This window comes from Solenopsis invicta, chromosome 1, assembly GCF_016802725.1.
Source record: "Solenopsis invicta isolate M01_SB chromosome 1, UNIL_Sinv_3.0, whole genome shotgun sequence".
NCBI classification, from domain to species: Eukaryota; Metazoa; Arthropoda; class Insecta; order Hymenoptera; family Formicidae; genus Solenopsis; species Solenopsis invicta.
The window spans coordinates 6,921,681-7,065,859 of NC_052664.1; the positions used below are offsets into that span (position 1 = coordinate 6,921,681).

Here is a 144,179-nt window from a genome sequence, read left to right on the forward strand (position 1 = left end):
AAATTGTATGACATATATTTACATCTAATTCTTTACAGGTCCCATTGTTATTTTTGATATTTAATTGTGGAAAATATAAACAGACAGATCAAACTGGGTGATGTACCAAGCACAATAGAAAATCCGTTGAATACGGAAAAAAATTTTACATTTCTCGGTATAATAGATTTTAAAACACCTCCCAGATTGAGACATGGCTCATCTAAGGAAATAGGGCACTACACGGCAATCTGTCATCGGTCCGGAAATTATATTAAATATAACGATTTAATAAATAATGAAAAAAGATTAAAAAAGTCACACGTAGTGCAACCACATGTACTTATATACATACAAAATAATATATGAATTTCTCATTAAGCAAGAATATCGTTTATTTGGTTCATAAAAAGCAAGGGCTATTACACACTGAACGTTCTCATAAAAAAGCGAGTGAAAGGTTTGAATAAATATTTGCATAATATGGATTTTAAAGGGTCGAAGGCGGAGGAATAAAATCAAAATCATCGTAAATCGCGAGCAACAAATTCGGGGTAGCATAATCAGTCGAGATATCCTACGATTTTGCATTTTTATGGTGGCGTGCTAACATAGAGCAACCAGGAGTGGTTTTTGAAGACTCGAGGGTGGAGCAACAAAATCGAATTTGTTGAAAATCGCGAGCAACAAATCAGGAAGACGTAATCAGTCGATATATCTCATTAATTATCAATTTTATTGTATTGTTGTAACGTACGAATGTTTGTGGCGTTTTTCAGGGGTTCTGGGTATAGCAACAATGTTGGAAATTGAGCAACTAATTAGCAACAAATTAATAGAAAAAGAATCTGTATTGTTTTTTTATCTTGTTTATTTTTTTAAATGGCTGTGCTAGCTTAAATTGAACTCAGCACAGCCACTATTTTCTCCGAATCGGCTGGAGCAACAAAATTCGGAATTGAGCAACTAATTAGCAACAAAAAAAGCACTAAGTTTGCGTATATGTTTTATTGAATTCTGCTAAAGTGGCTGTGTCAGCTTAATAGGCATCCTCAAGCATACTAGTCGACGTCCTAACACTCCACACCACAACGCTTATGCGACAATCGTTCTTCTGTAACGCTACTATAGATGTTGGAATTATTTAATTGTCATTTTCTCGAGAATGTCTAAGTTTTGCAACAAACGGCTTTACCAGAGTAGGTGTGAGTGAATACTACACACCCATAAAATTTTATTAAAATTGGTGATATCATTCTCAAGGGTTTCCCTTGTTAGCTTGAAAATGTCAGGTAGGACCGCTTCCCACTTTTTCTGCATGCGAACGCGGAATTTAAATAAACACGTAAACACGAACTGTTGTTGAAACTCTGTCTTAAGCTGAGATACAATTTCACGAACGAGAATCGTGGCCAAATATGAAATTTTTTAAGAATTGTCTTACGCAAATGATACCGGAACATTACTTATGATTAACCCTTAAACACACCGATCCTGTAAAATACGAAAACACATTTTTGGGTCTGGGAGACTTTTTCAACTTTGAGAAGCTATAATTTTGATTACAATCAATATTTTTCTACGATTTTTTTTTTAAAACATAAGTTTAAAATCTTAGGAGTGTGACTGCATAATCGGCATTGCCGATAAATAATTTATTGTGAAGTTATAAAAGCAAAACCATTAAGCAAAAATGAGAAATTGGTCAAAAATCCACTTTTCCTTCAAAAAATCATATCTTTGCAACAACAAATGTTTAAGGACTTTCAAATACAGCGTATTAAAGCTAAAGAGTCACACTTTCAAAATAAAATTTGGCAGTCATTTCTTTTAAAAAGTATGATTATGTAACATGGAGAATGTGAGGTATTTTTGGGCATCTAAAAATCCACTTTTAAAAAAAAATCATACCTGTATATTATTTTTGTACGCTGGATTTCACTTTTATATTGTCACGTACTTTTCCTGACGCCGGAGAGCAACGGCGAGATACGCGATCAAACAACGGAATAGTTCGCGAAACACGCGCGGGAGCGACGAGCGAACCGAGAAACACCAAACGCTCGCACCAAATCGCGAGATTGGGCGCTAGACGCGATGATACCGGTCGCGTCTCCGGGTTCACTTTTCCACTCTAAATACGGATTCACAACACGCGAGAATGCGTCATGCCGAAACGCGAAATCGTCGCTCGCACGCGGCCAGCTAGCTCCTCTAACCGGTAGAGGGGCGGGGTAGCGGAAACAGGGACGAAGCGGCTCTCTTACGAGAGACGACGGGTAGGCGAGAAATTAAGTAAAATCAGGCCGATATAACAGATAGAGAACACATATATTGCAGTGCATAATAGAGACGGCATACAATAAAATAAGAACAAAAAAGAATAGCGGTTAATGTAAGAAAGAAAGACAAAGAGATAAGGCGTTGACCAAAAAGAAATTAATGAGCCGGACGCGGGAATTATTTCAACTCAGACCATAATTACGCTACACGCGCCGATCCCGACGACTGGTCCCGCGCGAAGCGCGGCAGCCAATCACGCGCGCTCTGATCGGCGCGGCAAGAACGCAAACGTAGAGCCTCCGCTAGGGCGAGCCACGTAATTCTGAGACACAAGTGCGTACAGTAAAAGATTCGCGTCGACGACAACGCAGTCGCCGGAACCGCACTACAAAATTAATAGAACACGCGCGATACACCAAGTCACCGATACCTTGGGCGGCCGTATGATCACGGCCGTAACACGACTCACGCACGTGCGCGAGGGCTTTGCGACTTCCCGGGAAGCCGGTCGTCCGCGAGCTTCTACGGCGGGACGACTCAAACACACGCGGCAGCTGGGTGCCTCGACGAGGTCTCGGGCTTGAGGTGGAGAGCCAGCCAAACACTAAGAAGCAAGGTGCGTTCAATCGCCACGCGGCGGACGCACTCGCACACTAACCTAATAGCTCCACCTCAGAACGCGAGCCGTTCGACACCGACAGCTCGTGGCTTTACACAACGGTTAGACGGGTCACCTCGACTTCAGCACGGTTCTTCCTCCGCTCCTCGATCCGCGGGTCTTGTCCGGGCCTGGCACACTCGACGATAGCCGCTCCCGATATCTCCATCCGATATCTCGCACGCTCGCTCACGCTTCGCACTGCAGGGATCGCCGGGTCGCACGCAAAAGCCGAGAGGATCGCGCTCGATGCGCGATCGATGAGCGCTACCCCTCCCACAGGGTGCGCGATATCCTTGCGCCTAGCGGCGCGGCCTATCAGCGGCCGCCCTTATTTAGCCGTGACGTCACGGCAGCGCAGTGTCGGGTCTCCGCAGGTGTCGTGCGGTCCCCGTCAGCATCCAACATCCTCGTCGTTCTCGTCGTCTTCGCGGACGACAACAGCAGCAGAATTTTTCCAGCGACGACTCTTCGCCGCTACCCTCCTCGATGGACAGCCGGCATTCGTCGGCCCTCGTCCTGGCCGTTCGTCCGCCCCAGCCTGTCCATCAGCGGTGTCACTCGCGAGTCTCCTTTGCGTGGCGCTTATCTGTCGCCACGTCTTGTCTCATCATCCTCTCCGTCGGCGTTTTCCGGTGCGCTGACCTTGGACGATCCTCTCCTTTTCAGGTTGCGGTCTGTCTCCCTCGCCGCTGCTGGTCCTTAGGCGGCGTTTGCCGAGGTGCCCGCGGTTACATGTAATAAGCTGCGAATGAATACATAAAATAACACGCAACGCAGTCCCGCCGGAGATTTCGCTCTCTCGCTGAGTGCCCGGCCCGGTCGTATGCGCCTCCTCGCGCTACGCTTAGGCGGAGGACGAAGTGGCGAGGCAGCTAAAACTGCCACGTCACAATATATATATATATATATATAATTTTAAGAAGGGACTCAATAACGTGTGCTCGGTGTTTAGACTGTAGCCATCTCTGATGTTATTTCTCAACACGAACGCGCAAGGCGCTCTAGTGGCGCTACTAGGTAGCGCGTTCACAAACCAATACAATTTATCTTAGAAACTTTTGTGAAACGTAACATAAACTCCCCGGCCTTGCGGAAACAGAAGGGTACTAAAAACAGTCTTCTTTGGTAATACAAATATAATTGATAAAATAAACAATCTTCTTTGACTGATACAATAAATCCTTTCGTGTCCATTGACCGTCAGACGTGAGCTGGTGCTTCATCTCGTGGCAATGGGCATAGCTTAGGAAAGGCTCTACGTGTGATCCCGCTGGCCGTTCTAACATTTGCGACCCTAGCAATGCCATCAGAACCGACGTGAACTTCGGTCACTCGTCCGAGCCTCCATTTGGCTGGGGGTAAATTGTCTTCTTTCAATAAGACGAACGTGTTGATCTCTAATAGCGGAAAAGGCATTTTCCATTTTGTCCTTTGCTGCAACTCAGAAATATACTCTTTATTCCACCTTTCCCAAAAATTTTGTTGCAATTGTTGAATTCTCTGCCAGTTGGACAATCTTGTTTTCTTTATATGCGCTAGGCTTGGCTCAGGTGTTGATATAAATGTTCGGCCTATGAGGAAATAAGCTGTGGTAAGGGGTGCATAGTCGTAGGGGAGGCACTTCGTGGCCTCTACACGAAGTGCATCCGTGAAGGTATTTTCCCCGGGAGGTGGAAGAGGGTCCGGCTTGTCCTCCTTAAAAAGGAAGGCAAGCCAACGGAGAGTCCCTCCGCTTATAGGCCCCTATGCATGCTGAATGATGCGGGTAAGATTTTCGAGCGCATCATTGCCAACCGCATCATCCAGCATATGTCCCGGTACGGTCCCGAATTGTCCCCCGCACAATACGGGTTCCGAGAGGCGAGATCGACTGTCGACGCTGTCAAACAAATCCGATCCCTCTCGGAATCCATCACGGGGAACGGGGAGGTGGCGTTGGCGATATCCTTGGATATCGCCAACGCCTTCAATAGCATCCCGTGGGGCGAGGTTGTGGCGGCGCTTAGCGAAAACTTTCGCCTGCCGCCCTACCTCGTCGCCATCGTTCGGGACTACTTCCGGGACAGGGTGCTGGAGTTCCGGGATAAAAGCGGACTCCAGCAGCGGAGGGACATGTCGTGCGGCGTCCCGCAGGGGTCCGTGCTGGGCCCCCTGCTTTGGAACGCCGCATATGACAAAGTACTCCGTGTGGCCCTCCCCCCTGACTGCCACGTCGTTGGTTACGCCGACGACACGTTTGTGGGAGCCTCCTGGGTGATGGCGATTGCCATGGACAATTGGGCGGTGAACTGCGTCGTCGGCTCCATCAAGAGCCTGGGCTTGAGGGTGGCCCCGGAGAAGACGGAAGCCATTTTTTTCCATAATGGCTCTTCCCGGGTACCGCCCCGGGCCTTCGTCCGGGTGGACAACATCCAAGTCCGAGTGGGGGCAACCCTCAAATACCTGGGTTGCAATTGGACGGTCGTTGGGCCTTTGTCGAGCACTTCGACAAATTGGCCCAGCAATTGGGCAAAATGACGGGTGCCTTCTGGGGTTGATGCCCAACCTCCGAGGTCCGGGAGTAGGTGCGAGGCGCGCATACGCCTACGCGGCTATGGCCGGGGCCCTGTACGGTGCTCCGGTCTGGTTTCGCGAGGCGTTAACCAGCCGCCACATAAGAGACGTGCTGCACGCCGTGCAGCGGCGGCTGGCGCGGAGGATCGTGCGCGCCTATCACACCGCCCCTAGCGCGGCGACCTTAGTACTGGCGGGGCTCCCCCCGGCGGAATTCACGGCCGACACCCTGGCATGGTCATATACCAGGGCTAAGGCCGTCCGCCTACAGGGGGGAGTGGTCACCCCCAGGGTCGCCGCGCTATTGCGAGAAAGGCTTCGCCGGTAGGCCATGACGTCTTGGCGGGAGAGTCTCGCCAATGACCCGCCGGCGGCGGGATCTTGGATCTTGGAGGCCGTCCTACCCCACTTGGACGAATGGGTGGGCCGCCCTTGGGGCGGCTTGTCCTACCGGACGACACAGGTGCTCACCGGGCATGGCTGCTTCGGTGAGTACCTGTGCAGAATAAGGAAGGAGCCGACGACGCAGTGCCACCATTGCGACGCCGAAAGGGACTCCGCGCAGCACACGCTGGAACACTGTTCAGCGTGGGAGGAGCTGCACGGAGTCCTAAGAAGAGAAATCGGCGACGATCTCTCCCTGCGGGCCATCATTAGCCAGATGGTCCGCAGGGAAAGCGCTTGGGTCGCGGTCTCCTCCTTCTGCGAGCAAGTAATGCGGCAGAAAGAGGAGGCCGAAACCATCAGGGAGAGGAGGCCGGGGGGACGCATGCCCCCCAGCGAAAACAACGGAGACAGGGGCGGCGGGGACGGGGGCCATGACCCATCTTGGCTCCCCCCCCGGCCGCCCCGAAGAAGAAGAAGGCCCGCCCCCCGCCTCTCAGGCCGCAGTGGCCCGTCAGCCAAAAGGCGGCGGGGGTGCGGGCGATCAGCTGCCGTCGCCCCCTCCCTTCCCACAATTAGGGAGGAGGAGGAGAGCGACGGCGCTAACACAGAGAGGGGGCGACCCTTCTCCCCAGCGGCTGCTGGCCCCGCCTTCGGGACGCGCAATCGTGGGAGGAGGGGGCCCTTCGCTATAACGGTAAACCCGGCGAGGCAGACCCGATCTGACGGTCCGGGGAGGACGACTCTGCGATGTTAACGCGGAGCCGTACCCCCCTGCCTCGCCGGGGGGGGAAAGGAAGTTTCTCCCTCTCCGCCCCCAGGGTAGTTAGGAGGACCGCGCCGCCGTCAGCGCGGCGCAAAGAGGCCCGGGGCTGCGGCGGGTGCCGGATACCCCGGGCTTTACCACCAAACCATCAGGGGAAGAGGCGGGGGGGCTGGTGTCCCCCTACCCCCGCCCTAGGGCAAATCAGGCCCACAAGCTCTGCCGGGTGTGCCCACGTTAGTGTACACACGGCGTGTCAAATCGGCCTAGGCCGACTGGGTCCGGGAGGCTCCGGAAGCATGCTGCACGCGTTCCCGGAGCCCCCCAGTCACGGACCAGGGCAGGACACCCGGAGAGGTTTTAGTGGGTATGTCCCCGCCGACACGTCGTCGGCGGGGAAGAGCCCCACATAACCACCAGGCCTCCCCCGGGGCCTGGGTTATGCGGTAACGCATTTCCTCTCCGTTACCAAAGTTAGCAGCCTAGAAGTTAGAAGTGCTTCAACCTACGCTAAAAGGGTGCAGAGTTCCTCAAATGTTAGGTGAGCATTATCAGCTATCCGTTTTAGGTAATACTTTGTTGTCTTCACTCCCGCTTCCCATAACCCTCCAAAATGAGGCGAATAAAAGAGGATAAAATGCCAAAAAATTCCCAGGTCCTCAATCGTTTCGCCCAGATTCTTCACCTCCTTAGCAATGAATTTTCCGAATTCTATAAGTGCGTTATTGCTTCCAACAAAGGTGGTTTCATTGTCGGAATAAATATGCGAGGGTTTTCCTCGCCTTGACACGAAACGTCTCAAAGCCGTTATGAATGCTTTTTTGGTTAAATCTGACACAAGCTCCAGATGCAGAGCTTTCGTTACAAAACAAACGAACACGCTAACGTAACATTTATAGATTCTACATCCTCGACCCTTTTTATCCTTTATTAAAAAAGGTCCTGCATAATCCACTCCGGTGATGGAAAATGGAAAGTCTGCAGAGACTCTTTCTCGTGGGAGATGGCCCATCAAAGCTTGTAGTGATTTAGGATTTGCTCTGAAACACGTTGCACAAGCATGTACAACTCTTCTCGCGAAATTCCTACCTCCTAATGGCCAAAATTGCTCCCATATTGATGCTAACAAAAAAGAATGGCCTGCGTGTAATAAACGTACATGTATATCTTCGAAAAGTCTTTTAGTAAATATTTGATCTGCCGCTAATATAATCGGATGTTTTTTGTCTATCAAAAATAGTGAATTTTTTAATCGTCCTCCCGCACGCAATGTTTTTTTGTCATCTAAGAAAGGTGTTAAAGAAATTAGTCTTTCCTTGGTGTTCACTTTACCTGAGCTAATTGATTCGATTTCTGCCTGAAAGGCTTCAAGCTGCGAATATTTTGCTAATTCAATTAATGAGACCTTATATTCTTCCGCGCTTATAACTCCTTCGATCGCCTGCTTTGTCTTTAACCTACGTGCAAATCTACGACAATACGAAAAAATTCGAACAATCTTAGGTAGACTCGAAAACTTTGTAAACAATGCGTCTATAACGAGATTTTCACTCGTTCTTTTGATAAGCATGGACTTTGTCTTTCGCCTTATAGGTTCTGCAGTTTGTAGTAGTGGCCAATCTTTCGAGGGCTTCTTCAAAAATGTGGGTCCGTTCCAACACATGTGATCACGTTGTATCTCTCCGGGAGTTGCTCCGCGCGATAAACAGTCTGCGGGATTTTCTTGAGTGGGTACGTGACGCCATACCTATCCCGCAGTTAATTCTTGAATACGCGCTACTCTATTTGATTCAAACACCGCTAGAAGATTTGGCTGAGTGGCTATCCAACTCAACACTATTGTAGATTCACACCACAACGTAATGGATTCTATATCTGTATTAAGAGCCGATACCACTGTAGTGACCAATTTTGCAAGCGCGTGTGCCGCACATAATTTAAGACGAGGTATAGTTTGCGTTTTTAAAGGAGTAACTCTTGTTTTGGCGGAAAGCAAACTGACTTTAACGTTTTCTTCGGAATCTGTTGAACGCACATAGATGCATGCTCCATATGCATCTTTGGAAGCATCCGAAAACCCGTGAATTTGAATCGACTTATAACATTTTATAACTACCCGTCTCAAAATTTGTAAGTTATTTAGCTCTGTTAATTGTTCGCTGTATTGCAACCAACGATTATGTAATTCAGATGGTAACAATTCATCCCAAGAAAATTTTTTTAACCATAGTTTTTGTAACATAATTTTAGCCGATATTATACAAGGTGCTAGTAGTCTTAGCGGATCAAAAATTCTAGACGTTACCGACAAAATGTGTCTTTTAGTAATTTTCTTGCTCTTTGGTACATCAACTAAATAAATTTAAACGTCAGCTAGCGTATTCCAGCTAACTCCTAAGGTTTTTCTTTGCCTGTCGCTTGTAAATTGAATATTGGTTAGTGCTTCCTTACTTTCCTGAATTTTATTTAATACTTCTGAACAGTTCGAAGCCCATTTTTGTAACTTGAAATCCCCTGCTGCGAGAACTTGTGCAACTTGTTTCGCTATTGAGATTGCGCTTTCTTTTGTATCGCTGCCTGTGAGCATATCATCTACGTAAAAATCGTTGAATATAATCTTAGCTATTTTAGGCATATTGCGCTCACATTCTATTCCTAACTGATATAAACATCTGATTGTCTGGAATGATCCAGAAGTGGTCCCGTAAGTTACAGTATTTAATTGAAAGGTTTTAGTTGGATCTTCTGGATTTTCCCGCCATAGAATTCTTTGTAACGGTCTCTGCTGCTCCTCTATTAGTACCTGCCTGTACATTTTTGTGACGTCTGAGGATACAATAAATGCGTGCTTTCTAAATCTTATTACAATTGAGAACAAATTGTTTTGTATTACGGGACCTGTCATTTGAATATCATTTAGGGATTTTTCGCTTGTAGTTGTAGCGGATGCATCAAACACGACTCTTACTTTAGTTGTCTGACTCTCTGACCTCACAACGCAGTGATGTGGTAAGTAATAAACATAAGGCACTGTTAAGCTTTCATTTACTTCTGTCATGTGACCTAATTGCTCATATTCTTTTAAAAATGCGCGATAGCTACTACTAAGTTCAGGAGTTCCTTTCAGTTTTTTTTCGAGATTTATTAAACGTTTTCCGGCTTGGTGCCTTAATTCGCCTAGAACCTTTGGTGATTCTTTAAGAGGCATGCTTACGATAAAACGCCCGTCATTATCCCGTCGCGTAGTTTTCACGAAATAGGACTCACAGTCTTTCTCCTCTTGAGACCATGGCTTTGTAATCGGAGCTTCCTCGAGCTCCCAAAATTTAGTCAATTGTTGTTCCAAATTAACGTTTTTCAGAATGATACATCTTACTTTTTAAGCTGGAGCGCTCATGGGACCTCCTACTATCCACCCTAACCGCGTTTTTTGCATAATGAGATTGTTACTTAATTTGATTTGGCCTACACAGAGTATTTCCCAAAACCATTGTGCGCCTATTAATAAGTCTACCTGCCCTGCCGTCTGGAAAGAGGGATCGGCCAACTCAAGATGCGAGGCAATCTGCACGTTGTTCAGAGGAATTGCTTCATTTGGCATTACATCATCTACTAATTTTGGTATGACAAGACACACCGTTTTAAATCGGAAGCTGCTGATACGTGAAACTATTTCTACTTCGCATTTATAATTGATCTTGGGATCGGCTTGATTCAATGACATTACTTGCACATCAATTGGAATCTTTTCCAGCTTTAATTTCTTGCACAACCTTTCTGAAATAAAATTAGATTGAGAACAGGAATCTAATAAGGCTTTAGTCTGTTCCTTAAAATTATTGCTATTCTTTATGCCTACTAAAGCCGTTGCAAGAATTACATTGGGTTGATTAAATACCTTAGCGTGATTTGCCGCACACATTGTTGCTGCAGTGGATTCCTTCGCATCTGATTGGTCTCCCCTTTCGAAATGTAGTAATGAATTATGCTTACTGTTGCATTTTCGGCATGCTCCGAAAGTGCACTCCTTTGAATAATTACCCTTTCTGAGGCAATTTGTACATAACCTTAATTGTTTTATTTTTTCAGATCTCTCTTGTGGTGATAATTTTAGGAAATTATTACAATTTTGAATGTAATGTTCTCCCTTTTTTTCTTTTTTCTTTTTTAACGGGGGGAAAATACTCATAGTACCCCGGGTTGGCTAGACCACGGGAGTGTGGGACTCGGGACGCGGTACCCCTCGCCGGCACAGACCGCTTGCGCGGCAGAAGTTGGCGAGGCCCGGCCCGCCTACCCACTAAAAACCCACCGAGCCCATCTCGCCCCGTTGCGTGGAGGGACCGGGATTGCTATAGCACTCTCCAACATCCCTCCACTGGGGATCGGAGCATGAAGCTCCCCGACGCGCCAGTTCGTCGGGTTGGCAGTCGGGCTTTGCTGGCCCAGCCGAGATACGTCAGCCAGTAGGGCCTAGCCCGACCCCGGGGGTGCGGAGCGAGGCATCACGCACCCCCGCGCCCATTTAGGGCCATGGGGTCGCTCCCGACATATCGCCGGTGCGAGCCCCACGCCCAGGGACGAGCGGTCGCCGCCGCCCGCCCCGCCTCCTCCCGTCCACGGCGCTCGCGTGGCCGGGCCGGGCGCCAGGGGAGAGACATCTCGCCCGGCGCAGGGCCCCATCGGCCTGGGCCCCGTCCCGTCGCATCCCCCGAGCGCTAGGGGCAGCTAGGGGCGGGCACCCGAGGAGCGGCACTATCGCCGCTTCCCCTTGCCGAGGACGGGCGGCCCCGGGGAGGGCGCACTGGGCGCGCCTCCCTTGGGCCTCGTCTCCCTCGTGGCCTTACTCCCCCTCCGCTCCCTCTGCGGGAGTTGGGGAGGGAGGGGGGACAGAACCACCCGGGCCACGGGGAGGTTATACCCAGAAGCGTGGCTCACCACGCTGGCGGCGTCACACGCGTCGGTCTCCTCGACCGCGCGCGTCTTTGGCGGCGGGGGCTCCTCCCCGGACTCCGAAGTGTCCGAGGTGGACCCCGGCAGCCGAGCATCCACCGCAGCCGGGGGCCCAGTCAACTGGGACCCCGCCCGCGGGAGACGCACCCCCCTTGGCGGCCTCGGCCGCCGCCGGACCGTCGCCCCCAACGGCCTGAGCGCCGCGGGCAGCGTCAGCGTCCGGCGGCGACGGAGGCCGCTCCATTTCCATATCCTCCTCTCTCCCCGGATCCGGGGAGGAGGGAGGAGGCCCCCCAGCCCTCCGAGGCATGGGGGGTATTTTGGGGCAGCCCGCGCCACCCGGTCGGTGGCCGGCTGCCCTGTTGCGGGAGGCACACTCGGGACAGAACGGCGGATTCGCGCACTGAGCCCGAGTGTGACCCTCCCCGCCGCAGTTGAAGCAGCACCGGGACCGGTCAAAGTAACCGGGGCACCGGTGCTGCATGTGGCCCTGTGCCAGGCAGCGATAGCAGCGCTGTGGAGGCGCCTTAAGCGCCTCCACGCGCGCAGCCGCCCAGCCCAGGGCCACTTTACCCACCTTGGCGAGCCTCGCCGCCGCCACGACCGGGCACTGCGCAATTACAGAGCCCATGCCCCGGCGGCCGCGAGTAACTCGACCGACTACAATGTCGGTGGCGCTGCATGCTCCAGCGCATGCCAGCACCACCGCCACCTCCTCCGGCTCGGTGGAGTCCAGGAACCCGGACACCCGGACCCCCACCCTACGCATAGGGCAGGTTATCCGGATCCCCGGGCCCCCAGCCACCCGTCTCATTTCGGCCGCGAGGCGCTCCGCCGCCGGCCAACTCTCGATGCCGGGGATCTCCAAAAGGACACCCCCGGCTTGTGACACCCTGAATTTAAGGCCCAGGGCGGGCTGAGGGAAGATATCCCCCAGATTTATCGCCGCCCTGGACTTCTTAATAATCTCGGTGTAGGAGGCACACCCCGGCTCCACCGTGATTGCCACCACGGAAGAGCGCGGGATCCGCCTCCCCACCGCACCCGGGGCAGCGGACGCCGCACGGGACGTCCCCCCCCAGGCTTACCCCCATTCGGCCCCTTCTTTTTCTTCTTTTTACCGGGTCGCGACCCCGCCGGAGGAGGGGCGGCGATGTCGCACCCCCCGCCGAGGCACCCGCACCGGCAACGCCCGGCCGCGGAAGGGAGCGCCCACGGCCGATCTTCGAGGGCGCGGGGGCGGGAGCCGACTTCTTCGTCGGCGCCCCCCCCGCGCAGCCCTCCTCTTCTCCTTGCGGCCCACCACGGTCGCCCAACTCGGTCCGTCCGTGGACGGAGCACGAACGGGCGAGTCCGCGGGGCCGCTGGGTGGCTCGGGGGAAGGGGGCTCCTCCCGCGGAGCCCTATCGCCCCGACGGCCACCCCTAGCGCGTCTCGCTCCGGTGCCGGCCAAAGCGGGCGCCGACTCGACCCCCACCTCAACCCGCACCAGGCGTCTCTCAATCTCCCCCACCGTCCCCGACAGCCGCTCCAGCATCTCGAGCACCGTCTCCTCGAAAGGGGACGGGTCGGTGACCGGAGCAACCGCCGGGGCCGGTGAGGGACGGGAGGAAGCCCCCCCCCCTGTCCCGGGACGCACCCGAGGACCCCGATTCGAGCACGAGTGCTCTCCTCGCGACCCCGAGCTGGCCCCGTAAGTCGTCGACCTCGGCGCGGAGGGTTCTTATTTCCTCCTCGCGCGCCGCGGCCGACGCGTCCTCGTGTCTAGCCTCATCTCGCCCGAGGCGGCCCATGGCCCGATAGGCCAGGGTCATCAACGCCTCCATGTAATGTTCTCCCTTGCAAAAGGCATAACTAACCTTTTTTGTTAAAAGAGTACTAGTTTTTCCTGGAATAATCTTTTTTGTTTTGATTATACCCTTTTTTCTTTCTATCGTTTGTAATAACGTAGCGCGTGCACGCAAGCATTTTAATAAATCTTCCAATTTAGGCTTTTCTACTAATTTCAATCTTTACTCTTCCCATTCCCGAGCAGTATCTACGTCTAACTTTGTAACAATGAGATAAATAAGTAAAGAGTCCCAATGCTCCGTGGGTTCTTCTAACTTTTTTAATGCGCGTGTATGCTTTGTGATACTATCGACTATTTCATTTAATTGCTCCAACGATTCGTTAAGAATCGGCTTTGACTTGAACATAACTTCTATATGATTGTGAATTAACAATTTGGGATCGTTGTAACGCTTATGCAACGCTTCCCAAACAATCTCGTAATTCTGCTCTGTATATTCGTATTCATCAATTACTTGAGCACTACCTTCTAATGAAGACATTAAATAATGAAATTTTTGAATATTGCTAATAGTTGGATTATCATGAATGATAGATTTGTAAGTATCTCGAAATTTCAACCAGTCGGATAAATCGCCTTTGGATCTAAGCAGTTCTATGATTGGCAATCTAACATCCGGTATATTAGTCTGATTTATACGTAAACCTTGCGTGCTGCTTGATTGTACAGTGCTGCTTTGATTGCCAGCGTTTGATTATTTTGTAACAAAAGATGTTCAAAATTATGTGTAGTCGTACTGTTTTCTTGTTGTATACCACGTTGCTCGTTTGCTTGACCTTGCAATGGGACCACCTTGGTTGATTGACCGCGACTCAATAAATTATTTGCAGATTTTAATACTATGTAATATTCCGACTCGAATTTCTCGCGTGCTTCAATAGTTTCTTTAAAATCTTCCGTGAGCTCATCGATTGAGCCCTGGATCCTTTCGAATTCTAACAAAGTGTTCGTATGCCTAATGACTCTCTGCTCTATTTCCTCGCATGTCGCGACGTCCAGTATTTCATCGTTGGAAAACTGCTCTTTTATATTAATTAAAAAACTTTTAAAAGAGGTTACTCGCATTTTTAGCAATCCTTGCTTTTTATTGATCGCGGTTATTGATTCCATTTTTTAGGTTAGCAAGTCACGAATTATTAGATTTTACGCACCTACGAGGTGTGTTCAAAAAGTATCGCGAATTTTGTGTTTTTTCAAAAATTATTTATTTATTCATGAATATCTATTTTGTCCCCTTCAAAGTAATCCCCATGAGATATTATACACTTGTGCCAACGGTTTTTCCAATCTTCGAAGCACTTCAAAAAATCATTTTTTTTTATCTTGTTCAGCTCCTCCTTCGATGCCGTCTTTATCTCGTCAAGCGTAGCGTAACGTCGTCCTTTCATGGGCCTCTTCAGTTTAGGGAACAAGAAAAGGTCACAGGGGGCCAGATCTGGGGAATACGGTGGCTGCGGCATCATTAGTGTGTTGTTTTTGGCCAAAAAGTCGCGCACAAGCAACGATGTGTGAGCAGGGGCGTTTGGTACGAATTTCGCGGCGACCCGTCTCATGCCCAAATCATTGATAAAAATCGAATGGCACGAGCCAATCGATATGTTTAGGTCCTCAGCAACTTCTCTAACGGTGATTCGACGATTGGCCAATACCATTTTCTCCACTTCATTAATTTTTTCGTCTGTTGTTGAAGTGCTCGGGCGTCCGGAACGCTCTTCGTCGTTCACATCTTCTCGGTCTTCTGAGAACATTTTGTACCACCGATAAACGTTGCTTCGGTCCAAGGTAGCTTCTCCGTATGCCACAGTCAACATTCGGAATGCATCCGCGCACTTAATTTCGTTTTTCACACAAAATTTGATACAGGTTCTTTGATCCATTTTTTTGAATAGGTAAAAATCGAAGACGATCCAAAACACGTGCAAGCAAAGCAGCTGTCAACAATTAAGTGAACATTCAAAATGGCCGAGCTTGTCGGCATAAGTGAGAGACATGAGTACCAACATAACGCCACAAAAAGATCGAAATTCGAATATACGTAACCCGCGAAAATTCAAAATTCGCGATACTTTTTGAACACACCTCGTATACACAACCTTACCGCACTTCTAAATACTGGCTTACAAATTTCAATACGGAATTTGGAAAGGAAAAAGGGGAACAGCTCATTTACTCACGCCTTACTGTCGTTGCTTGCTTCGACGCTGCGATTGGCTAACTGCCCTCTTCGTCGCTTTCTCCTCCTCACCGTCAGTTGCGGGGTTCTTGTGCCCTTGAACGCACGTTTTCCTTCCTCTCCGTCAGTTGCAAGGTTCTTGTGCCCCTGAACACACGCTGCTGAGGCTTTCCTTTGCCTGCCCCGACCGTTGGAAATGCTATTGCCTCTCGGATAACACTCACGGAATCAACGATCGCTTTGGCGCGAATCGATCGTTTTTTCTCTCTCTCTCTCTCTCTCTCTCTCCGATGACTTGCTCGTTTGGTCCTTGCTTTAGACCCGCTTTTATAGTCTTGTGAGAGTGGTGAGCCTTGCTTGGCTTGAAAATCTCGAATTTGATGACGAGATTTGCCTTGTTAATAAGCAACGATGTGAGTCTTTACCGCCGTCCTTGTCTTGTTTGACTAACAAGGAAACACAGGAAAGTGTCCGCCTCAGATTAAAACGAGTTTTTAATATGTTGTAGTACAGATAAAAATAAGGGACACGTATTTTTTTATACGTGCCCATACGCACTTTAAGGGGGTGAAACACCCCTATGAAGAAAATCGGTTTTTTTCTTTCGAAGTGTATGCCGTCGAAACTATAAGAGATAGAAAAAAATGTTTTAAATGAAAGTTGAATGGCTCGAAGAGTAATTTATGACAGCGGAAAAAAAATTTTTTTTTTTAATTTTTTTTAATACTGTCCCCCACCACTTACCTTTTTTTTTTCAAAATTTTTATGTTTTTATAAGCAAAATAAAGCTTATTTTATTACGAATTCAACGGTATATGGTAAAGTTACGATACAACATTCCCATTTTCCAAAAATAATTAAAAATCTCTCGATACGCACGGTACGCGCACCCGTGCGTTCGTGCGCTACAAAAGTGACTCCCTTCGATTTCGACGTGCCTTTAATATGTTGTACAGATTAAAATAAGGGACACGTATTTTTTACACGTGTCCTAATACACTTTTAAGGGTGAAACACCCCTTTGAAGAAAATCGGGTTTTTTCTTTCGAAGCGTGTATCGTCGAAACTATAAGAGATAATAAAAAAAAAACTCCCGACTGCTGCCAAAAGTTGGTTTAATAACAAGAATTAAAAAGTTTAAGATTAAAAATTAATTAATAACAAAAAAAATTAAAAATTTAAAAAACAATTTAAAAAATTATAAAGTTAATTAGAATTAAATAAAAATTAAAAAATTAAAAAGTTAATTACAAAAATTACAAAAATAAGAGAAAACCAACAAATTAATAAAAATTAACTAAATTAACAAATTTAGTAAAAAATTGGAAATAAAAAACAAATTAACATAAAAACAGAAAATCAACAAAACTAAAAAATAATAATAAAAAGATTGCTTTAAAAAGTTTGAAATTAAAATCAATTAAACAATTAAAATAACAACAAAAAATAAAACTACGGATACTAAAAAATAGTTTTAAAAGTTTGAAATAAAAATTAATTAAAGCAAATACTTGACATTTTAAATGCTAATTCTACTTTTAGCACATTATTGTACCAATTAAAAATTAAAATTGAAATTTGCGCTTTGTTTAATAAAATACTTTTTTTTTTAATAATAAATTGTACTTAACCAGCAGTCGGGAGACGCCACGCTGAATGTTATAACTATTCAGGATATAATGTAATGTTATATTTATTATTTAGCGTGGCGTCTCCCGACTGCTGGCTAAGTACAATTTATTATTGAAAAAAAAAGTATTTTATTACACAAAGTGTAAATTTCAATTTTAATTTTTAATTGGTACAATAATGTGCTAAAAATATAATTAGCATTTAAAATGTCAAGTATTAGTATTTGCTTTAATTAATTTTTATTTCAAACTTTTAAAACTATTTTTTAGTATCTGTAGTTTTATTTTTTGTTGTTATTTTAATTGTTTAATTGATTTTTATTTCAAACTTTTTAAAGCAATCTTTTTATTATTATTTTTTAGTTTTGTTGATTTTCTGTTTTTATGTTAATTTGTTTTTATTTCCAATTTTTTACTAAATTTGTTAATTTAGTTAATTTTCATTAATTTGTTGGTTTTTTCTTATTTTTGTAATTTTTGTAATCAACTTTTTAATTTTTTAATTTTTATTTAATTTTAATTAACTTTATAATTTTTTAAATTGTTTTTTAAATTTTTAATTTCTTTTTGTTATTAATTAATTTTTAATCTTAAACTTTTTAATTCTTGTTATTAAACCAACTTTTGGCAGCAGTCAGGAGTTTTTTTTTTATTATCTCTTATAGTTTCGACGATACACCCTTCGAAAGAAAAAACCCGATTTTCTTCAAAGGGGTGTTTCACCCTTAAAAGTGTATTAGGACACGTGTAAAAAATACGTGTCCCTTATTTTAATCTGTACAACATATTAAAGGCACGTCGAAATCGAAGGGTGTCACTTTTGTAGCGCACGAACGCGCGGACGGGTGCGCGTACCGTGCGCATCGAGAGATTTTTTTATTATTTTTGGAAAATAGGAATGTTGTATCGTAACTTTATCATATACCGTTGAATTCGTAATAAAATAAGCTTTATTTTGCTTATAAAAAAATAAAAATTTTGAAAAAATAGGTAAGTGGTGGGAGAAAGTATTAAAAAAATTTTTTTTTTTTAATTTTTTTTCCGCTGTCATAAATTACTCTTCGAGCCATTCAACTTTCATTTAAAACATTTTTTTCTATCTCTTATAGTTTCGACGGCATACACTTCGAAAGAAAAAAACCGATTTCTTCAAAGGGGTGTTTCACCCCCTTAAAGTGCGTATGGGCACGTATAAAAAAATACGTGTCCCTTATTTTTATCTGTACTACAACATATTAAAAACTCGTTTTAATCTGAGGCGGACACTTCCCTGTGTTTCCTTGTAAGTCATACGCTCTGCCGCCCTTGTTGCAGCAGTCTCCCGACTTACGTCAAGATTTCAATGATTTCTCACCAAGTTCGTTGGATCTTCTTCTGGCGATTGCTTTCGCCTCTTCCACTTGTATCCAGGCTATCCGGCTCGAAGGACCATGTATATTATTTTTGTACGCTGGATTTCATTTATATATATACGAGGTGTGTTCAAAAAGTATCGCGAATTTTGTGTTTTTTAAAAATTATTTATTTATTCATGAATATCTATTTTGTCCCCTTCAAAGTAATCTCCATGAGATATTATACACTTGTGCCAACGGTTTTTCCAATCTTCGAAGCACTTCAAAAAATCATTTTTTTTTTATCTTGTTCAGCTCCTCCTTCGATGCCGTCTTTATCTCGTCAAGCGTAGCGTAACGTCCTCCTTTCATGGGCCTCTTAAGTTTAGGGAACAAGAAAAAGTCACAGGGGGCCAGATCTGGGGAATACGGTGGCTGCGGCATCATTAGTGTGTTGTTTTTGGCCAAAAAGTCGCGCACAAGCAACGATGTGTGAGCAGGGGCGTTATCGTGGTGCAAAAGCCAATTTTTGTTCTTCCACAAATCCGGGCGTTTCTGGCGGAATGCTTCGCGCAAATTGCGCATAACTTGCAGGTAATATTCCTTATTGACCGTTCTACCCTGTGGCAAGAACTCATGATGCATCACGCCCCTGCAATCGAAGAAAACTGTCAGCAAAACTTTCACATTCGACCGAACTTGGCGCGCTTTTTTCGGTCTTGGTTCGTGCGGCAGCTTCCATTGAGATGATTGAGCTTTGGTTTCCACGTCATAACCATAAACCCACGATTCGTCACCAGCTATGACCCTCTGGAGCAAATTTGGGTCGTCGCGGACAGAGTCCAACATCTCATTAGCAATGTTCATGCGATGCTGTTTTTGGTCGCAATTGAGCAATTTTGGTACGAATTTCGCGGCGACCCGTCTCATGCCCAAATCATTGATAAAAATCGAATGGCACGAGCCAATCGATATGTTTAGGTCCTCAGCAACTTCTCTAACGGTGATTCGACGATTGGCCAATACCATTTTCTCCACTTCATTAATTTTTTCGTCTGTTGTTGAAGTGCTCGGGCGTCCGGCACGCTCTTCGTCGTTCACATCTTCTCGGCCTTCTGAGAACATTTTGTACCACCGATAAACGTTGCTTCGGTCCAAGGTAGCTTCTCCGTATGCCACAGTCAACATTCGGAATGCATCCGCGCACTTAATTTCGTATTTCACACAAAATTTGATACAGGTTCTTTGATCCATTTTTTTGAATAGGTAAAAATCGAAGACGATCCAAAACACGTGCAAGCAAAGCAGCTGTCAACAATTAAGTGAACATTCAAAATGGCCGAGCTTGTCGGCATAAGTGAGAGACATGAGTACCAACATAACGACACAAAAAGATCGAAATTCGAATATACGTAACCCGCGAAAATTCAAAATTCGCGATACTTTTTGAACACACCTCGTATATATATATATATATATATATATATATATACAGGGTGTTTCAGACCACCCGTACACCCCTTTTCTCTTCGCAGGATTAGGACCAATCAAAAATATGTTCAGAAAAAAGTTGTAGGGTTTCAAAAGATCTATTCAATGATCTTATCAGTTTGACCTTGGATGGCGTCGCCAAGGTCAGATCGAAATCACATTAAGTTTTTTAAATGAAACACCCTATTTTTGATTCCAGAATCTAATAGCTGGTGTCAAGACCTTTCCAAAACACTACAAGAAAGTTTATTTTCGTTGACTACTTTCCGAGTTGTGCGGCTTGAAAGTTACACTACCGCCAACACCATGTAAATAACAATATAAAATCACGCGTTACGCAGAAAGCCGTGCAGCCGATACAAAGAAAGTAAACACGCGAGCCGGGCCAACAAAAACAGATCATGAAAAATCGTGAAAGTTAGCTGTCGCGACCGTAGATAGTCACATACATATGTATGTCATAATATTATGTAATTACATTATTACTTTAACGGTAGCACACGAGCAATAACGAGGCTTTCTGCGTAACGATGTCTAACTCGTGATTTTATACATATTGTTATTTGCATAGGATGTAGTAGAGATGTATTCACCACAACGCTATTGTGACTCAACTCAACACGAGTGACAATAACTCTCTCAAACTTGTCACCTACGTCTTTAATAACCGTCATATCAGTATCAATCGCGCAACAAAAATCCGACCCTCTTTATTAGTCTAGGTTTATTTAGCCATGTCCTATTCCAATGAAGAAGCATATGATATGCTGCTAATTTTAGGTGAGTGTCGAGGTACATTCATTGCAGCGGAAAGATTGTGGCGGGAACGTTATCCTGATCGGACTCCTCACTCGCGAAATGTTTTTTCACGTTTGGCTAAACGAATCAAAATTAAAGGTGTCGTTCAGCCTCAACATAACAAAGGTACACAAATTCGTCGTCCGATTATGGATGAAAGAACAGTGGAAATTCTTGCATCGACAGAATTGAACCCTTATGATTCTTTAAGACGACGAGAACAAGATTCTGGTGTTAGTAAAATCAGTGTTTGGCGCATTCTAAAAAATAACAAATTTCACCCTTACAGAATGTCTGTTCATCAAGCGTTGAATTATAACGATATTAGACAGAGACTTGTATTTTGCAACTTTATAAGACAGCAACCACTTGATTTCCACTTGAAAATTTTATTTTCTGACGAATGTACATTTAAAAGTGATGGATCTGTTAATACTTGGAACTCTCGTTATTGGGCACAAAATAATCCTCACTGGTTGAGAGAAGTAGATCATCAAACCATTTGGGAAAGTCAATGTTTGGTGTGGAATTATTGGAAGTCAAATCATAGGTCCTGTTTTCTTTGACGAAAATCTAAACGGTGATAGATATTCCGCCTTGATAATGACAGATCTTCCTGTCTTACTAGAAAATATTCCTCTGCAATTGCGCCTGAACATGTGGTTCCAACAAGATGCATGTCCGTCTCATACATCGAGAGTTGCTCGTGCGGCATTAAATACTATGTTCCCCGACAAGTGGATAGGCAAATACGGTCCAATCAATTATCCACCCCGATCACCAGATCTCACCGTCCTTGATTATTATTTCTGGGGAAGGATAAAAAACTTGGTCTATCATGAACGTCCGACTACGAGGGATAATATGATTCGTAGAATAAGTGAAGCAATTCGATCCTTACGTGCCGAGGAAGTTCTTCGAGCAACCAATGATTTTCAAAATAGAGTTGATGCTTGCATCGCAGAGAATGGTGCTCACTTTGAACATTTAGTCGCTTAACAAAACATACACTCATTCATTCCCGAACGTGAGAGGCAAGGGGACTCACGTGAATCAAGCACCCCAAACGTGAGAGGCAAGGGGACTCACGTGAATCAAGCACCCCAAACGTGAGAGGCAAGGGGACTCACATGAATCAAGCACCCCAAACGTGAGAGGCAAGGGGACTCACGTGAATCAAGCACCCCAAACGTGAGAGGCAAGGGGACTCACGTGAATCAAGCACCCCAATGGGATGAAATTCTCGTCACGTCCACGTCGTTCATTCTGGATAATGCTAAGCACGGGAAAATACATACAGTCAATCTGGACATGATTGATCATCAAACATAATCAATCCAGTTAATAAACAAAAGCAGAGTACATAAAAGTTTGACTCCCCTTTTCCTCCCCCATACACATACGCATGCACGTATGCACACACCCACACACAAGATTAAATCCGACTAAGTAACCACCACATGGTACATCTTGAGTAATGCTGATGCTGGCGGTAGTGTAACTTTCAAGCCGCACAACTCGGAAAGTAGTCAACGAAAATAAACATTCTTATAGTGTTTTGGAAAGGTCTTGACACCAGCTATTAGATTCTGGAATCAAAAATAGGGTGTTTCATTTAAAAAACTTAATGTGATTTCGATCTGACCTTGGCGACGCCATCCAAGGTCAAACTGATAAGATCATTGAATAGATCTTTTGAAACCCTACAACTTTCGTATGAACATATTTTTGATTGGTCCTAATCCTGCGAAGAAAAAAGGGGTGTACGGGTGGTCTGAAACACCCTGTATATATATATATATATATATACAGGGTGATTCAGAATAACCCGTTGTCTTTTAAGGGCGTATTCCTGGTCGAATTCTAAAACGATTTTTCCTTTGCCAAAAATTTGTCAGACGCTTAGATTTTAAAATATCAGCCGATTAAGTTAGCGTATCAACGGTCGAATATAGATGGTACGCAGGGGCGGCACATTCACCGTTACGTACGAGTGTGTCGTAAGGTGCCTGCTGCGCTCAACTGATACAACACAAGTATTTCTCCTTTCTCACTTTCTCTCTCTCTCTCTCTCTCTCTCTCTCTCTCTCTCTCTCTCTCTCTCTCTCTATCACATCATAATGCTAGCTTTAACTTAAAAATTTAATTAATTTTTATCTTAATTTTAATGATTTTAATAAGAGAAGTGCCAGGAAATTCTTTGTACAGTCAAAGAATTGAACAAAGAATTGCACGAAATCTACAAAAGTATTTACATCTCAAGTTTTTAGAAACAGTAGTACTTTTTTTGTTACAGAGAGAGAGAGGGGGGGAGGGAGAGAGAGAGAGAAAGCAAACGCACGCGCGCACGTGCGCGCGTGCTTGCGTGAACATGCATTTACTTACGTATTATTCTGTACAGCGATCAATTAGTTGTCTCCACAATAAGACAGACCAAAGTTTCCTTGATCCTCTCGTAAATTATCACTTTAATATCATAATACATAATTTATTCACTTGATCAATAAAACTTGAGTAACTAATTAACGATCACTTCGAGTAACGATCACTGTAAATAATTATTAGTTATTCGGCGTGCGAAAATATGTAGCTCGATAAAACCCGTGTTTACGTGCGACGAACAGACAACACGTGTTTACTCGACAACAGGAAAGAGCCGACTGATTTTATGGGTTATGATCGAATATGAATGCGTGATTGATCGAACAGAAGTTAAAACGCGGCAATTTAAAAGTAAAGTAGTGATTAATATTGTTTTTAATAATAAAATTTATTGAAAAATATTTTTCTATTTATTTTATTAAAATTATTTTTTTATATCAAGAGATTCTACACTGAGAAAAAGTTATTAAATTTTAATAAATATTTGTTTGAATACTTGCAATGACATAATTTATTAAATGTAATTAAATATCTAGATTTCGTGCAATTCTTTGTTCGATTCTTCGACTGTATAAAGAATTTCCTGGCACTTCTCTTATTAAAATCATTAAAATTAAGTAGAAAATTAATTACATTTTTAAGTTAAAGCTAGCATTGTGATGTGACAGAGAGAGAAAGAGAGAGAGAGAGAGAGACAGACAGAGAGAGAGAGAGAGAGAGAGAGAGAGAGAGAGAGAGAGACAGAGAGACAGAGAGACAGAGAGACAGAGAGACAGAGAGACAGAGAGACAGAGAGAGAGAGAGAGAGAGAGAGTGAATGAGAGAGTGAGAGGGGAGAAAGACTTGTGTGTTGTATTAGCTGAGCGCAGCAGGCACCACACCCGCGCGTAACGGTGAATGCGCCGCCTCTGCGTACTATCTGTATTCGACCCGTGATACGCTAACTTAATCGGGTGATATTTCAAAATCTAAGCGTCTGACAAATTTTTGGCAAAGAAAAAATCGTCTTAGAATTCGACCAGGATTACGTCCCTTGAAAGACAACGGGTTATTCTGAATCACCCTGTATATATATAATTTTGAGGAGGGACTCAATAACGTGTGCTCGGCGTTTAGACTATAGCCATCTCTGATTTTATTTCTCAACACGAACGCGCGAGGCGCTCTAGTGGCGGTACTAGGTAGCGCGTTCATAAATCAATACAATTTATCTTAAAAACTTTTGTTAAACGTAACAATATCTTTGCAACAAAAAATTTTAAAGAACTTTACAATACGGCGTTTTGAAGCTAAAGATTCATACTTTCAAAAAAAAAATGATATTATTGTCATTTCTATTAAAAAATGTACTTATGTAACAAGGCGAATATAAGGAATTTTTGATTAAATTGTGTCTAAAATTGAAAATTGATGTGTTTTATGATATATTTCGGAAACTCTTTTTTCTACAACATTTTATAGTATTTCAACTTTAGACAGAGTATATGCGAGTAACATCTGCAAATCGACCTGTTTGAACGTATTTTGTCTAGTTTTTTTATGTAAAATACTCACAAAAAAAGTTTCACTTACACACTATACCTATGGGTCGCATTGACCCTAACAAAACTTTGCTGCCGTGCCGTTCGAATTCTAGTTGACCAAAAAAGTTTATCAACTATATCAATTGAAAAAGGAGACTTCAAACTTTTTTTACGTCTTGGTCCGACCCTCCTATCTCATTCCGTCTTCACATAACAAGCGTTCAAAACTTCATATGGGGTCTCTCAGATCCACTTACGTGTTTAAGGGTTAAGTTGAAACGCGTAATTCAAAATTTTACAATACATTTTACAATCCTTATTAAAACATATAACGCTTTCTTAATTGTTATTAATAAATTAATTGCAAAATTTATGTTTGCCACGTTTCTTTAGTAGTTTTTCCCGTAGAATCGATTGGCGCAATCAGTTCTCTTTTAGAGTAAATTTTTAATAATTTGTTTATATCAATTGGTTGCAAAATTGAGTTTTGAAAAGTTCTTTTTACATCAGTAATGTTTTTTCATGCTTTAGTCCATTTCCAATTCCAATTTTTTTGACTATTTTTGTTAGTCAGCCGAGAACAGGGGTTAATTATTTATATATGCAGGCAAATAGAAATCTCGACGAATACAATGCAGATAGATACGGATAGGATTTCTGAACGTAATCGCGGACAGGTGTAGATAGAAATTGCGGCGTATAGAATACCAACAGAAACAGACAGAACATATGCATAAAGAAATTTATTGGTCCAACAATTAAGCAAATAAAAAAATAGATTAATCACTTTCTTTGTGCATATGTTATTTATGCATGCAAATTTGTCTGAATAGGCCTTTAATTAATTCATGAAGAGTGACGTCACAATTTAAAAATAAGCAAAACAGAACGGTTTGCTTGATTTCTGCTGCTAGCGTGACGTCAGATCCTATTAGCACAAAGTGCTTGATTTGTGCTAACAATCTGCCATCAAATTGTGTTGTGCAGATCTTGCTCTAATTTTATCGCCTATCTGACATTAAGTACTGGCAGCACAGCATGTTTGCGTAGTGCTGTCAGATTGTCGCGTAGATTCTGCTCATTTTTTCCCGCTAATCTGACGTCAGGTCTTGCCAGCATGCGCTACTCGATTTCTGTTGCCTATCTGTATGTATGTATGTATGTATGTATGTATGTATGTATGTATGTATGTAGTTTATTTATAGGACCAAATACAGAGTTTCTTTTCTTGTTATAATGTTTAAAACATAAACTAAAAAAAAAACATTTTTTTTATTGTTGAATTTGAGCGGTACGGCATTGTACTCTCGCCGCTACGTACTATATTGCAGGGATATTTCTGTCTCAGATTTTTTAATTACGCAAATCTTTTTAATAAGTATGTAATTTACCGGTGGTAAACAAAACTGAATTATTTTGTTTATCTAATTTTGACGTTTCAGTAAAAAAAAGAAGTCCTAATCACTAAAAAGGCCTGAATCTTATAATACTTTTTAATTAGGATAACTATAAGTACAAAAATAAAAAATAACAAAGAACATAACAAAAAGAAGAAAAACAGGATATAAATATGTGGTATATTGAGTTACGTGGTCGTCACGAGGAAGTCACGTGATCGTCGTAGCGGCTTGGACAGACACAGACAGAGACAGAGAGAGACAGGGACGGTGTGTGAGAACTTTCCCGCCTGTGAGCCACGCTATTGTAACCAACTCAATTTTACTTCAGTATAAGAAATACATATAATTAGTACTACAAATAGAGTCACATACATTCGTCTTACCTTCCACTCGGACACGACAAAATAGAAAATATAAATAAATAGTGCGTTTAGTCTGGCATGTTACCATACTAAAGTATAAATTACGTTATTACTTTTATTACTATATAGTATAGTAATATGTTAATAGTTATGTATATTGATTCTAATAAAGCACATAATGTTTCTGTGTGAGTGTAGGTGTAATGTGAGTGTAGGAATGTTTGCGAGACGGTATGTGTGTAGTTGTGTGAGTGAGTATTGCGTATTTTGATTAGATGTCAGCTAACCATCAGTAATTACTTTTGCTTTTCCTCCTTTTTAATTTTTCTTCTGCAGGAATTGACATATCGTAGCGCTAATCTATTTGCTTATCGTTGCTCGACGAGAACGGAGGGTATTTTAAATTTTTATTGTTGTTAGATCTAGGATAATGGTAAATTATAGGTATGTTGTTACAATCTTGTATATAGCCTTTGTGGTCTAGGTAAGGGAACGCTTCGGGAGGTAAAATTTGGATTGTGTTTTTGTAATACATTGTGTTCGGGTATAGCGCTGTAAAGATTAGATTATTTTGCGTTATCAGGTTTGCCTATCGATAGTGCTCGCGAATTAGGTTGATTATGAAATTATCGATGGGAATGCGGGGAATGTTCGCTTTATTATAGAGTCTTTGGTTACTAATATGTTTTATGTAATCAGATTCCGCAGATCTGTTCATATTGAGGCATGCTCTCAGACATTTTCTTTCAAAGATTCTTGCTCTCTCCATGAGGGACGCACTAATATTGAACATTATAGAACAGTCATATGTTAATTGAGGTCTTACTAGGTGTTCAGAACCAAATGTATTTAATCGCAAATTTTATCATATATATTGTAATTTAGCATATCGCATAAATTTTTAAAACTGTTTGATTGAAAATGTTGTGCCCCGGTGATGGCTCCAGGGACGTCGGCTCCAGGTATATCGGGATCTTTTTGGCGCCTTAGGAGTTAGGACTCGTAGGAAGGGCCGCTCGGTGGTTGAAGATAAAACACTTGCTCGTTCCAACGTTAAAATAATGTATTTTCTTCAGTATTGCCTTCGTTACACTTGTAGTATGATTATGTATGTCGCTCGTTTTCTTGTTCTCCCGGACGGCCCGGTATATATAGGTCGGCTGTTATCTCCGGATTGTGTTACAAGCTCGACGTGTAAGTCACGCACGGCGAGTAACACACCGGACAGCTGTTTGTCAAACTCTTCCGTCGCTTTCCGATTTTGTCGCGATATTTATACGGAAATTCGTCGTTTGGTTCGGCCAATCGTGTTCCTTGCGGCATGCAGCTCCCACGCTTAGCCGAAATCCGAATACCGGAAAGCGACTCAGCATTAGCTGGCGCAGCGCGATGGTGTTGCGGGCCGGAAGCCCGACAGACCATCAGCGTCTTTTCGATATTTCTAGCGTATGCGGAATTCGAGTCCGCCACGCGTATGCATAGCAATAGGAATCTTGATTTCCTGTTGCTATGCGTATAATTATCGTAGATGTACAGGGTACAACACTCTTCCCCCGCCGGGAAAGAAAAACGAGGAAAAGGAGTTTTTCGCTTTTAACACCCCTCCCTCGCCGGGAAAGAAAACGGAAGCATGTAGTTTTCTATCATTATTTACATTTTATAAAATATATTAGATCGATTTAGTATTTTTAGTTTGTTGGGTATCTAGAAACGCGTGCTTTGTGTGCGTTTTAAAATTGATCTAGGTAAAGTATTATAATGCTTGCTTTCGTATTCTAACGTTTCTCTCTTTTTGCTCCGTTTCCTTTTTACAGTATATAATATTATCCCTATTGCAACTGCTACGATTATCAACATGGTAACGCTGCTTGTTGCCATAGGGTAAATAAAGCTTTTTGATTGAAAATACGGAGTGTCAAGACCCTCATTTAATTCTTTTAACTTAGTTTCTAAATTTTTTAATTTTGGATGGTCTTGCACTATTCTTTCTATTTTTATTTGAGACATATTCATTTTTTCTTGCGTTATTTCTTTCGGTAATGAAATATTGTAATCTGGCATGTATGCCTCAATTTTTGTCTCGTTTAATATTTTAGGTGATTGTAGTGTTACCTCTTGTGTTATTAATTTGCAATTATTTTTTAATGTGATTTTACCTGTATTTTCAATCGTTTTCTTTATTTCCCCGTGGTCTTTACATTGGATGATTATTGATTGTTTTCTTGTTGTCGAGTATAACCATGAATGCGGATTACCTAGTGGTATCCAAATTGTGTTATTAGAAGTTATGTATCTTATTTCGCAATTGTCGCTTTGTACTTTATTTTCTACGTATATCTCTATCTCGCATGTTGAACTTGTGTTTATGCGTTGTATTGAAAAGTTTTCTTCGCATAAGTATTTTCTATCTATATTTTTACATGTATTTAAGTTGTTTTGCAAGAGTGTAATATATGAGCGTTTTTCTGTGCTAATCGCTATTACCGGATTTTTTATTTTAATGATTGCATATTGGTTTTCATTTCTTGGTATGGGTAATGCAATTACGTTAAGTATGCTATATTCCGTGTGTGAAATTAACGAAAATTTTAATATCGTAAATATTTTACCGTTATTATAGTATGCGTTTATTGTGGTTATTTTTTCGATTTCAAACCACTTATTTATGTTAATCCGAAATGGAAAATAAAGTCCTTCCGGTAATTGCAAGTTTGCTTCCTTTAGACTATCTATTATACTTGTTACTGGCGTTAATTGTGAGTGTAGTGTCCCTTGTTTTATTAATACTAAATAGTCTGCTATGTCTTTTGTGTCACGTTTTAAATTTCCTAATATCGCGTTGATTACTAGAAAGTGTTCGTGTATGTTGTTTTGTCTGTCATTGAATTTTAGTTGTTGCCTTAAATTTTTCGTCACGTTTCCGAGGAGGTCTTCATTTTTTTGTATTGTTTCCTCGGTTTTATCTATGTGGGCTATTGTCTCTTGTAGTATCTTAATTTGGTTTTTCGTCGCGTGTTGTATTGTCTGTTGTTCGTTTTGTAGTAAAGTTAATTGTTCATTAATTAATTTTTCGTCATTTGCGTCCATTGTGCCGAACAGAGATTTCGCAATGATTCCATCAATTATATCTCTTCTTTCTATCCGTGATGGTTGGTACATTAATTTTATTTTTTCCATCTTTTTATTTATTTCTTCGAAATCTCTTTTTGCTATTTCGTAGAGGTTGTCGCATGTTTCTTTGTGCGCGAATGCGAGTAGTTGGCACATTTGTTTTTTGTTTTTTGCATGTAATCATGTAATTGCTCTTGTCGTTTTATTAGTGAGGTAAAGTCTATTTCTATAACTATTTTCCATGTTGATTCTAATGGGTGTAATTCTCCTAATTTTTCATAATATATTCCTGGATGGTGAGTGAATTCTTCTACTTCGTACGGCTCGTTGCTCGTTGATTCTCTTACATCTTCTGATAAGGTGGGATTTTGTTTCGTTTCCTGTACGCTGGTCCATATGGTGTATAACCTGTAATCATCCGGTTACATATCGTATTTTATTCCGTGGATCCTCTTCTTGGCACTGGTTGTGCCGTCTTTATGTTTTACTCGGTTTATCAGTCTTCTCGTCGCTTTTGTCGAGTGTCTGAGAAAATGTCTCGTCTCCCGTACATTGAGGCAATTTCGGTCGTTAGGGAGGAATCTCCTATTAATATATGGGATCGGTTTTCTCCTCCCGATACAGTGTGTGATTGTTATGAGGAGCCGTTCGAATTTGACGAGGTTCCTGGCGTGCTTCCTGAGCCTGGGCCGGAGGTACTCTCGGATGACGAAAGTTCGTCTGATGATAATTGTTCTCTGCATTCTGCAGAGACAGTTTTGTTAGATGATTTTGATTTTGGAGGTGCTCTTCCTGGCAGATCCTGGAGAGGTTCTGGTGAGTTTCTCTAAAGTCTTTGAACTCTCTTTCTCTCTCTTTTCCACTATCAGGTTCTTTTACCTGGTGTCGCTTTCCTCTGATAATTTTTTATTCTGCTGGTTCAGCTTTGATTATTTTTTCTTCTTGCGACTTCTGTTCTTTATTTCTTCTCAGTTGTTCTTTGACTGCTACGTGGTTTGCATAAAGGGAATATGTTTGATTTAGTGCCTGAGCCGGATGTGGAGCTCGAGACGGGTGTTATCGGGGATATCGGGGATCCTGGCGTGGATCCCGAGCTCTTAGAGCTGCATTTCGCCGCGGAAGTTCCTGATGAGGTCCGTGATGATGAGGAATTTCCTCATCTCCTAGACGTTCGTCCTTCCGATGATGAGTCGGAGGGCGATGGGGAGCTTGGCGATGATCCCATACTCGACAAGTTTCCCGATGATTTCGAGGGTGACGTCGGTAACATTGACTTTATCTTTCCCGAAGAAGTGAATGGTGAACATAACGTTCAATTCTTGCTGGATCCGGATTTTCCTCCAATGTTCGTTATGGACAATTCCGATGTGGAGGAAGACGAGGACGAGGTCCTCTCTGACTGAGAAGTTTGGTATAAGGAAACGTTTAGTTTGTAGTGCAGTTAGTTATAGTTTAGTGTAGTGACTTCTGTTTTATTTTGTTCTTCTCCTTTGGATTATACTTCAATTTTTTGGACTGTGGATTACTCCTGGGTTATTGGATTTTTTCCATCTTTTTGGTGAGTTTATTATGTTTACGTTATTCTTTCTTTTGTATATAAATATGTATATAGTTGTATATATAAATTTTTTCCCCCTTTTTTTTGTATTGTTATTATTATTATTGTTATTATTATTACCATTTTTCCGTATTTATTTTATTCTTGTTGCTCGCGTCGCGTTAATGATTTGTGAATAATTTTAATCTGTTTGCGTGTACGCGTATTTCCTTTCGGCCTTCCTTTATCGTAAGATTTATGTCACTGTGTTTCTTGATCACAGTGTACGGTCCTGTCCATTTCGAGTCAAGTTTTTTCGATCTTCCTCGTCGTAGGGTTTCATCGAACAGTAGTACTTGATCTCCTATTCGAAAATTTTCTTCGTTGGTTTTTTTGTCAAATTGGAGCTTTGCTTTTTGTTTTTCTTCTTTTGATTTTTCTCTTGCCACTTGATTTGAGGCTCTTATGCGTTCTCGCACTTCTTGTGCATAATCATCGTATGTATATTCTTGTTTCGGCGGTTTTGTTAACGCCGTGGGCATGGTTGCCTGATATCCGTACAATAATTCGAATGGCGTGAAGCCTGTAGCTGTGTGGGGCGTGGTGTTATATGTGAACATTGCGTAAGGTAACCACTCGTCCCAATGTGTTTGATCTTCATTAATATAATGCCTTAGATACTCTGCTAAGGTTCTGTGCGATCGCTCTAATGCTCCATTCGTTTCTGGGTGGTAAGCGGTCGTCTGAATTTTCTCGATTTTTAGAAGTTTACATGTGTTCTTAAAAATTTCACTTGTAAAATTTGTACCCTGGTCTGTGAGAACTTTTTCGGGTATTCCGTGTTCCAGCACGATTTTTGTTACGAATTCTTTCGCTATAGTATTTGCTTCTTGATTGATTAATGCAATTGCCTTGCTGAATTTTGTTAAGTTGTCTTGAAATGTTAGTGCGTATTTATGTCCGGATGTAGTGACCGTTAATGGTCCTACTATATCCAACGCACATTTCTCGAATGGCTTTTTAGCCGTATCCATTATTACTAACGGCATTTTAGTTTTTTGCCTTAATTTATTTTTTTGGCAATATTCGCATTTCGCGATATATGTTTCTATGTATTTTTTCATTCCGTGCCACTGATGTTTTAATTTAATTCTCTCAAGAGTTCTTTTAACTCCCTGATGTCCTCCGAGGGGGGCATCGTGGTATTCATATAATATTTTCTCCTTTTCATCTTCGGAGTAATTTACTTGTCCTTCTTCGTCTTCTTCGTCTTCTCCTTCTTTGTCGTCGTCATCTTTTATCGCGTTTATATGCTCGTCCGTTCGGATCGGATTTCGACTCAAGGCATCGGCGTTCTTATTTATTTTACCAGCCTTGTGAATTATTTCGTAATCGTATTCTTCTAATTTAAGCCGCCATCTGATTAATCGAGAACCCGGATCGTTTACTTTGAATAGCCATATCAGTAGTTTGTGATCCGTGATAATTTTAAATTTTGTACCGTATACATATGACCGGAAATGTTTAACAGCCCAGACTATGGCCAATAATTCCTTTTCGGTCGTATTGTAGTTCTGTTCGGCTTTTGTTAACACTCGGCTTGCATATGCGATCGGCTGATCCTGGCCTACGATCCCTTGCGAGAGTACGGCTCCAATGGCGTAATCTGATGCGTCCGTCGTGACGATAAACTCCGCGTTGAAGTCTGGATACTTCAGTACGGGCGCCGTTATTAACTTATTTTTCAATGCATCAAATGCATTCTGTTGATCGTTCGTCCACTCAAATTTTTCTCCTCTTTTCGTTAATTTTGTGAGCGGTTTGGCGATCTTTGAAAAATTTTCTATAAATTTTCTATAATATCCTGCTAATCCTACAAAAGCTTGAATTTCCTTTACTCGACGAGGAGTCGGATATTTGCTTACAGCTTCGAGCTTGGATGGATCTGGTGAGATCCCCTTTTCTGTTATAATGTGTCCCAAATATATCACTTCCTTTCTTAGAAATTCACATTTGTCAGGTTGTAGTTTTAGATTACTTTTCCGTAGTCGTTTAAATACTTCAATCAATCGTTTGTTATGTTCTTCTAAACTCGAACCGTATATTACGATGTCATCGAGGTATACTAGACATTTTAGTCCTTGCAATCCTGTCAAAATACTATTCATTAGGCGTTGGAAGGTTGCAGGCGCATTCTTCAATCCAAACGGCATTCGATTAAATTCGTAATGTCCGTGCGCTGTCGAGAATGCTGTTTTTTGTTTATCATTTTTGGACATTGGGATTTGATGATATCCCGATGCCAAATCTAGTGTTGAGAAATATTTCGCATTTCCTAGCTGGTCCAAGATGTCAGTGATATTGGGTATTGGAAACGAATCTCCAATTGTTAAATCATTTAGTTTTCGAAAATCGACTACGATGCGTAATTTTGGTTTGCCTGACGCATCTAATTTTTTGGGGACTACGAGTAATGGCGCATTCCATTGACTTGTGCTCGGCTGCATTATTTCTTGGTCTAGCATGTTTTTTATTTGCTTATTTACCTCGATTTTATGTTTTTCGGGTAATCGGTACGGTCTGACATTTACACTTGCTGTATCCGCGCGTGTTTTTATCTCGTGCGAAACCTTAGAGGTGCACGTTAGCTGTTCTCCTTCTAAGTGGAAAATATCGCTAAATTCTTCGCGAATATTTAAGAGAGTTTTCTTCTCTTCTTCATTTAAATGGCTTATTCTCAAGAATATGCCATTTAAATGAATAAGAGAGTTTCATTCTCTTCTTCATTCTCATGGCTTATTTATTTGCTCTTTTCTTGAAATTTTTGGTGCGTTTTTCTTCTCGATTTTATTTATTGATTTTTCGAGAGTATCTTCACATATTAATTCCTCGATTTTTATCTGTGGTGCTTGAATATCTATTTCTTCTTCCGTAGTATTTAATATACTCGCGGGGGCACGTGAACTCATTTGGTTCTACCAAGCAGCATCCGATATAGACTCCTGCTTTTAATTCTTCTGATTTGATTATACCAATTTTATTTTGGTTTGTTGACACTTGTACGATAGTTTCGCTTCGTGGTTTTAGTATTATCCTTCGATATGGAAATAAGTTGAAGCTTGTTTGGCCAATGGTCACTTTTCTTGATCCATAATCGCATGTCATATTATTTTTCCTGACAAAGTCGGCCCCGAGTATTCCATCGTACTCTAGAGGTTCGTTGTCTTTAATTACGTATACTGGGTGGCTTATTTTTGCATCTCGTACCTGTATATGTAGATACGTTTTCCCAAGTGTAGTAATCGAATTGCCTGTTATCCCAGTTAGTTTTATTTTTTCATCTTGTATTATAGTTTCATCTTTTAATGTCTTCAATTTTATAATTGAGATCGTTGCCCCTGTGTTGAACAAGAAAGCAATATGATTTCTTTGGGCCTCTTTTACCGGCAGCGATATCATATCCAGCCCGGTATCTTCCCTTGGCGCGTGTCGCATGTGTGATACTCGATACGTGGCGGCGTTGCGCGACGTTATCTTATTTGGCTTTTCCTTCTCTTCTTCTTCGCTGCTTTGTGCGCCCGAGTTTTTTATGGCTCGTATTTTTTCTGTTTTATTATTTTTACCGTTTTGGTATGTTTTTGTTTCTTTCGTTGCGATGCCTCTTTGATTGTTTAGCCACCAACATTCCTTGCGGGTGTGCCCCTTCTTCTTGCAATGATTGCAATATTTTTTGAAAGTATTTATGTGAGAGCGATTGTCCGGTCTCGGTAATGAGAAGCGGTTTGTATATCGGCTACTACGGCAGTCCTGTCCGTAGTGCCCGGTTTTCCCGCATTTTTTGCATTGCGGTTTTCTATACGAGGAGATCTGTTTTTGGGACTCTAATCTATTCCTTGGATAGAAATTCGGATTTCGATTGCCTGGGCCTTTAATTTTTTCCTCGGCCGTTGCGCCGGTTATCGCTTCGGCTAGCGTCGGATATCGCTGTGCGCGTACGAGGAGCTTGATATCCTTGTGCAATCCGGTTTGATAATTATGGAGGGCTTGTTCTCTAATGCTTTCTAAAATGGCTCGTTGTTGTTCTTGAGTGTGCTCCTTGCCCTCTTCCATTGATTCGTACAGATCCATTGCCAGTTTATCTACTCGGCGTCCGAAGTCTTGTGCGCTTTCTCCACTTTTTTGTTTTAGTGAGTTAAATTCGATTTGTAAATGCGCAGTGCTTCGTTTACTTAAATATTCATTTTCTAGCTCTCTTTTTAATTGTTCGTAACTTCTTATATCCCGTGTTTGGAAATCCGTCATTGCCTTTCCTTTAAATTTTGTGCAGATCATGGCCTCAAGCAGTGAGTGCTCTTCTGCTGGGTGAATATTTTTCATAGCATATGAGCTAGCGTTTATAAATTCTTTTACGCGATCTCGGGAAGTTCCGTCTATATCTGGGATCATGTTTCGAGCGTCTTTTAACGTTAAAAAATTAACCGTTGATCCTCTCTGATTTCTAATATCGTATACTGATCGGCCATAAGAAAGTTCGCGGGCGTGATCATGGAAACTCCTTGTTTCTTGGTTCGTGTCCCTAGGTGGGGTACCGCGGGCTTCGGGTACGGTTCCCGTGAAAGATACCCGGAGTTCCCTTATTTCGCGCAATAGCTCATGCATTAGGAAATTTTCTGTTATTGGCAAATCGTAAGTTGTTCTTGGCGTTGCTACGGGCTCGGCGTATTGCTGAGTTGTATCATTTTCTGCTACCTTGGCAGTTAGTTTTCTCGACGTTCCGACGGGAGAGCGTGCCGTTGTGGCGTCGGACTGTTGTGTCGAGGTACCGGCTTGTCCGTCCATATTTAGTAAACTAAAGTCGTGTAATTTTACAGGGAATTCTCTAGTTGTTATAACGAAGTCTGTATCGTCTGTCTCGCTCGCCGTTTCGTTTAACACTCTATTAACTGCGTCGCGAATATCTTCTAACGCGGTTGCCGCGATTTCTATTGAGGACGATGATGAGTCTGACCTAACGTCGTTTGTTTTTTCGTCGTTACGTGTCCCTTCAGGAGCGCGTTTCCGTCTGGGCATTTACAAAAGAATTTTCTAACTTACAATAAAATCACCGTGGTCGCTCGCATGTTGTCGAGTGCTGCTTATCTGCTTCTCCTCAGCTGGCTCGGCTTACGTTGCGCTGGCTGTTGAGGTAGATCGGCGATCCTGTTGAGGTAGATCGGCGGCCTCGTTCTTGTTGACGTCTTCTGTGACTCTGGGTCCTCTTCTTTCCGTTGTGATCTCGCAGGTGTTGTCTCCGTCGTTGGGCGTGCTGCTTCCTAGCGCTTCCGCTCGATTGTCGTCGTCACGACTTGCGGGTGTACCGTCCTTTTGAGCGTGATCCCACCGCTGCCACCAAATATAATGTTGTGCCCCGGTGATGGCTCCAGGGACGTCGGTAGGTATATCGGGATCTTTTTGGCGCCTTAGGAGTTAGGACTCGTAGGAAGGGCCGCTCGGTGGTTGAAGATAAAACACTTGCTCGTTCCAACGTTAAAATAATGTATTTTCTTCAGTATTGCCTTCGTTACACTTGTAGTATGATTATGTATGTCGCTCGTTTTCTTGTTCTCCCGGACGGCCCGGTATATATAGGTCGGCTGTTATCTCCGGATTGTGTTACAAGCTCGACGTGTAAGTCACACACGGCGAGTAATACACCGGACAGCTGTTTGTCAAACTCTTCCGTCGCTTTAAGATTTTGTCGCGATATTTATACGGAAATTCGTCGTTTGGTTCGGCCAATCGTGTTCCTTGCGGCATGCAGCTCCCACGCTTAGCCAAAATCCGAATACCGGAAAGCGACTCAGCATTAGCTGGCGCAGCGCGATGGTGTTGCGGGCCGGAAGCCCGACAGACCATCAGCGTCTTTTCGATATTTCTAGCGTATGCGGAATTCGAGTCCGCCATGCGTATGCATAGCAATAGGAATCTTGATTTCCTGTTGCTATGCGTATAATTATCGTAGTTGTACAGGGTAAAACAAAAATTATAATTCTGTTCCTCGCAATAATCATTAAAGCAATCTTGCCACTGATACTTGTAAATATCTGTGAAGTTGTTTTTCATCTCTATTTGTCTCCCGTCACGGTCAAATCCGAGGATTATGTTATTCTTTTCACGAGCATCTCTGCCCGTTAATTTGCTCATCTCCGAAGCAAACAAGTTTCGCGCCAAGGCGCGCGCGAAGGAGAGTCAACGAACATCGATATTTTCAAAACACCGAATTGAACGGTACGCGCTCGTTCGTTCAAATCGGTAACTCCCGAAGGGCCGCTTGGCCAATAATCTTCATTCCGGGAACAATTCGCTCCTCCCGACTCTCCTTCGCGGAGCACCGTTTTTCCGGGGTTCGTGCTATCGTTCGAGAGCCCGATGCCTCAGAAGCGAGAGAAACGCGATCGATTCAAATTCTCTTTTGCAAGAGTGACCGCGCGAACGGAATCAGACTTTTCTCTATCGATACCGAACATTGTAGTGCTCTCGATCCGAGTTATCAGTGCAAGTAGAAACTTTGTGACAAGTGATAATAAACATTTTGTGAGAACCGACAAACTGTACATTTAGTGCATCCTTGATCACCTTCTGTCGTCCGTTCCTGCACTCGAGCGCCACACCTCTCGGTTCTCTCCTGTTCGCGTATGTCGTCGTCGCTCTCTCGCGCTCGCTCTTTCCTCGTCGTTCGCGGTATTGCGGTCTTTCGCGCTCTCAATGCTCGCTAGCAGTATCGCGCGAATTCAAATTCACAGCTCCCGCGTTCTCTCTCTGAGAAAAACCGGCTTCCAGTGCTCGTTCGTCAAATTTTAAATCACCGAAACCGAGCTCACTAAACATTTTGGTCCTTCGAGCCGGATAGCGGTGAGTTTCGTGATATTATCGCGCCGAACAGGACGATTTCTCAACATCAAATCAGTGCAGTTGTGATTGACGACCGGGACAATGACCGAGTTGCTAGCGAAGCAGCAGACGCTGCTTCATTCGATCGCGAAAGCTCTTTCCAATTTCAAACAACTGGGAAGGAATAACTACACTCCCGCGAAGATTCGATCTAGAATCAACGCGCTCAAGGACGCCTGGGGCCAGTGCGTAAACGCCCATGCAGCCCTGATGCATATCACTCCTGAGGATCAGAAGAAGGGTATCGAGTACTTTGCACTGCAGCAGTTCGACGAACACGAGGAGCTTTTCCGGACGGCCCTCGACTACATGACGGAGTGCCTGGAGGAATTAGAGCCCGTGTCGCCCGCAGCTTCCTTGGCAAGTCCTACGTTTCGATACGCGGATCCCGCGTCCTCCTCCGTGTCTCACTTACCGCCGATAAAAATTCCACCATTCTCGGGCAAACCCGAAGATTGGGAGAGTTTTCGCGATCGTTTTTCTTCGCTGATAATTCAAAACAAGGAATTAACCGCGTTTTCCCGCATGCACTTTCTAACGTCAAGTCTAACGGGTAGCGCTCTCGACGCGATTAAAACTGTACCAGTCACCGCCGACAACTTTGACATCGCGTGGAAGATTCTGATGTCGCGTTACGACAATAAGCGTCGCCTCGTCGACGTTCACATTGCCGCGCTGCTCAATCTGCCTTCAGTCAATCGGGAGTCGGCGGCTGAATTAAACGACCTTCGCGATAAGGCGAATCGCGCTATCGCTTCGCTAAAAAAGCTGGACAGATCCTCCGAAGAGATTCTGAGCGACATCCTAGTTCACACAGTCTCGCGAAGGCTCGATAGCTCTACGCGAAAAGCGTGGAAACTAAAGGGAAGCGAAGACGCGACCATTCCTACGTTCGAGGATCTTGACAAGTTCCTTGCAGCACGCGCTCGCGCGCTAGAAGAACTCAGTCCCTCAAGTTCGACCACCTCGACCAGCCGTGCGAAGGGATCACAAATGACGGCTTCAACTGCATCTACGATCTCATGCCCGCTTTGTAACGCTTCTCACTATGTAAATAAATGCGCTCAATTTTTGAACCGGAGTCCGAGTCAACGAGTGGAGGTAGTCAAACAGGCAAAGCGCTGTCTAAACTGTCTCAGTACGAAGCACGCCACTCAATCTTGCCCGAGCAAGTATTCATGTCGGACATGTCAAAAACGACATCACACTCTCCTTCACGTTGACCCGGGTTCCGTGTCTGCGGTCACCGCCGTCGCTCCAAACGCGTCGACGCTCTCCGAAACGACGGAAGTCTCAACTGCAATTTCGATGTCCGCGGCTTGCGATTTCCAATCTCGACCGCCGGTGTTTCTTGCCACCGCACAAATTCTTGTAACTTCCCCCCTCGGTTGAACGCGCACCGTTCGCGCTCTCCTCGACCCCGGATCGGAACTTACGCTCATTTCAGAACGTTTAAGTCGGGAATTGAAATTGCGGCGCCTTCGTCTACCTGTCTCGATTTCCGGGGTCGGATGCGTGGATGCCGGATCGTGTAGATACGCCGCTAAATTCGAAATCTCGTCGATACATTCGCCCGAGCCGGCTTTTTCAATCATTGCGACTATCATGCGCTCACTCACACCATATTCTCCGTCGCGCGCCGCGTCTCAAGGGTCGTGGAGTCATTTAGACGGCCTCTCGCTGGCCGACTCAGATCCAACAAGCGCCGCGCGGATTGAAGTTATCATCGGTGCCGATCTCTACGGTGAGATTCTCCTCGATGGCCGTCGGAAGGGAGAATTCGGTCAGCCTTACGCGCAGAACACCATCTTTGGATGGGTACTCTCCGGACCGACGTCCTCTTCGCCGTTCCTCTCGTCGGCATCCGTTCATTGTTGCTCGCAAGTAACGTGCTCACGCGGTGATTCGCCCACCCTTGACCAGGCATTGAGACGATTCTGGGAAGTGGAGGAGATTCCGCGGAAGGTGGTACTCACTCCGGACGAGTTACAGTGTGAGGAGCATTTTCTTAAAACGCATTCGCGTTGCTCTGATGGGCGGTACATCGTCCGTCTACCATTCAAAAATGGTCCGCCGATCAAAATCGGATCATCTCGCGGCACCGCTGCTCGCTGTCTCAGCAGCTTACTTCGTCGATTTCAAAAATCGCCGGATCTTCAGAAGGAGTATTCGGAATTTTTACGCGAATATGAAGAGATGGGTCACATGCGGGAGTCGCCTCCGCTCTCCGAATCGTCTCAATGCGTATTCATTCCTCATCATCCTGTCATCCGCGACGGAAGTAGCACTACGCGTCTCAGGGTAGTATTTAATGCATCGAGCATTACCTCCAACGCGACCTCACTAAATGACCATATGTTGGCTGGACCGAAGCTTCAGAGCGAGTTAACCGCGGTTATTTTGCGTTGACGTCAATTCAGATACGTTTATTCAGCGGACATCGCAAAAATGTATCGACAAATTCTTGTCGATCCGCGGGACGTGAATTATCAACGCATTCTTTGGTGCAAAAACGACTCTAGTTGCCCTCGCGAATATAAATTGCTCACGGTCACATACGGAACCGCGGCCGCTCCGTTCCTGGCGCTTCGAGTACTGCGCCAACTTCTCTACGATGAAGGACCGGCATTTCCTCTCGCCATGTCAATCCTTCAGGATAACATATACGTCGATGACGTGCTCTTTGGCGCCGATGACATTCCGCTCCTGCGTCAGACGCGCGATCAGACGTGCGCGGTGTTGGGCCGGGGCGGGTTTCGGTTGCGAAAATGGTCAAGCAACTCCTCTCGGCTGCTCGACGACATTCCTGAAGAGAATCACGGTCTCGCCTGTAGCAAAACTCTGCAGGAGGACGAGCAGCTGAAAATTCTGGGAATTAGCTGGAGTCCGTCGCAGGACGCGTTTCAATTCCGCGTGTCCGTTCCATCCTCGATTCCTCGTACGAAGAGGTCGATTCTCTCGGTCATTGCGCGTCTTTTCGATCCCCTCGGCTGGAGCGCCCCAGTAACAATCCGCGCCAAAATCTTTCTTCAGAAGCTGTGGCAAATCCGCGTCGACTGGGATGAGGATATTAATGCTAGTCTAAGCGATGAGTGGTTGTCGATCGAGAACTCTCTCAAGGCCATCGATGGCCTCCTCATTGATCGGTGGATACGGAAGGGTGCGGACACCGTCATGTGCGAAGTACACGGATTTTCAGACGCGTCTCAGAAAGCCTACGCGGCCGCCGTATACATTCGCTTAGCCTCGTTATCGGGCGAACGGTCGTCGATGCTGTTTCTCAGCAAATCGAAAGTTGCGCCAATAAAACCGTGGAGCGTACCACGACTGGAACTGGCTGCGGCCGTGTTACTCTCGCGCCTTGTGGAATTTACACTAGAGTCACTGCGGTTTCCCGCCACGACTCCGTGTTACTGTTGGACGGATTCCACAGTGGTTCTCGCCTGGGTGACTCAACACCCGTCGCGGTGGAGGACGTTTGTCTCAAATCGTGTCGCCGATATTCAAACCCGCCTCCCTAATGCCGCTTGGCGGCACGTCTCCACTGATGACAATCCCGCTGATTGCGCGTCTCGCGGCATTCTCGGGAGTCAGCTCGCGTCACACGATCTCTGGTGGAGTGGTCCGTCGTGGTTGCGTCTCGCCAGCTCTGACTGGCCATCGCCGATCGCCCCCATTCCTGCCGGAGAGCTACCCGAACAAAGATCTGAGAAAACCGTGAACCTGGTCGAGCAGCTGGAGCCGTGGGATCTTGCTTCGCGATATTCGTTATGGCCGAAACTGCTCCGGGTCACGGCATACATCCTGCGGTTTGTGTCTCGGGTACGTGATCGCTCCTTGCCGCGCGAGATTCAGCGGGACGGGTCTCTCTCTCTCTCCGCTGGCGAGATCCGGTACGCTCGAGTCTTTTGGCTGAAATATATTCAGAGAGATTCATTTCCACTCGACCGGCATGCTCTTCGGTCAGGAAAACCTCTCGCCTCGAAAAGCAGTCTCAATCTGCTCACTCCGTTCCTCGACGAAGAGGAACTAATTCGCGTTGGCGGGCGGCTCGCTCATGCCCCGCTCCCGTTCACCACCAAACATCCTATTGTGCTAACATTTCACCCGTTGGTTGAGTTGATCGTGCAGAACGCTCATTTGCGATCACTCCATGCTGGCACTCAACTGACTCTCAATGTGCTGCGGCAGGAATTCTGGCTGCTTCGTGGACGCAGTGTCGTCAGAGCCGCGATTCATAAGTGCGTTGTATGCGCACGCGAACGCGCCGCGATTCCGACACAACTCATGGGAAATCTCCCTCAAGTGCGAGTGTCGCCGCCTTCGCGCGCCTTCCTGAGTTGCGGCCTGGACTATGCTGGACCCATTCTCATCCGATCTATGTCCGGTCGTGGAATCGCGTCGCGAAAGGCATACATTGTCATATTCATCTGCATGGCCACTCGTGCCGCCCATCTGGAGATTGTAGACGGGTACGCCACTCCTGCGTTTCTAGCGGCATATGCCAGGTTCGTTGCTTGACGGGGTCTTCCTAAGTCCATCTACTTGGACAACGGAACCACGTTCGTCGGCGCCGACCGAGAAATGACGATCGCCTTTCGCGCAGCGCTGCGCAACTCGGATTTTCTAAATCAAATCGCCACCGACAACACCAGCTGGCACTTCATACCTCCGTCCGCGCCTCACTTCGGCGGTCTCTGGGAGGCGGGGGTGCGAAGTGTCAAGCATCATCTCCGTCGCACGATACGAGCTCATACGCTAACATACGAGGAGATGTCCACTCTCCTCTGTGGCATCGAAGCATGCCTCAACTCAAGGCCGCTAGCGCCGCTCTCTGACGCGCTCGACGATTATGAACCGTTAACGCCGGGACATTTTTTGATCGGCGGTGCATTAACCGCTCGCCCTGAACCGTCTACGCTCAATCTTAAAGAAAGTCGCCTCACGCGATGGCAGCTCGTTCGCCAGATGACGGAACAATTTTGGAAAATCTGGCAGAGTGATTATGTTAATACTCTCCAGCAGAGAACTAAGTGGAGACGCCGACTTCAAACCGATGTTCGCGTTGGGCAGCTAGTCTTGCTTAGAAACTCGCTTCTTCCGCCGTGCAAATGGGAATTGGGCCGTATAATAATGTGTCATCCTGGCTCCGACGGGCTCTCGCGAGTCGTCACCGTAAAAACAGCTACGTCGGAATACAAGCGTCCGCTGAATAAACTTTGTTTTCTGCCGATCGACATTGAGCAACAATCGAACACCGACGGCGAGCCTCCGAAATAGCGCACATATCGATCGCCTCGATCTATCCTTACTCGGAAGGCGCCGAGTTCATCTTTCGAAACGAATATTTCGAGGCGGGTGGTATGTTCAGAACCAAATGTATTTAATCGCAAATTTTATCATACATATTGTAATTTAGCATATCGCATAAATTTTTAAAACTGTTTGATTGAAAATTATAATTCTGTTCCTAGCAATAATCATTAAAGCAATCTTGCCACTGATACTCGTAAATATCTGTGAAATTGTTCTCATCTCTATTTGTCTCCCGTCACGGTCAAATCCGAGGATGATGTTATTCTTTTCACGAGCATCTCTGCCCGTTAATTTGCTCATCTCCGAAGCAAACAAGTTTCGCGCCAAGGCGCGCGCGAAGGAGAGTCAACGAACATCGATATTTTCAAAACACCGAATTGAACGGTACGCGCTCGTTCGTTCAAATCGGTAACTCCCATCCGAAGGGCCGCTTGGCCAATAATCTCCATTCCGGGAACAATTCGCTCCTCCCGACTCTCCTTCGCGGAGCACCGTTTTTCCGGGGTTCGTGCTATCGTTCGAGAGCCCGACGCCTCAGAAGCGAGAGAAACGCGAGCGATTCCAATTCTCGTTTGCAAGAGTGACCGCGCGAACGGAATCAGACCTTTCTCTATCGATACCGAACATTGTAGTGCTCTCGATCCGAGTTATCAGTGCAAGTAGAAACTTTGTGACAAGTGATAATAAACATTTTGTGAGAACCGACAAACTGTACATTTAGTGCATCCTTGATCACCTCCTGTCGTCCGTTCCTGCACTCGAGCGCCACACTTCTCGGTTCTCTCCTGTTCGTGTATGTCGTCGTCGCTCTCTCGCGCTCGCTCTTTCCTCGTCGTTCGCGGTATTGCGGTCTTTCGCGCTCTCAATGCTCGCTAGCAGTATCGCGCGAATTCAAATTCACAGCTCCCGCGTTCTCTCTCTGAGAAAAACCGGCTTCCAGTGCTCGTTCGTCAAATTTTAAATCACCGAAACCGAGTTCACTGAACACTAGGAGTTGGTAACAGATTACTTTAACTTTAGGGCTCAGATATCTTTAATAAAATAATCTTTTGAGACGCCCGAAAGTGCTATTTGCTTTCTTGTGTTGCGTGTCCATATGCTTTTTATAGTGTAGTCTCTCATCGAGAATTATTCCTAGGTATTTAACTAAGCTCTTATGTTTAACAGTTTCTTTGGTGTTATTTTTTGGGGCGCTCTCAATATTGAACGTTTTGTAGTTTCTTTTAATATTTTTGTTCGCGTGCAATAATGATGTTCTGAACAGTATCGTTTCACACTTATCAACATTTATTTTTAATTTCCAAGTTTCATAATAGTTTTCTAATTTATGAAACATTTTTTGCAGTTCAGATTGAGCTTGTAAAGTCTACCTATCCGCCACATATATGATGAGATCGTCTGCAAAGGCGATTGTTTTAGGATTTCCAGGTTGGTTCAAGTCAAATAATTTAAGCATTTCGCTTATATAACTATTGAATAACACGGGCGAATTAACCGTGCCTTGTTGTAGGCCGTTATTAATTTTATAGATAGTTTTAGAGAGGACATCCCCACTTGACATTACTAGCGATCTTCCTGAGATTATACTCCATATTAGTTTCGTTAGATGGTTTGGAAATTTTTTCTGTATTATTTTATATAAGAGACTGTCCAACCAAATAGAATCAAACGCTTTCTCTAAATCTATTAAACACGCTCTTACACATTATTTATTGTTAAGTGTCCAATTTATGTTCGAAGTCAATTTATTAATCGCGTAAATCGTAGAGTGTTTGTGTTGAAATTCAAATTGACATTCTGGTATGATATTATTTTCTTTGCAAAATAGTGTAATCTGGTCATTGATAATCGTCTCGTATATTTTACTAATATTAGGTAGAAGATTTATTGGTCTATAGCTAGCCGGCAATGTTTTATCTTTGTTTTTTTTTAAATAGCTACGACTTTAGCTACTTTCCATTTATCTGGAAATAGTGTACAGTTTAAGAGATTATTAAAAATAATTGTGTAGTTATATATTAGATTTTGGGAGATGTGTTTTAGAATTATTACAAATATGTTATGGACCGATAGTGTAACAACACAATGATAGTAAGAAAACCTTCTTCGGTTGTAGCTAGGTCTTAGTGCTTATATTTATTTATGTGATTTTATATAATTTTCCGAATTCAACCAGAATGTGCGCCGAATTAATTTTCGGTCATAACAGAGCATGTTGAATAAGAATTAGTAATATCACTATTTATATTAAATTAATTAATTTAATATAATAATTGATACTGATTTGGATCTATGTATATACTCATTCCCCCCTAAAAAAACTGTAAGAAATTTATTGCAAAAAACATTCCACCAGGGTTCAAACCTTTTTTTTTTTTTTTTTGTTCACGAAGAGGAAATGCGTTACCGCATACTCCAGGCCTCGGGGGAGGCCTGGTGGTTATGTGAGGCTCTCCCCCGCCGGCAACATGCCGGCGAGGTCCTACCCACTAAAACTTCTCCGGGTGTCCTGCCTTGGTCCATGACTGGGAGGCTCCGGGAACGCGTGCAGCATGTTTCCAGAGCCTCCCGGACCCAGTCGGCCAGTTGGCGGCCGACTCATCTCGCCAGAGGCGCCTTAGCGATATGCGCCCCTGGCAGGGCTTAAGGGCTTAGCCTGCCCTAGGTCGGGGAAGAGGGACACCGTCCCTCCCCCGCGTCTTCCCCTGTTGTTGTTGGGGGTACAGGCCCGCGAGTCCGGCGCCCGCCGGATGGTTCTCGGGCCTCTTCACGCCGCGATGACGGCGGCGCGGCCCTACTTTCTGCCCTGAGGGGGAGAGAGAAGACCCTTCCCTCTCCTAGCACCCCGGCGAGGCAGCGGGGAGAGCGGCTCCGCGTTATGCCGCAGGGTCCCCCCGGATCATTAGGTCGGATTTACCTCGCCGGGCTCACCAGTGTGAGGAGCCCTCCTCCCGCGGCTGCGTGTCCCAAAAGCGGGGCCGGCAGCCGCAAGGGAGGAGGTGTTCCAGCGTGTGCTGCGCGGAGTCCCGGTCCGCCTCGCAGTGGTGGCACTGCGTCGTCGGCTCCTTGCGTACCAGAGTTCGAACCTGGCATCTCCGGAATCTCCGGTCCCGGTGTCTTACCACCTCGACCAGTGGGGCACAGTGATATTTCTCGCAATATTGGTATATGAGTGACAACGCATTCTAGGCGCGTGATTCAAATTACAAATATGTTATTGGACCGATAATGTAACAACACAGTAATAGTAAGAAAGCTTTCTTCGGTCTTAGCTAGGTCTTAGTGCTTATATTTATTTATGTGATTTTATATACTTCTCCGAATTAAGATATACTTTTTATACTACTTAAAATAGATTTAAGATATACTTTTATACTACTATTTATATACTTCTCCGAGTAAAGTAATTTGAATATTCATTCTCCGTATTAGGGTCGTCAGCTGTGTTTTTATCACTGAACATATTGTTGTATTATTGTTCCTTTCTATTTCAGTTTTATTTAAAAATTTTTTTGTTTCTCTATTTATTTTTTCGTTGAGACGTGTTCTGTTGTTGTTCTGTTCTCTGTTATTAATACTGGGAAAGTATGTTCCCATCACATTTAGTTTGTCCTGCAATGATTCGGCGAGAACATTCCCGTTTTCGTCTTTTTCTGCTTGATCTACATTTATTTCCGTACTATTTACAATAGGCAAATTTGATGGTATTTTCAGGGTGTCAATTTGTGCTAATTCTTTCTTTCTAAATATACTATTTAATTGCGGGAACATGCTTGCCGAATTTTTTGTCGATATTTTTGTGATTTTGTTTTTCCAGTATTCGTTAATGGATTTTGAAAATTCTATTTTTAATTTGTCCCTGATGTCATTTAATTTTGCTTTTAGGTCTTCCATTTTTCTCATGTTTATTTTTAGCCAATTTCTGTGTGTGTGGTGTATTTAGGTTAATATTTTGTTAGTCGATTTTGTAGTTTTTTTTATTTTGTCATTTATATACGCGTTTACCGAGTTTTTTTTATTGCAGGCACGTTTTTTTCTATTGTTTTTATTGATTTTATTATCTATAGATATTATCTATAGATATTCATCTATTTCCGGTATAGTCAGGTTTTTGTCATTGGGGATTTTAAAAATGATCTCTTTTTCTAGAGCTTTGCTAAACTTTTTCCAGTTCACTTTCTTCAGATTATGCTTGTGTTTTCTATTTTCTGGTGCGAGCTCTAAACTATTTTCCTCGTACAGGGATACATGGAATCTGACTGCGTTGTGATCACTGTCGTAGGGTATGTTGTCCAGACTTTGGTCATCGTTTATGAACAGTGATTCTATTGTCAGCTAATACTATATCTAGAAAGGAGTTACCGTGTGGGTATGACGGGTATTTGGTGCTGAGCAGTCTTGTTTTATATGTTATGTTGTTATTTTCTAGCCAGATTTTAAGTGATACTCCTTGGGGGTTATTATTTAAATTTTTCCAGTCAGTGTGTTTTGCATTTAAGTCCTCGACTATTAAGTAGTAATTTTCCAGTCTATCCAATTTAAGAAACAAATTATTAATACTTGGTATGAGCTCTTTTTGTCTCCCGCATCTGACGTATGCGGCAATTATGTATAATTTTTCATTTGTCCTTGTATGTATTTTTATTATAGTGTGTTCTAAAATTTTGTCTTTATTTATTTTAACCGTGTTTACTTCTTCATACTTTATGTTTTTTTTTATTATTATAGCGGTGTCTCCGCCTATTTGTTTATCGTTTCGGTCATTTCGTATTATATTATAATTTTCAAAATTTATTACATGATTTTTATTTAGTTTTGTTTCGTTTAGCAATATTATATCAGGGTTTTGTTGTTTTATTAAATTCATAAGGGATGCTCTTGTTTGGTTTTTTATTATTGAATTAACATTTATAGATATTATTTTGAGTTCCTTTAAGATTTTTCTATTTGTGTTTGTTTGACTATATTTCGACCTATTGTTCATGTTGTTCTTGATTGTACATAAATCTTTCTAGTAAGTCAGCTATTGTGTTTATTCGCAGAGAGTTATTTTCCACTATTTTTTCTAGTCTAGTCATATTGTTTCTAATGTCTATTATCGCGTTGTGTAGTGTATTATCCCTAGTGTTATTTATTGTATTTTGTTTTTTTTGGGGGATTGTTTGGTCCTCAATATTTTTATAATTTGTTGTTCTATTGTTTGTGTTTGTTGTATTTCTTAACGCGTCTAACAATAAGTATTTGAGTCTCGGTTTAATTAATGCACTATTTATACTTGGATTTATAGTTTTTCTTTTGTCCCTTTTTTTATTATTTAAGTTCGATTCTGTTGTAGTGTTTTTTTATTTTCAATTATTTTAGGGCAACCTCTGTATGACGCCGGGTGTCCATAGTTACTGCAGTTAACATAATACATTTTTCTCTCTTGATTTGTATACGTGGCCGACAGCTACACTTTCCTAGTTCGTGATCCTTATTACATTTAACGCATCTGTAAGGTAAATTACAATTAACGGCAGTATGGCCTAGACGCTGGCATTTTTTACATTGGATTGAATCCCTACGCATCAATTTTTCTCACTGGATCTGTTGGTGGAAGAGATATTTTATTTTCTTTAGATTATTTATTATATTATTTGGTGACAGTTGTATTATGTATATAGGTAGTAATCTTTGTTTCTGATTTAATTTGTTAGTTGTGAATCTCACAACTTTTGTGAATTTTACGTTTGTGATGCTTAGGGATTTTAATTCCTCTAAGATTTCTTTTTCTTCGTATGAACTATCTAAACCTTTTAAAAGTACGGTTACAGTTTTATCTGTATCTATCTTAGCAGTATATGTATAAAATTTAGAATTGCAATTCTTTAGTAATTTTTTAGTTAGATTAAAATTCTCTATTGTATCTACTTGTAATATATGTTTTACGTTATTAATCCTTTTGATAAAAAAATCTTTCATATTTTTTAAATTTGTACTTAGCAGTCTCGTTGTATCCTTAAGGTCTTGATATAATATACTGATTGGTGGTGGTCTGTCCTTTCTTCTTGCTCTCTGGGGTGATGCGTGTGAGGTGTTTTCTGGGTGGGTGGTTTTCCCTCTGTTCGCCTATTGTAACCTCCTTGTTTGTACATTTTGGTGTCTTCCTGTTGTTGCCTGTGCTTTGTTGATTTTTCCTTTTTAAATATTCTTGGAAGTCCAATGGTTCCTTGTTGTCCTGGCTATCCATTTGATCTTCGCTGGTCATGGTGTTTGAGTCATCATCATTTAGTGCCTCAAATCTGTTTTGCGTTGGTATGTTGGCCGCAGGTATCTGTTTTCTTTGGTATTCCTCTAGCAAATTTTGCAGTCTACGCATTTCTGCTTTCAGTAGTTCATTTTCAGCTGATAAATTTTCTGGGTTTAGTGTTCCAGGGCTCGTAACCTTTTGTCCCGACACTGAGGGTACAGGCAGCTCGTTATTAAACGGTCAATAACGAGCTGCCTGTACCCTCAATTTTTGTACCTTGCCATATTGAGGTTAGGGGGCAGGTTTATTTTATATTGCTTGGCTCCCCTATTAATGACATAATCTATTTTTCTCTTTGATATTGCTTTGCTGAGTAAGCTATGCAAATCGCTTTGGTCATTTTCTGCATTTACTTGAGCGCGTTGTGTGTCAGCGGTCTTTGAGGTTATCTCTCTTGTATTCTTGTCGCCTTCTTCTATAATTTGGTTCCAGTCGGCTTCTTCTTTATCAGATTTTATCTTTATCATCTCTGCGATGATTGACTTGTCTTTTATGACATTTTTCGTCAATTTCCCCACTATTTTCTTAATAAGAGAGTCACCGGCTTGCGTGCCATATGACCACTCGACGAGAACGACAACGAGAACTCTGTTACCAGTCTGCTGTCAGATTGTGTTGTGCAAGTTATGCTTGATTTCTGCGGCCAATCTGATAGCAGTCCTGTCAACACTATTTACTCGATTTCTGCTGAAATTAAATGCTAATAGATTCTGTCCCATTTCTGACAGCAATTTGATGACACTGCAGAGAGTGCAGAGTCTGTGTGAAGTCTGTTGCCTTTCTAGCAACAGAAATTGATAGCAGCCTCTCCAAATAACCTGTTCACGTTTGGCAGAAGGGGTATATAAAAATGAATATGACGTATTATTCGAAAAATATTGAGTGACACACTAAATCCGTTTGATATCCCTGAAAAAAGATTTCAAGAAATATACAGGTATAGTTATAGTATTATTATCTTATTAAATATTTGCAAGTTATTATATATAGTTTTTTATATTATATTAATGTAAATATATTGGAAATACAATGAACCAATAATTTACTTATGTTGTAACGCTGGTACTTTTTGGTGCGGGATGATCGGGATACTTTTCGATGCGGCGGGATAACGTAATCGGTTGCTCGGATGTACTCGCCGGATGCCAGGGTTTTCGGTAATAATAAGAACTCCGTGTTTTGTGTACAAAAATACAAACGTAAAAATATATTTGTCATGTGTAGTTTGAATACATAAATAGTTATAATCCACCGGAGTGCTCGGTTAAACAATAATTAGACCCGCGCAAAGCAAATGAACGACGATTGGACGGGCCGGACAAAATATATAATTCACTACTCCAATTAATATTTACACAACAGAACGGATTCGGATAACTAAAGAAACTAAACAGACGGACTCGTTTTATCCGCTATGTGTTCGGAGTTAATGGTCGGAGTTGCTCAATTAGACAACGGTCGGGCCCGAACAAAATATAATTTACTACGCAAAGTAATATTGAGACAAGAAACGGGTTTGGATACTAAGAAAAACTAAACGGACGAATTCGTATTATGTTATTATTCATACGTGCTCGAAGTACCGATAGAAGTTTTCGCGGAGCGGCGGACTCCAGGAGCGGTTTAGACGGAACGTGATTGGCCGTCTGCCGGCCAGTTGCGATCTCGGGATCGGCGATGTGCTGCGCGGCGGGCGGTTTCCGGCTACGCGGTGTAGCCGGCGGCGGAAACCTGCGCGGTCACTTCCCGCGGGAGTGGACGTCCCGTGGGGTACGGTATTTCGGAGTCGATGGGTCGGTCTCGGGAATGTCCGGGAACGGACGGACGGTTTGGATTGGCTGAGCATACCCGGCCGCGGGAACGACGAGAATGCCCGTCATACGGTGGCGGAAGCTGGGATACTCTTTCTCAAGGAGGTGCTGGAGTTGCCCAAGCTAGGAAACGCCGAGTATGTCCGGTGCTGGAAAGGATCTGGTGAGATCGGATGGTCGGTGTGATTTCCCTTCGGTTTCCCACTGCCGGCTTATATACAGTGCCGCGCGGACGCAGCAATCAGCGCGCGCGGCCGGGCCAGCCGGAGTGGGAGCGCTTACCGAAAGCGGCGCGTGGTGCGCCGCCGCCGTTCGCGTATAGTAGCACATGGTTGCGGTACGATTTGCCGAGCACACGCACATGCTCAGCTTATTCGCGTCGGTCGGCTGTTCGGACCGGTGCGGCGGTACGGTGGAGGGGCGTAACGTTACAATATTATGTATTATTAGCATGTTTATTTAATTATTTAATTATTTACAGATTATCTAAGGAAGCGGTAATGCATTTATGCATAAATTTAATGCCACATATGCCTCAAGGAAAAAAGTTGATACTAATTGGAGTTAAAAGTAATATTATCCTGTAAGATATATAAACAATAAGATAAACAAAGAGAAAGTTATCTAGATATATAGAAGTATACAAAACTCACATCTAAACGATAGCAATAAGTTAACAATAACAATAGCAGTAAGTTAATTTTTAAAATATTTTGTAAATGTGCAAGATTAACATTAATAATAATTTTATTAAAATTAAAAATATAAAGAACTTTAAATATTTCATGTTGTACACAGATTTTGCGACCTTAAGTTTTTTTTCTTCTGGTTCGTACCAATGTCATATTAGCCAAGATTTGTATCTTGTATGTGTCAACCATCACTCTCGGAAGCAATTCACAGTGTTGCAGAAACACTTAATCATGTTATGCAACATTGGATTAAATTTTCAACAAGGCATTTTGATGTTGAACTTGTAAAACAATAGTATGAGTAATTGTGCACTATAGGGAAGCCAGCTCCATTCATGTTGACTTTGACATATGTTATAGAGGCAAGGATATTGAACAACTTTTTTTTATAAATTAATTGGCGCTCTCGACTTTTCGAGATATACTTACAGAAAGAAAAAACAGTTTTTCTTAATTATTTCAGAAAATATTTATTTTACAAAAAAAATTTGTTAAACAAAAAATGAAGCTCGTGATAAGCTCTGTAAAAAAGATTATGTACATATTTTACCTAACTTCAATACTGTAATTGTTAGAGTAGAAAAACTGTTTTAAAATAACTTTTTTTAATATTTTGAGTAGTTTTGCGTGAAATGTAGATGCTTAGGCAATATCGACTGGGTATAATTATAATGAAAATAGGTACATTCAGAAGCACCGTTTTTCACTGAGCGGCTAAACAGCAATTCTCGATCGCGCTTTTGAATGTACCCAATATAATTATTATATCACTCATTTTGCAAAGATTTTAACGCCTCCATTACACTTCTTATTTGTCGTAATTCAGTTAATGCAGATCGTTGCATTTACAAACATTGCCTTTGAATACGTACTTCTTCCTTTTCAATTGTAGTTTTTCTTTCTGAATATCAATCATTTCAGCCGACATTGATGTTTTTTCTGATCCTAAGATATAAAATTTGAAAGAAATTAAATTGTAGTCATATATGTATACTATTTTATTTATGTAAGTGTAATCATTTATTCTGTTATAAACCTTTATAATTATTTAAAATTACATTGCTTGTTGCAGTCTTTTACACGGTGGTAAATAATCATTTTCATAAGATTGCGGATCTTGTGTCTGTATATTATCTAGAGAAAGCATTTTTTCTTGACTGGAACTTGCGTGTTCGTATAAATTTAGCCCTCCTTGTGGAATATTTTCTAAACCTGCTGCTCTTCAGGTGTTAAGAAAGTCAGAAATTCTTCTTCCAGCAATGAAAAATCAATTTTTATCGGAGTTCCTCCATCTGTTCCAAATTGATAACTTCTTTGTTTTGTTTCTTCATTTAGTACATACGTTTTTCAATCTTTCTACGTCTACAAATATAAACATATATGTAAATAAAAATACAAATGCAAATATTTACAAATATAGAACTTTTCAAAATTCATTCATGTTTCACAGAAAAGTATTTTTTATTTATTATTTATTAAACAATTTTTATTTAATATACAATGAAATATCTTAAACATTAATATTTTTCTAAAATTGAAGTATGTAAATTTATTATTATTCAACTTATTTAGATTGCAATATAAAAATAATTTTGTAGAATATAATTAAAAACTTATTTATCAAAAAAATATTATATATTAAAAAGAACACCGCACTAATTATATAGGAAATTGGATTTCGGTGAAATCTCGTAATTTTTTAATATGTTGTGGCTTATAACCTACTAAACAAAAAATGTAATGCACAAAGCTAAATAAAGGACAGTTTTTGAGCTGCAGCCAGTCAAACATGAAAAATTATGGTCTGCGCGAGTACTATATCCCTACTTTTGGCATAACCCAGGTCCAACGACATGGACGTGGTAGGGGGCTAGTCCCTTGGTGTGTGTGTGTGTGTGTGTGTGTGTGTGCGTGCGTGTGCGCGCGCGGCTCAATAAAAATAAAAATAATGATTTTAATTGATACACATTTAAAATAACTTATTTCATTGTACTCCACATCATTCATTTTCCTCAACATTCATATCCTGTTGTGATGGTCTCTCAGCAGCATCTAATATTTTATTTAATAATGTTGAAATAGGGTAACGAACGTTGGGTTGGTGTCGCGCGTATCCTAAATACCATAACACGCCGGCTGGGTGCGCACATGTACCCACAGTTCTTGCACCTGATCTACAGATGCAGTAATAAGCTAATATCACTTCCCTCTTATCATCTACGTCATTTTCATCTCTCATATTGTAAGCTATAAATATTTGATGTTTCGTTGCATTACGAAACCGTGAAAACACTCGCACCCTTATGAAGCCTGGTTCGTCAAATAGCGAATTCAATTGAAATTCTTCTTGTGCGTCACGCTGCATCTTATCTTGAATGTAAGATCTTGCTAGTCGAACCTGAAATATACCGACGGTCAAATCTCGTAAATACTCTATTGTCAGATATCACCCTTTAATTTTAATGGAAGGAGTTAATGCAGAATTAGCAAGAGAACTTCTGGATAAGTCGAGAGAAATTAATGTTGTGCAAGCGCGAGTTGAGGCAGAAAGGATGTGCTACAAAAATGCACGATGGGTACACCTGCATGAGGGACAGTTACGTGACTTTCCACGCCTGATAATAGAGTATTTACGAGATTTGACCGTCGGTATATTTCAGGTTCGACTAGCAAGATCTTACATTCAAGATAAGATGCAGCGTGACGCACAAGAAGAATTTCAATTGAATTCGCTATTTGACGAACCAGGCTTCATAAGGGTGCGAGTGTTTTCACGGTTTCGTAATGCAACGAAACATCAAATATTTATAGCTTACAATATGAGAGATGAAGACGACGTAAATGATGAGAGGGAAGTGATAGTAGCTTATTACTGCACCTGTAGATCAGGTGCAAGAACTGGGTACATGTGCGCACGTAGCCAGCGTGTTATGGTATTTAGGATACGCGCGACATCAACCCAACGTTTGTTACCCTTCTTCATCATTATTAAATAAAATATTAGATGCTGCTGAAAGACCACCATAACAGGATATGAATGTTGAGGAAAATGAGTGATGTGGAGTACAATGAAATAAGTTATTTTAAATGTGTATCAATTAAAATCATTATTTTTATTTTTATTGAGACGCACACACACACACACAGCAGAGAGGGTATGGAGTCATTAAATACTACGGGAGTAACGAACCGTGGGGTCCTTATCTCTGCTGACACACACACATACACACACACACACACACACCCACACACACACACCCACACCCACACCCACACCCACACCCACACCCACATACACGCACACGCACACGCACACGCACACGCACACGCACACGCACACGCACACGCACACGCACACGCACACGCACACGCACACGCACACGCACACGCACACATGGGACCAGCCCCCTACCACGTCCATGTCGGTCCTGGGTTATGCCAAGAGTAGGGATATAGTACTCGCGCAGACCATAATTTTTCATGTTTGACTGGCTGTAGCTCAAAAACTGTCCATTATTTAGCTTTGTGCCCATTACATTTTTTGTTCAGTAGGTTATAAGCCACAACATATTAAAAAATTACTCGATTTCACCGAAATCCAATTTCCTATATAATTAGTGCGGGGCCCTTTTAGTTCTGTCTGTAAATAATACAAACAAAAATTTATAACTGTTTTATAATCTTTTTAAAAAAAATATTAATATTAGTTATTGTATTTTATATTAATTAATAATATCAAAATACAAAATTATTTAATATATTTTAATATTAAATTTTTACTGTAAAGATTGCCTATACCTTAAACCATTTCTACTAGATTTCGTAGGATCTTTATTGGTCATATTTATAGTGTTTAACATGTCCTCTAATAAATCTTTCTAAAATGTTGAAATTGTATTTAAGATACTATAATATATCTCTGCAGTGTGTGTGTGTATGTGTGTGTGTGTGTGTGTGTGTGTGTGTGTGTGCGTGCGTGTGCGTGTGATATAAATAATATATTACACTCATGTAGTAAAGATAAACAAATTTTAATAGAATATAATAATAGTTGATGTCTATTAGTATTTGTATCATACTATACATTTTATCAACAAAAATCAAATTAAAATCTGTTATTTTTCTAACGCTATGAAAATGTTGAAATATCAAATTTTGCTAGCTTTTACTACAATATTTTATAAACATGTAATAACATTCATATAGAACTATTATATAATATATCTATCAGATTACAGTACAATAGATATATTCTATTATGTTCTTGGCAACCAAGGTTCCGTGGGTAAATGTTCTCTTTTTGTTGTGGTAGGCTGTGGGTGTAGACCTGACGTTTCGCATGTGCTCTCGAAAATGTGATAAAAATGCTTCACGTTCTGACGTAAAATCTTCGTTGAAAAAATATTCTGCTGGCAAACGTAAGGTAGTGTCATAGACCAATTCTGCTACTATCGCTTTTATGTCTTCTTTAACGCTGGTACGCAGTCCCAGTAGAACTATTAGTAATGCTTGCAACCAGTTTTTAGACTCTTGACAGCGGATTGCCGCTTTCAAGGAACGGTGCCAACGTTCAATGATTCTATTAGAAGCCGGGTAATATGTTGTAGTTCTTGTTCGTACACATCCCAAGAGGTTAGTCAGAGCTTTAAACAGTTGTGACTCGAACTATGTACCTTGATCAGTGGTAATAGTCTTAGGAGCGCCAAAACGTGCAATCCATGTGTTAACGAATGCTTCGGCTACTACTTGTGCGAATATATCCTGGATTGGAGGCTACCTCGGGCCATCTAGTAAACCTGTCGATCATTGTTACACAATAACGGTACCCTTGTATAACAGGGAGAGGTTTGATTATATCTAAATGTACGTGATCGAATCTTGTGTTTGGCACTGGAAATTGTTTGGGTACGAGTCGATTGTGTCTGTGGACCTTGTTTTTCTGACACTGTAAACAAGTTTTTACCCATTCGATAATCTTTGTTCATCGCTGGCCAAACAAATCGTTGTCCGATCATTTTGCAGGTGACTCATCCACTGGGATGTGCTAATCCGTGGGTAACGTTGAATATTTTTTGTCGTAGACTTTTTGGCACTTAAGGACGAACTTCTTTCAGAGAGACATCGCAATAAATCAGAGTTATCTACTCGAAGTTTCCTCAGTTGGAATGAATGCGTTCCGTTTTGCAGTAAGTCTTTGATTTTTTCGTCTGTGAGCTGTTCTTGTGCAAGTTTTTCAGTTGTAACGATGACTGGCGATTGCCTCGACGCGTGACAGTGCATCGGCGACTATATTGTCTTTACCTTTGACGTACGAGGTGTGTTCAAAAAGTATCGCGAATTTTGTGTTTTTTCAAAAATTATTTATTTATTCATGAATATCTATTTTGTCCCCTTCAAAGTAATTCCCATGAGATATTATACACTTGTGCCAACGGTTTTTCCAATCTTCGAAGCACTTCAAAAAATCATTTTTTTTTATCTTGTTCAGCTCCTCCTTCGATGCCGTCTTTATCTCGTCAAGCGTAGCGTAACGTCGTCCTTTCATGGGCCTCTTCAGTTTAGGGAACAAGAAAAAGTCACAGGGGGCCAGATCTGGGGAATACGGTGGCTGCGGCATCATTAGTGTGTTGTTTTTGGCCAAAAAGTCGCGCACAAGCAACGATGTGTGAGCAGGGGCGTTATCGTGGTGCAAAAGCCAATTTTTGTTCTTCCACAAATCCGGGCGTTTCTGGCGGATTGCTTCGCGCAAATTGCGCATAACTTGCAGGTAATATTCCTTATTGACCGTTCTACCCTGTGGCAAGAACTCATGATGCACCACGCCCCTGCAATCGAAGAAAACTGTCAGCAAAACTTTCACATTCGACCGAACTTGGCGCGCTTTTTTCGGTCTTGGTTCGTGCGGCAGCTTCCATTGAGATGATTGAGCTTTGGTTTCCACGTCATAACCATAAACCCACGATTCGTCACCAGTTATGACCCTCTGGAGCAAATTTGGGTCGTCGCGGACAGAGTCCAACATCTCATTAGCAATGTTCATGCGATGCTGTTTTTGGTCGCAATTGAGCAATTTTGGTACGAATTTCGCGGCGACCCGTCTCATGCCCAAATCATTGATAAAAATCGAATGGCACGAGCCAATCGATATGTTTAGGTCCTCAGCAACTTCTCTAACGGTGATTCGACGATTGGCCAATACCATTTTCTCCACTTCATTAATTTTTTCGTCTGTTGTTGAAGTGCTCGGGCGTCCGGCACGCTCTTCGTCGTTCACATCTTCTCGGCCTTCTGAGAACATTTTGTACCACCGATAAACGTTGTTTCGGTAGCTTCTCCGTATGCCACAGTCAACATTCGGAATGCATCCGCGCACTTAATTTCGTTTTTCGCACAAAATTTGATACAGGTTCTTTGATCCATTTTTTTGAATAGGTAAAAATCGAAGACGATCCAAAACACGTGCAAGCAAAGCAGCTGTCAACAATTAAGTGAACATTCAAAATGGCCGAGGTTGTCGGCATAAGTGAGAGACATGAGTACCAACATAACGCCACAAAAAGATCGAAATTCGAATATACGTAACCCGCGAAAATTCAAAATTCGCGATACTTTTTGAACACACCTCGTAGATGATTCCCGAGCTGAATTGACCAATTAGATCGAGTTGTCTTAACTGCCTGGGAGATGCTTTCGCAGATTACTGTAAAAAAACAGGTTAATGGTTTATGATCAGTTTTTATTATAAATTTGCAACCTTCTACCAAAGATTTGAAAAATTTGTAGCTACTGTATACAGGGTGTCCCGTAACGCTTCATAAATATTTCAGAGAGCAAAAGAAGATGATATTTTGAACTAAAAGTTCCTTTGCCAATTTCAGCTCAGATCATTATTTAGGGGAGGCCGGGGTAAAATGTTCCTGGGGTACGTTGTTACGGTGGTTATAATTTCAAAATAAAAAAAGATAGCGATATGTTCTAAGTCATGAAACAACAACCGATCACGCAAGTGCGGCAACTATCTTAATATTGCAAGTAGCGTTTAACTTAATTTACACTGCGGTCTGTGTAAAGACATGCTCGTAAATCAAATAAGTAAATATTTGTCCATCGTAATTTTTTGGTCTATTTCGCTTATTTAAGGTAGTTCCTATTATTTATTGTGTTTATATAGATGGATATACATTCAGAAATATGATACACTAATATTTATTCGTCCATTTTAATATGTAGGCAAAAAATTGTATCAAGATGTTACATGTGTCGAATGGGGCTAGTTGTTACCGTAATTTGGGGTACGTTGTTACCCTGGAAAAATTTGCCCTGTCGCATATGTACAGTTGTCTATATTGATTCTCATTTTGTTATTGGATACGAACATATAACAAAAGACAGAAAAAGTTTTAATGAAATATACAACATTTAATCTCAAAGAATTAAAGCAGAAGCAGAAATGAGATAATTTTATTAAAATAAAAAATTTTTAAACTACAAAACTTGACGCTGTTAGATATTTAAATATCTATCTAATAATCAAATGTTATAAAGTATAATAGTAACTTAAAAAATTATAATAACTTCCAATGTTACTTAAATGTTAAAGAAACTTAATCTGTAACTTCTAATTGTTTTTATAACGCATAATTTACAAGTGTTACATTTATTGCATTCATTCTATCAATTCTTTTCCTTACTTTTTTTATTCAGTAGCGCCATGTTTTTATAGTTAAAAAATTTTTTATTTTAATAAAATGTTCTTATTTCTGCTTTCTTTTTTAAGTTTTTAATATTTAACTTTTCATTGTTTTTTTAAAAGGTTGATTTTTTTTAATTTTATTATTATTTAAATTGGGTACGTAAAAAGATCACAAAGATTATCTTAATATTGTTTTTCTAAAAAGCTGATCATTTTTTTATTTTATTATTATTTAGATTTGATTTTTAAATTTATTATTTAGAAGGATCGTAAAAATCATTTCAAAATACTGATAACTCTCATAAATACAAATGTTTGTCACAAAAAAATGAGATAAAATATAGTTTTAAATGTGGTTTATAATTATTATAAACTCCATGATTGTTAACATAATTATAATTAAATATAAATATCAGTTGTTTAGCTTTAATGTACTTGATTGTCTTGTTACCTCATTAAATATTAATTATAAATATAATTCACGTCTTTTCATTTATTAAAAAATGTTTTTTTTTTTCTTTAAATGACTTTATATCTTTTGGTAACAAATTACCCCAGTGCAGCAACAACTAACCCCATGAAGGGGTAAAACGTTCCTTTCTGACTCTGACACTTATCAATAACTTTGTACAAAAATCAATGATAATATACTACAATTAACCTTATAATCCTAAAATACAATAAATTTGATGATAAATCAGTCAATAGTCAAAGGAACAATAAATTATTTTACTAGTCATTTTTGATATTTTCTTAAAATCGGAACTTTTATCCCCGGTCTCCCCTACCGAGTTATTAACAATTAAAGTTAATCAATCAGATTGCGCGCAGCCGAAGCGCCCAGAAGCGTAGCGTGCCGTGAGAATCCTCGCGCTTACTGTAAACATTCTTTCGATTAAAATGTCATTCTAATTTTTCATATTAATAAATCAATCAATCAATCAATAAATGGGTAGATAAATAATCAAATAAATAGGTAAATGAGTAAGAATAAATTACAATTAAAAATTTATCCATCTTTTGATTATTTTTGATTGTAATTTATTATTTATTTTTTTATTCGTTTAATACAATTATTTCATCCATTTGCTCATTCAGTTACTTAATGTTCATGGCTAACCTCGTAGCGATCGCTAATTTTTCCTATCGATGGGAAAAAATTAACTACGAGATGTTTGGCATGGGTATGTTGGAATTGAAGTAAGATAGGTAAGAGATGGAGGGAGAGAGGAGAGACGTAACAACTTGAGAATGTGCCCACGAGGCACAGGCAGGCCACGTCGACAACCCACATATGGATCAATGGGTCCACAGCGAGGGGCCCAATGACAAACATTCAGGGTGTTTCGCGTCCCTTGGTCCTGTTTTGAGGCAGCAAATTTTTTTGCTTTACCTCGGGATCGGACCTAGTGCTTGGCTTAATAGAGCGAGGGATGATGAGTCAGGTTGAGAAATTAATCAAGTTCCTTATAATCAATCATCGATTTATTTAAAAAAAAAAACAAAGATAAATATATATATATATATATATATGAGAAAAAAAAAGAAAGAATTTAATTCTATGTAAAAGTAATTTGTTACAGATTAGAGCTGTTAAGGAACACAATTTAATAAAAAGAACGAAAAAATCCGCAGACTCGTGATACAAAGCTCGAGGTTAACAATTACGATTATACACATTTATATATACATATATAATATTTTATACTAGTGTAACGAGTATGAGAATTATATATAACGATATATATATATAATTGTTTATGAATATGTATGTTTATAATTATGCATATACTCTTCTCTTTATACCTAATTGTAAAGACATGGAAGAAAAGGTAAATTTTTATTTCTTTCTTTGTTTCTTCCAGGCTTCTGATTGCTTATTTGTCCCCTATTAATTACCTAAACTACCGAGGTTACGCCTGCGGTGCTAAGTGTCATGTTATCTTTGGTAAAATATACGTTTATAGTTATCTTTGGCACAAAGGTTTACCTATTTCTCTCTTCCTCCTTGTGTATATACAATTTTTTTATGATTTCTTGTATTGATATGTGGAACACTACTTGATCGCGGTTAACAGCAAGGGAGAATCATTCATCTGGTCTAGACGGGTCTATGATACCTTTGTTGACCAATAGAGGGGTACCCCCATCCCATTTTCAGGCCCACGATGTCTGCGTATTCGAATGTATTGAGGCACTCCTGGCATTCTTTGATATCCCTATATCTCAGCATTACCTGCAGACAGCAGGTGCACTTGTCCTGGTTGTGGAGAAAATCCATGTGGGCCAGGAGGTGTGCTGAGACAGCCGTGTATTTTCTTTGTTGGTCGAATGTCATTGCCAGGTAGCAACCTTCACATATTTTTTTATAACTGATGAATTGTTGATATATCGGGCGTCCTCTCAATGTAATGACGCATCAGAGTTTTCCCATGAGTATGACAGTGCTCAGACAACGTGATGAAAATTTTTCTTCTTCTTCTCGTCCCTTTTTTCCCCAGCAAAAGTTGCGAATTGCAGACATCATTTGCGTATACGTGTGCTGTAATCGATCAAGTAGTGAATAGATGTATACATATAAAAGGAACAAAGGAAGATTTTCCCTCGTTTTACTTATGCTCAAATACAGGTGACGATCAGTTCAGTAATTTTTTGAGAGATTGTTTTTTTTTTCTAATGCAATCTTATTTTCCCTTAGTATTATACGTAACACTACGCTTGTGTAATCTTAAGTTTCCCTTGGGGGAACGGCTACAGGTATGCCGTGGCCGGCATTTAGGAGTGTTCTGTCGGCGTGGTCGAATCGTTCTAGACAATCTTGACAAGATTTGGCCATTCTAATCATTACCATTATTTCGTGACATATAGCGCAATGGGTTTGATGCACGGCGTTTACATGGATTAGATGGTGCCTAAATAGACGAGTATATCTGAGTTTCACGACGGGTGTCAGAACTACGTAGCATTTGCTGCAAATTTTTGAATAATCATCAAGTTGTTGAAATACTCTCAAATTTCCTAAGCTGGTAACACACCGGAGATCGCTCAGATATAGATAGTCTTCCCAGAACAACTCGGCCCAGTGGAGGCTGAAGGGATCCCGCATGTTACATGCTGTAATAGAAAATTCATCAATTGAGTTATATATTTAACTACTATTACACACACACATACATATATATATATATATATATATATATATATATATATATATATATATATATATATTTTGTATTCGGGGATAAGGTATTCGATGAATTTCCTTAATTGGGAGGTTCTTCCCCCTCCCTGAGTATTTGGTTCTGTTGTACTATCTTTGACATAGTTGATGGACGTTAATTAATTATTAATGTTTTCGCTACTGTTCCTGATGGCATAAAGAAATATGTAGTTGCTTATAATGTTAACGCGGTATTAAAAATTTGTAGATGTCTCGCCCTCTCGACGATTGCTGGAGTTCCCTCGATGATCATTGTTGTCCTCAGGTGTGATTGCGATGGCTATTCCCCATCCTTGGTCTAAGCGTTTTTTGAACATTGATATCCCGTAGTGCATCCTTTATAGCTACTTGTCGATCTGATATTTATCATCCTTCCTTTGCAAATTGTGCATTTGTCTCTGTGTTCTACTGATTTCCTATGGACCAAGTTGTGCGGGAATAGCGGTGTATATTTTGATTTTTGAGCAGCCGCCATATTCTGGTAACAGTCGCTGCAGAACAGTTGTAGGTTGTCGAGGCTCATATAGATTGGTCGTCCTTCTAACAGGGTGATGCATCGAAGTTCCTCTCTCAGGTATTGATTATTTCGTGAATCGTGGCTTACGGTCTGGCTCCACGTGGTGATTCTCGCGACTCATTGGTACTTCGACCGCTGGGACGGATCGGATATCGTCGCAATGTTCACCATGTCCTAGCAATATCATTATTTCCTTTATTTTGATTTCACCTTTGTTTTCGCCCCTTAATCGTAATTCAACAAGGGCTACTTCATCCCTTAGGGTTCCTAATATGTTCATCCATCCTTCTTGCTTTTCGATTATTGCTTTGATTGCCCTTTTTGCTCTTGGTGACCATGGTCCTCCCGAGGTTGATTTTAGGTAAGCCAGTCCGCAAGGTACTCCTTGCCATGGTAGTGTTTTGAATCTATTTTCTAACGTGTAAATTTCTGTGGTCTTGGGACGATGCGTCCCCAATCTAACAGGACTACAGTTACTTTACCATTTTCTTCGATTCCGTCCGTAATGATTCCTCTTTTCCATTTTTGTCCTTCTCGTGTAACTACTGGTTCTCCGCTTATTGCGTAATCAATTATAGGTTGTAACAACTGTGCCTTTCGGCTCGTCTTTTTATTTAAGTCCCTTTGCATTTTTTAAAAATCCTTCCGCATGTCCTTCAGATGTATCCAGAATCGAGTGGGTGAGTCTACTTTTACCACTTCGACCGTTTGTGGGTTCTCAGTCAGCAATCTTGGGTTAATGCGTTCGATTTGCATATCTATAAGAGAATGGTTGCAGACCTTTTAGCCTTAAGAGTGCATATATTAATTGCGAGATATGTATATACGTGTATATATTTTTATTATGTGAGTAAATGTTGGTGAGTATTTTATAAGATAGTTGCTTGATTATTATTAGATTATTGGTTTTTTACCTAACCAACTCTATTATTACTACATCTATGCCTTAGATCGAGGGGTATACTTTTTCCAAAATATTCTGGGTATCTCGAGCATGCCCTAATTTCAAAAGAATGTCTTTGACGTCGAGCATTTCGCTCCCGCAGTCGTTTCTTGTTTCTAGTTTTACAAGCGCTGCTTCTTTTTCCACATCGCCCATGATGCTGATCCAGCCTTCTCTTTGTTCAACTAGGAACTTTAAGAGCTCTCTGGCTCGTCGGGGCCATATTCTTTTTATTGGACAGGACCCTACATGAGCTATTGCGCAAGGAATTGCCCGCCATTCAAAGTCATGAAATCTATCCTCAAGCTGGTAAATGTCGCAGAAAAGCCGTTCGACGACGCGGGCCCAATCCTTGAGAAGAATAGGGGCTGTCCCATCTTCGTGGGTGTCAAGGATAATTCCGCGCTGCCATCTGTGCCTATCATGGACAGCAACAATTTCGTCTGGTTTAATGTCTTCGGGTGGGTAGTGCAAAAATCGGCTTCGCCGTGCCATTCTGCGTTGGAGTTCCTCTAGTAGCTCTTCGAAGTCGTCAGCAGAGTTTTGCAGATGTATCCAGATTAGAGTGGGCGCGTCTGCTTTTATTATTTTCACTCTCAATGGGCTCCTTGTCAAAAGTCTTATGTTCGTGTGGCCAATATCCATAGTCATCTATAACAATAGAATGGGAACTGGGAAGTAAAGATTGGTTTAGTTTTTCAATTCAAGGGTATTAGTAGTGGCCTCCCGCGGGGGGAGCAAGGGATAGTAGAAACTGTTTAACAAATTGTTTGTAAACAATTTATTTTGATTATTTCTTGTTAGCATCCTAATATTGGTATGTAACGTACAATTCTATCTTTTTCCGTACAATTCGATCACATTATTAACGTACAATTCTTTTTTCCTCACATTACGTTATTATTTTAAATCAAAAGTTAAAATTTACAAATATGTAATTAATTGAATTCTCAATTGTCACTTTCATCTTTTCGTTACACAGTAAATAATGTTTTATTAAATTTAAAATACATATTTTATTATGTACCAAACAGTTTACCCAAATTCTTTTGTTAATTGAATTCAAGATAAATACATATGTTAAAAAGTAACACAAATATTATGTAAAAAATTAACACAAAGAAAATATAGCAATGACATAATTTGGAAACAAATTGTAGAAACACATTTCTTTGGTAAAATTGAACAAATGGGTGGAATAATTGAATTAAACAAAGAAATAAATAATTAAATAATAAATAAAAATCAAAAATAATCAAAAATTAGATAAATTTTCAATTGTAATTTATTCTTATTTATTTATCTATTTATTCGATTATTTAGCTACCTATTGATTGATTGATTGATTGATTGATTGATTGATTGATTGATTAATTAATTAATTTATTAATATGAAGAATTAAAATAACATTTTAATCGAGAGAATGTTTATAGTAAGCGCGAGGAGTCCCACGGCACGCTACGCTTCTGGGCGCTCTGGCTGCGTGCAATCTGATTGATTAACTTTAATCGTTAATAACTTGGAAAATAATGATTTGAGCTAAAATTGGCAAAGAAACTTATAGTTCAAAATTTCATGCTTTTTCGCTCCCTGAAATATTTATGAAGCGTTACGGGACACCCTGTATAGCTTGGAGCTCACAATTATAAGTGCTGTAATTCCTTTGTGTCGGACTAAACTTCTTTGAAAAGAATCCGAGAGGTTCCCAGCATTCTTTACGATATTGTTCCAGAACAGTGCCCACTGCTGTGTCTGAGGCGTCTGATTTAATTGCCAATACCGCGTGTTTTCTAGGATGAGCTACTACCCAGATAACAATTCGTGCGAGCTCATATTGCCCTCATGCATGCGTATCATACTGTGCCTGCACATTGCTATCACGATGCCCGCACGACGTGATAGGATCATGCATGCGAGCGCAATGAATCGCATTATGCAATCACGCCGTGAGTATCACGCCGTGCGCATACTGTGTTATCATCACGTTACCTGCATGACGTGATGGGAGCATGCGTGCGAGTGCAATGAATCGCATTACGCATCGATGTATCACACAGTGAGTATCACACTGTGCACTTATCGTGCTATCATCACGTTACCCGCAAGACGTGATGGAGACATGCATGTATATTATTTAACATTTTTATTGTTTATAATAAATAAAAATTACAAAAAATACTTTTTTTATAACTGTAATATAGAAAATAGCATAGTAATTTCAAGTTTTTTACTTATTACTGCATATGAAAATTAGAACCGGAGTTATCTTATTTGACTATAACACAAAATTGAAATTCGTTAAAATTAAATAATTCATAATTTTGGTAAAAAAAATGTTATTTGCAATTGCATCGACGACGCACCGTGACGCCGCTCGTAAACAATCGCGAAGCGCGTTGCTACACAGACTTTATAAATATTGATTATAAGGCGTCTGTGAATCATATATCTACATAGATCGAGCTTCAAAGCTTGACGTGAAAGAAAGAATTAAAGTGCTTCGTGCTGTTCTTTTGCTGTACAACACTTTTGGCAGCGTGATTTTAAGATTACGCCAGGTACGGCGTGTATATACGTGTATAACTTTGGTAAGTATAATATGTGTATATATTTAATTTATAATTATTTCATTTAAGATATTGAAAATTGTTTAAATTTTTTTTTTTTGACATTTATAGCTAAAATTATAAAACTTATATAATTTTTATTGATGTGAAGTTTTTAAGATTTTCCCTGTGCAATTAATTTTTTTTTATTAAAATTAAAATTAACAATTTTCATATTAATTTTTTTATACTGTAAAATTTTTTTCAATAATATTAACGTTTTCCTAATATAGCAAACTGCATTTTATTTAACGTTTAATCTTATTCAAAATTCTTGATCTGTGTTATTCATTACGATATACGATCATAGCAAGATATTGATGCTGAAATAATGTTCACATTAAAACATTATTTCAGCACAAAGATTTTGTTATAATCGTCCATGGGTCTTTCTCGATTTTAATTGTATAATATGATTATGTACTATGTTATTTAAATATATTTTATGTTAAATTGATATTAAACACTTTTCATTGTTAAAAACATAATTCACGAATAAATAAATAACATAAAAAATAAGTTTAAAACAAATATTCTGAACTAAACGAATACAATATGCCAATGTACATATATTATAATATTAATTTTAATGAAGAGAATGCTTTCATAATTTGTTTCCAAATTATGTCGATGTTATATATATATATATATATATATATATATATATATATATGTTTGAGAAAATGATATCTTACGGGCCCACTCCACAGACCTCAGCCCGTCATCTATATTGCACGGCCCTAAGCTTTCCAACCGGGGCTTCTAACAGACAGCGCATGCGCCACGCCCCTACCCGGCATCATTCTGCGTGTGACTCTAATTCGAGCTCGCTCTCTCTGCGCCCGTACACCGTCGTGGACACACATGTGCTACCAGGAGTTCTTAAGAAGATTGTCATATACATGCGATGATTCGTGTGCCTCGTCTACCATGTTTATGTAACAAATTAACATTAAAGCAATACATTTTTCGTACATGGTCCTTCGAGCCGGATATTCTAATCACGACGACGCGAGGGACGAGCCATCGCACAACAACGCAGCCATTTTTTCTCTCGAGGTGAGTCTCCAACGTTTCCTTCCTTTCGTTCTCCCTGTATTAACTGTTATCATACGCGATATCAATGCGAGCGTTAAAATCACTCAAGGCCAAAAGGGCTACAATAAAGGCACTGTGTACGCGTACGCGGAATGTGATAGATGCCGTAGATCCAAACGCAATAGATTTTACACACGTGAAACAACGGAGAGACAAATTCACGGAACATTGGAATCAATTCAATAGGATTCAAGCACAAATCGACAAATTGCTTGCAACATTAGACGATTTAGAAAACGTAGAGCAGCTCAAGTTTGAGCAAGAAACCGAGTACATTGAGTTCGAGGAAATGTATTTTGATGTCGCCGGAAAAATAGAGCGTTTTTTGAAGACCGAGTCAGTGAGCACGGACGGCACGCGTGACGGTGCACGAGAAACACAGTGACAACGAACGATCACAGTTTTTATACGCGCGTGATATTAGTCAAGTCCATCTCCCGAAAATAGCCATACCGAAATTCAGCGGTAAATACGAAGATTGGTATCCGTTTTACAATACTTTCGAGTCCATAATACATTCAAACACGAAACTAACGAATATTCAACGTTTCCATTATTTAATTTCGTCTCTCGAGGGCGATGCCGCGCACGTAATTAAGTCATTGGAAATTACGTCCGATAATTATCATCAAGCATTAGATCTATTGAAACAGCGTTACGATGACAAACGTGTCATTGCACAAGAGCACATTAAGGCACTGTATGAGCTACCCACAGTGGGTAGCTCATACAGTGCCTTAATGTGCTCTTGTGCAATGACACGTACCAAAGGGTAATCACAGCGTTTTAAGAAAATTAATAGACGATGTACTACGTCATTTGCGTTCTTTAAAGAGCTTAGGCAGGCCAACTGAACAGTGGGACGACCTCATTGTTTATCTGATCATCTCAAAACTGGACGCAACTCTCACCAGTGATTGGGAAGATTATATTCCACCTGGTGATATCCCCACTTTAAAACAACTCACAGACTTCTTCACATAAATGCAAAACGCTGTCAAAGAGAGTTCCCAGCGATTCCACAAATTTAAGCATGCGTAAAGCAACCGGTAAAGCGACTAGCGTCCATCTCACAACTACTAACATTTGCTGCTTTCATTGTAAGGGAAGGCATTACATTTTTCAGTGCTCCAGCTTTTTGAAATTATCAAGCGAAGATAGAAATAAGGAAGCAAGGGCCAAGCGATTATGCATCAATTGTCTACGTTCGACGACGCACCAAGCTAAAAAATGTAGATCGTCAACATGTCAAACATGTAGCAAGAGACACAACACGTTACTTCACATACAAGACAAGGAAGTAAAAATTCAGAAAGATAGTGAATCTGCAGATCAAATAAGGCAAGCAGTCAACGCTGGCGCGGTCACGTTGAATCATCACACCATTCAAGGAGCACATAAAGAAATCATTTTATCAACAGCAATCGTTACGGTAAACGATCAGCACGGTAAGTCACACACGTGCCGAGCATTATTAGATTCAGGAGCTATGTCTAACTTCATCACCGACAAATTAGCAAGGAAACTAAATCTCCATCGAAGGCAGGTTAACATGTCTTTAAGCGGAATAAACATGTCACAAGCTCATTCGTGTCACACAGTCAACATTCAAATAAAGTCTATGCATTCCTCATACACTCAAAACATGGAATGTTACGTGTTGGATAGCATAACTGAAAAATTGCCTCAAATTCACATTAACATTTGCAATTTCAGGATTCCAAATAACATCAAATTGGCAGACCCGCAGTTTCACATACCAGCCGACATAGACATACTAATAGGCAATGAGTACTTCTGGAAATTGATATGTGTGGGACAAATTCACGAGCATAAAGGTCAACCCACATTGCAAAAAACTCAATTGGGCTGGATTGTCAGTGGCAAAATATATAACCACGGCCCCATGAAATCATCTCAAATCTGCACTGTATCAATCAATCAGCAAATCAATCAAGCAGTAGCAAGGTTTTGGAGCATCGAGCATATTCCCGAAGAAGTTTCATTTAACCCAGAAGAAAAACAATGTATGAAACGATTCGCAGAAACTACGACGAGAGACCAGTCAGGACGATTCGTTGTACAAATGCCATTCAAACAAGAAATATTGCAGCAATTAGGTGAATCCCGTAGCACAGCGCTAAATAGATTTTTATCCTTGGAACGCAAATTACAAAAACAACCAGATTTAAAGGAAATGTACGTACAATTCATGAAGGAATATCAAACTCTAGGGCATATGATGCCTATCAATGACGAGCGAACACAAGGTAATACGCAACGTTATTACATACCACATCATGCCGTACTGAAAACCAACAGCTTGACGACTAAGTTGCGTGTAGTATTCGACGCTTCATGCAAAACGAGCACAGGAGTGTCGTTAAACGAATGCCTTTCAGTGGGACCGGTATTACAACAGGACCTTTTCTCAATCCTGTTACGTTTTTGCACACTGTACTATGTAATCACAGCCGACATTGCCCGCATGTACAGACAGGTTCGCATAGATAAATCGCAGACACACTTGCAAACTATTTTTTGGCGAAATGATCCAAGGGAAAACATAACCGCTTTCGAACTACAAACGGTGACGTACGGCACAGCATGCGCCTCTTTCTTAGCAATAAGAACAATGCAGGAGTTGGCTAGCATAAATGCAACAACGTACCCACTTGGGTCTGCGACAATCATGAACGATTTCTACGTTGACGATCTATTGTCGGGAGCTGATACCAAATCAGACCTGAGAGCTCTTCGTGACGAAACCATCAAGGTATTAGAACAAGGAGATTTTCATCTTAGAAAATGGGCATCAAATTGCCCTGAAATATTAAAGGACATACCATGTTTCGAGCCCAGCGCTCCGATTCACTTCATCAATCATCACGAGGATATCCATACCTTGGGAATGCAATGGAACATAGCAAGCGATAGCTTCCAGTACGACATTAATATTATCGACACCTCCAAGGTAACAAAGCGAATCATGTTGTCTGCATTATCAAAAATTTTCGATCCCTTAGGGCTTCTAGGACCCGTGACGCTTTTTGCCAAGATACTCATACAAAGAGTATGGATACTTAACCTTGCATGGGATGAAACTGTGCCCATGGACATTCACACAGCATGGCGACAACTTGAGTCTCAATTAAATATGATTCGCAATTTCAAAATACCTAGATACGTATCATGTAAAAACGCTATCAGTCTCCAAATTCATGGTTTCTCAGACGCAAGTGAAAAGGCTTACGGGGCGTGCGTTTGTCTTACAGCGCGCGGATCGCACAAGATTAAAACACGCTTATTATGCTCGAAATCCCGTGTCGCATCTTTGAAAGCAATTACACTTCCTCGACTAGAGCTGTGTGGAGAATTGTTGCTGGCGCAGTTACTAAACAAGGTATTAAAGGCAATACATTTTAAACCAGATTCTGTATATTACTGGACAGACTCAACCATAGTGCTACATTGGATAAGAGCTACTGACAAAACCTGGAACACATTTGTTTCTAATAGAGTCGGTGAAATTCATGCTCTGTCACAGGCTAACAATTGGCTTCACGTAAACATAGAATGCAATCCAGCGGATCACATTTCAAGAGGAACTCTTCCTTCATCGTTGGTCGGTTCGGAGCTCTGGTGGTCCGGTCCATTGTGGTTGTCCAAAGAGGTTCAAGACTGGGACACAAGCATTCTGTCAATAGCATCGAGTGATTTAGCAGAACAGAAGCAAATTACTAAAGCTATGATCATCATCGACAATAAACAAGACATCTTTGAGAGGTTCTCATCACTAACCAAGCTAATCAGAATCATGCGTTATGTCTGAGGTTCATCAAGTTCACCAGAAATAAATTCAAAAACCAGGAGAACAAAATTACAGGACGCATAAGCACATCATAATTAATAAATTCAAACTTACGCCTGGTAAAGATAGTGCAAGAAGCAACCTTCAGTGAAGACTTATATGCACTAAAAACAAAAGGCAGCGTTCCCAGAAAGAGCAAATTGTCAAATTTATCTCCATTCTTAGACTCGCAAGGTATTATAAGATCAAGCGGTCGACTACTAAAATCATCATTAGGAATGGACGCCAAACATCAAACCAGGCAACCATCCATTCACGCAACTCGTCATACGACATGAACATTATAAACAACTACACGCAGGAACACAAACTACTCTAGCAGCCATTCGTATGAGATACTGGCCTTTATCAGCATGCAGCAACGTGAAAAAACTTCTCAGAAAATGTATAACGTGTTTCAAAACAGCGCCTCGAAATTCTGAAGCAATTATGAGCAACCTGCCAACTTACAGAATAACACCATCAAAACCATTTGCCTTCACAGGTGTTGACTACTGTGGCCTAATACACATCAAGTCCGGACGACTTCGTACAGCTAAACTCGAGAAAGCATACATCGCTATATTTATTTGCTTGGCAACAAAAGCAGTCCATATAGAATTGGTAAGCAGCTTAACGACTGACGCCTTTCTAAGTTCTCTCAAGCGATTTATCGCTTGTCGGGGGAAGGTAACGCATATATATTCCGATAATGGAACAAATTTCCAAGGAACGTCAAATACATTAAAGGATCTCTATCGAATGCTGCATCATAAATCTCATCAAGATAAAATCGATCAACTTTTAAAAGAAGATTTCATGGCACTTTATACCATCACATGTGCCACACTTTGGTGGAATATGGGAAGCGGCAGTAAAGTCCGCCAAAATATATCTAAAACGCATTGTTAGCGACGCCGCATTAACATTTGAAGAAATGTACTCTGTGCTAGCCCAGATCGAGGCTGTTATGAACTCTCGTCCTATTACACCTTTATCCGATGATCCTAACGATCTAACTTACTTAACCCCTGGTCATTTTCTCGTTGGAGACGCTCTAACCTCTTTTCCGCAACAAGACGTTACTCACGTACCTATCAATAGACTCTCACGTTGGCAACGTGTCATTTAAATAAACCAACATTTTTGGAAATGGTGGAATCATGAGTACTTGCAGCAGCTCCAACAACGAACGAAATGGCAGTACTCCAAAGGTCTTCAACCAACGGTCGGTGACATGGTCATGCTACGAAAAAGCGATACGGCTCCCATGCAATGGCTTATTGGACGAATAGAGGAGGTTTACCCAGGCACTGACGGAACGAATTGAGTGGTATCAGTGCAAACCAATAAAGGAACCTACAAAAGGCCAATCACCAAAATTTACATTTTGCCATTGCAAAAAGACGATTAATTCTTTCATCTTATGCAAACGCGACGTTCGCGTACCATATCCTTTTCTTTAATTATCATCTTCATTTGTTTTATTCAGTACTCCTTTCTTTGTTTTATCACAGTTTATGTAACATATTCTGTTTCAGGATCACATTGCAAATGAAATTTTTTTGTTTCAAAACAGGCATTTAAATGCCCAGGACAACAGTCTATGATTGCGCGTCTCCTCATTTGAAGGAGTCTTCACCCCTTCAAGGGGGGCGATATGTTTGAGAAAATGATATCTTACGGGCCCACTCCACGGACCTCAGCCCGTCATCTATATTGCACGGCCCTAAGCTTTCCAACCGGGGCTTCTAACAGACAGCGCATGCGCCACGCCCCTACCCGGCATCATTCTGCGTGTGACTCTAACTCGAGCTCGCTCTCTCTGCGCCCGTACACCGTCGTGGACACACATGTGCTACCAGGAATTCTTAAGAAGATTGTCATATACATGCGATGATTCGTGTGCCTCGTCTACCATGTTTATGTAACAAATTAACATTAAAGCAAGTCAATACATTTTTCGTACAATATATTTTAATATATTACACACTATTTGTGTTACTTCCTAAATAGTCATATATAAAATGTATTAAATTAAATACAAAATTGTTTTACCGTGGCTTTCTGAATCGCGCACTTTAAGAACAATTTTGCTATAATACAGATCTGAAAATAATTATGTTAAACCATTTAAAAAATTGTATCGGACGTTTAACTTGATTGCTGGAATGCCAAAACTGTTTACACCAACATTATCACGCTCGGACGTCCATAATTATTTTGATGGTCCAACATAAAATTATCCAGGTAAGAAAATGCGCGCATGCCGTGCGGATTATCCGAGCTCACGGTATCCGACAGATGCGTCATCATATGAGAATCATATCAGTCGCATGCGTGCGGTACTCATGCGTGCGAGCGATATAAGTCTCAAATGCGTTCTCCAAATGAGACTCATATTGCTCGCATGCATGCATACGGTACTCAAAAATTCTAACCATTTTTTTCACGTCCCAATCAACATACAATATTAAAAAAACATTTTAAAAACTTTTGCAATAAAAAAATTTTTTTAAACGTTAAAATTCATTTCTTTTTACATTAAACAAATTTTTTTTTAATATTGAAATTTTTTTAAGAATTTTTTTTCTGAAATTTCCACGCGGTCACCCAAGTTGCGATTCCGGTGAACTTGATCTCTGTGATCACTACGAATTGATTCCTCGTGATGATCTATAAACACTTTGTGCTAATACATGTACATCACTGATAAATCAAGTCAATATATGTTATCGAAAAAACGAAATATATATATAATTAAAGTATATTATTTATATAAATATATATATATATATATATATATGTATATATATATATATATATATATATATATATATATAATTAAGTTAATTTCTTACTGATTTTCATAGATGTCATTAAAACATTTTTTAAACAAATTTTAAAATCAATAATAATTAACAAATAAATAGCTTAAATGTTAAATAAATATTAAATAAACATTTAAAAAATGCTTACTAAAATCATTTTTTTAATTAAATAATTCATGAAAAATAAATACTTAAACAATATTAAATAAACGTTTAAAAAATGTTCATTAAAAAAAATCAATATCAAATTTATATTAAATTAATATTTAATAAATGTTAAATTAATGTTTTTGAAATTGTTGAAAAATTAATGTAAAATAAATATTAAATTAATGTTAAATAAATGTTAAATTAATGACTTTAAAAAATGACTTTTCAAATAAAAAATTAATGTGAAATAAATATTAAAGTTAAATAAATGTTAAATTAATGTTTTTAAAAAATGTTTTTTTAAATGAAAAATTAATGTGAAATAAATATTAAATAAACGTAAAATAAACGTTAAATGAACATTAAATAAATATTTTCCCAAATCATTATTTTAAATATTTAATTAATGTTAAATAAATATTTAATAAATATTTAATAAATATTTTTGTTATAATGAATTGTACAATGAAAAATTAATATTAAATAAATATTAAAAGAACATTTAAAAAATATTGTGTGCTGATTGGGTCACACCGTGAAATGTTCCCATCACGCGTGATTGCAACATGCGACCTTTTACGCGTACATGCGTGTGCCCATCACATTGTGAGGGCACAGTAATGCACTTTTGCACGCACAGCGTAATTATCACCTCGTCAGAATAACGTTGTAACGCTGGTAGTTTTCGTGCGGTGCGGTCGGAGTCAGGATACGGTTGCGAATAAGTTCGCCGGATTGGCCGGGTTCGGTAGAATAATCGCACTCGGAATTTAATTGACAAAACACTAAATCTTTATTCAAGACGTGATATTTATATGTAGTCAGATAGCTTATTGACTCTAACGCTTCGCGACAAGTGGACTTGGCCTAAGCGGGGACGCGATTGGCTCGCGGTGGTCGCGACGACCAATCGCCTCTGAGCGATCCGAAACGCTAGCTTGGGTAACGGTAAAAGTACGGCGACGCGCGAAATAACGAAAATGCTAGGCGAGAGCCGAAATGAATAACAAGACAAGAATCAAATTATGATAACCGCGATAATACGGATGAAACGGTAAAGCGACAAATAATAATTCTAACTTAAAGCAAAACATAATAAGAACTGAATTGCTGTAACCGCGAGAATACTGACGGAATGATAAAGTTACAAAGAACCTCACTTAACTAATCGCGTGGTTTTAAACGGACACGGTGTCCGGGGTGATCGGGGAGCCACGGAACGCGGGATCGGAGCGACGATGGCGATTCCGCGCCTCGCCCGAGCCGCCTCGTGCAAAGTGAGGCGAAGATCTCGTCAGAGCGCGGATACCCTGACGAGACTTTAGGTTACAAGAGAATCTTCCCTGAGGGAGAGAACGGAGGTGGTTGGCCAGGAATACCTAGCCTGCGGACTCGACGAGGATGCTCGTCGTGGACGGTGATTCGCCGAGGATACTCGACTACGGAACACGGCGAGGATGCTCGCCATGATTGGCTGCGGAGCGGTGTTCAGTATATCAGGATTAGCCGAGGATCCTCAGCTAGCCGGGACGACGAGGATTCTCGTCGAGGGGAGTCTGGATGAAGCGAGTATTCTCGTCCTCTTGGGAGTCGGAGTTGCGGTCGAGGATTCTCGACCTGTCAGGTTCGGCGGACCGGGAAGATCTCTCTCGGCGTTCCCACTGCCGGCTTATATATCCGAACGCACGGTTGGGCGGACCAATCCGCGCGTTCGAACGGCTGGCCCGGAGTGGGAACGTTGCCGAATGCCACGGGCGGCGCGCGTGCTGCCGCGTGATCGCGACGGCAGGTTAGTAGGGATGGGCAGTTATCAAAAATAAACCGGTTATCAGTTAACCGGTTAAATTTTGAATAACTTTAACCTTATAAAATTAACCTTACTACAATAACCGGTTATCAAATAACCGGTTAATAACATAATAAATTATAAAAGTTATTTATACGCAATAAATTTTCGTTTAATTAAAATTTTTATTGTAATTTCCAATATGCGAATGAAAATCTTATTACAATCTCCAATAACTATTATCTATCGAGCCTAGAAAAACTAATTGATTAGTATGCTCGGGAGTCAACCGACTTCTATAATCGGAGCAAACATTATTTAAAGTTGAAACTAATCTCTCGGATGGAACAGATGCTCCTAAAATTGTTAAAAATTTCATGGCAATTGGAAATGTTGCTGGAAAGGCACTCTTTCTTTCTACCCAATATTGTATTGGATCATGATTTCTATATAAAATGGGTTGATCAAGATAAAGTTTTAATTCTGTAGGTAGGCCTTGATTTTCAAGACTTTGTGGATCTGTTGTATATTTTGCTGCAACTTCTTCATGAATATTCCAAATACTATCTTCTTGATCTTTTTTTTCTAGAGAAGTCTCCATTCTAGGCGGAGTTAATGCCCCTTGACAACGTATTTGCTCTTTTATATATCTAATAGCATTTGCAGCATTTAATGGTGATGCAAAATGAATTCTCTTGAATCTAGGATCTAGAATTGTTGCTACTGATAATAATAAATTTTTTTCATATGAATCCAATCTTTTTTCTGTTTGCTTGTAAAGTTCTTCTTTTAATTTCTGTGTTATTTCATTAGTAACATTGATTCGTTGTAACGAAGTTTTTACACAATGTACGAGAGGAATCACTAAGCTTCCGGATATGTATTTCTCCCCAGAAATATCTTTCGTTGCTGCTTCAAATGGACGTAATAATAATAAACATTCTTCAATTATTGCCAACTCAAGTGGTGTAACCATAGGCGGAACATTTTTATGAGTTGAACAGGACAAAATTTTGCCCACGTACTTTGACAATAATTGGAATCTTTCTAGACAGTAAAACGTTGAGTTCCACCTTGTGGCTACTTCTTGTATTAAATACAAATAAGTGCCATCACCTTTACCATCTTTTTTTTGCTCGTTTCGCATGTTATCTTGGGCAACATTACTATGCTTGAAATAAGCAACGATCTGTTTTACTTTGTCAATGATGTTAACAATATCATCAATAGCGCCAAGTGCTTTGCATACCACTAAATTAATATTATGTGCTAGACATGGCACATGGATGTTAGTTTCTGGATTTTCTTTTGCTAATAACATTTTTATTCCAGCGACAATGTTTGCACCATTATCTGTAGTCACAGAAACTATACTTTTTTTTTAAATATTCCAATGTTCGAGCATTTCATTTAAATCTGCACAAATATTAATTGCAGTATGATGAGGAGTGAGATTTTTTACTCCTAGACACATTGCATTCATGCATTATTTTTCTTCATCTGAAATGTATGAAATATTCACTAATATCTACAAATATTTACAAATATAACAAAAATTATATTTTTCAATCCTTACCGATATAATGAGCTGTTAGTACAATAAAACTTCTAGTTGCGTTCATAACTGTCGCGATATCAGTTGTAATAGAAATTTTATTAACTTCGCTCATTTTATTTCTAACAATGGCCTGTAAGAAAATGTATTTGTTTTCTATGAGGGATGTAATCTGTCAAAAATAAAAAAAAAACACAATTAAATTTGTTGTAAGCATATACACATACATTGACTTAAACAAGAATAATATTAATGCAATATTTAACCGTTTTCCTGCTTGGTGCTTTATATAATGGTATCGCTGTATTTAAGAATTTTTTCATGCCCTCTTTTTCTGTACAGCTTAAGGGAAGGTTATCTTTGCAAATCATATACAATAAACTCTGCGTAATTTCACATTCTCTTGTTCCTCCAGCTAAAATAAGTATATACAATATCAGCAACAGATACAAAAAGTTAAATATAAGCTTAAATTTAAAACAAATAAAAACACATTCAGAAATAAAAATGAAAAATAAACAGATAAATATAAGTTCCTTACGCTCATAACTTCTTTGACTTTTAAAACTTTTTTCGATTGATGGTTGTGTTAAATTGGAACTGGAGGAACTCTTAGAATCCGAAAAATCGTAGTGAGATATGATTTTATTTTTCAGTGAAGTTGGCGTTGAAATATAGTTCACATCAGAATTGTGGACATTATTTTCAACAGTTTCAAATCTGTCTACTAAAAGTCCTGAAATCTCCGAATGAGAGCTTTGACCTTCCTCTATCTATAAAAATAAATACAGTAATGTATTGTATAATTACAACAGTACACTACAAACATAGTATGCATATTAAAAAAAATTTTAAATATAATGTAATTTAATAAATAACTTGATATATATACTTACTATTTTAAATGAGTCATTATCAACAAAATTTGCTTCATTTTCTATTTCTTCTGTTTCCACTATTTTTGATTTCTTGGCTGAAATTATTATAGCTGTTGGCTTATTTTTATTTTTACTTATACGAGTTATACATGAAGGATGTTTATGAAGAAGGTGATTTTTTAGGTTTGTAGTACCTCCACCAGTTTTATAAACTTTTCCACACAAATTACAAATACAGGTATTACTACCGTTTTTGGTGAAAAATTCCCAAATTTCACTTTTCTTTTTGGTTGCAACGGACATATTCTGTATGATATAATACGACGAAATACTATTGAATAAATGTACGGAATACTACTAAAATAAATTATAGTAATTGCTACAAATAGTGATTACGACAATGACTAGTGTGAAATAAATTGTTATAATAATTGGAAAATTTATTTCACAGTAGTCATTGTCGTAATCACTATTTGTAGCAATTACTATAATTTATTTTAGTAGTATTCCGTACATTTATTCAATAATATTTATATTAAAAAATATACGTAGTTGCGTATCCATAAAACATAGCACATCCATGAAACAAACACGACACATGGACATATGACACACAATTATTTTTGCCATCAACTAATTAAAGCTGCGTTCAGAAATCCTACTCATGGATTTCTGAACACAGCTCGCTGAACGCATAAGTTAGGAGAGTTTAGTTGACCAATCAAGACAGAAAGGCAAAAATCTCTTTGATTTGATTGGTCAGTTAAACGCTACTCTACCTCACAGGTAGGATTCCGAACGCAGCCTATTCGAATAAAACATTAATTTGTGAAATAACCGATGCATCCGGTTATCAGATGTTGTAACCGGGGATTCGGTTAACTGAGTGTAAAAAATAAACCGGTTTATAAGCGGTTAACCGTAAGAAAAACACCGGTTATTGGAATAACCGGTTAAATTTGCCCATCCCTACAGGTTAGCTCGGTGCGCGCACGTGGCGTTCGGCCGGTGTATTGCTCGGGTGGACGGAGCGGAATGGCAGTGCGCGCGAGGTGGAGGGGCGTTTTATTACAACGTGAACTCACAAATTGTATTCTGGGTATTTTGTGATCTGTATCTAGCTAAATTTTTAGCTAAATACAGAACACAAAATAATTTTAGCTGTAGTAAAATTGTTGTTTCTGTGCTCGACTTCCGGGCTGTCAAAAAAAGTTAGATGTTTCGAAAACGGGACCAAAAGTTGGAGGAATGTAATTAATGTATAACGATGCAAGTGAATAAAGAATTCCTGTACCATTCCTGTAACACTCGGCAAGATCACGATGGGAAAGAAAAGGTAGGCCAAGATTGAGTTTATGAAATTTATGACGAGATCAGATTACTATTTTACTTATTAATAGCATAAAAGCTATGTTTTCTAATATAAATGTTTTAAAACATAATTGTCTCAAGAGTATCATGAGTTTAAATAAATAATTAAAATCATGTTCGTATAATGTTTAATCATGGAATTACTAATTATCTAATTACTAAAATATCTAATTATTTTTATGTCGACATAATTTTAATTTATGGAATTATTATTATCACAATTAATTATTACACAAACATCCTGTGTTGGCTCTTATCATTTTTACATTGTTTGATTTACTTCTTTAAAGCTTTTTCTGTTTTGTATATTTTTAATTATTATTATGTTGCGGCAAAATTTTAATTCGTCAAATTGTTTTTTTCGTGGAATTATTATATTCATACATAATTTTAATTATTTATTTGAATTCGTAGTTTTTTTAAAACAATTATTTTGTTAAACATTATTATTAAAGAACATTTTTTTATGCTATTAAAGAATAAAATAGCTTGCCATTTTCTCTAAAAGTACGGGAAAAATCCTAAAAAATTTGTTTCTACAAGAATTGTATAAATTTTGTAGTTTTAGCTATAAATGTAAAAAAAAAAAAATTTCTCGAAATGATAATCTTCAATATCTCGGATTCAAGGCATATCATATTTTTCAAACCATCAATTTTATCAAATCATTTTTAATCTAAGCTTGTGCAATGTGTACAGTAATTATTTTCACGATAAAAATTAAATTTAAAAAAAATTAAATAATGTCAATAACGTCAAATAAATAAAAATTTGGGTGTCAGTATAAATAAAATCAATTTAATAAAAAACTATAAAAATAAAAAAACTTCCAAAGAATGCAAGAATAAAAGAATTAAATGACTTTTTTGTTGCACACACCGACAATATTAATGAAATTTATGGTACAAAAAATCATGCAGAAGGTCCTATAGCAGAAAATATTCCTCTTCATCATTGTCAACAATTTAAGAAGTTACAAGTAGGGAAAATAACATTTTCTATAAACGAACGTGACAATTGCTGTCTCCTCAAAAATTCTGAAATCTGCATAATAAGTAATATTGTCCAAATTGAAGGTGAAACTTTGTTCATGGTCAAGAAATTTGGTACACGCGCAAATTTTTATAACGTTGGAGTTACTTCGGATGTTGTAGGAGTTTATCACTGCTCTAATTTATCTAATACTGTAGAAGCAATCAACTTACTCGACGTCAAAGCCAAAATGTATAGAATGCCTAAGTGGAGCGGCGTAGAAGGACAAGAAAACAACGTCATTGAAAATGTATGGATCTGCGTATCCTTACTTACACCATTAATAATACCTGAACAGTAATAAATAAATAATGCGAATAACGAATAAGACAAATAAAGAATAATGCGAATAACGTATAAAATTTTATTTAAATAATTATCTAAATAAAATTTATTCGAAAAATAAAGAATAATGCCTAACTCTGATCCATACAAATAAACGGCAGCATTACTGTAAAAGTTCACAATTTTTTTTTCTTATGCAAACAAATTACAAGTTACTATAAATTTATTTACTGAATAACTTCTAGATAGAAAATAGAGAAAATAAAGACAAGATTTAAAAATAAAGCCATTAGGGAAGAAGAATGAAGATACAATTTCCAAAGTTAGTGGTAGGAAGATAAAACGCCCGAAAAAAGTTGAGACGACATCTTCGGAGGAAGAGCATAGGCAAACAAAGAAAGCAAAACCTGACCGAGAAAAAATGAAAGCCGAAATATTACGTTTATGACAATTTGTCGAAAATATGAAAGAAAGTGAAGAAGAAAAAGAAACAGAAAATGAAAAAAGAGTCCATTCGTCGTCGGAGGAAGAAACTAAAGATTATCTTTCGTCGGAAGAGGAAGAAAGTACAGGAGAAATAGAAGACAAACATTCGTCGGAGGAACACTTTCCTTCCAAGGAGTTGTAAGTACATATTTAAATTATATTAAGAGAATATTAAAAAAAAGATTTAATTTGATCTCTAACAGTAATTGTTGAAACTGTAGTGTTACCTATAAGCATACAGTATTTACGATAATTTTACTTTTTGATAAGACACAACGTATCATAAACGAAAAGTAAAAGCAAGAAATAATAGAATAAAATGTTGATTCTTTTATATTTTATATTTGTCATTACCCAAGTAGAACAGGGAGTCATTACGATGTCAAAATGATGTTAAAGTAAATGAAAAATGATCATTAAGGGGATGCTAAAGTGACCGGCGAACTCAATCGAGGTCGGTCTAGACTCTAATGGTCCTGCGACATCTGCGGCCTTCTGTGGAACTAAATGCGACAGCTGCGGATCTCTGCAGAACTAAAAATGATAAATATCGATAATACCAATATTTTTATCGACATTTATCATATAAGCGTTGTTTCTCTTCTATTTTCACATGAGCTCTATTAGACAGATACTCTATTTCTTTTTGTTACATAACAAAAAGAGAAGAGAAGAAGTACAATGAAGTACAGCGTTTTATAAAAATTATATGCGTATGATAAACACTTATAGTATCGTGTCATAATTAGCTAGTTCAAACGCCTCCGATATTTGGTTATAACTATTCACAGCACGATTTACAGCTGTGGCATTTTGTTATAACAAGCCAGCTCACAAAACGCCTCTGGCAATAATCAAAAATTGTTTATAACTATCCACAGCACGATTTACAGCTGTGACATTTTGTTATAACAAGCCAGCTCACAAAACGCCTCTGGCAATAATCAAAATTTGTTTATAACTATCCACAGCACGATTTACAGCTGTGGCATTTTGTTATAACAAGCCAGCTCACAAAACGCCTCTGGCAATAATCAAAAATTGTTTATAACTATCCACAGCACGATTTACAGCTGTGGCATTTTGTTATAACAAGCCAGCTCACAAAACGCCTCTGGCAATAATCAAAATTTGTTTATAACTATCCACAGCACGATTTACAGCTGTGGCATTTTGTTATAACAAGCCAGCTCACAAAACGCCTCTGGCAATAATCAAAAATTGTTTATAACTATCCACAGCACGATTTACAGCTGTGACATTTTGTTATAACAAGCCAGCTCACAAAACGCCTCTGGCAATAATCAAAATTTGTTTATAAGTATCCACAGCACGATTTACAGCTGTGGCATTTTGTTATAACAAGCCAGCTCACAAAACGCCTCTGGCAATAATAAAAAATTGTTTATAACTATCCACAGCACGATTTACAGCTGTGGCATTTTGTTATAACAAGCCAGCTCACAAAACGCCTCTGGCAGTAATTACAAATGTAATTACAATTAGAACGGTTTACCGGTCTATGGAGAAAGAAACCTTTTGATATCTCATTATAGATTTCTTACATAACGTAGTTCCTCTTCGCAGACGATACGGCGGCTTCCCGTTGTCCTCCGCTGCCGCTACCGTTGTCGTAGTCGTTCACTAGCTATTATCACCAGCACTAACGACGACGACAACGGCGACGACGACGAGGACGACGTTGCCGTTACCGTTGTCGTGGTCGATCACTATTATCACTATCAATGACGACGACGACGACGACGACGACGACGATGATGTCGCCGTCGCTGCTGCCGCTACCGTTGTCGTCGTCGTTCACTATTATCACCAGCACTAACGACGACGACCGACGAGGGACGACCGACGACGACAACAACAACGATGACGACGACGACGACGACGACGACGACGACGACGACGACGACGACGACGACGACGACGACAACGACGACGACGACGACGACGGCAACGGCAATGGCGGCGGCGATGACGACGACGACGGCGACGATGACGATGACGACGACGACGACGACGGCAACGGCGACGGCGACGGCGGTGACGATGACGATGACGACGACGACGGCGACGGCGACGGCGGCGACGCTGCCGCAACCGTTGTCGTGGTCGTTCACTATTCTCACTATCACTGACGACGACAACGACGACGACGATGACGACATCGCCGTCGCCGCTGCCGTGGTCGTCCATTATTATCACTATCACTGGCGACGTTGCCGTCGCCGCTGCCGTGATCGTCCACTATTATCACTATCACTGACAATGACGACGGTGACGACGTCGCCATTGCCGCTGCCGCTACTGTTGTCATAGTCGTTCACTAGCTATTATCACGAGCACTAACGACGACGACGACGGCGACGAGGACGACGACGGCGACGAGGACGACGACGGCGACGAGGACGACGTTGCCGTTACCGTTGTTGTAGTCGTCCACTATTCTTATTATCACTGACGACGACGACGACGCTACCGCTACCGTTGTCGTGGTTGCCCACTATTGTGGTACGAACTGACTACTGCCTCTACATTATAACCTCAAACTATTGCGCGGGAACGATACGGTGAATGCGAGTGACCACGAGTGACAACGCGTCACGATGGAGACGTGAAAGAAACAAGAAAAACAGGAAAGAGACAGAGACAGACAGACAGAGAGAGAGAGAGAGAGTGAGAGAGAGAAGGGGGGAGGAGAAAGAGATGATGCGCAGGAGTACGCGCGGAGTAAATTATCTTAATCCGTACCATGCAACGATAACAACTATATTGTCTGAACGTTTATTTCACTGCGGGTTACTCACGAATACTCAGACGTACGTGTAAAAAGAACTCTACCAGCGACAAACGGCATGAAGCACACCGCAAAGATGCCATCAGATGCCATACTACTAGAGTGGCAGTACACGCTCGCGCGTTGCGGCAGTAGGATTGTAATTTTCATACAAATTGTAGTACAATTCAGACATTCTTGAGAAAATAGTAAAATACTTTTAGCACCTATAGTACCGTTACGAAAAAAGACGTGTCAAGTTGGGTATGTAGCTCTATAGTAAAATGCGTGGCTTATACGCCGAAAGTTTCCAGGTTTGATCCCTTAGGACAATTTTTTTTTTGTAAATCTAGTATTGAAAAAGATAAAGAAATTAAAAAATGCTGTTCTGTTATTAATTAAATTGAAATTGAACACAAAACATATGTAAAAATTGTAACACTTATTTTGACGTTCAAACACTCATTGTTAATTTTCATGGCAAATACATTTTTCGTGTTTTTGAAAAATTTTAATTTGATTGATAATAGAAAAGAACTTTTTAATTTCCTAATATTTTTTTTTAATTACGAACTTAGTGTTAAATATTTAAAAATAGTTTAAAAAATATACGTTACATAACAATTTGAAAAAATCCTGCTAACTTTTATATAATTCTACATACATTATAAATAATTGTTTTTACGGATGTATCAAAAATAATGTTTTTTACAATTATTCATATATATATAAATTAGTGAAGAATGTGACAAAAGAAATCACAGATATTGTAAAAATTGTAAAAAAATTATTCTTTATACATACGTACATATAATTATTTATAATGTACGTAGAATTAAAAGTTAGTGGGAATTTTTAAAATTGTTACATGTATTTTTTAAACTATTTTTAATTATTTAACACTAAGTAAGTCATTATGAAAAAATATTAGAAAATTTAAAAATGCTCTTCTATTACCAATCGAATTAAAATTTAAAAAACACGAAAGATGTATTTGCCATGAAAATTTACAATAGGTGTTTGAACGTCAAAAGAAGTGTTACAATTTTTACATATGTTCTGTGTCCAATTTCCATTTAATTAATAAAAAAAAAGCATTTTTTAATTTCATTATTTTTTCAATACTAAATTGTAATATATTTCATACTGCATTATTCTTACAACGGTAATTTTGAAAGAATTAAGCATTTTTGTAAACATGTATATGGATTATATTTATAAGTGTTTCATCCATAACGTAGCTATATTTTTTATCAATTTTTTCCTAATTTTGTAAATATATCATGATATAAAATTGATATATATTGTCATAGTTTTGTCAAAATACTATTTTGAAATTACATCAGCAGTTATCAATGCTTTACAAAACGTCAATACTTTTACATCTATTTTTCTAAATGTACCTACATAATTGCTGATTAAAATTGTTATGCAAGATTTTATTGTCATATAATATAATAAATGTTGTCCTATCGAGATTTTCCTACTAATATATGTAATATATGTAATATATGTTATATATATATATATATTTATATATAAAAGTAAAAAACGTATATAGAATAATACGTCGCGTGCGTGCGCGCGCGCGCGCGCGTTGCAACTCTGATCCGCGACAAGAAAATCTGAAATCGTTTCGCTAAGCTGTGCAGTGTTGCCGGCTTGTGCAGTGTTGCCGGCTTGTAATGAGAGAAATCAAGAACGCTCGAGACAGAAGAGGATAGGTCGAGAAGAATAGACTGCTTGAGAAAGAAAAAGACAGTAGAACTCCTCACGCATCTTTCTTACTTGACGCTGGGTCGAGAGAGAAAGCATGATGTTACATAGACTTATGACAACCGCGGTGTCCTCGCCGTTACGGATGTCGATCGAGTACACGTGTATTGGTCGACGATAGTTAGTGTGCACGGAGCGCCGTTCTAGGCGCTTTGTTACATCTTATTAGGGTTTTTCTACTAAAAAATATTCTCGTTTTTGTTGGCGATGGGACAAAAATTTTTCAATATTGCGGGGACTCGGCGATCCCTAATCAAAAATTTCATGATTATGTAGTATTCATTCATAAATTTACTACATACAGCAAAACCATAGAACCGGCTATTTAGGCATTCTCGAGAAAATAATAAAATATTTCTAGCACCTATAGTAACATTACGAAGAAGAATTACTAGTTTGCATGCGTGGAAAAACATTGACTACCCAAGCAGAACAAGGAGTCATCACAACATCAAAATGATATCAAAGTGACTACATAATGATCATTAAAAGTCACTTTTCAATCAATTACGATTCATTTTAATGACATTTTGACACAATTGTGTCAAATTAGTATGATATAAAAATTATTTTTACAACTTATATATATAACAATTTTTAAAAAATATTAGTAAGTTTATAAACGCTCTTTTATTATCAATTCAATTAAATTTTCTCAAGAATACAAAAGATATAGTCGCCATAAAAATTTACAATGAGGAATGTCAAAAAAAAATATTAAAATTGTGACATATTTTTTGTGTCGAAATTGAAGTTAATATAATTGTAGAGAAGCATTTTTGAATTTATTGATTTTTTTTTATATTACACTTTACAAAAAAAAAAATCTTGTCCCGAGGAATCGAACCTGAAATCTTCAGCATAACAGTCAAGAATCATGAACATCCTCAGAGAGGTCCGTTTACAATTCTTTTTCCGTATTGATACTATAGCTGCTGAAAGTATTTTATCATTTTCTCAAGAATGCTTGAATAGTCGGTTATACACATGTGTAATAATAATAATAATGTATCTGTATTGAAAATATTTATTCATAAAATAAAAATATTTACTCATCAAAGTCGATAGAAATAAAAACTATGTATAAATGAGTTTCTTTCTTTATACTTTTCTTATTTTACTTTATGTTATCTTTAGCGAAAACTGTAGTCAGTATCAGACTATGCACCATATTCGGTTTTCAATTTGCCATTCGTATGAATTTACTAACAAGGGCACCACACATAACCCGGGTCACCGATTTTGATGAAACTTTACAGTTATGTAGTATTAGTATAGAAATACTAAATGCTAAACGGAGACGATGCACTACTCAACCGTTGACGTGAAATCGTTGTTTGAATTCACCATATAGCTTTAATACCGTAACATTGAAGGAGTTTGGCAAGTAGCAGCGTGGTGTGGCGGACAGCGCGAGCGCCTATAGTTTTGCAGGTCGCGGCCGTCGCGGGTTCGAGTCCACAATTTTTTTTTTTTTTTTTACCCAGTACTCTTATTGTTACAATATACATATATATATATATATAATAAAATATATAATAAATAATACACAGATATAGATATAATAATACGCAAAAAATCTTCTCTGCATTCGAACTTTTGTTAGTTTACTTTATATACATTTATATATATATATATATATATATATATATATATATATATATATATATATACACATAGATTTATATGGATGGCGAGATATTTATATGATATATTTGATTGTGAGAGTTAATATGCATATTTATTTATGTGTAAGTACAAAAACAATTACAAATGAATTTATTCGTCGTCTTGCTCTGTAATTTTGCACACTTTCGGGTGATAATAATCATAAAAACAAGTAAAACATAAAACTGATTTACACCACGAACATTTTATAAATCCAATTTTTTCGCAAGCACATTTTTTTTTCAATAATGCATAAAAGACATAAAAGACATTCTTAAAACTAGCTGTGAATTTTATTACTTGTTTTTGTAATTATTATGACCCGAAAGTGTGCAAAATTACAGAGCAAGACGACGAATAAATTCATTTGTAATTGTTTTTGTACTTACACATAAATAAATATGCATATTAACTCTCACAATCAAATATATCATATAAATATCTCGCCATCCATATAAATCTATGTGTGTGTGTATATATATATATATATATATATATATATATATATATATATATATATATATTTAAATGTATATAAAGTAAACTAACAAAAGTTCGAATGCAGAGAAGATTTTTTGCGTATTATTATATCTATATCTGTGTATTATTTATTATATATTTTATTATATATATATATATATATATATGTATATTGTAACAATAAGAGTACTGGGTAAAAAAAAAAAAAAAAAAATTGTGGACTCGAACCCGCGACGGCCGCGACCTGCAAAACTATAGGCGCTCGCGCTGTCCGCCACACCACGCTGCTACTTGCCAAACTCCTTCAATGTTACGGTATTAAAGCTATATGGTGAAATTCAAACAACGATTTCACGTCAACGGTTGAGTAGTGCATCGTCTCCGTTTAGCATTTAGTATTTCTATACTAATACTACATAACTGTAAAGTTTCATCAAAATCGGTGACCCGGGTTATGTGTGGTGCCCTTGTAAGTAATGCGCACGGTGGGATCCTCGCAAAGTGTGCGTGCACTTGTCATATGTGCTGATGTATCAATCGTGCTCTTAGATTCTACGAAATCTAAGAGCATGAATCATTATGAATCAATCAATTCGTAATGATTTTTATTGTAATGAGATGCAATAATCTCTCGTACCAAATATATAGCGTTACTGTATACGATCCGCGAACTTTCGAATGGTAAGATTTCTACATATCTGTAAATGTATAAATGGTGCATAGCCTGATACTTAATTTATGATACTTTTGTCATTTACTCTTTAATTTTGTGTAATGAATATATTTCTTTTGAAAAATGGATGTCATAGATAGACGACAGGTTTTGCGTCCAGAGCAAAAAATTGATAGTGCACGTTTAAAAAAAATAAAGAGGGAATTTAAAAAATTAACATTTTCTAATAAGTGTTCTGTATAAAATGTTCAAGCTTTGACATGTGAAATCTGTATTCTAAAAATGAATAAATTTATGAGAAAGGTATGAGATCATGCAATTGATGTTCCGAATCTACCCTACAAAATAATCAACCCTAAAAAAGTCTATCCTTTATTTATTTTTGTATTACGGTTGCGTTTCAAAATTCACTGTTAGTATTGTAAATTTACATTATAGGTAACGTCTACAGTATACGAAACTATAGATTTCTAGTACTAACAGTGAATTTCGAAACGCAGAATGCCAAGAAGTTCAAGCCAAAGCAGATAATCTGCTTGCAGAGTTGTATTTGACAGGAAACCTAACCTATTATCGCTTAGCTTAGATTCAATCCAATCGATCGATAAACAGATCGATTGCTTAGTCCGACTTGAACACTGCCATCTGTCAAAATACAGGGCAACTAATTGTCTGCTTTCTTCTGCTGTGATCATCTCAGATCAGCTGTGAGATACCGGCATCGGACGTACGTATTCTCACAAATTTTCGGTCAGGCTAATCTTTTATATTACACTTCTAAACCAAATTCCGAAAATTTTACGTTGTTCCGGCGTTTAATTTGCACCTCATAGTGCACTCATTTTGTAGGAAAAGGCCGTCAAATATTTATATTAAGCGAATATAGACACCCGTTGACAGCTCTAGATTACAGAGCCTGCTAAGATTAGATAAAAAAGATATTAATTTAACGTTTTTGGCATAAAGTGGAGCGCTGTGAGCTACATTAATGTTTATACTTTAATTGTGGAGAAGGATTTTGAAATCCGTAAATGCAATTAGAAGATAAGCACGACCGAAAATTAATCATGTTTTGTCGGTAAAAAAGGACTATGTTAAGCATCCCCTTAAAAGTCACTTTTCGATCAATTGCGATTCACTTTGACATTATAATTATGAATCACTTTGATGTCATTTTGACTCATTGTTCTGCTTGGGTATATAGATGTATTATTTTATTTTTAGAGGTGAAGAAAATTATAATCCCCCGACGGCAGTTCTGTCTCCAAAGAAAATACAAGAAAACCAAACATTTTCTGATCTACCATTCAGTAATAAAAATATTACAAAAGAAAGAAACGCTTATCCAAGTGAGAGCAAATGTATAGAATGCAACTGTACAGAAATCTTGGAAAGATTGAAGTGAGTGATATTAAAATATGAATAATTTTAGAAATTGTACCTTTTGTTTCAAAAATAATTTAAAAATTAAAGAATAAGGAGCTATTGTGGATATTATGGCTCCTGTTATCTCCGTTATTAGGTGACAAACTTTAAACAATTGTTTATGAAGTTATTCGTTTAGTAGCTTGCCATTTTTTTAGTAATGCTAATATGCCAATACATAATAACTGACAAATGTTAAGACGCATTTTTATTTTTGAGCACTTCTAAACTTTTTCAAGGTACACTTTCAACCTTTGATTACATATACTTCCTCATGATTGTTAAACTTGAATATATTATCACATGATCGTATGTACACTTTTTTTTGTTATTTAACTTTTTATTCGGCTGTACACATTAAGAGTTATATAAAGTTAAAACAATAATATATGTAATTTTGTAAATATGGTTTTTTAAACAAAATTTTTATATTGAAATATTTCTTCGATAAATCTGTTATTATTCTAGAGGACGGTGTTTAGAAACATTAAAGACATCATTTTTTGCTTGTTTAATAATAAATTTCTAATGATACTTCTAAAGTTTCTGAACGCAGAAAAATTCTAAATCATGAAAATTCTAAATAATGGAAAATTAAAAATATATCATTTTGTAACAATTAAGGTATTGTGTTTCTTGCAAATTAATTTTTTTTAAATTATTCTTATGAATAGCCATATTACAATCACTTTTTTTCTTCCACCGATTATGTAGTGCATTACATTTTTATAAATCACGTCCTAAATAATAAATATTTCATTACTTTGAGACTAGAATCTGTGAAAAAACACTTTGACAAATGTAATCGTTCAAGTTTCAATAAAAAATATTATTTGTAAACAAAATTGTCCAATAAAATAAAAATTGATAGCATACTATCCTCTTCTCCTCTACTTGTATATTAATACTTTAATTTGTAGGAATTTCGAAGATAATACTGTAAAATGTCTGAAGAAGGTGATGAAATCAAATAAAGAATTAGTTAAAATGGTTAAGCAATTGAAAGATAATAAAGTGGAAGTTGCACGTACATTTTATCAAGCGGAGGGCTTTCCATTACAGACAATTGAACAATTTCATGAGTTCGAAAATGATAATTCAAAGAATAACCAATATGATAAATTAGTGAGTACCATTACAAATCCATGCAATGTGCGTAAATGTATAATTTAAGTTAATTACTTTGGGAGTTTACTCTGTAACTTTGTCGATCTATATATAAGTGACTTTCATTGAACTGTCAAAAGCAGTTATTTTCTGAAAATATAGTATACTACTTTTTCAGAAAATAACTGCTTTTAACAAAAAAAAATATAATATATATTATTTGTCATCATGTAGTAATATTTATATATTTATAAAAAATGTATCAAAATTATTTATTTATAAGTTATTAAATTTTTGCGTTTTTTAAAAATAATTTTAATACATTTTTTAAAAATATATAAATATTATTACATGATGATAAATGATATGTGTCATTTCTATGCACCAACAACCGCGGTTACTCTTATTAGTCCATTAATTGTTGATTACTTGACAAATAATATGTGTTTCTTTTCTAAGAAGGCCACCTCCGAAGCCCTAAAATAAATTCAACATAAGGTTGAATCATTAAAATGGTTGTCAGTTAATTATTTCAATTATTATATTGGATAGTAGAGAAATAAGTAATCATCTATTTAATTTCAGTACCATCATTTGCGCGGTATGGGTGCTGCTAAATTACGCGATTTTGTACACATGTGCTTCAAAGAGTCAATGAAAGACGAGCTTGTGTGCAAATTTACATGGCCTGATGATTCCGGGACCGAAAAATTTGGTGATACCAAACTCGTCAAAATAATGTATGGTAAGATATATTAATACTAAAAAGGGACACTACAGTGATGGGTAAAAAAATATAGTTGACTTTGGCATGCAATTCTGCTATTAATAACTTACATTACAGATTTAACGTAAGACGAATAAAAAATTTACGTTTTATACAATATATTAAAAAAAATAAGTTAAAAAATATTTATCACAAAAATACAAAAAGTTAAAAAAGCCTAGTTTTTTATGTCTGGTTATAACACAATTTCTCAAAAATCATTAAACCGATCGGTTTTAATTTTTAACAATAAAGGAGAAGAGAGTATTATGGCTACTGTCGAAAATATAATGGCTACTCCTATTATCTTCGTTATTAGGTGACGTATTCTAACAATTGCTTATGGCGTTATTCGTTTAGTAGTCCGTCGTTTTTTAATGATGCTAATATGCCAATACAAAATAACTGTGGCAATTGTTATAAGGTATTTTTACTTTTTAGCACTTCTAAACTTTTCCAAGGTACACTTTTAACCTTTAATTACATATACTTCCTCATTGTTCTTAAACTCGAGTGAATTATCACACGAAAGTATTATACGTACACTCAAATGTTTTTTTGTTATTTAACCTTTTATTCGGCTGTATAAATTACGAGTTATACAAAGTTAAAACAATAACATGGAATTTTATTAATATGGTTTTTTAAGCAAAATTTTTATAGCGAAATATTTCTTTGATAAATTAAATGTCATTTTAAAAGGCGGTGTTTAGAAACATTATAATTTTATTCTTGTTGCTTAATGTTTAACAGGAATAAAATAATATTTTTAATGAAATTTCGAATAGTATTTCTAAAGTTTCTGAACGCAGAAAAATTTTAAATCAGAAAAATTCTAAACAATAAAAAAATAAAAATATGTATAATTTTCTAATAAAGTACTGTCCCTGATAGCACAAAAAGATTTCTGCAACGTTGCAGGAACATTACATTGAAATCTTGAAACTATTTCAGTAACATTGCGTAATGTCTGAAGACGTCTCTGCAAGATTGCAGAAATGTCAAAATGTCCGCTTCGGTTACATTTGCAACATTGCAGAAATGTTACAAGAAACATTTCTGAAATATTACATAATGTTCCTTGCAAGATTTCTGCAATGTTACAAATTGGTTATGGAATGTCTCGGTAAGGTTGCTGCAATGTCTTTGGTTTCATTTATAATATTACAGGTATGGAAAAAATAAATTAAGAAAATAGATATTAAATAATAATGATTTTATTTTTTATATTGATATATATATTAATAATGAAATTATAAAATATTTATAATATAATATATATAATAATAAAATAGTACAATATATAAATACTTTTTTCTCACGTAAATATCATTAACATATGAATAATTATTCTATGAAATTAATGTGATAGTAAATAATATTGACAGTAGTAAATAAAAAGGAAAGATAAATGAAGTTAGTAAAAGAAAATAATTAAATAAAGTAAATAAAATAAAAAAGAAGCTTTAGAATTGTGGTTTTTTTATGTACGTTATGTACGTTATCAAAATGTAATATTATCGTAACTTCCTTATATATTATCAATTATTTGTAGAATTAATTCTACAAATAATTGATAATATATAAGGAAGTTACGATACTATTCTATTTTCGTTAATAAAAATGGACTTGTAACTGTGCCTTGCAATATTTTACAACTACGCTATTGCAGAATGGTCGCATATTGCTTACCTCATTTATAATTAAAAAGAAATATATATAAAATATATACACTACTCAAAAAAAATAGGGAACACTTTCCAGACACCAAAAATTAGGCTATTTTCAAATGACTGTAACTCGGTGAAAAATCATCGTAGATAAAAAATAAAAAAAGCATTTTGAAGCTTGAAGATCGAGCTTTAACGTTCTACCAGCAGATTTTCAAAATTCTTTTAACTTCCTTGTCTTATGCAGTAAAAAAGCACACCTTGTTTTGTTCGTTAAAATTTCGTATCTGACACTTTGCAGATCGACCAACAAATTTTTTTCAAATAATTCAAGTAAAATTTCATAAACTACAACATTTTACCTACAAAATGCTTTTCTAAAAATTTCTCTACGATTTTTTTTTACCGAGTTACGTAACTTTGAAGCTAAACCTGCATTTTTTACAAATGATATCCGTACTCCGTGAAAAATCATCGTAGACAAAAAATCAAAAAACCATTTTAAAGCTCGAAGTTTCAGCTTTAACATGCTATTAACGGTTTTCAAAAATTTTCTCAATTTCTTAGTACTATGCCCCAAAAAGATACACTGTTTTTTCATTAAAATAACGTATTTTTAACAGCCTGTAGCTCAATAAAAAAATTTTTCTCGACAAATTCAATGCAAGTGCCTCAAAGTATGACATTTTCTCTACAAAATGCTTTTTTTAAATTTTTTCTACAATTTTTTTTGACCGAGTTACAAGACTTCGAAGATATACATTTTTTACAGTACATTTTTCCGAAAAATGACGTCTACCTCCGACATTAGCATTACCCAATGTGCACCACGTGGAGGTTGCCGATCGGATTTTTGCACATCGTGTGTGTATGTGTGTGTGTGTGTGTGTGTGTGTGTGTGTGTGTGCGCGCGCGCGCGCGTGCGTTTGTGCGCGTGTGCGTGCGCGCGTGCGTGCGTGCGTGCGTGTGTATGTGTCACAGCAGAGATAAGGAGCCCACAGTTCGTCACTTCTGCAGTATTTAACGACTCCAAACCTTTTTTTACTGTGTGTGTGTGTGTGTGTGTATCACAGCAGAGATAAGGACCCCGCAGTTTGTCACTTTTGCAGTATTTAATGACTCCAAACCCTCTCTGCTGTGTGTGTATGCGCGCGCGCGCATGAGTGTTCAATGGCGTGTATTTCGTATGTGTTCGTTATATCAACGATATTCTACGACCACACGTTTTGCTATTAAATCGAACCAGTCGGAACTTTATTTTCATGCAGGACAACGCTCGACCTCATACGGCGAATATAACGCGACGTTTTTTTCAACGACACGCAATTAGACTGTTAAATCATCCCACCAATAGCCCGGACTTAAATCCAATCGAGCACATTTGGGATGAAATGGAACGACGATTAAGGCGTCGCAAGGAACAGCTGCGAAATTTAGAAAAATTGGGAGAAATTTTAACGGAAATTTGGCACAACATTCCGCAAGATTGTATTGCAAGATGTATAAATATGCGAGAACGCTTGCAAGCAATAATTGATCAGAGAGGAGGAAATACACACTATTGAACTCTCATGCGCGCGAGCGCACACACACACAGCAGAGAGGGTTTGGAGTCATTAAATACTGCAGAAGTGACAAACTGCGGGGTTCTTATCTCTGCTGTGATACACACACACACACACACACAGTAAAAAAGGTTTGGAGTCGTTAAATACTGCAGAAGTGACGAACTGTGGGCTCCTTATCTCTGGTGTAACACATACACACACACACATACACACGCGCGCACGCACGCACGCGCGCACGCACACGCGCACAAACGCACGCACACACACATACACACACGATGTGCAAAAATCCGATCGGCAACCGTGGATCGGCACCTCCACGTGGTGCACATTGGGTAATGCTAATGTCGGCGGTAGACGTCATTTTTCGGAAAAATGTACTGTAAAAAATGTATATCTTCGAAGTCTTGTAACTCGGTCAAAAAAAATCGTAGAAAAAATTTAAAAAAAGCATTTTGTAGAGAAAATGTCATACTTTGAGGCACTTGCATTGAATTTGTCGAGAAAAATTTTTTTATTGAGCTACAGGCTGTTAAAAATACGTTATTTTAAGGAAAAAACAGTGTATCTTTTTTGGGGCATAGTACTAAGAAATTGAAAAAATTTTTGAAAACCGTTAATAACATGTTAAAGCTGAAACTTCGAGCTTTAAAATGGTTTTTTCACGGAGTACGGATATCATTTGTAAAAAATGCAGATTTAGCTTCAAAGTTGCGTAACTCGGTTAAAAAAAATCGTAGAGAAATTTTTAAAAAAGCATTTTGTAGGTAAAATGTTGTAGTTTATGAAATTTTACTTGAATTGTTCGAAAAAAATTTGTTGGTCGATCTGCAAAGTGTCAAAAATATGAAATTTTAACGAACAAAACAAGGTGTGCTTTTTTACTGCATAAGACAAGGAAGTTAAAAGAATTTTGAAAATCTGCTGGTAGAACGTTAAAACTCGATCTTCAAGCTTCAAAATGCTTTTTTTATTTTTTATCTACGATGATTTTTCACCGAGTTACAGTCATTTGAAAATAGCCTAATTTTTGGTGTCTGGAAAGTGTTCCCTATTTTTTTTTTGAGTAGTGTATGTCATGTGATTTTCAAACGGAAATGCACTAAACTCATCTACAGAACCATACTTTTTAACGTCTGTACAAATATGTAACAAATTGTGAATATTATGAGAAACGTATTGCTCACCATAAATTTGAGTAAATAAATTAACAAAATATTCTAATAAACTTTGCGCATAGTCTACATTAACAATATGTTTTGAAAGAATTGGGCTTGTAATAATAGTCATTGCAACATGTAAACTTAAAAAATTTAAATAAATTTCTTTTCTTAAAATATTTTTTAGTACGACCGGACCAGTATATAAAAGGAATTGGCGAAATTCAGTTGCCTTCCATAGTTTAAAATCTTTCAAAGATCTCGGTCTTCGATGATACTCAGAAGGCACTGTGTTTCGTAAATTAATTAATGCGTCTGATATCATTTGTTTCATATAATTCGAAAGTTTCACTGAATTTGGTCCAATATGCCAAAGTAAAATTAGTTTTTTGACAACTCCTAAACACACTAAATGCATATAATCCAGCGGTACGTCTGTTACAGGTTTAAAATTAGGAATACTGTTTAATATTGTTTCTCCTATCTGATGATCATACTTATAATTTCTAAAATCTTCGTCAGTTCTTAAAGCAAAATTTTCTGTAGGAAAACATACTCGTCCGTTAATGTACTTTCCTTGAATAGTGCACTTCGTACAACTATTATATCCATTATGGTTTTTAATATTAAAAATAAAAGACTTAGCTGGGGCGTCACATATTAACCCATGGATCTTAATTTCAACTCTTTGTCCGTCATCATTAATTAATGGATTATTTATTACTAAAATTGCTTCATCGACAAATTGTTGCAAGAAGAGATTATTATTTGCAGGTTTTGCTTTGCCATAGTATGCCCCAACAATATATACCGATTTCGTAACAGAATTCGAACATAATATAGGCCACAAAGAAGCATTACCAGATTTCGTAATCGGTAATCCATCAATATTTATAAAAACTTTAAGAATATTAGTGGGACCAACTTGATGAACATGTTCTCGCAGCATTTTCGTAAGAGCTTTCTTAAAACCAAAATGATAATACTTCATTTCTGCAGGAATATATTCGACATTTCTGGGAGTATTTAGCAAAGTCCGCGGATCTTTAGGAAATGGCAAACCTGTACGTTTCCGTAAAATAACCAATAAATTGTGTACAGATTTATGCGATATACGATCATTTATAAACCAATGACACAAATCTTTTTTAAAATCATTATAATTTTGTACATTTGCATTATCAATTTCATTTGCCGATTCACTTTCTGACTCAAACTCTTCAACTTCACTTGTTGACTGTAAATAATCTTCAACTTCGTCAGATAAACGTACATCATCGATATTTTCTGTTGAATCTATATTATTAACAATATTAAAGTTAACATTATTGTCAAAATTATCATCGTCACTATCAGAATCGGTACTTGATTTTGGAATTGTATTATCATTTTGATTTTGAAATATTTTGCCTGAAATTTTTTTTTCAGTGGAAGATACATAAGAACAACCTGGTGTTGGTTCGACTATATTACTATCTACATCTATAGCAGTATTTTGTGCAATCAATCTTCGAATATGTCTTTGAGAGTAACATGAAAATCTTTTCCGTTTTTTATCCATTAAGAAAATATGTGGTTATACATACGCTTTTCCGAGAAATTTTCCTGGCACGCACAAACGGCAAATGCTGTATACTAGTACCAATAGATTTATAATAAATTTGGTTTCAATAAATGTCAACTTTTTGTTCTCCTTTGAATCGACTCTTTGTATAGAACAATAAAGACCTGGAACGATATAACATAAGTTGTTACTTTAAAAAAAATTGTAACAATAAAAATCCAGAGTAATGACAAATTGAAAAAATGAGAAAAATAAATACGTTTATACTTCAATTATTTAGTTTAATTATTTTTAGAATAAATCGTTCAATTTTTAAATAAATAGAAAATTTTGTCCAACTTCAAAAATTTGTATATAAAAAAATTATAGTACTGCATATTTTCATATTGAACAGGTTACTTCTAAATATAAATATACGTGATGTCTTTGAACTCATTGTCAATGCAGTGCCAAAATAATAAAAAGCGTTAAACAACACTTGCTTCAAATCATGTTTTTTTTTTGCGAAAGCAACTTCAATATTCCATAATTTTGAAATTGTTCGAATTGGGACATTATGTTTATTAGATGTCTTGTCTTTATATTGTGGAACTGTTGTATTAGTTTGGGCACTGAGTTCAAGGACTAGAGTATAACAAATCAAAGCATATAAGTATATTATGATTCATTTCCAACGAAATCTCTTCATGCGAAGAATCGATTACAATTAAATTTGAATAGCATGATCAAATATCTTTTACTTATGCAACATAAGGAACATAATTGTATTATAAATTATACATACACTTTTCCGAGAAGTTTTCCTAGCACGCATCAAATGGAAAATGCTGTATATGTTCGCTACTAATACCAATAGATTTATAATAAATTTGGTTTCAATAAATCTCAACTTTTTGTTCTCCTTTGAATCGACTCTTTGTATAGAACAATAAAGACCTGGAACGATATAACATAAGTTGTTACTTTAAAAAAAATTGTAACAATAAAAATCCAGAGTAATGACAAATTGAAAAAATGAGAAAAATAAATACGTTTATACTTCAATTATTTAGTTTAATTAATTTTAGAATAAATCGTTCAGTTTTTAAATAAATAGAAAATTTTGTCCAACTTCAAAAATTTGTATATAAAAAAATTATAGTACTGCATATTTTCATATTGAACAGGTTACTTCTAAATAAAAATATACGTGACGTCTTTGAACTCATTGTCAATGCAGTGCCAAAATAATAAAAAGCGTTAAACAACACTTGCTTCAAATCATGTTTTTTTTTGCGAAATGTCATTTATGAAATGAGTAAAACTGATAAAAGACAATGTAAACGACATTTTCTCTATCTTTTCTATAAATGTGTAATATGGAAGACAGAGAAATATGTGTTCACATCATTTTATCGCAGTCAGTGTATGAGTCAATGCATTAACAAAATACTTAATCTATTCTGCGTATTCTTATGAGAATCCTTCCTCGTGGTAACTCACAATTTATTTAGTCTTAATTCATATAATACTGATGCAACAATAATCGTCAGTCGCCACGCGGCACGATCGTCCTCGAGAGATATTTATTAAAAAGAACAGCGATCGAACGATCGTCCTCGATCCTGCCGTACGCCACATTCGCCATCTGTTGGCGACTTGGACCGCTCGCTGTTACTAAGGAGAACCCCTTGTGAGACACTATACTGAGGGCGCGCGATTTAATTTTAAATTGTTGCTTACAATATTATTTCTATAATATGAAAGTTACTTAAACATTTGGAAAGCTTGAAATTGAGAGCTCGAGACCACCATCTGACTTTATAATGAGGAATTTATATGGTATAGTGAATATTTTTATATGATAAAAGTTGTAGAATTCTTTCTAATGAGAGAGAATATATAATGATGTACGATATATTAAAATAATTTTACAAATTATACAAGTTATGTCAGTGTAAAGTTTTAAAAGCAAATACTTCCTTTTTAGTTTCGACCGCACTTTAGCGATTGATGTGTAACATGTTGGCATCTGATTTTAAAATGAGAGTCGGAAGTTAGCCACACTGCAGGGCCAAAATTGAAAAAATTGTATTCGCTTGCAAAACTTTAAACCAACGTAACTTGCATAATTGGTAAAATAATTTTGTTATACTGTACATTATTATACTTATTAGAAATAACGGTACCATTTTTATCATATAAAAATATTTATTTTACCATGTAAAAGTTTATGCATACCTCTCCGTTCTTTAATATAGATAATTTTTTTAAGTGATCATTGTAGTACTCACAATAGAGTTCAGGAGAAAATAAACTGAAGAAAAATGAGCTGAAGCTATCCGACAAAGAATTGCGCACTCCGTGTTTAGCAATTTTTACCTTCAAAATATCCAAAATTCCATAAATTTGTTGGTTTCACATTCCACATGTCGTACTAGAAAATGTACAAAAAGAATTTTACATGTTCCAGATGTAAATAATTCCTAACAATTAATAGATAATTGAAAAATATTTATCTTAGATACATACACCTTTACTAACTGGACTGCCTTCATATGACTCATAAGGACCTTTCTCGGTAATTATTTTGCAACTTGCTTCTAGAGCGCCATAATAAAGTCTCAAAAATTTGGACGTTGAGTTCGTTTATAGCTTTGTGCTCAGATTCTGATGGTTTGATGTGCGATTACAATGATCTTTAAAAACTATATATGGCACTCCTGTTTTGAATTGTATTTGAATAATGAAAAGCCTCATCAACTCTCTGGCTTTAATTTGTCTTCGAGACGTACAATACAGATGAGAGAACCTGTTTTTTTTTCATATCTAAATATGACAGAGAAATATATTCTTTTCATAAATTATATAAGCTCCAGTAGTGTAATTTTCAATAATATTCGAAATACATATCAATTACCTGGTATACAAAGCTTCAAATTCATTACCCCAAGCTTCAATTAATTCAGGGCACTCATACAGACACATTAGATTAGATACATAATCATAAACGCATAACATATGCTTTTGCTCTCAAAACTGCTCCTCGCCTATAAAATAATTGTTTAAAATATATTTTTCTGTGTATTTAAGAATCGTGCAAAAGGAAATAATAATAAAAGATAACATTGAAACAATGTCTCACCACTAAGAAGGATCTTCTTTCGCCAATCCTATATCCACCTTTTTTTATGACCGCGTACCAGTGAGCGTGATTCTTTTGTATCCAAAAAGACTTTGTCTTGCCTTATTTCGAATGGTTGCACACACGCACTTAACACTTAATCCCGCCGCACGTCAAAACGCAGATAAAATATATTTGTTCAACGCAGTTCAACGTTTACAAGGTTATAGGTTATAGGCATCGATCACGCGCGCGGTAGATCGCAGCGCAGTACGGCTTGATTTTGCAATAATATATGATATGCGCGCGCATTTATCAGTTGAGACATTTCAGAAATCTCTTTGAAAGTTACATTTGCAATGTTGCAAAATATTACATTGCAAAAACCTTTCAAATGTAAGATTTTAATCAAGATGCTTGCAGAAATATCGCAATTATGATATTTCAAAAAAAATGGTCTCAGAGACATTACAAATGTAATGATATACAATTGAGACATTGAAACATCCCTGCAACATAACTGAAACTTTATGTGCTATCAGGGGTGTTTCTTTAAAACTAAACTAATTTTTGTTTTATTATTTTTTTGGATAACCATAATAAAACCACTTTTTTCTACCGATTACGCAGTGCATTAGATTTTTATAAATCCCGTCCTAAATAATAAATATTTCATTACTTTGAATCTAGAATCTGTCAAACAATACTTTGACGAATGTATAATCGTTCAAGTTTCAATAGAAAAAATTAATTATAAACAAAGTTATTCAATAAAATAAAAATTATGTCATATTACCTTCTTCGCTTCTATACTTAAAAATTTATCATTTATATTATTCAATCATAACTTTTTTCAATATTTTAAGTTGTTATTTTAACACTTAAAAACAAATAAAGTTTTCTGAAAATCGTAATTAATCAATTTTAGATAGCTGCTATATTTTATTAAAACATACCTGTATATAATATTTTAAAAATAAGCTACAATCCAGTGATAGCCACATTATTCTTAAATATACTGTTAAAAATTGAAAGCGTTCGATTCAATGACATTTGAGAAATTGTGATATCAACCATGCACGTCACAAAAAAGGTTTTCATTAATGTTTTATATCTTCGTGATAAACAAATATTTTTTAACTTTTTTTTTAAATATTGTATGAAACGTAAAAACTTTTCATTCGTATTATATTAAACGTTCAACGTAAGTTATTAATAACATATATAATTGAACGCCAAAGTCAATATTTTTTAACCCGTCACTGTGATGTTCTCCCTTAAAACACCGTGAATTAATCTTGCAATAATGTCTTTATCTGCACGTGTTAACATGACCATAATATATATAACGTATATTTTTCTTTCTTCAGATGCAGCACAGAGCTGCCCCCTTTTTGAGGGACCATTAAACAAAACTGTATTTAAAGCAGAGGTCCAAGAAGTTTTAAGGGCAGTAAAACAGCGCGTAAAAGTCGAAAAAATAAAAATAAAAATAAAGCTAGCAATGGAAAAAAAGCAGCGAAGAAGACAATGATTGATGTGAAACACCAAACAATCAAAATTAAAAATTAAATTATATAAATCTTTACAACTCACAGTTTCTTTGTAACAGTTGATATTCGAAATCTACTTATAATCGTTTGTAATAATTTACATTTAATATTAAGATACATATTAACACGTTAAAAAATGTGTGCATTTAAAAGAATACATGTGATTTAGTGCATAATCTACAGTTAAAGGGAATCTTTTAGAAGTTGTAAATATTTTAATTATTGTGTCATTTATAAAATTGACATGAGCAAGTTGACCATAATGACATATGACTCGACGTTGTTACAGCAGTAGAAAAACACTGTTTGCAAACGAAACAGTGCACGTCCAAACGGATAATAAAAAAATTAAGTCTATCAATGATACATATAAGAAAAATACGAGTTTATGGTTAATTATATTCGTGCGACAAAGTAGAATATAGATACGCATGCAAATATGCAAGCAAGTATCTCTGCAACAGGCAAAATTTTGCAGAAATAGTAAATTTTATCTATTTCATCAATCTCGTATCAATTTTGTATAAATTGCGCCATAGGTACCTCTAATTGAGTCGAGTTGCGAATGTTGCGTTTGATATCATTTCCAAAATTTATTGAGTTTGTCAAGTAAGTCTGTTTCTGTTTTAATACAAAATTCTGTACGATAACAAACTGGAGAATCTAATTTGTGTTATATGAAATCCTAAATATTTATGTATAAGGATTATGGATAAGCGAACGTTATTGCATACACAAAAAAATGTACGAAATCTGAACATATGCATATACATATATAAATGATAATAAAAATAAAAAATATAATTTATAATATATGCAATTATATGATTTTTTATTATTTATGTTATTTTATTATTTTTTATTTTTTACATATACATTCTCATATGAGGTTCATATTGCTCGCATACATGCAACCTCACGTGTGTGTCATACGAATCTCACGTGCAGATTAAAAATGCGTTCTCAATTGAAACTCATATGACTCGTACGCATGAAGTCGCACGCGTGCGAATAATATGTGTCTCACATGTGGATCAAAGATGCATCCTCAATTGAGACTCATATGACTCGCATGCATAAAGTCGCATGCGTGCAAGCAACATAAGTCTCACGTGCTAATCAGAGATACGCTCTTAATTGAGACTCATATGACTCGCAGGTGTGAAATTACATATGTGCGAGCAATATGAATCTCATATGAGGACGCATCTGTGTGGTGATATGCGTGCACGCCGTGCGAATAATCCGCACGGCGTGCGCGCATCATGATATCACTATGCAAGCATTTTGTTATCTGGGTAAGGTTGCGTTTATTAGTTGCTGTTTGCAGTTTAAGAATGCTTTTTCTGCACGTTCATTCCAGATTATCGGGCGTTTTTTCTGGTGTTAGTCAAATATTTGTGAAGTGCAGTTTATGAACGCTAGCAGCGTTAGAAATAAATCTTCTGTAAAAATTTATAACTCCTAAAAAACGTCTCAACCCGCTGATGTCTATTGGTTTCTCTATTTCGTTGATTGCTTCGACTCGTGTGACCAGAGGTTTGGTACCTTGATTACTTATAGTGCCTAAATAATTAACTTTTTCTTTACCAAAGGCGCATTTTGCCGGGTTAATGGATAGTCTATTATTTTGTAGGCGTTGGAATATCTCACGAGAATGTAGACGGTGTGTTTCCAAATCCAGTGACGCTATAAAAATGTTGTCGATATAACAATGACAGTAATCCAGACCTCTAAGTACACAATCCATAAGTCTTTGGAATGTTTGTGCAGCATTACGTAGGCCAAAAGGCATTAGGTTATATTCGTACAGTCCTAGTGGTGTCATTACCGCTGTTTTTGGACGGTCTTCCTCGGCGACGGGTATCTGGTGATACGCTCTTGTCAGGTCTAATGTTGTAAACGTAATGCATCCTTCTAAGTTGTGTACGAAATCGTGTAGATGGCAGCGTGTTATTGGCAGCATATAATTTATACTTACTTAATGTAGTTTTTCCTCTGACTGCTTTCTTTGGTATAATTGAGACGCCTGCTCCAGTGTCTATAAGGTAACGCATCCCGTTTTTCCTATTTGTCACGGTTAGACGGAATGTCTTCGCGTTGCTTGCCTCCGTTATCTAACTGGACAACGCGGCTAGTTTTCCGCGTCAACGTTCTTTGCGAGTGGCTCTTTCCAATCGCATGGCTGTATGCATCTGTATGCCTCGTTGTCAAATTTCCAATGATAGTAACATGTTTCAAATGCTTTTTTACGTTCTTGGGATCTAGTACCCGTCGTGTTTCCTGTTTCTGGATCTATTCCGCTGTTGTATTTCGCACAGTTCGGCCACTTGTTTAGTCAATGCGTCCATCCTGTATTGCATGATCTTAATTTCGCTGGACATTGCAGCTTCTTACACGAGTAGTGCTTTGATGGCAACGCTAACCTCTGCTACGCTCGCTTTAGACATCTCTATAATTTTATCAGCTTGGAGTGATAATTTTGACAAATCTGTGACTTCGCTAATGGCTACGTACGTTATCCGGTAGTTGCTCAAGAAATAGTGTCCTGAATACCGCATTGCCCACCGGCCAAGTTCTGCAGCCGTTGCAGGAAGATTGAAGGTCTCTCGTCTGCAAGCTCGTTCCCTCGCAACAGTTTCCGCAATTTTGACTCGTTGGTCTCAATTAATGATCCGATTATCTTCTGCTTCGGGGTCTCGTACTTTTTTTCGGCTGGTGGCACGGCTATAATGTCTGAGATAAAGGGTAGTACGGATTGGTTAAGGTGGATAATGACAAACCTGTACTTTGTCTCATCCCTTGTTACTCTGGATATCACAAACGCTGCTTTGACTTGCGCAAACCACAGTACCAGTGTTTCCTTCCAGAACTGTGGCAGTTTTACTAGACATGCCGCGTTGTTGGAGTCTGTTTCGGGTTCGCTGTTTGTGTGCTGAAATGCTGGTGTGTCTCCGCTAAGCGAGGGTTGATCTAAGTTTGATTCATCTGCTGATTCGCCTCTCGGTAGTGTGTGTGGTAACGACATTGCTCGATTTCCTTTTTTACGTGATTGAGTAGAAGTTAGATTTCCGCGTGTTTCGATAAGTTAACTCACGCGTTGTCTTCAGTTTACTGTAGTACAAGGTCACCAATATCTGTGGCGGTGAAGGTTCCCAACATGTACACAATATTGAGTAGGATAACAAAACTTTATTCAATAATGCGTCAGTCTTATTCTTTGGCTTAATTCAATGGCACATATTAAGTCTCGGTTTTTTCTTGTGGTCTCTAACGGAGTGAGTGACGCCGGACGAGCGTATCCCTGCTCGCGTCAAGAATCCCGCGCAAACTCTGTGGTATTGCGTGCACTTTCGATTGGTGGTCTTGCTTGTCCAGTGGGACTTGTCCAGCAGGCTGTCGGCGTAATGGAAAGCCGTCACACATTTATAGTACCTAGAGCCATTTCTTGAAAACAAACCAAACTAAGTTGTACACCAAATATTTAATTAATTATTAATTTAATTATTAATTATAAATTAATAATTAATAATTTGTTTTTTTTTTGTTTTTTTAGATGTTACTTAAAGTATTTTATGCCGCGCTTACTATAATAACTTATTCGATTTGCTAACTCGACCCGACTCCGATTGAATCAATGTCTGTTCTTTTTAGTTACAAAAGAAGGGACAAACTGTGCAAGAAATGCAGCTAACAAGATCAGACCAATGACTCGGAGTTGGGTCGAGTTAGCAAATCAAATACGCTACGTGTCACATGCGTGGCCAGCTTTTAATACATGATCCGCCATTCGCATTCTACTTATACCAATAGCAGTGGTAGTACCCAGATAACAAAATGCCTGCATAGTGAGTGCACGGTGCGCGCACGTGTGCGTAATAATCGTCACAGTGTGCCTGCACAGCACCATGCAGATATGTCCGCATTTGAGGCTCATATCGCCCGCACGTGTGAATGCCGCACGCATGCGGGCGACATGAATCTGATATGAGTGCACCAATTGAGATTCATATCGTCTACACACGTGAGTGCCACACGCGTGCGAGCGATATGAATTTTATTTTATTGTTAAATTATAAAATAATAAATAAAAATATTAAAATTATACATAGGGTTATCTTAAAAAACGTACACTAATTATATATATACTTTTATTATTGTTATTACGGTATATAACAAACATTATTATTATTATTATTAACGTGATATAACAACCCACATAGCACGTAATATTGCAGTGATATCATAGCAATATCATTTTTACATTGCAATATTACAAATGAAATATTGCAGAAATATCACGAAATATTACTGTGATATCACAGTAATATTAAAATGTCCGCGAAAACGCATCACAGTAATATTACTGTGATATTTTATAGTAATTTTACTGTGATATTTCACAATATTTCTGTGATGTTTATATGATATTTAAATAATATTGCAAGAAATTAAATAAATAAATTATTTCAATTTATTTTATTTTTATTGTTATTCTTAATATTATTTTCATATTGTTACATGTAATACATATTAAACATAAAAAAATAATTATATTTATTAAAACAGAATACAATAATGTAAACGTAATAAATGTTTAATTTACAAAAAAGAATCTCTTGTATCCTTTTTCATTTTTGTTAAAAAAGATTCAATTTGAATTATAATTTTAATTTATGTTCAAGATTAAATAACAATACAAAATATTATTTACATGTAAAAATATAAAATTTTATATGGAACAGCGTTCCACGCGTACCCCTTGAAAAAAAAATTGATAAACTTGTTTCAATATAGTAAACTGATTACTGATCAGTAACTGACAAAATATAATCAGTTACTGATCAGTAATCAGTTTATTGAAACAAGTTTATCAACTTTTTTTTCAAGGGACGTTACATTGGAAAAAAAATTAGAACAAGTATTCGTTTCCAAATTACAACAAGCAACGATTTTCTTTAAAATCTCACTGAAGTGTGAGCTAGTGAGGGGCACCACAGGCTGACACAAGAGGTTTTTTCGCGCGCGCTCGCCGAGACTGTCATGTCCGCCGACCGCGAGTTATTATCTCTCATCTGTAACCGCGATATACATTGTATGTGTTCAATAATAAACGTTGTGTTCTGTAAAACCTCTTGTGTCAGCCTGTGGTGCCCCTTCGCTGCCCTTTCCTGCTTTCCTGACTAGTTTCCCCACGATACGCCGGTTCCTTCCTTCCCAGGGACATCTATAATTCCGTCCCTATTTCCCCGGCTCTCCCTCACAGCATTCAGGGTCATGGTGAGTCAACCCGGTCGGCCAAAGTGGCGTCTAGGTATAACACCTGTGGCTGCACTTGACTCACGAGAAGGTCTGCAGCGGCGCGGCCACCTAGCGGTGGTGCCAGCACTCACTTGTTTGCGTGGAGTCTTATACACACGGCGGAACCGCATAGCGGCTGTGTACGCGCTCGCTTATTTCGTCGTATGTTGTGACGGTCGGTGACCGAGCCGCAACATTATATACATACATATAATTAATGAACATTGTAAAATACTTAATTAATGATAGAATATATATAATCATATTTTTTAATAGAGTTGAAAAAAAAGTGAAATCTAAAGAAAAATTTGTTGGAAATTTAATATTTTAATTAACTTGAAAAACCTTTTACTGTGGTGTATAATAGTCTAATCAATATTAATGAATAAACTATTTCACAAAATAATGTACGAAGCAGTAAATATTAAATGAGTAAAAATGTATATTTTTTTAAAAACTTCTTAATATACTTTGAAATATTTATTGCCAAGTGAATAATAAATGTGTATTAACAAAACTTTTGTAAACATTTTTTTTTTAATTCCTCATGATAAAAATTTTTAAAAATTAAAATCAATTTTGTGCTCCTGTAAAAATTATAAATGACAATAAGATAAATACAAAGGTTTTTCTGTAATTTTGTAATAAAATCATTATTGATCGAGTTGTAAAGCAACAATTAAATTGATAGATTATATAGAAGAGCGTACATTATAGTTTATACATATATACAGTTTAAGGAATAAACTAAGTAAATATCTAAACTAATAATAAAGTTAATTAATTTTTTTTCTTAACATTTACTTTTATTCCACGAAAGGGCAAAGACATAATTATTTTATTTGTAAGTTGATTTCTTCTATAGGATACCGAAATTACCAAGAATATTAAGGATACTAAAAATATCGAAATTAATCAAAGAGATAGTGACGTTGCATTAATAAGACATAATAAAAACGTGGTTTGACATTACCTTGTTCTTTGAAATTAAATATTGCAACAATATATTGCAATGATATCATTGGAATATTTTAATGTTATTATCACTGTGTAATATCACAATAATATTTCTGTGATATTTCTGTGATATCAGTGGAATATTTCAATGTCATTATCACTGTGTAATATCACAGTAATATTTCTGTGATATTTCACAGTAATATGTAATATTTCTGTGATATTGCAATGATTCTGTGATATCACAGAAATATTACGTGCTATGTGGGAAACTTCATCGCCATTAGCGCGACTTACAAGTATACGTTTCTTCCGAATATCTGACTGGCGAATCGAATATCTTCGTAGTCAAACGTTAGGTTAGATATCCTAACCTAAATAGTCGTCAACTTTAATGCTTGATATCTGTAACGCTTGATGCGCGGGTCAGTCCGACACTTTTTTCTGCCAGATTCGTTCATTTCGTGCGAAAACGCGTCGAATGAACCTAAAAATCGGAGGTGGTGGGAGTAATCTTAACATTTACCCGAACATACAATAATAAACATATATCTACATACCTCCAAATGATTTAATTATCCCTCCATCATTCTTCTTTTTCTTAACTGGTACGGACTCGTTCAACCTTCCACTCTGCAATATAGTATTAACTTAACGAAATATAATAGGATTGCATGAGCAAAATCCTAAGCACAATCAGTGTATGTATGTACTGTACACGCACCCAACCGGCGAATGGAACTTTTTTTTCACAGTCACTGCGGTGCGTTCAGAATAAACGTGCGCGCAAGTTTAAACTTAGAAACTGGATTGTAATATTGCCTTACAATAAAATGAGATAAAATTTAAAAGTTAAAAAAGGAAGCACAATTTTGTAAATTACATAATACGTAATATTTTTAAATTCATAATTAAAATTGAAAATACTTAAAATAGATAAATAAATAGATAAATAATTTAATATATTAAATAAAAAATTATATATATTATGTGTATATAATATAAAACTATATTATACATAAATTATATATGTTATATATAAATTTCATATTGAAAATTATTTAAAAATTATAGTAAAAAAGAAACTGTATTTGTCCTATAATTTTTGATTAATTAGCAATAAAAATTACAAAAAAATCATATATAAAATGTTTCTTATAATACTAAAATATATATTTTTTATATATTGTTATATTAATAAGAACATTATATAAAAATTGTAAAATGCATGACGATTTAATATTTTGGTCATTTTTTTACTCCGTCACGTTGTGCAGGCAAAGTGATTGCGTTGGTGCATGCACGTGTGAGTATCACACGTGAGGGTGATATAAATTCTCACCATGAAAAATACACCATGATAAATATACAATCATACACAACGATAGAATATATAAAATATTCTTTTCGATCACTCATATATCTTCTCACGCATGACTTCATAATGCCACCTTCCATGCACGCACACGTGCCGCTATCACATTGATAGGGCAATATGACTGCGATGTTGCACGCATACATGATATTACGCTGTGAGGGTGACGTGAGCCGTCACAAATTGTTATCTGGGTAATTGTGACCCAGTGTATTAATTGAGCATTTCTTCTAGTGTCAGTTACCTTAATTTTTAATGGCCAAAAGTTTTGTGATACGTATTATGTAAATTTTACTAATAGACAGTGTAATTGTAATTATCAAATGCGTTTCGTCTCACGCATGATGTATCCAGCTTTATTATTGTTTACTGACGATAAATGATGCATTATGAACATTATTTATATAGCCATAGCGTTTTTGTTGCGGAACAAGAGCCAATATTGACTGCATTGGATACACATTATTTGTGAGACGGAATATAACCTATATCTTGGGTGCTTGGAAAATTAGTTAATAATAAAGTTGATTACTATTTAATACTATTTAATACTAAATAAAGCTAATGAATTAAATTTGCAGTTTAACTTACGTGTACGAACTTAGCCTGAAAACCATTAAAAGAATATATATCGAATGTTCAGCTCAGACTACAATAACGCATATGGAAAAATTTATTGCCAAGCGAGTTGTGAATGACATGGAGAAATATAGAGATATAAGTATACCTGGCAGCAATGTTAGAGAACATCTTTACCATTGATATTTGTGCAGATTAATATTTTGTGGAATAACAAACTGTTAAATAAAGACGACATGCTAAAGTTAGTTTATGAGACAAGATGGAGGTTTTGGGACCCAATGTCAAAAATAAAGATACACATTCTTTAAAATGAATTTAAAAATTAATGGACCTCTATATAATAATGTGTATCTAAATTCCAGAGCCTTCCGTAATTTGACACAATCGAGCTTTTGCAGTTTCCTCGCAAACTCTACAGGTATCGAAGGTTTCAAATGTATCACTAGAATTGTAGAAATTTATTTGACAGCTTTCAACTGTAGTTGATAGAGTAAGTCTCTATCATAAGTATATTAACATGCGCACAATTCCCAAGTATATCAAATACATGTAATCTAAGGGGACATTTGTGACTAGTTTATAAAATGACTTTTTGAGTAAATTATATATGATATTAGTTTTGTAGACAATTATCATCAATCTTTTAAATAAAATTGTTTCATGTTTCTTCTCTAAAGATAAAATTACATAATCAATATCCAGATTTGAAACCTAACTTTTTGCAATGAGTTTACAGTTTTTTAAAAGATGCTAATAATTATTTAAAAATTGTATGCAATAATAAAATTATATACATTAAAATACAATACAATGTAAATTATATACAATAAAATAAGTTTGATAATATGTCTAACGATAACTGTAAAACAGTTTTAATACAAATTTTTTTGTAAATTGTAATATTAATACAATCATCTATATTAATCAAAAAATGTAGGTTTAGGAAACATTAAAATTTTTCTTTAAATTGTTAATAATTTTGATTTATAAATGTGTTACTTATTCTAGGTTTTGCGTATTATGCTAGCGATAGTGACGAATACACATAATGTATCACGAAACTGAGAAGAAAAAATTACCGGAGGACCTAGTGTCTAAAAAAATGCCAAGTCGAATTTGGTGGACCGAAGACAGAAAAAAAATTAATTTTTACGCCAACTAAAGATTTTACTTCTTGTTTATCAGATTGTCAACCTCAAGTAGATTTTAACGACAGTACAGCTATCAATAGAAATCTTCCAGAATGGGAACAATGATAAATACTTTGAACAATAGTTAATATAATAATAGATACAAGATAGCTTTTTCATAAAATCTTTTCTCATATCTACAGTGAGCTTTTTGAAGAAGAAAGATATTGACTCTTATAATGAACACTGAAAATTTAGACGGCTTTGTATCTGTTTTGTCACTTGATCAAACATTGAATGATGTTAGTTACTCTGTCAAATTATTTAAGCGTAAATTTACATTTTAATTAATTCTAACAAATATAAAATTTACCACACAAACACACATATATTTTTTTATAATAAAAAAAATATATATATTTATTATTATAAACATATGAAAGTTTAAGGCAAATATTTGTTTAAAGCAATATTATAAATATTGTGAATGATATTTGAGTTATAAGATGTAAAATTGATGTAAAAATTATTTTTATAAAATATAAAATAAATATAATTGTAAATTGCATTTAAAGAGTCCTTTAATCTAACTTTTAAATAAAATTTCACGGATAAGTGAATTTCATTGGGTTAGATTAGGCACACGTATCTTTGAATAAAATTCTATATTTTTATGAAATTTTATTGAAAAATATACATTGGGGCAGAAATGCCTTTTGATACGAAGTTGCACAGATATAAAAGCATATTTAGTGTGTTTCATTTTTTTTTGTAATGCTCGATATTATGCATTGTGAAAAAGACCAAAACACGCGTACCGAGTATACTCTGATTTTCCGTGCAACTTTGAGTGAGAAGGCATTCATCTGTCCTGTATGTACGCGAACCTTTTTTTTATAGTTGGGAAACACCTTTATGGGTCCCCGCGCCTGTGGGGACAGGACGCGGGGTATGTGAGACTCTCCAACCTAGACGTGACCGGCATACTCACTAAAACCCAACTTTTTCCGGCGTCTCGGCTCCTGGGCTCGGGACGGATCAGGGGATCAAACTAATATGCACCGTGATCCGTCCTAGCCCAAACGGGTCCTCGCTCGAGAACAGAGACCCCCTTCCGGAGTTAGCAGCCGAGACTCGACCAAAGTCGAGCCCCAGCCGCCCGAACCGGGATGCCAGGGGTGCGACGGGCCCCCGTAGAAGAGGGCCCTAGGTTCGCATTCTCACATCCGAAGCCCCAGACGGGTCAGCCGGGCAACTACCCCGCCGCTGATTTCAAGGCGTACCTCTTCAACAATGGAGAGGGTAGGGCCCTCTTCGATCTAGTCGGCACTCCGAGGGTCTCCCCTCCCCACTGTTCCTTCTCGGCTATCCTGTCTTCCCCCTTCAAAAAAGAGGGGAGGGGGAGGAGGAAAATGCAACCGCGCCAGCAAGTTGTCTCTGACGGCAACAAATTCGTCGCCGCCAGTGCGCCGGCAATAACCTGTTGTGGGCAGGGAGAGGGTGACTAGACTCACCCTCTCCCTACCCAGCCCCCGCGCAGTTCTATTATGAGGGAGGAGGAGGTCCCTGCTGGTGTTGTTGCAGGAATCATCTACGCCTCCTCCCCTTTCACTTTCTCTCTGGCGGCGCATCGGGATCGTCCTCCCGCGTCCTCTCGGCTGCCTTCTTTCGCGACATGACGGCGTCGCAGAAGGAGGCAACTGCTGTTCACCCGTCAGCACTGGCGAGCATCTGCCCCACCACCGAGGGGAGGTCGAGGCCGGCCCCTATCTTATTGGTGAGGGCACGGCACTCGTCTGCCTAAGCCGGGCACACCTTTAAGGCGTGCTGCGCCATGTCCCTCATCTCCGAGCAGTGGTGGCACCTCGTGGAGGCCTCCCGGCCAATCTTCTCGTGCAGGTATTCTCCGAAGCAACCATGCCGGGAGAGCACATGCGTCACGTAGAACGAGAGACCCCCGTGCCCCCTGCCCCCTGCCCCACCCATTCCTTTAGAACGGAGCCAATGGCCTCGACCATCCTCAGACCGACCGTGGGGTAGACGCCCTTGCAAGTGCTTGATTACCTCTCGGCGGGCTTGGTTCCGCCGAGCCTCCAACATTTCCTGCGTGGCAGACTCGCCCCCGTAGGCGAGCTTTTTCTTCCACTCGTGAGTGTCCGCGAGAGAACACGCCACATATGCCCACGGAGCCCGACAGCAAACACACCGCCTCCCAGGAGTTGGTGTGGTACGTACGCAAGACCCTGATGGCCATCTTACGTTGCTCCTTTTGGAGCAACTTTATATTATTATTATTATTGGTCATCGGGGCCCCGCACCATACGGGTGCCCCGTATAATGCCATCGACCGCACCACCCCCATATATATGCGGCTTCTTGGATGAGCTGCGCAGATTGGGCATTAGCCGGCTAAAACTAGAAACGGCGGCGCCCAACCTGGTGGCCATCCACTCGAAGTGGAGCTGGTGACTTCCCCTTCCTTCTACCGCATAGGCGGAGGAGTCGAGGGCTCGAGCAAGGCCTCGTTGCTGAGCACAGTAGTCTTTTGTCAGTCTCTCTCTTGTGAGCGTCGCTTTATGCAAGTCGTTATACTGTTTCTAACGCGTTGCATTTTTACTCATGTACTTAACATAATAAATAGTATTTCCTCATTAATCAAGCACTCTAATTATTGTCTAACGGCAGGACTAATTATTATCAAGGCATCCTTGTCTAGCTCAGTGGCATTTGCCCTCATTGGTAACCCCGACGTGATTAGCGAACGTCGTTGAGTGTAGTGCGCAGTTTTGAGAATCTTCTCGACGAGGGTCGTGCGTGCCTTCCGTTCATGGATGCAGGGGACACGCGACGGCATTTTTTTTTGTTTGTTCCAGATAGGTTTCCCGACACAGCAGAAAATCAAAGCATATTTATTGTGTAGTGAACAGTGACCACGAGGCCATTTATTGCATCATCGCTTTAGTTACACGGCCATCTCAGACTTGGTGCGTGATTGGACGAGACCGTAGGAATCGACGTGCTATTGGACGACGCTGTTCCCGCCACATTGTTGCTGAGGCAGCCCGACCACCGGGATATCATCCCAGGCGAGGTTGTTCCAGATTCATTGGCTCGCCTCATCGTGCCAGCAGATCATCGCAGTTTATCGTAGCCGCCAAGATCGCCGCACTCCTCGTAACGTTAACGTTTCATACATTTATACTCGGTTATTGTTCGCGAAACTATGTCAACGTAGCTGGTATTTCAAATTAATTTTCAGGCGGGGAAAGCGCTTAGAAACATTGCACGTTCGTGCACGTATCAGCGTGTTTGCATATTGAGTCATCGCGCTTGTTAAATCCCGTCACCGCCATTTTTTTGTCAGCTTGCGCATTCTTATTTGGTGCGTTCTCAACGCTGCTACCACCATTTTCATTCGTCAGCTCGCACATTCTTATTTCGTGCGTTCTCAACGCTGCTACCGCCATTTTCGTTACCATGGCTAAAGAACAACCGCGCGTAGAAACGTACCGCGTTCCGAAAATTCCACCATTCTGGAAAAACGCATCCAAAACTTGGTTTATCCAAGTCGAAGCGTCATTACGTGTCGCAAATATTACCGTAGACCAGACTAAAGCCGATTATCTATTAACAGGTGTTGACCACGAAGTAGTCTCTCATGTCACCGACTTAGTTACGGCAGACCCGCCGCTCGAAAATTTATATCAACGACTAAAAGAACGCATTCTATCAGTTTACGCGATCTCTCCCGAGGCGCGCTTGCGACAATTGTTGAAAGGTCAGGTTTAGGTCAGCAAAAACCATTGCATCTACTTAATTATATGAAGAATCTCAATAATGGGCAATGTAGCACTGCGGTTCTCAAATCGCTTTTCATCGAACAATTGCCTGAGACACACAAGGTCATTTTAGTCACGGCAAATGAACCGGATCTACAGAAACTAGTCGAAATTGCGGATAAGCTAGCAAATACGAGGTGTGTTCAAAAAGTAAGGGGAATTTTTAAATTTCGCGGGTTTGGAGAGTCCGACAGTAAAATTTTTTTTTTTGTTTATATTGGTATACATGCCCCTGAAATATGCTGAAATGTTGAGCTGCATTCATTGTTTACTTTGTCTGTGGCAGCCGCTAAGGTTACACGTGTTTTTATGAGCTCGGCGATTTTCGTTTCTGAAAAAAAATGGATCAAAGAATTTGTATCAAATTTTGCGTAAAAAATAACATAAAGTGTAACAAAGTGTGAAATGTTAACGAAGGCCTATAGTGAGTCTGCTATGAGTAAATCAAGAGTTTACGAGTGGTATAATCGTTTCCAAGATGGCCGTGAAGCGTTGAAGATGACGAACGCCAAGAACGCCCCAGCACATCAAGAATCGATGAAAACGTCGAAAAAGTGAAAGAAATGGTTATGAACAATCGCCGAATCACAATCAGAGAAGTCGCTGATGATGTTGACATATCAATTGGCATATCAATGGAAAAACAATTCATGGCTTTTGCACCACGATAATGCACCTGCTCACACTTCATTGCTTGTTCGTAAATTTTTGGCCAAAAACAATACTGTAATGATGCCCCGCCTCCATATTCGCCAGACATGGCTCCGTGTGACTTTTTCCTATTTCCAAAAATAAAGAGAACCTTAAAGGGCCATCGTTTTACAAGCATAGATGACATTAAAAGCGCATCGCTGAAAGAGCTAAAGCCTATCCCAAAGATCGAGTTTGAGAAGTGTTTCGGGGATTGGAAGAAGCGCTGGCATAAGTGCATAATATCTAATGGTGACTATTTTGAAGGCGACAACATTAATGTAGACGAATAAATAAATATTTTTTTCAAAAAACGAAAATTCCCGGTATTTTTTGAACACACCTCGTATCAATAACCCTTCTACATCGGTGGTGCCGTTCGTCGCGCCAGTAAATAAAAATAAGCAGCGTGACACCGAAGCCCCGTCCAGTATCGACAAAAAGTTATCTGAGCTAACTAAGCAGCTCGCCTCTTTAAACAAAGAAGTAACGAAGCTTCGACGGCGGTGTTCCGCATCACGAAGTCGCTCTCCGGCAGCATCCGCAAATTCAAAGAAATCTGACAAACAGTCAGACATTTGTTATATTCACCGTAAATACGGAGAAAAGCGACTTTCTGTCGCAAACCTTGCTCGTGGCAAGCCCCTAAAAAATCGGAAAACTGAATCCCTTTCCCCTTGTTCAGACAGTCCGGGGAGGCGGAACAACGCAAAGCCGTCTTCACGTGTTCGATTGCGTTACCGGCCGACAATTTCTCATCGATACTGGCGCGGAGATATCCGTCCTCCCAGCGTCGCTCAACGATAGAAAAATGCTGTCGGACATTAAGTTATATGCGGCTAACAATTCAATGATTGATACGTTGGCGAACGTTGCATTACTCTTAATTTAAGTCTCCGGCGACCCATTATGTGGAATTTTTGCGTAGCTTCAGTGCCGCATGCAATTATTGGTGCCGACTTACTAAAAGCATATCAATTAATAGTCGATTTACACAAGCGTCGTATTGTGCCCCGGTGATGGCTCCGAGTACGTCGGTAGGTATATCGGGATCTTTTCGGCGCCTTAGGAGTTAACACTCGTAGGAAGGGTTGCTCGGTGGTCGAAGATAAAACATTTGCTTGTTCCAACGTTAAGATAATGTATTTTCTTCAATATTGCTCTTGTTACACTTGTAGTATGATTATATATGTCGCTCGTTTGCTTGCTTTTTCCGGACGGCCCAGTATATATAGGTCGGCTGTTATCTCCGGATTGTGTTACAGGCTCAACGTATAAGTCACGCACGGCGAGTAACACACCGGACAGCTGTTTGTCAAACTCTTCCGTCGCTTTCCGATTTTGTCGCGGTATTTATGCGGAAATTCGTCGTTTGGATCGGTCAATCGTGTTCTTTGCGGCATGCAGCTCCCACGCTTAGCCGAAATCCGAATACCGGAAAGCGACTCAGCATTAGCTGGCGCAGCGCGATGGTGTTGCTGGCCGGAAGCCCGACAGACCATCAGCGTCTTTTGATATTTCCAGCGTATGCGGAATTCGAGTCCGCTACGCGTATACATAGCAATAGGAATCTTAATTTGCTGTTGCTATGCGTGTAATTATCGTAGTTGTACAGGATACAACAGTCGATTGATTGATAGCAATACTAAGCTCTCTGCCGTGGGCGAAATACGGGTCGTGCCGGAAGTAAACATTTCAACGGTCAACCGCGAATCTATTTTCGCGAATATTTTTTCTGAATTCCCGGAAATAACAGGGACCAATCAATTAATTCCCTCTAAAGTACGTGATGTCGAGCATCACATTTTAACTACGGGCCCGCCTGTGGCGGAACATCCTTGACGTTTATCCCCGGACAAATTGAAGGCGGCTCAAGCCGAATTCAATTGACTTATCGAATTAGGCATTTGTAGGCCATCCAACAGTCCGTGGGCTAGCCCTATTCACCTCGTTCGTAAAAAGAACGGTGATTAGTGCGTGTGCGGCGACTATCGTCGTCTAAATTCAGTAACTATTCCGGATAAATACCCTATTCCGCATATTCACGATTTTTCCGCCAATCTGTCAGGTAAAACAATCTTTTCTAGCCTGGATCTGTGTAAACCATATCACCAGATTCCCGATAAAGCGGGCGTCCCTAAGACGGCCGTTATTATACCTTTCGGTTTATTCGAATGTGTCCATATAACATTCGGTTTGCGCAATGCTGCGCAGTCTTTTCAACGATATATCCATCGTGCTCTCAGAGATTTGGATTTCATTTTCGTTTATATCGATGATATCTTTGTTGCTTCCTTTTCAGTCGAGAAACACAAGGAACATCTTCGTTTAATCTTCCAAAGAATTAAAGATTTCGGGTTATTCTTGAACCCTTCCAGATGTGTCTTAGGCACGGAAGAGATAGTCTTTTTAGGACACTCGATTAATTACGATGGTATTAAACCAGTTCCCAAAAAAGTGGCAGCTATTCAAAATATACTCAAGCCACGTACAGTCGCTGAATTACGACGATTTTTAGGTGCCTTAAATTTTTATCGGCGTAGTCTTCCCCACGCAGCCAGCGTGCAATCTCTTCTCCATGTTTATCTCAAAGATTCGCGTAAAAACGATAAGCGCGAGATAACTTGGACATTTGATGCCGAAACCGCGTTCGTTACAGCAAAAACCGATCTGGCCAACGCAGCGTTATTAGCGCGTCTTTCCGCAACCGCGGAAACTCGGTTGATTACCGACGCTTCAGATTTCGCGATGGGAGGCGTAATCGAACAGAAAATTGAAAATACTTAGAGACTTTTGTCTTTCTTTTCAAGAAAATTCACGGTTTCTGAAAAAAATTACAGCGCATACGACCGCGAACTTACCGCGATTTACGAAGCGATTAAATTTTTTAGATACTTCTTCGAAGGTCGTAACTTTAAGATCTTGACCGATCATAAACCTTTAGTTTGCGCGTTTCGTCAACGTTCAGACAAAGCCTCCCCAAAGCAAGTACGACAATTATCATTTATCGCACAATTCACCACCGATTTAGAACACCTTCCGGCTTCTAATAATGTCGTGGCCGACAGTCTATCGCGCATAGAAGCATTCCGCTTACCTGTCGAATTTGAATTGATTGATCTCGCCGCTCGGCAAAAAGAAGATGACGAACTCAAGCATTTACTTACGTCTGACTCATCTTCTCTTAAACTCAAAAAATTTATTTGGGGTTCCGCTAACACTGAGCTTTACTGCGAACTATCAGGAGAATCTATTTGTTCCTATATTCCGGTATCTCTAAGGAAGCAGGTATTCGACCTGTTTCATAACCCCGCGCATCCTAGCGCAAGAGTTACCGATCGTGTAATCAGATAACGCTATATCTGGCCTAATCTACATCGTGACGTCGCGGCATGGGCAGCCGATTGCCAGAAATCGAAAATATCTCGGCACGTAAAACAAACGCCCTCTCACTTCGTCGCTTTTGACGGGCGTTTTGACCGTGTCCATACGGACCATTGGTCCATTGCCATTAAACGGTAATTATAGATATTGCCTTACTATTATAGACAGATTACTATTATAGACAGATTTTTGCGTTGGCCCGAAGCTATCCCGATTACCGACGTCACAGCTCAGACAGTAGCTAAATCATTTCGTGATCATTGGATCACTCGATTCGGCGCCCAAAAATCCTGACCACAGATCAAGGAACGCAATTTGAATCTCAGCTTTTCACAGCTCTGTTATCTCTGATAGGCTGTAGATGTATTCGTACTACGGCTTACCACCCTGCTTCTAACGGCATGATCGAGCGCTGGCATGGCTCCCTAAAAGCAGCTTTAATGTGTCACGGGACATCAGATTGGGTTAATACGCTCCCAACCGTTCTACTCGGTTTGCGAACCCACGTACATCTTGACACTCAGGCCTTTCCGGCTGAGTACATTTATGGTACCTCTTTACGAGTACCCGGAGAATTTTTCCTCCAAGACGACTTCACGCCAGATCCACAGATCTTTATAGATGACTTTCGTAGATATATGCGCCAAGTCAAGCCTGTCCCTGCGGCTCACCATCACAAACAGCGTGCATTTTTCTTTAAAGAATTGAATTCCTGTTCATACGTTTTTCTCAGCAATGATGCAGTACGGAAACCTCTGGAGCGGCCATACTCAGGTCCCTTCAAGGTCCTACAGAGAAATTCCAAAAAAGTCTATACTATTGAAGTCAATGGCAAACCTCTTAGCGTTTTGGTAGAACGTTTGAAATCCACGCATTTCCTACTAAACGATGTTAACCAATCGCTTTCAGCGGATATACCTTCTACTTCTGTTTAAGCAAATGAGAGTTCCCCTTCCGTAGAACCCCAACGTAAACCAATCAGAACATATCCGGGTAAAAAGCGCGTGCGTTTTAATTTAAGCGGTTCGTAATTCTATAGCGCCAGCGTTAGTTTTAAGTTTCATTGTACTCCGAAGCCTTAAGTATTACTTTAAGTCCAGTGTTCATGTTCATTTTATATTATTATGTTGCGTTTTATATTATTTTATGTACCAGCGTTTACTCTAAGTGTAAAATCACTTATTCTCTCCTTTCGTTAACACTCGGGGGGAATATGTAGCGGCTGGTGACTTCCCCTTCCTTCTACCGCATAGGCGGAGAAGTCGAGCGAGCGCGAAGGGTCGAGCGAGCGCTCGTTGCTGAGCACAGCAGTCTTTTGTCAGTTCCTGTCTTGTGAGCATCGCTTTATGCGAGTCGTGTTAGTCGTCGTATACTGTTCCTAACGCGTTGCGTCTTTACTCATGTACTTAACGTAATAAATAGTGTTTCCTCATTAACCGAGCACTCTAATTATTGCGTAACGGCAGGACTAATTATTATCTAGGCATCCTTGTCCACCTCAGTGGCATTAGCCCTCAACTCCATCGGTAAACATTAAAATCAGGAAGCCGAAAAGCATAAATCTACACCACTTTCGGGTTCCGGAAATTCAGCGCCCATAGAACACTAAATCCAAATCTGTCACGATTTTTAGTAATTAGATGACGGCTCACGCATGTTCTTATAACAATAATTACCGGGAAGTATGGAAAGGAAGTGACGAGACCCGTTGAATGAACGGCGTAATTCGATGCCGGACACGTGTCCCGTAGGCAAAGGGTTAAGCCGCGCATAGGCATTTAGGTAACAAAAATCGGTGCACACGGCCCTCTTAGAACAAAAGAAGCAATAGTATAAAATAGAGAATTTTCCAGCTAGCATTACCATCCCGATCCTGTTTGTCGCACAGTCCGTGGTATCTTGAATGCTCGAGTCTGTGCGGTCGAATCCTTATCAGTATCCAGTCAATAGGTGGCAACAAGTTCTGCCAATAAAATGACGAACCATATAGTAAAAATCCATAAGAAATCATCTCGCAAGTGAGAATTTGTACACATATTACATCTGCAACCGTGCTCGCCGACCCATCCTGTTATTGTGAGCAGAACTTCCACGGGCCCGAGCCAGGAATTTTCTTACGAGTTCGAGTATAGAGTTGGCTCAAGGATCTCCAAAACAGTAAGTCACTCAATATTCACTCCATCCCTTTCCCCTTTTATTTCCTTCTTTTCTTTTCTTTAATTTTAATTTTAATTATTCTCAAGTGAGAAACTCGCGTTATAACCCAATCAAACGAAGCATTCCCGTCCAGAGCCACTCGCCGGGGCGCGATACTTCCTCGACGGCACTTACGAGGATTTCTTTCAGACCACAAATTGTAACGCGCAAAAACCTGAACAGGCTCCGCAACATTTTCAATCCCCATCATCTCCTCTTCTCAAACAACCAGTATCTCCTTACAAACACCAACCCCCTTCATCTAGTCTCTCAATATCCTCAGCACTCACATACAGAATTGCCCCTGATTCTCCTCTTTCCTCGTTTCCCAGGCCTTCATACTCGCCAATCTCAAGCAGTCCCGCTTCTCCAGCGAGTTCCACCGCTAGCGTGGAATTCCTGAATGAAGTTATTTGTCTCTGCTCTCCTTCCCCCTCCCTCACTCCCCGTATAGTAATACTGGAAGAAATCCCATACGAACCTCCCCCTCCTAGATTTTATTTCATTCCCGGTCCTCACCGGACGTTAGAGTCATTAGTTATATCATACCCTGTCGCTCCATCCCCTTTCCCCGAAGGAACGTATGCCCTTGGCCCTCATGATTTTGTTTTCGCTCCGTTCTTCCGAGGCTCCCACTTCAAGCCACGATTCTAGTCTCTCTCCCCTCTACCTATCCTAATTTTCACCTTGTCCCCAAAAACGCTTTCTTGAATCTTTTCCCCCCAAGCTACGCTGTCATCGATGAAATATCAGAATAACAAATTTTTCTCAATAAATTGCTTCCTATTCCCTGTTAACGCACGCACGCACGCACGCACGCACGCACATACACATTCTATATATAAAGATATAAATTAACACTTAATTTGTATTTCAGTACAATAATATGATAAAAATTGTATTTTAAGCTACTTCTATTTGTTAGCATTATAAACGGTGTGTTACATCTGGCGTTCAAAATTTTTTCTTTTCTTTTCTCACGCCAACCGATAATATTTTCCTAAAACAATCGCGTTCAGTTATGATTTTGTAAAAATTTTCTTTGATATTAATAATTGCATAATTAACTAATGCATCGGATTTATTCAGTCTAAACATGTTGATTCTAAAACATTAAAATTTAAAGAATGCGCTCGCAAGCGCGCGTGCCCGTACAGCGTTCTCAAACGTTGTGCGGCGCGTGGTCGCGCGACGGAATACGGCCGCCAGCGGAACGCAGTTTCCCCCCTCCCCCTTACCTCTGCGGCTCGCCACCGCGCGGGCGTCAACAAGCGTGGGAGCCAGCGCTAGCCGCGAGGGCGCGCCGTAGCGCCATTTTCGAACCCATAACCATCCTCGCGCGTCCGGAGCGTATAAAAGGAGCGCGCGCGGAGCAATTTTTGATTAGATCGCTCTGGACAGTCGGAGTGTGCGCTTGAACAGGCGGCCAACCAACGGTAAGACTGGCAGAGGGATCCCAACGACGGGAGGGTTATTCTTACAAACGAGGCAGCCGAGGAATAGCATCGGAATGTCTCCTTCCTTCGTTACCTCTCCTTCGTAGGACATGGCAGTTGAACCACACCGAGCTTATGCTTGAGTGCGGCCTCGGCCTAATCTAGACTCCTTCTCTCCTTCCTTGTTCTCCTTTTCTTAGATTAGTCGCGCCGTAATTAGTCTGCACCACTTCTTGACCACTACTTCCACTACTTTTTTCCTTTATACACTGAGATGTGTATTTTCTCGAGTTGCGCGCGACCTGGTGTCATGCTTGTGATTGCGCCTTCTTCGGCATCTCTTTTCTTTTCATCTCATATGTCCTAACCTCTCTTCCTTCCTAAAAATCTTTTCACCGCCATCCTAAGTTATTCTTCAATGCTCTAGTATTCACATTTAGAATTAAACTTAAAAACGTTTAATTTTAAATTAAACTTAAATATAACGTGAAATTGATTTAAATAACAAAATTAATTTTCAAGATTATTCCTATTGTTCCACTCCTGCGCATACGCTTCCGTAAAACAATCCTCTCTCTCCAAATTAAGTTAATATTCGGAAAACCGGTAAGAATTCACTTTCATTTCTTTTTAATCAGAAACTTTTATTAATCAACAAAATGGCAATTTTTTATAAAGCAACATGTGCAAGAAAACCCATCGTGGTAAGGCCGGAGGACGTAAACGATTCTTACGCGCTCTTCATAAAGAGCTGAATGAAATCAAAAATTTTGATTTATCTACATATTGGACGGAGTTCCCGGACACCTCCTCTTTCCCAGTGGAATTACCGAATCTTGAATTCCCGGAGCTCGCTGTTTCCTACCGTCCTCCCAAACGGGATATAAAGAAAGAAATAGTAGCGTTTAGGAGTCGAGCTGCCAAATCAGCACCAGAATACGTACCAGAGAGGAGACCGACTCGACCGGCATCTCCATCGGTCTATACCAAGAAGCCGAATAAAACACTTAAAAACCCGCGAATTCAATCAAGTATTCAAACAAATTTTGAAATAAGAAAAAGTTCATCCGGATACATTAAAAAAAAAAAAATAATAAAAGCATAAACTGTTATTCGCATAAATTATCATCTTTTGTATAAACTATTATATTTTGTATAAACATTTATTTATTTATTTATATCTTCTCTTCCTAAATAAAATTTATAAAAATCCTTTTCCTATAATCATGCTGTCACAAATTCATTTAAACCCAATCTCACGCCACCGCTTCCTAGTCACGCTTCCAAAATAATATTAATAATAATAATATTAATAATCATTAAATTTAATAAAAAATAACCAATTACTCTAACCTAATAAGATAAATAATTTGTCCTGGATAAATTGCAGGATTGGTGACAGCAGCCCATACAACAATACATAAATCATAAAATATTAAATAACACATAATCAAATTTTCCCGATAAAAAAGACGTCCGACCCACGCCCGGACGCAACAGGTATGTGTATACAACGTAATACTTGTATAACTACAGGATAGAACAAATGTAATCATTAATTTTCTAATCTTTCTTTGATTTGCTAAATAAAATCAACGTTTATTTAACAACCATCTCATATATTCTCTGACTTTCCATTATCTCTCGCTCCAAACAAGAAGATCGTACTTGGTCCTATCCCGAGCTAAAACGATTAGATTCGTTGGCTCAAAAAGAGACTGACTAAGGCGTGAAATAGGATATCGTTCGTAGGGTCTCCTCGACATATTGACCTATATCTAAAGTCTTCACGCCTTGGCTCGTACCCGTCCTCCTTAACACGCGCAAGTATTGTTGTTACATTCTTCCTTGCCTATTCCCTTTTTCTTTCATAACCACAATAAATCCATTTTCCCACTAGGCTGGACGTAACAAGAAGAAAAAAGGAAAATCTCAAGTTTGATATGGATATTTTATCTTCGTGAATGTAAAGGCTGATTGCTGTACATAAGTAAGTATACACATTCAAACTTGATTGGAGACGTCTCTCTCTCTCTCTCTTTCTCTCTCCCTCTCCCTCCCTCCCTCCTCCTGGAAATTCTCTCTCGTCATCCCACTTCTTAAATCCAAGCATCCCTCTAAACTTTCCCATTTCCGCTCGATATCCTTGCTCTGCTTCCTGTCCAAAGTGCTTGAACGTGTTGCCTTCGAGCAACTTTCCTCCTACCTACAGACTTATAACCTCGATCGTTTCTAAATCGGCTTTCGAAGGGGGCACAGCAGACAGACGGCTCTCCTAAAACTGCTAGACGATATGAGACTGGCCATCGATAAAAGAATGGTCACCTTGCTTGTCTTGTTTGACTTTACTAAGGCCTTTGATACGGTTTCTTACGATTTTTTTCTTTGTAAGCTGCACTCTTTCCGCCTGTCTCCCTCTGCTTGCTAACGAGTGCGGTTCTACCTGACGGGGCGTCATCAGCGCGTGCGTGGCCCAAACGGCTTCTTCTCGTCTCGGGCGCCTAAAGTTCCTCAGGGTTTGGTTCTCAGGCCCCTGCTTTTTTCATTTTTTATCAACAACCTCAGGTCCGTCCTAAGTCATTGCAACCACATCCTGTACGTGGATGACCTGGAAATTTACATTCATTTTCCACCTGCTGATATCGACGCCGCTCTCACTAAGATCAAAGCGGACATTGCCGCAATCGAGTCCTGGGCTCTGAACAATTCCTCTTAACGCTAATGAAACTAAATCAATGCTTCTGGAGTCCTCTAAATTTATTAACAGCATCTCCTCCTCTTGCATCCAACTACACATCAACGGTGCATTAATTGAATCAACCGAGAAGGTACAAACCTCAGCATCTACCTATCTAGCTCTCTTAGTTGGTCGGAGCAAGTACGTAGCACCTCGAGCCGCGTTAACGGAATCCTTTGGCGGCTAAAGGCTTTCTCGAACTGTCTTTCTTCTTGCTCAGTACTCAGCTCATCACGGCTCTCATCTTCCCTGTCTTTGATTACTGTGCGGCCCTCTTTACTGATTTGACGGGGCAACAAAAATTAAAGCTAAAACGCCTAATGAATTCATGCGTGCGGTTCATTTACAATCTTTGCAAGGATGAGCACATATTGGGTTACTACGAGAGGCTGGAATGGCTCAGCTCTGACGACAGGAGGGTACCTCACATGTTGCCTCCTATTTTCTATCATCCTTAATTTGTCTCCTCCCTATCTCTCCAAAAACTTCCGTCCTCTTCAATGTCCTCTCTTACACCTGCACTCCTCACCTTCCTTTCCCTCGATCTTGCCGTTCCTTTCTGCCGCACCTCCACCTACCAACGTTCCTTTCATTCGAATGCGTGCTCTCTATGGAATAATCTTCCTCCTGCCGTCATGGTCGCCTCAACTAGCGCTTTTAAGCGCGCGCTCTTGGCTATTTGATGAGCCGCGGCCATACTGCGATATCCCCCCCCCCCCCGCGGCTCGTGCATAGCCCTCCTCTACGTTACTCACTGCTAGAATCACTATTACTATTATGTTATTTTATTTTGTAACGAACCGCCTTCCGACCCCCCCGGACCGCCTAACCGTCCAAACATCCGCCGGACGGCAATGGGCTTCAACAGTATATTTTTTTATTGTTTAAAATAATAATGTAGGTCATATATGCTATAATTAAAATATGGAAAAAATTATGTCATGTATATTTATAATTTTAATAATTAATTAAAAATTGTCATATTTGAATTGGATTTTTTCGCACGAAAATGTCGTATGACGTCATTATGAGTTATTGGTAGTTAATCAATCCTGTTGCCATATCCGTTACATCATATGTGCTGATTTACGTTGTGTTTAACCTTAAAATTACTATTTGTAATCTGTTTATATCTGTCATATACGCAAGATGTCAGAAAGAAAACAAAAACGTTATAAATCCTGTTTTTTCCGTGAATGTGGAAATACGACTATTAGCACACCTACAAAGATTTTTTTGCTGGTGACAAAAGGCAAAGCAAGAAAACAGTGGATTAAAATTATAAGAGATGATGGGCGAGAATTTTCACAACAGTCAGCTTTATACTGTTACGAGGATCATTTTAATGTAAGTTAGTATTTACTGTATGTATATTACACGCACGCACGCACGCACGCACACGCACAACTACACACATAAATTCAACTTATATATATACATTATATATATATATATTGTGACGTGACATCCCGTTTGGCTGTCCGTCACAAGGACCGTAAGATCCGAACGAGGAGCGCACGCTGCGGCTTTACGTCCTCTCGGCTCGGAGACGGACGTGTCGGCGAATGCGCTCATAATTCCGCGTCTTTGTTTTGCGTGCGTGTGTCCGTCCGTTGATTTTAGCGACGTTTTGCGGATCGGCGGCTAGCGAATATTCCTTTTTTTTGTATCGACAAAATCTCACCCGGCGAGCAGACTAGAAGAAGGAGGAGGCTGCCGCCACTGGAGACCTTCCGGACCGTGCGCAGGATCGCAGTAGCGCACGACAGGTGATCTCTCTTCATTTAATTACGTTGTCTCTTACCGTCGCGCCTGTACGCAACAGTAAAGCCGCTGAAATTGCAGGACGCAAAGAGGGAAGGTCCGGCGTAGGAGATGTCGACACTCCACGCAGATCATCGCGTAGGAGACTCCGAACAAGGAGCTGCGAGGGAAAGTTCCGGACGTGGTCCCGAGCGCGGGGGCACCGGACGTCGAAGAGTCCGTAGGGATAGCCATCCGGCCTCGGGAAAACCACGGGAAGAGTCGCAAGCTGCCCGAAGACACCGACCTACCTCGAATTGCGCGCCGCGGCGCGACAGCCTGATTAGAGGGTCGCGAGGACCGCGTTATAAGGCGGAACCAATAGCGCGGCGCGACGAACCCCCGTGCGTGGGGGCGAGAGATCCTGCGTGCCGCCTGCCGAATTTCCTCGCGCTATCGATCACTTCGCTGTGGATCGTCACCGGTGCGATATTAGGAGCCGAGACGACGGGAGCCGCTTTCGAGGCCAAGTCACATTCCCGCACGAGGACGAGTTCGGGCCCAGCCAGCGTCGTGGTGAGACGAACGAACTAGTGTTAAGCCACCGATTTCGCCGGCCGGATGAGTCGCGCGTGCGAGAGTCGTCTTTAGAGTTCACGTTCGCCGTACAATCCTCCGCCGGAACGGGAACACGCTAGTGCTCGCGTTCGGTCCGCGTGCTCAACCGCCGTGCGCCTCATCCGACCAAGTCGCGTCTTGATCCTTTCGGTTCCGTTTATTGAGAGCGTCGCCGACACTACAGCCAAGTCGCGTTAATTGTGATGCATTCTTGTATGTCGTCTGTAGTATGTATGCGTTTCTGTTGGGCGATGTCCGTTTTGTTCGGCGTACTTCCGAACGCTTGCTTCGTACCGAATCGCCATCATTTTGCGTGAATTGAGAGTGCGTGTGTAGAGTGACGAGAGTGCACGGTGTTTGTCTGCCGCCGCTCAGAATGGAATTGTGCCTCTCTCCGTTCGGTGAGCTCGTACCGACGACCGCGTGATATTTTCCGCTCGCGTCCGGGTCGCGAAACACCGTCGCAGAACCTTGTGAGTAGCGTGATCTATCGGAAATATATTGTTCATTTCTATCGGACTGAAGCGTTGTCTCTAAGTTCCCTCGCTCTCCTCTGTCTCCTCGTCCGTCGCGAACCACCCCCTCTGCCAATTCCGTGGCTGAGCTACCGGTTAAAAGAGCCCGTTATTGCCCGTGACGAAGTAGAGTATTTTCGCGTTTCCTTTTCCGGTATGAATCGAGAGATCGGTCACGTTCCGATCTAAGAGTGGCACGCTCGCTCGTGCCTGGCGCCCAATCGTATCGACTAACTTCGCGCTTTTGATATGAGCGACTTCGCGATTACCGTGGCTGCCTAACTAGCGTCACGAGCAATTAACGCAGTTGCACCACGCTCGTGAGTGCGGTCGCAAATTTGGCGCCCAACGTGGGGCCCAGAGACGTTGGAAAGTAGAAATTCTGCAAGTATCGAAATTACGGGCGTTGAGAGCGAGAGGGCTTCTGCATGCTTTCGTATGGATTTATTGCATGTGGAAATTATTTCCTATCTGTGTGATTTATGTTTCTCTGGTGCATTTCATTATTGTGATTTCTGTTGTTGCTAATCATTTTTCTTTCAGCAGTGTGCATGTTATTTTTCGCGTACTGATCTTAAGAATTCGAGTGGTCCTGGAATTTCGCGTGTTTTCCGCGTGAACGGTTTCGCGCGACGTCGCGTGTTGCCGTGCGCTGTGTGTGCGCGTCGACCTTGCGGCTGTCTCTCTCGCACTCGCGTGCGCGTTCGCGCGACGACGTTGTTTACGTTTTCGGGTATCTCTTTGTGATTGCCGTCACCGTTCTAACTTGCTGAGAATTTTCGCGCTTGGGCTGACGGAATTTGGAAAGTATTCGTGTCAAAATATTCGTTCTGAGCCTTGCGAGTTGTTGTGAGCAACCGTACCTTGACTTTCGGTCGCCTCGTCTTTGCGGGTCTCTTTCGTTCGCGGTAGCGTTGTGCGGTTTCGCGACACTCTTGCGCTATGACGACTTCGGAGGGAAAATCGCGTTACGGGTGGATTTACAAGCTATCGGAGGATCGTTTGCGGGAGGAAGTGGAGCAGTCGTGGAGCAGCAGTGAGAGTGCTAGACATCGGAGCCAAGGGTCCCGAGTTCGAATCCAGCCGTGTCCGCCGATTTTTCCGTCGTCTAATTTCCGGAGAGAGTCTAGTTGTACCAACCCAGAGGACGTTGCGTTCGCTACGCTCTTAGGAGCACAAAGGTACAATTCGCCAAGCGCTAAGCCGTGTGGAGTACGTTTCTCAGACGATAGAAGCTGCTCATTCGAAGGTAGTGTTATTGTGGTCGGCACACCTTCTCTCAAGTCAATGGGTGGAGAGCTTTCCGGGGTGGGCTCGTCGATACCCGATCTCGTGCGCTGAATTCTTCAATGACTCGGTCTTAAGTCACAAGGACAACCTAGGAATAATCACGTGCAAGGGCTGATTACTAGGTCGACCGTCAAGAGTCGTCAAATGCATTTGCAAGGAAGGGCCTGCATCGAGGCCAGGCTTTGGGTTGGACATCATTCACATAGGCACACGGAATAAAATCGCAGGGCAGCGCGCGCCTTCAACAGTGGCTGGATAAGAACGCAGGATCCCGACTCCGATGAGTCCGGGCTGCTCCTTTATTTTTGGCATCGGTGAAGCCAACTAGCACCACCGCCGCCGCGCAGACGGCCGCGTCGACGAGTACCGCCTCCGCAGACCCCGCCACCGCTCCCCCGCGTACCAGCACCGCTAAATGCTGGAACTGCGATAAAATCGGTCACATTGCGCGCGAATGCGGCGAGAACCGGCGGATGTATTGTTACCGTTGCGGTAAAACCGGCGTGACCGTGAAGTCGTGTGCCACGTGCGCGGGAAACGAGCCGGTGAGTCGCTAGGTCGGGTCTGCGCGACTCCAGTAGAATCGGCAGAGGCCCGATCACCAAATAACCTAGGCCATTTCGAACATTCGTACGGCACGTTTCCGATCGAGGGGCGCCCACCCCTCCGATATTTCCGCGTTCTCGTGGGGGGACATCCGCTCCTCGCGCTGGTTGACTCCGGGTCGAGCCGTACGATTTTCGGGAAAGACGGGATTCGGATAATACGACAGCTGGCCATTCCGACGCTCCGCGATCGAGATTCGCGGATACGAACTGCAAACGGTCAGATTGCCGCGATCGCGGGGGAGGCCGACGTGACGGTGGAGTTAGAGGGGAGGCGCCATTCTCTCTCCGTGTGTCTTTTGCCGGATCTAGTCGTCCCGTGCGTAGCAGGGGTAGATTTCCTGTGCGGTTTTGGCATCAATCTCGATTTCACTTCCGTGGAGTGGACTTTTGCGGACGAACCTGATCGTAAATATCCGTTCGAGCTTGGCGGGAAAGATTTTACGTCCGCGATCGCCGGCGTTCCGGTCGGCGGCGGACTTTCGGAGTTAACACCGGATCAAGCGCGGCGTCTAGAGGAATTTTTAGAAAAAAACGTACCAAAACAAGTCGCGAATCCGGGTGTTACTAAGCTTACCGAACATCGCATTGACGTGGGGCAACACCGGCCCGTGAAACAAAGGTGTTATTTAGTTTCGCCGAAGGTTCAGGACGCGATACGCGAGGAAGTCAACAAGATGTTAGAAGCGGGAATAATAGAGCCGTCGTTTAGCGAGTGGTCGAATCCCATTGTGATGGTGAAGAAGGCCACGGGCAAATATCGGTTTTGCCTTGACTTTCGGAAAATAAACAGTATTTCGAAGAAGGACGCGTATCCACTACCGAATATGAACGGTATTCTCGATAAGTTACGACCCGCCCATTACATCTCAACGATCGATTTGAGCCAAGCGTATTTTCAGATTCCTTTAGCAAAGGAGAGTAGGGAGATTACCGCGTTTAGCGTACCGGGTAAAGGGTTGTATCACTTCACTCGCATGCCGTACGGATTGACGGGGGCGCCCGCGACGTTTCAGCGACTCCTCGATAAGCTGATCGGTCCGGAGATGGAACCGCATGCGTTCGCGTATCTGGACGACATCGTCGTGGTCACGTCCTCGTTCGAGGAACATTTAGAGTGGCTCCAGAGGGTTTTGGATAAAATCGCCGCGGCCGGTCTCACCATCAATCCGGGAAAATGTGAATTTTGCCGCTCGCACGTTCGTTACCTCGGTTTCGTTGTGCAGAGGGAGGGACTAACAATTGACCCCGATAAAGTGCAACCGATCTTGGAGTATCCGGCTCCGCGCAATCTAAAGCAATTACGCCGTTTTCTCGGGATGTCATCCTGGTACCGTCGCTTCATCCCACAATTCGCGACGCTCAGCGAACCGCTCACCCGATTACTTAGGAAAAACCGGCGGTGGGAGTGGGGGGGCGAGCAGGAGGCAGCCTTCGAACAAATTCGCGCGCGCTTAACGTCCGCCCCGACTCTGGCATGCCCCGATTTTTCGATTCCGTTTGTGTTACAAACGGACGCGAGCTCCGTAGGATTGGGGGCTGTGCTGACACAGACAGTGGACGAAGTCGAACACGTTATCGCGTTCGCGAGTCGAGCCTTGTCAGACCCGGAGAAAAAGTATTCCGTAACTGAACAAGAGTGTCTGGCAGTCGTGTGGGCCATACAAAAATTTAGGCCGTACCTCGAAGGTTACAAATTTACTGTGATAACCGATCATAGTAGTCTACGCTGGCTTCACCATCTCAAGAACCCGACGGGTCGACTAGCGCGGTGGGCATTGGAGTTGCTCGAGTACGACTATGAGGTTGTACATCGTAAAGGCGCGCAGCACCATGTTCCGGACGCCTTATCGCGAATGTTCGAGGGGGAAACCGAACCCGCCGTGGTCGCGATCGCCGGCGTGATTAATCCGCCGAACACGCAGGACCAGTGGTACCTTGAAAAATTTCGCGAGGTGGGGGAGGCGAAGAAAAACTGTACCGACTGGAAAATCGTGGACGGGCAGCTCTATTTCCTGAAACCGCGCCCCGTGACTTCGGCCATCGTTCCCGATCTAGACCGATGGAAATTGGTATTGCCACGGGAATTGCGGGAGGAGGCTCTGCGAGAGTCCCACGACGATCCGCAATCCGGTCACTTGGGGGTCGAGAAAACACACTACCGCTTGAGTATCGCGTACTACTGGCCGAACGCGTTTCGCGATGTGGCAGGATACGTGAAGAGGTGCGAGACCTGCCAGCGGACAAAGGTCGAGCAGGCAAGTCCCGTGGGGTTGATGGGTCGCCGCGTGATAGAGGCACCGTGGACGGTTATCGCGGCGGACATCATGGGTCCTTTGCCGCGAAGTAAGAACGGCTACTCGTATCTCCTCGTGATACAAGACCTGTTCACTAAATGGGTCGAGTGCCAAGCGCTGCGAACCGCAAACGGCAAAAGGATACGGGAAACCTTCGAAAATCTCGTTTTGTCGAGGTGGGGTACGCCAAAATTTCTACTGACAGATAACGGGACCGAGTTCGTGAACCAGACGTTGAAAGCTTTTGCGCAGGAATTCGGGATAACGCACACGACGGTTCCGCCGTACCACCCGCAAGCCAACCCCGTGGAGAGGGTGAACCGGGTATTGAAAACAATGATTGTTGCGTTTCTCGATCGCGACCACCGCGACTGGGATCTCCATATCCACGACTTCCGTTTCGCGTATAACACCGCTCACCACTCGTCCATCGGAACCTCGCCTGTGTTTTTAAACCTGGGTCGTGAATTAGAGCCAATTAACTCTTTGCGTCGTCGTTGCCGCGACGCTACCGAGGTGGCCTCGGGCGAAGCGGGGGACTGGTCGCGACGTATGCAAGACTTGCGAGCGTTGCATGCGTGGGTCTCGGAAAATCTCGAGCAGGCGTACCAAAAACAAGCTAAGTACTACAACCAGCACCGGCGTGATAAGGTTTTTGGGGTGGGAGAGCTCGTTTTGAAGAGACAGCACGTTCTATCGTCCGCGGCTCAAAACATCGCGGCAAAGTTAGCACCGAAATTCCATGGACCATTCCGAGTTTCGAAAGCCCTTTCGCCGGTCGTATACGAGCTCACCGAGTTAGACGGAACCGCGGTGGGGAAGGCCCACATAAAGGATTTAAAAGTCTATCACAATCCCTAGAGAGAGGCGTAGCTTGCAAGAAGTTTTCCCTCTTCTCTCTTCCTCTGTCCCATTCTCCGTCCCGCCCGGGCCCCTGCTACCGAAGCGAGATGGCAGCAGCGGCAGAATGGAGGAGTACCGCCGCCGAAGGCGGAGGCGCGCTACTTGCGGCGGCAGCCACCGGAGTTCCGGCTGAAAGTACCGGGAGCTATGCAGCCTAATCTACTGGGAGTATCCCGGACTTCTGGCTGGAGCGAAGCTGCGAGCGGCTCGAAGGATTTGCGTAGCCGCGAGAGCGGAGGGCCCCAGCGAGATGCGAAACGCCCCAAAAGGACCGGGGTTCGACCCGCGACGTAGGGGTGCAGGCCATCTGGGGAGGTTGCCACAGATGGGATCAGGCCACCCAAACGGAGCCTACATCCGACGGGGAGCCAGGGCCGGCGAGCGAGACCCTCAGGCACGCGACGGGCAGAGACGGCGACACGGGACCAGCCCCGGGACCGAAGAGCGCGGAGGCCGCGCGGCAAGGCAGCCGGACGGGAGGAGGACACCGATCACCCGATCTCCCCGGCCGGGCTGCTGGAATTGTGGGTCCCGGATCCACCGCTACTCCCGCTGCCCCCAGCCGCGACAACGGGGAGGTTCTGTTACGCCTGCGGGTACGTCGGGGTGTCGATCAGACACTGCCCGCGCTGCGGCGAGGGAGTGGCGCCCAGGCAGCAGCACGCCAAGGCACGCGGATATGTAGACCAGGCATGGACGGAGACGCGGCAGCGCCCCGTTCGCGCCAGAGGGCCACATCGGTCTCCCATTGCTCATGCGCGCCCGCCGCAGCGGCACTGTGTTTTTTTTTTCTCTCCCTCGCCTCCCTTACCGCCTCTTTTCTCCCACCTCGAGCCGACTCGGATAGGAACTGAAGTGTACGAGAGTCTTTTTTTTTGTTGTTGTTTATGTCTATCTTATTAATAATTTTTTTTTCTTTTCTCCTTTCTTTCCTATCCTTTTTTTGGTTTTGTTTGTTGTCCCTCCCCAATTTCTCCTTTTTTTTTCTTTCTTTTTTCTTTTTTTCTTTCTTTTTCTCTTGTTTTTTTCTTTCTCTCCTCTCTTTGCTCGCCGCTGCGAAGGCGGCCCTCTGTACAAAGGGAAAAATAAAAGGGTCCAGTGCCACACCTGGTGGAAGGCCCAATAAAAGTACGTGCCTCGAGTTACAGTGACCTCTCTTTCCCTACCCGCCCGTGCCTTTCCCCCCCCGTTACAGCTAAGTTGGGGCTAGGAATCGCCTTTGTGAATGTCCAGAGTGAACGTCTGGGTGTCATCGTTTGAGAAGTGCCGTCCGTTAGGGAGAATGTGCGACGGGGCTGTGGAGCGTTATCGGCCAGGCGGAGGTGACAAGGCCTCCGCTGGTAAGTACGACGCCTCGTTTCCGCGTCTCTTTTTCGTTTCTTTTTATCATTGCTGCCGCCTCGTGGGGAGGCATCTAAGAATGAGTTAAAAGGATTGCGGACTTTGCATTCTAGTGCTTGGTTGCGGGCGGAGCGGGCGAGCGGAGTTGGGAGTCGCCGGGAAAATCTTCGGCGAACTTTAGAGTAGGCATCTCGAAAGTATTTAGCGTTTTCTGCGTTTCGGGCCACCGGACTGGATGCCACGGATCGGGATGCGGGCACGCCACGAGGGCGTCAGATGTTCCTCCCGACCGGGCCCAGCGGAGGGCCACCCCTTTTTGGGGTTTGGAGAGCTTGGAGACTGCCAGACTGGTGGATCGGCCACGGATGTGACCCCGGAGTACGGGCGCCACCTTCTCGAGCCGGACAGCCCGGAGGTTCCACTTTGTAGGGCAATTCTTAGCGTAGGCAGCCGGACGCGGCTGAGACAGTATTGTACTCCCGGCGACTGCAACCCGCTCCGCCGTCTCCCCCGTGACTGAATCGACACCGTTTGGCGAAATGGGTGGCTGTCGACGTTCGTCGATAGCCAAGACCTCCTCGGTCCTCCCCGGGGAAGGGGGAGTTGTGACGTGACATCCCGTTTGGCTGTCCGTCACAAGGATCGTAAAATCCGAACGAGGAGCGCACGCTGCGGCTTTACGTCCTCTCGGCTCGGAGACGGACGTGTCGGCGAATGCGCTCATAATTCCGCGTCTTTGTTTTGCGTGCGTGTGTCCGTCCGTTGATTTTAGCGACGTTTTGCGGACTAGCGAATATTCCTTTTTTTTGTATCGACAAAATCTCACCCGGCGAGCAGACTAGAAGAAGGAGGAGGCTGCCGCCACTGGAGACCTTCCGGACCGTGCGCAGGATCGCAGTAGCGCGCACGACAGGTGATCTCTCTTCATTTAATTACGTTGTCTCTTACCGTCGCGCCTGTACGCAACAGTAAAGCCGCTGAAATTGCAGGACGCAAAGAGGGAAGGTCCGGCGTAGGAGATGTCGACACTCCACGCAGATCATCGCGTAGGAGACTCCGAACAAGGAGCTGCGAGGGAAAGTTCCGGACGTGGTCCCGAGCGCGGGGGCACCGGACGTCGAAGAGTCCGTAGGGATAGCCATCCGGCCTCGGGAAAACCACGGGAAGAGTCGCAAGCTGCCCGAAGACACCGATCTACCTCGAATTGCGCGCCGCGGCGCGACAGCCTGATTAGAGGGTCGCGAGGACCGCGTTATAAGGCGGAACCAATAGCGCGGCGCGACGAACCCCCGTGCGTGGGGGCGAGAGATCCTGCGTGCCGCCTGCCGAATTTCCTCGCGCTATCGATCACTTCGCTGTGGATCGTCACCGGTGCGACATTAGGAGCCGAGACGACGGGAGCCGCTTTCGAGGCCAAGTCACATTCCCGCACGAGGACGAGTTCGGGCCCAGCCAGCGTCGTGGTGAGACGAACGAACTAGTGTAAAGCCACCGATTTCGCCGGCCGGATGAGTCGCGCGTGCGAGAGTCGTCTTTAGAGTTCACGTTCGCCGTACAATCCTCCGCCGGAACGGGAACACGCTAGTGCTCGCGTTCGGTCCGCGTGCTCAACCGCCGTGCGCCTCATCCGACCAAGTCGCGTCTTGATCCTTTCGGTTCCGTTTATTGAGAGCGTCGCCGACACCACAGCCAAGTCGCGTTAATTGTGATGCATTCTTGTATGTCGTCTGTAGTATGTATGCGTTTCTGTTGGGCGATGTCCGTTTTGTTCGGCGTACTTCCGAACGCTTGCTTCGTACCGAATCGCCATCATTTTGCGTGAATTGAGAGTGCGTGTGTAGAGTGACGAGAGTGCACGGTGTTTGTCTGCCGCCGCTCAGAATGGAATTGTGCCTCTCTCCGTTCGGTGAGCTCGTACCGACGACCGCGTGATATTTTCCGCTCGCGTCCGGGTCGCGAAACACCGTCGCAGAACCTTGTGAGTAGCGTGATCTATCGGAAATATATTGTTCATTTCTATCGGACTGAAGCGTTGTCTCTAAGTTCCCTCGCTCTCCTCTGTCTCCTCGTCCGTCGCGAACCACCCCCTCTGCCAATTCCGTGGCTGAGCTACCGGTTAAAAGAGCCCGTTATTGCCCGTGACGAAGTAGAGTATTTTCGCGTTTCCTTTTCCGGTATGAATCGAGAGATCGGTCACGTTCCGATCTAAGAGTGGCACGCTCGCTCGTGCCTGGCGCCCAATCGTATCGACTAACTTCGCGCTTTTGATATGAGCGACTTCGCGATTACCGTGGCTGCCTAACTAGCGTCACGAGCAATTAACGCAGTTGCACCACGCTCGTGAGTGCGGTCGCAATATATATATATATATATATATATATATATATATATATATATATATATATATGTAACGCTAGTGGTTTTCGTGCGGTTCTGGTAGGTGTCAGGGGGTCAATCATGTAATTTCACGTGGAACTTTTCACGTTTAACTTTTCACTTTTCACGTTTCACTTTTCACTTTTCATTTTTCATTTTTCACTCATAGAGAGTTCACGTGAATCTTTTCACTCACAGCGATTATGTATGAATAATGCGCGGAAATTTAGTTTGCGTTCCGAAATTCACCATTAGAGGCTCTGTCATTGCAACTATCAAGCGATCGTGAAAAAAGTTTCTATCTGCTTTTACAGTATAACTTTTACTGTAAAAATTTTGTTATATAAAAAAAATTGTAAAAAAAATATTCATAAATAAATAGCAATATTTCTTATATTGCATAAACTTAATTTACAAATATAATATATATTACATTTATTTTTAATGATCCGTATATTGTAACAACTATTTTATTATGTAGTAATCTAATACTCGAAATTACATTGTAATTTAATTCAAACATTGTTTTTCAAAATTAATTTTAATTAATTTTTTATGTGTGCAAATTTTAAAGTAAATTAATTTCATTAGTCATTAAATTTAACTTTGTTTAATTAAAAAATATTGAATAATTTAGAATATGGACCTTGATCAAAACTGAATTCTCCGCTCACACATGTATTTTCCAAATTTATAAGTTATAAACACTTACATGATTGATTAATATTCTATTTCACAAGACACACCTTTCTTATATCATTGAGTATCAAAACGCGTTTAAAGTATATTTTCATCTAAATTTGCATTTGATGAAACCTCATTCTATATAATTATCAAAATATCAATTTGTCAAATATAAATATCAAACTTAATTACATCACAAAAGCATTATTTTTATTTATGTATGTATTACTTTATCCTATCAACGCAATGCAATACCAAAAAGGTTAACCTCTTCAATAATATCTCTTCAAACTGTTACCACACTGTTACCACACTTTCATTCTTATTTCAAAATACATACAATTTATTAATTCCCTAAATTTTCACCTTTTCGCCATCACGGCTGATGGCGAAAAAGTTCACGTGAAAAAGTTCATATTTCCGCTCATGAGTGAGTTACATGATTCCGTGGAATCCTACATGATCGTGCAGTTCACGTGAAACTTTTCACTTTTCACGTTTCCGCCCTAGGGAAAATGTTACATGATAGACCCCCAAGATACGGTTGCGGATAAGCTCGCCGGATTGGTCGGGTTCGGTATAATAATCGCACTCGGTATTTAGCTGATAAAAATACTAAATCTTTATTTGGATGTGATGTTTACAAGTAGCCTCATAGCTTATTGCGTCTAACGCCTCGTGACAAGTGGACCCAGCCTAAGCGGAGACACGATTGGCTCGCGGTGGTCGCGGCGACCAATCGCCGCTGAGCGGTCGGCATCGCGAGCGTTGGTAACGGTAAGCGCACGGTGAGGCGTAGAATAACGAGAACGCTAGGCGAGAGCCGAGACTGAATTACAAGACAAGAATTATAATAACCGCGAGAACACGGATGAAACGGTAAAGTGACCAAGAAAATGATTCTAACTTACAAAAGAAACGTAATAAGAACTGGATTACTAGAACCGTAATAATACTGACTACAATGATCTTACTTACTAATCGCGTGGGTTTAAACGGACACGGTGTCCGGGGTGATCGGGGAGCCGCGGAACGCGGAATCGGAGCGACGGCGGCGATTCCGCGCCTCGCCCGAGCCGCCTCGTGCAAAATGAGGCGAAGGTCTCGTCAGGGCGCGGATGCCCTGACGAGGCTTTAGGTTACAAGAGAATCTTCCCTGAGGGAGAGGACGGGTGTGATTGGCCAGGGATACCCAGCTTGAGGACTCGACGAGGATGCTCGTCGTGGACGGTGATTCGCCGAGGATACTCGACTACGGAGCACGGCGAGGATGCTCGCCGTGATTGGCTGCGGAGCGGTATTCGGTATGGCAGGATTAGCCGAGGATCCTCAGCTAGCCGGAACGACGAGGATTCTCGTCGAGGAGAGTCTGGATGAGGCGAGTATTCTCGTCCTCTTGGGAGTCGGAGTACGGTCGAAGATTCTCGACCTGTCGGATTCGGCGGACCGGGAAGATCTGACTCGGCGTTTCCACTGCCGGCTTATATATCCGAACGCACGGTTGGGCGGACTAATCCGCGCGCTCGATCTGCTGGTCCGGAGCGGGAACGTTGCCGAACGCCACGGGCGGCGCGCGTGCTGCCGCGTGATCGTCACGACAGGTTAGCCTGGTGCGCGCACGTAGCGTTCTGCCTAAAGTCACTAGATTAATAAAGTACCGCAATTCATAAGACTCAATGTATAAGGATTTGGAGCCAAAATGGCGTCGGAAAGTGTAAAAAGTGCACACTTTCGTAATGTATGTATCTACACATTAAGTACAATTATTTACCGTGAGACACCGTGAGATGCGTTAGATCTGTTGTGTTATTGTTGTACTCTGAGAAATAAAACGATATTAAACGTTTAAAAACATGCCTAATTTCGAATAAATTAAAACCTTTAGACTATATTAAAATGTTTTTAAATAATTGTCGTACAGACTTTGTGCCATCATGCCACAATATTGTTTTTAAACTTATCAAAACATTTATTATAGCACACATCCATTTTACCTTAAAAAAAAATATATTAATATTAACACATATAGAATACGCATATATAACATTAACGCGTATTGAACACATATAGTAATAAAAGCGTTGCAATAAAGTCATATGTGAATAAGAACCATTGTAAATAAAATTAATTTATATAATTTTTTATTTTCTTTCTTATTTAAATACATTTATACATATATGCACGTTTTAAATGTGCCGCATGTTGGAGCCAAAATGGCGGAATGATTGCGGTACTTTATAAATCTAGTGACTTTAGTTCTGCCGGTGTATTGCTCGGGTGGACGGAGCGGAGTGGCAGTGCGCGCGAGGTGGAGGGGCGTTTTGTTACATATATATATATATATATATATATATATATACACTATTTTATGACAGTTGCAGGAGGATTTGGAAAACTACACTCGAATTTTACTAGATCCAAGTGCTAATGTTCGCTTAAGAAAAGGAGCTCTTCCAAAAATTAGGAAACAAGTTACAGATGATATAATTTTTAAAGAAAATGAAGCTGAAGCCACAGTTGAGTCTATAAGCAAAGCTACAACCGAAGACAAAATCGAAGAAACAGAGTTTCATAATATTTTAGAATTGGAATCTGGATCTCCGAAAGTGGAAGAAATTCTGCCAATAAAAATGTTTAAAAATAGAAAAGTGCAAACAAATAAAATTGATCAATGTCACAAACGAATTCAAACTGACAAAGTTAATATGCGAAATAAACAAATTGATTGCAGACCAACCATGATAGATGCCCAGATTTCTACAGAAATTACCAGTGCTAATATTGTTAGCACGTGAAATTCAACAGTCACAAAAGCAACAAGTACATCCCTTGATGATACACTCGAGATGTGTGAGGAATTTTTACCTTCTGAAGAAACTAGAGATGAGATATTGCAGAAGAAATGTTGTTTAAAAGAAGCATTGGAAAGACATTTACTCTTAATAAAAGAAAAAGTATATATTGGACTTCCAAGTAATGGATTTTTTATTATAATTTTATTATGTGAAGAAACAAACATTAGCGTTCGTGACATATGCTTAACATTATCGAGAATAAAATTGAGTGACACGTATTTTCGTTTAGGTGACTGCTTTGGAGCAACTAGCACCAGTATCATATTTTGCCAGACTTTACCAGTATTAGCCCTCCATCTAAAAAAATTAATTATCTGATCTAGTGCTACATCAATACAAAGAAATTTGCCAAGGGAATTTCATGGCAAATATTACAATGTGCAATCTATAATAGATTGCTTTGAAATTGAAATTCAAAAACCAACCAACCCGATACATCAAAGTGTTACTTGGTCGGAATATAAAAAATGTAACACATTAAAATATTTAATATCTGCAACACCCGATGATCATATAAATTTTATATCAGAAGGTTTTGGTGGAAGGATAACCAATGCTGCAATAGTAGAAAAAAGCCAATATTTACAGAAGCTTCCAGATGGCTGTGCTGTAATGGCAAATCAAGGCTTCAAACATATTGATCACATATTGCAAAAGAAAAAATGTGTATTAACAAGGCCACCAAGTGTATCGAGCGATAAAAAACTTTCAAGAAATGAAATGTTGGAAACTAAAAGAATTGCAAGTCTTTGCATACATATAGAAAGGGTAATCAGAAGAATAAGAGAATTCAGTATACTTAAACCTGTAACAACCCGTTTCTCTTGGATAGAGATCGCGCACGGACGTAGCTCGTCGGGAATTCCAGGGCACGATCCGGGTTAAGAGAGAATTAGACTCGGGTGTTTGAACGTGAAAAATAGGTACAGGTTTTATTGAGTGACGAATACAAATGTCTTACAGCTAGTATGTACAGAGGGTTCGGCGCGGGGAACGTCGTCGGCGCGGTTGCCGCTTCTTCCCACGGCAGGTGCGTGGTTTGCGCGGTCGGCGTTTGTTTTCGGCGCGCGGGCGGCCCCGTGTTTTTCGGCCTTGCGAGGTCGCGTGCTCGGCTTTTCGCGGTCGCCAGCACGGTAGCGGGGCGCGGGGCGTCGCTCGGCTGAGCGGCTCTTTAAATCCGCGGCGGTTGCGTTGTGATCTTACTCGCAGGCAGGATGCGACGGCTACGTCGAGTACGCTCGACGGAGGCAAAGACGCTTTACCCCGTTCTTCTGTAGCCGCCGCGGTAGGATCGGATCGGTGTCGAGGAAAGCCGGTCGGGCAAGTACGCTTGCCTGAGCCCAAGACACTTGAGCCCAGCTTCGGCGAGGAGAGACGGGTGCGAAAGCGGTAGCCGTCGAGAACGCTCGACAGAGGCCAAGACTCTTGACCCCAGGACTACCTCGGGAGACTTCTTCGGAGACTAGTCGGCGGAGTAGCGGTCCGAGCAGTCGGCGGAGAAGAAGCGCAGC

General features: G+C 40.2%; 6 protein-coding genes and 1 long non-coding RNA gene across 24 annotated transcripts; 5 read left to right on the top strand and 2 right to left on the bottom strand.

The window, feature by feature from the left end:
• The first annotated feature begins 39,705 nt into the window (after positions 1-39,705).
• Positions 39,706-40,509, top strand: LOC113005680. Its single transcript, XM_026141509.2, has one exon. The coding sequence runs from the start codon at positions 39,706-39,708 to the stop codon at positions 40,507-40,509; it is 804 nt and encodes a 267-aa protein (XP_025997294.2).
• A 39-nt stretch (positions 40,510-40,548) lies between these two features.
• LOC113005679 lies at positions 40,549-42,621 on the top strand. Its single transcript, XM_026141508.2, has one exon. The coding sequence runs from the start codon at positions 40,549-40,551 to the stop codon at positions 42,619-42,621; it is 2,073 nt and encodes a 690-aa protein (XP_025997293.2).
• A 63-nt stretch (positions 42,622-42,684) lies between these two features.
• Positions 42,685-43,380, top strand: LOC105206773. Its single transcript, XM_026134780.2, has one exon. It carries the CDS (start codon positions 42,685-42,687, stop codon positions 43,378-43,380), a length of 696 nt encoding a protein of 231 aa, XP_025990565.2.
• A 9,336-nt stretch (positions 43,381-52,716) lies between these two features.
• LOC120357096 lies at positions 52,717-102,927 on the bottom strand. 7 transcript variants are annotated; one of them, XR_005574307.1, is made up of 7 exons: positions 102,283-102,923; positions 102,058-102,187; positions 100,641-101,966; positions 99,943-100,094; positions 99,181-99,322; positions 53,267-53,570; positions 52,718-53,153 (listed from the first exon to the last, which is right to left on the bottom strand). It is a non-coding gene; the product is annotated as an uncharacterized LOC120357096 (long non-coding RNA). The 7 variants fall into 7 exon arrangements; XR_005574305.1 differs by having other exon boundaries at positions 52,719-53,153; positions 100,641-101,574; positions 101,670-101,966; positions 102,058-102,921; XR_005574306.1 differs by having other exon boundaries at positions 52,717-53,153; positions 53,245-53,570; positions 102,058-102,923.
• On the bottom strand, positions 77,069-80,279 carry LOC105206684. Of its 12 annotated transcripts, none has more exons than XM_039446734.1 (7): positions 79,885-80,279; positions 79,585-79,642; positions 79,355-79,431; positions 79,000-79,231; positions 78,725-78,873; positions 78,480-78,630; positions 77,069-78,403 (listed from the first exon to the last, which is right to left on the bottom strand). In XM_039446734.1, the coding sequence occupies exons 1-7, from the start codon at positions 79,912-79,914 to the stop codon at positions 78,390-78,392; spliced, it is 711 nt and encodes a 236-aa protein (XP_039302668.1). In that variant the 5' UTR covers positions 79,915-80,279; the 3' UTR covers positions 77,069-78,389. The 12 variants fall into 12 exon arrangements, with proteins under 12 accessions (XP_039302668.1, XP_039302680.1, XP_039302657.1 ...); XM_039446746.1 differs by having other exon boundaries at positions 79,585-79,667; positions 79,851-80,267; XM_039446723.1 differs by having other exon boundaries at positions 79,531-79,642; positions 79,885-80,266.
• LOC120357094 lies at positions 82,277-103,925 on the top strand. Its single transcript, XM_039446717.1, has 5 exons — positions 82,277-82,648; positions 91,123-91,299; positions 92,244-92,448; positions 93,016-93,175; positions 103,632-103,925. Exons 1-5 carry the CDS (start codon positions 82,488-82,490, stop codon positions 103,793-103,795), a joined length of 867 nt encoding a protein of 288 aa, XP_039302651.1. The 5' UTR covers positions 82,277-82,487; the 3' UTR covers positions 103,796-103,925.
• A 17,548-nt stretch (positions 103,926-121,473) lies between these two features.
• On the top strand, positions 121,474-122,007 carry LOC105202947. Its single transcript, XM_011171641.1, has one exon. The coding sequence runs from the start codon at positions 121,474-121,476 to the stop codon at positions 122,005-122,007; it is 534 nt and encodes a 177-aa protein (XP_011169943.1).
• Positions 122,008-144,179: the final 22,172 nt, after the last annotated feature.

Bases quoted from the DNA above. Each gene is read 5' to 3' on its own strand.
- LOC105206773 (XM_026134780.2), top strand. From the start codon at position 42,685: ATGACGATCGCCTTTCGCGCAGCGCTGCGCAACTCGGATTTTCTAAAT.
- LOC120357094 (XM_039446717.1), top strand. From the start codon at position 82,488: ATGAAAGAAAGTGAAGAAGAAAAAGAAACAGAAAATGAAAAAAGAGTC. The intron at 82,649-91,122 runs GTAAGTACATAT...TTTTATTTTTAG, and splicing joins CACTTTCCTTCCAAGGAGTT to AGGTGAAGAAAATTATAATC. The intron at 92,449-93,015 runs GTGAGTACCATT...ATTTAATTTCAG, and splicing joins ATAACCAATATGATAAATTA to TACCATCATTTGCGCGGTAT.
- LOC113005680 (XM_026141509.2), top strand. From the start codon at position 39,706: ATGCGCTCACTCACACCATATTCTCCGTCGCGCGCCGCGTCTCAAGGG.
- LOC113005679 (XM_026141508.2), top strand. From the start codon at position 40,549: ATGTATCGACAAATTCTTGTCGATCCGCGGGACGTGAATTATCAACGC.
- LOC105206684 (XM_039446721.1), bottom strand. From the start codon at position 79,907: ATGTTTTATGGATACGCAACTAC. The intron at 79,668-79,884 runs GTATATTTTTTA...TTTATTCAATAG, and splicing joins TTTTATGGATACGCAACTAC to TATTTCGTCGTATTATATCA. The intron at 78,874-78,999 runs GTAAGGAACTTA...TACTTATTTTAG, and splicing joins AAGTCAAAGAAGTTATGAGC to CTGGAGGAACAAGAGAATGT.
- LOC105202947 (XM_011171641.1), top strand. From the start codon at position 121,474: ATGATCGAGCGCTGGCATGGCTCCCTAAAAGCAGCTTTAATGTGTCAC.